Source organism: Pleurodeles waltl, chromosome 11 (assembly GCF_031143425.1).
Source record: "Pleurodeles waltl isolate 20211129_DDA chromosome 11, aPleWal1.hap1.20221129, whole genome shotgun sequence".
NCBI lineage: Eukaryota > Metazoa > Chordata > Amphibia > Caudata > Salamandridae > Pleurodeles > Pleurodeles waltl.
Window position 1 is genome coordinate 581,142,351 of NC_090450.1, and position 144,179 is coordinate 581,286,529.

The 144,179-nt window shown below is 45.1% G+C and overlaps 1 protein-coding gene across 2 annotated transcripts; it reads left to right on the plus strand.

The window, feature by feature from the left end:
* The first annotated feature begins 31,641 nt into the window (after window positions 1-31,641).
* Window positions 31,642-93,763, plus strand: GINS4 (GINS complex subunit 4). Of its 2 annotated transcripts, none has more exons than XM_069214073.1 (8): window positions 31,642-31,783; window positions 52,847-53,035; window positions 54,173-54,259; window positions 61,872-61,985; window positions 67,233-67,330; window positions 71,729-71,817; window positions 73,147-73,237; window positions 93,133-93,763. In XM_069214073.1, the coding sequence occupies exons 2-8, from the start codon at window positions 52,940-52,942 to the stop codon at window positions 93,227-93,229; spliced, it is 672 nt and encodes a 223-aa protein (XP_069070174.1). In that variant the 5' UTR covers window positions 31,642-31,783; window positions 52,847-52,939; the 3' UTR covers window positions 93,230-93,763. The 2 variants fall into 2 exon arrangements, with proteins under 2 accessions (XP_069070174.1, XP_069070175.1); XM_069214074.1 differs by lacking the exon at window positions 31,642-31,783 and adding an exon at window positions 35,580-35,628.
* The last annotated feature ends 50,416 nt before the right edge of the window (window positions 93,764-144,179 follow it).

Consider the following 144,179-nt stretch of genomic DNA (forward strand, 5'->3'; position numbering starts at 1 on the left):
GCACAGAATGATGTGGTTTGGCTTTGGGTGCGCTAAACATCATTTATTTTGCCCCCCCCTTTCTGGGGGGAGGGGGGTGTAGCCCAAAAGTATTGGGGCAACAGAGGGAACTTAGGGGAACAGGCTTAGGGCTCTTTTTTATTACCGACCACAAGGGGGGGCACCACACAGACATACTGTAATTATGGTATTGAAAGAGGTGACAGCAAGGAGCACGTGGTACGACACGGCGAGACGGGACAAGTCACCCCAAGTTTTTATTGCCCCCCCCCCTGCCCTCGCAGGATCTGTTATGAGGTCTCTTGGGGTAGTTGTATTGAAAACAGATGCTTAAGACACTGAAGGGAAGGGGAATGTTGACAAGCGTGTGTCCCCCATTGTGTGGGTACTTTCTTGTGCGATACCCTCTTCTTCATTCACTCACCACAAAGGAGCAGCCACAAAATGACAATTGCTGTGATGGTAGTACTAAAAGGGGCTTTATAAGGTAGAGAACCAGAAGGAAGGCGAGCTTCAAGTGGCACTCGGAGGAAGTGGGTCAACAGGAAGCAGAGATGCCCGCTATGACAGCTGAGAGCATTAAAATTTGGTAAATAAGGCGGATGGTTTGGGGAAGTAGATGAATGAGTCAGGGAGACGGCGCATGTGGCAATTGGTTGGATGCGGCATAGAGAATAATCATGGCATGCAAACTAGGCAGTAGTCCCTGAATTGGCAGCGTCTGCAGAGAGTTTGGGTTGCTTGACAAGTGATTTGCCTTCCTTGGATTGGGTATATAATCCACAGAGGGAAGGTCACAGCTTATTGTGAGGCAGATCGTGTATAGGATTTAAAGAAGGGTAGTTTGAGTGTCTGCGGAGAGGGGCTGCACGGAGTGGTAAGTGGATGGGGTGCCGAGCAATGTGCATCCAACTGGTCGCTGGACAGTGGCAAAAGCACCTGGGTTACTGGGAGAATTACAAATTGAGGGCCAAAGGAAGGGTGTTTATGGTCATTCAGATACTAAGACGGAACATTTGAGTGGCAATGAGATGGGGGTATTGAGAAGTCACAAATGGTGTCCCGGGTTAGAGGTATGGGGATCAGATATTCCTGCTAGGGTGTAATGTGCCACCCTGCCCCTTTTTTTGTGCAGCCTGGTTCCCTCTCTAGTTTCTCTGCAGTGTCTTTCTATCCTGCAGATGATTAGAGCAAGCTTCCTAAAGTTTTTCTTGGCCTCGTATCCCCAATTACGTGCCTGACATGCCTGGCCTAAGGATACTCCCAAAGAGTGTGCTACTTATATTCTGGGAAGAGCCTCACTAGTTCTGCCTATTTATGCAGCAACAAGGCAAATCTTACAACCTGCAAAGCTGGAAGCTTTGAGATGAAGTAAAGGTTTTTATTTTTCGGGAAAATGCTCTTCTATGCTTCATCTCCCATCTGAAGGCCATGGGCTCCTGTTCTTCTCTCACGTGTCCTTTCAAAGAGACAGATGACACACTCACCCAATCACTCAGCAAACATCTATGCTTTAACTCTGTCGTCTTGCCGTTTTCCCTCCAAGTGCTCTCCCTTCCCCACAAATGCAGGATAATCTTTCCTCATTACTCATTCACTCGCTTATTGTAGTCCTCCGCTCCACAGGCCCAGCAAAGACCAACAAAGACAAGCAGTACGTCAGCAAACAGATTTAACACTTCTCTCTTCTATTATGGTCATACTGCTGCCCTCTAGTAACACTACATGGCAACTGCAGCATGATGATGTGATTTTGAAGGGGGCTGTCCTATGCAAATAATGTCCTCCCATGATTATTTTGGCCTGAGACATTCACAGGCTTCCATCATGATATGGCCTCCAACATATGGTTTTCAGCAGAATTTTAAGCTTGACAACTTGTCTTACGCTAAGCTTTTCCCACTCGAAGGCCGCTCATGGGACAGCACCCTCATTTAGCAGGGTGCCAAATTGTCTGCAGTCTTCCTCTCAACAGAACATGGGCATTCGTGGGCGTTCGGGGGGCCTTGCTTGCTAGCTAGAGACTGAGCGCTGGGTTGCTTAAAGACCCAGGGCCAGGCCAGGCCAGGCCAGCTGCTGCAACAGGCATGATGCAGGCCCAATGAAGCACACGCCGGACTTTACCCTTTTCTGCCTCTTGAAAACTTCAACATGTCTGTCATCTGATTGCACCTAATAAATGGGAGTTTGACCAGCTCCAAACTTTACCATCATTTGGTGAGTGAGAGCTAACACTAGGCCAATATGCCTAGCCAGCAGCACAGGCACTATCCCCCTGATTACACAGCTCTGTTCACACCAAAATGAAAAATCCCCACCACTCGACCTATTTTACTATTTGTGGGAGGCTTACTTCGGCTCAGTTATGCCCCCTAGGCCACATTCGCGCTACAAAATGCCAAATTCAAAGACAAAAAATCAATAGATTGATAACTGAAGATAATGCTTTACCCATATTTCACCTACTAATGAAGAAGGGGGCTTTATGAGAGTCAGGAGAGAAAATATTTATAATTTTCGGGCACTCGTGCAAAAAAGAGTGTCTGAAATTGCTCCTGGTTTTTATAAAATCGAAATATTAGTTAGAGGGAAAAAAAATACAATTTTTGTAAGCCATGGCTGGATTCGAACCCTTGTCCGGGGGAGCTTTCAGCATCAGAGGCAGATGACATTACCACTGAGCTATTGCTCTTTACTGGTAAAGAGGGATTCAGGAGCATCTATAAGCTACACACAGGCCCCCTGGTCTACATGACACACTATAGCCATGATAAAGGGACTATTGGAAATGATACAAACATGGAAGCCCATGTGGTCCAGTGGGTAAAGTCCTGCCTTCCACCCAGGCGACCAGGGTTCAAATCCCGGGTTCGGCACCAGATGACTGATGGCGGTGAAGCAGAGGTAAGTCGGTAAGTAAAATGTGCGTGTGTGTGGAGATGTGTCTGGCTGGTGATTGATTGATGTGTATCGAGAGAGTGGTTGGTGTGGCAGGGCAGAGAGAGTGAGGTTGGGTCCAGGCCTAGTGGGAGTAGAGTAGAGGGGAGGAGCCATAGAGGGGGAGTGTGAATGGGTGGAGTAAGAAAGGAGAGCAGGGGCGGCATGGTTGGGGGGAGGAGCCGAGGAGGAGGCATAGAGCCTAGGAGGGACCAAGGGGAGGGGCATGTGTAGAGAGGGGTGGAGCCACAGAGGAAAGGGAGGAGTAGGAAGGATTCACAGAAGTAGGCAGAGTCTGGGGCAATAGGTCAGGGGGCGGAGCATAGAGGAGTGAGGCCAACAAGGAAAGAGTGCTCCTCCCCTTCAGCAAAGAGAGGGGGGTGACCCCAACATTTTATGACTGCTCCCTCCCCCCCACTACAGAGTGGGCGGGGGGCACATTTTGGGGAGCAGTGTAAAAAAGGGGTGTTGGGGTGCATTATAAAAGAGGGTGCTAGAAGTCACAGAATGATGTGGTTTGGCTTTGGGTGTGCTAAACATCATTTTTTTTGCCCCCCCCCTTTCCGGGGGGAGGGGGGTGTACCCCAAAAGTATAGGGGCAACAGAGGGAACTTAGGGGAACAGGCTTAGGGCACTTTTTTATTACCGACCACAAGGGGGGGCACCACACAGACATACTGTAATTATGGTATTGAAAGAGGTGACAGCAAGGAGCACGTCGTACGACACGGCGAGACGGGACAAGTCACCCCAAGTTTTTATTGCCCCCCCCCTGCCCTCGCAGGATCTGTTATGAGGTCTCTTGGGGTAGTTGTATTGAAAACAGATGCTTAAGACACTGAAGGGAAGGGGAATGTTGACAAGCGTGTGTCCCCCATTGTGTGGGTACTTTCTTGTGCGATACCCTCTTCTTCATTCACTCACCACAAAGGAGCAGCCACAAAATGACAATTGCTGTGATGGTAGTACTAAAAGGGGCTTTATAAGGTAGAGAACCAGAAGGAAGGCGAGCTTCAAGTGGCACTCGGAGGAAGTGGGTCAACAGGAAGCAGAGATGCCCGCTATGACAGCTGAGAGCATTAAAATTTGGTAAATAAGGCGGATGGTTTGGGGAAGTAGATGAATGAGTCAGGGAGACGGCGCATGTGGCAATTGGTTGGATGCGGCATAGAGAATAATCATGGCATGCAAACTAGGCAGTAGTCCCTGAATTGGCAGCGTCTGCAGAGAGTTTGGGTTGCTTGACAAGTGATTTGCCTTCCTTGGATTGGGTATATAATCCACAGAGGGAAGGTCACAGCTTATAGTGAGGCAGATCGTGTATATCGGATTTAAAGAAGGGTAGTTTGAGTGTGCGGAGAGGGGCTGCACGGAGTGGTAAGTGGATGGGGTGCCGAGCAATGTGCATCCAACTGGTCACTGGAGGCTGGACAGTGGCAAAAGCACCTGGGTTACTGGGAGAATTACAAATGGAGGGCCAAAGGAAGGGTGTTTATGGTCATTCAGATACTAAGACGGAACATTTGAGTGGCAATGAGATGGGGGTATTGAGAAGTCACAAATGGTGTCCTGGGTTAGAGGTATGGGGATCAGATATTCCTGCTAGGGTGTAATGTGCCACCCTGCCCCTTTTTTTGTGCAGCCTGGTTCCCTCTCTAGTTTCTCTCCAGTGTCTTTCTATCCTGCAGATGATTAGAGCAAGCTTCCTAAAGTTTTTCTTGGCCTCGTATCCCCAATTACGTGCCTGACATGCCTGGCCTAAGGATACTCCCAAAGAGTGTGCTACTTATATTCTGGAAAGAGCCTCACTAGTTCTGCCTATTTATGCAGCAACAAGGCAAATCTTACAACCTGCAAAGTTGGAAGCTTTGAGATGAAGTAAAGGTTTTTATTTTTCGGGAAAATGCTCTTCTATGCTTCATCTCCCATCTGAAGGCCATGGGCTCCTGTTCTTCTCTCACGTGTCCTTTCAAAGAGACAGATGACACACTCACCCAATCACTCAGCAAACATCTACGCTTTAACTCTGTCGTCTTACCGTTTTCCCTCCAAGTGCTCTCCCTTCCCCACAAATGCAGGATAATCTTTCCTCATTACTCATTCACTCGCTTATTGTAGTCCTCCGCTCCACAGGCCCAGCAAAGACCAACAAAGACAAGCAGTACATCAGCAAACAGATTTAACACTTCTCTCTTCTATTATGGTCATACTGCTGCCCTCTAGTAACACTACATGGCAACAGCAGCATGATGATGTGATTTTGAAGGGGGCTGGCCTATGCAAATAATGTCCTCCCATGCTTACTTTGGCCTGAGACATTCACAGGCTTCCATCATGATATGGCCTCCAACATATGGTTTTCAGCAGAATTTTAAGCTTGACAACTTGTCTTACGCTAAAGCTTTTCCCACTCGAAGGCCGCTCATGGCACAGCACCCTCATTTATCAGGGTGCCAAATTGTCTGCAGTCTTCCTCTAAACAGAACATGGGCGTTCGTGGGCCTTGCTTGCTAGCTAGAGACTGAGCGCTGGGTTGTTTAAAGACCCAGGGCCAGGCCAGGCCAGGCCAGCTGCAGCAACAGGCATGATGCAGGCCCAATAAAGCACACGCCGGTCTTTACCCTTTTCTGCCTCTTGAAAACTTCAACATGTCTGTCTTCTGATTGCACCTAATAAAGGGAGTTTGACCAGCTCCAAACTTTACCCATCATTTCGTGAGTGAGAGCTAACACTAGGCCAATATGCCTAGCCAGCAGCACAGGCACTATCCCCCTGATTACACAGCTCTGTTCACACCAAAATGAAAAATCCCCACCACTCTACCTATTTTACTATTTGTGGGAGGCTTACTTCTGCTCAGTTATGCCCTCTAGGCCACATTCGTGCTACAAAATGCCAAATTCAAAGACAAAAAATCAATTGATTGATAACTGAAGATAATGCTTTACCCATATTTCACCTACTAATGAAGAAGTGGGCTTCATGGGAGTCAGGAGAATTTTTTTTTATAATTTTCGGGCACTCGTGCAAAAAAGGCACCAGATGACTGATGGCGGTAAAGCAGAGGTAAGTTGGTAAGTAAAATGTGCGTGTGTGGAGGTGTTCCTGGCTGGTGATTGGTGGATGTAAGAGTGGTTGGTGTGTAGATGTGGATGGAGAGAGTGGTTGGTGTGTGAGGAGAGAGGCCTGAATGGTGGATAACAGAGTGGTTGGTGTGTCTGGGCAGAGAGAATGAGGTTGGGTCAAGGCCTAGTGGGAGTAGAGTAGAGGGAGGAGCCAAAGAGGGGGAGTGTGAATGGGTGGAGTAAGAAAGGAAAGTAGAGAGAAGGAGGGTCCTAGATGGGGGAGGAACCTAGGGATAGGTGGTGGCATAGAGCCTAGGAGGGACCAAGGGGAGGGGCGTGTGTAGAGAGGGGTGGGGCCACAGAGGAAAGGGAGGAGTAGGAAGGATTCACAGAAGTAGGCAGAGTCTGGGGTAATAGGTCAGGGGGCAGAGCATAGAGGAGTGAGGCCAACAAGGAAAGAGTGCTCCTCCCCCTTCAGCAAACAGAGGGGGATGACCAGATAGGATGGGCACTACGGTAGTAGATCCCAACATTTTATGACCGCTCCCTCCCCCCCCAACTACAGAGTGGGGGGTGGCAAATTTTGGGGAGCAGTGTAAAAAAGGGGTGTTGGGGTGCATTACAAAAGAGGGTGCTAGAAGGCACAGAATGATGTGGTTTGGCTTCGGGTGCGCTACCCATCATTTTTTTTGCCCTCCCCTGTCCGGGGGGCGGGGGATCGTACCCCAAAAGTATAGGGGAAACAGAGGGAACTTAGGGGAACAAGCTTAGGGCACTTTTGTATTACCGACCACAAGGGGGGGGCACCACACAGACATACTGTAATTATGGTATTGAAAGAGGTGACAGCAAGGAGCACGTGGTAAGACACAGCGAGAGGGGACAAGGCACCCCAAGTTTTTATTGCCCCCCCCACCCTCGCAGGATCTGTAATGAAGTCTCTTGGGGTAGTTGTACTGAAAACAGATGCTTTAGACACTGAAGGGAAGTAGAATGTTGACAAGTGTGTCCCCCATTGTGTGGGTACTTTCTTGTGCGATACCCTCTTCTTCATTCACTCACCACAAAGGAGCAGCCACAAAATGACAATTGCTGTGATGGTAGTACTGAAAGGGGCTTTATAAGGTAGAGAACCAGAAGGAAGACGAGCTTCAAGTGGCACTCGGAGGAATGGCCATCTGAGCACAGGTGGGCTACTAAGAAAGAAAGGGAAGAGTGGGTGAACAGGAAGCAGAGATGCCCGCTATGACAGCAGAGAGCATTAACATTTGGTAAATAAGGCGGGTGGTTTGGGGAAGTAGATGAATGAGTCAGGGAGACGGCGCATGTGGCAATTGGTTGGATGTGGCATAGAGAATAATCATGGCATGCAAACTAGGCAGTAGTCCCTGAATTGGCAGCGTCTGCAGAGAGTTTGGGGTGCTCGACAAGTGATTTGTCTTCCTTGGATTGGGTATATAATCCACAGAGGGAAGGTCACAGCTTATAGTGAGGCAGATCGTGAATATCGGATTTAAAGAAGGGTAGTTTGAGTGCGTGGCGAGGGGCTGCACGGAGTGGTAAGTGGATGGGGTGCCGAGCAATGTGCATCCAACTGGTCACTGGAGGCTGGACAGTGGCAAAAGCACCTGAGTTACTGGGAGAATTACAAATGGAGGGCCAAAAGGAAGGGTGTTTATGGTCATTCAGATACTAAGACGGAACATTTGAGTGGCAATGAGATGGGGGTATTGAGAAGTCACAAATAGTGTCCCGGGGTAGAGGTATGTGGATCAGATATTCCTGCTATGGAGTAATGTGCCACACTGCCCCTTTTTTTGTGCAGCCTGGTTCCCTCTCTAGTTTCTCTCCAGTGTCTTTCTATCCTGCAGATGATTAGAGCAAGCTTCCTAAAGTTTTTCTTGGCCTCATATCCCCAATTACGTACCTGACATGCCTGGCCTAAGGATACTCCCAAAGAGTGTGCTACTTATATTCTGGGAAGAGCCTCACTACTTCTGCCTATTTATGCAGCAACAAGGCAAATCTTACAACCTGCAAAGTTGCAAACTTTGAGATGAAGTAAAGGTTTTTATTTTTCGGGAAAATGCTCTTCTATGCTTCTTCTCCCATCTGAAGGCCATGGGCTCCTGTTCTTCTCTCACGTGTCCTTTCAAAGCGACAGATGACACACTCACCCAATCACTCAGCAAACATCTATGCTTTGACTCTGTCATCTTGCCGTTTTCCCTCCAAGTGCTCTCCCTTCCCCACAAATGTCCTCCGCTCCACACGCCCAGCAAAGACCAACAAAGACAAGCGGTACGTCAGCAAACAGATTTAACACTTCTCTCTTCTATTATGGTCATACTGCTGCCCTCTAGTAACACTACATGGCAACAGCAGCATGATGATGTGATTTTGAAGGGGGCTGGCCTATGCAAATAATGTCCTCCCATGCTTACTTTGGCCTGAGACATTCACAGGCTTCCATCATGATATGGCCTCCAACATATGGTTTTCAGCAGAATTTTAAGCTTGACAACTTGTCTTACGCTAAAGCTTTTCCCACTCGAAGGCCGCTCATGGCACAGCACCCTCATTTATCAGGGTGCCAAATTGTCTGCAGTCTTCCTCTAAACAGAACATGGGCGTTCGTGGGCCTTGCTTGCTAGCTAGAGACTGAGCGCTGGGTTGTTTAAAGACCCAGGGCCAGGCCAGGCCAGGCCAGCTGCTGCAACAGGCATGATGCAGGCCCAATAAAGCACACGCCGGTCTTTACCCTTTTCTGCCTCTTGAAAACTTCAACATGTCTGTCTTCTGATTGCACCTAATAAAGGGAGTTTGACCAGCTCCAAACTTTACCCATCATTTCGTGAGTGAGAGCTAACACTAGGCCAATATGCCTAGCCAGCAGCACAGGCACTATCCCCCTGATTACACAGCTCTGTTCACACCAAAATGAAAAATCCCCACCACTCTACCTATTTTACTATTTGTGGGAGGCTTACTTCTGCTCAGTTATGCCCTCTAGGCCACATTCGTGCTACAAAATGCCAAATTCAAAGACAAAAAATCAATAGATTGATAACTGAAGATAATGCTTTACCCATATTTCACCTACTAATGAAGAAGGGGGCTTCATGGGAGTCAGGAGAAAAAATATTTATAATTTTCGGGCACTCGTGCAAAAAAGGCACCAGATGACTGATGGCGGTAAAGCAGAGGTAAGTTGGTAAGTAAAATGTGCGTGTGTGGAGGTGTTCCTGGCTGGTGATTGGTGGATGTAAGAGTGGTTGGTGTGTAGATGTGGATGGAGAGAGTGGTTGGTGTGTGAGGAGAGAGGCCTGCATGGTGGATAACAGAGTGGTTGGTGTGTCTGGGCAGAGAGAGTGAGGTTGGGTCAAGGCCTAGTGGGAGTAGAGTAGAGGAGAGGAGCCAAAGAGGTGGAGTGTGAATGGGTGGAGTAAGAAAGGAAAGTAGAGAGAAGGAGGGTCCTAGTTGGGGGAGGAACCTAGGGATAGGTGGTGGCATAGAGCCTAGGAGGGACCAAGGGGAGGGGCGTGTGTAGAGAGGGGTGGGGCCACAGAGGAAAGGGAGGAGTAGGAAGGATTCACAGAAGTAGGCAGAGTCTGGGGTAATAGGTCAGGGGGCAGAGCATAGAGGAGTGAGGCCAACAAGGAAAGAGTGCTCCTCCCCCTTCAGCAAACAGAGGGGGATGACCAGATAGGATGGGCACTACTGTAGTAGATCCCAACATTTTATGACCGCTCCCTCCCCCCCCAACTACAGAGTGGGGGGTGGCAAATTTTGGGGAGCAGTGTAAAAAAGGGGTGTTGGGGTGCATTACAAAAGAGGGTGCTAGAAGGCACAGAATGATGTGGTTTGGCTTCGGGTGCGCTACCCATCATTTTTTTTGCCCCCCCCTTTCCGGGGGGAGAGGGGTCGTACCCCAAAAGTATAGGGGCAACAGAGGGAACTTAGGGGAACAAGCTTAGGGCACTTTTTTATTACCGACCACAAGGGGGGGGCACCACACAGACATACTGTAATTATGGTATTGAAAGAGGTGACAGCAAGGAGCACGTGGTAAGAAACAGCGAGAGGGGACAAGGCACCCCAAGTTTTTATTGCCCCCCCCCACCCTCGCAGGATCTGTAATGAAGTCTCTTGGGGTAGTTGTACTGAAAACAGATGCTTTAGACACTGAAGGGAAGTGGAATGTTGACAAGTGTGTCCCCCATTGTTTGGGTACTTTCTTGTGCGATACCCTCTTCTTCATTCACTCACCACAAAGGAGCAGCCACAAAATGACAATTGCTGTGATGGTAGTACTGAAAGGGGCTTTATAAGGTAGAGAACCAGAAGGAAGGAGAGCTTCAAGTGGCACTCAGAGGAATGGCCATCTGAGCACAGGTGGGCTACTAAGAAAGAAGGGGAAAAGTGGGTGAACAGGAAGCAGAGATGCCCGCTATGACAGCAGAGAGCATTAAAATTTGGTATATAAGGCGGGTGGTTTGGGGAAGTAGATGAATGAGTCAGGGAGACAGCGCATGTGGCAATTGGTTGGATGTGGCATAGAGAATAATCATGGCATTCAAACTAGGCAGTAGTCCCTGAATTGGCAGCGTCTGCAGAGAGTTTGGGGTGCTCGACAAGTGATTTGTCTTCCTTGGATTGGGTATATAATCCACAGAGGGAAGGTCACAGCTTACAGTGAGGCAGATTGTGTATATCGGATTTAAAGAAGGGTAGTTTGAGTGTGTGGCGAGGGGCTGCACGGAGTGGTAAGTGGATGGTGTGCCGAGCAATATGCATCCAACTGGTCACTGGAGGCTGGACAGTGGCAAAAGCACCTGGGTTACTGGGAGAATTACAAATGGAGGGCCAAAAGGAAGGGTGTTTATGGTCATTCAGATACTAAGACGGAACATTTGAGTGGCAATGAGATGGGGGTATTGAGAAGCCACAAATGGTGTCCCGGGGTAGAGGTATGTGGATCAGATATTCCTGCTATGGTGTAATGTGCCACCCTGCCCCTTTTTTGTGTGCAGCCTGGTTCCCTCTCTAGTTTCTCTCCAGTGTCTTTCTATCCTGCAGATGATTAGAGCAAGCTTCCTAAAGTTTTTCTTGGCCTCATATCCCCAATTACGTACCTGACATGCCTGGCCTAAGGATACTCCCAAAGATTGTGCTACTTATATTCTGGGAAGAGCCTCACTACTTCTGCCTATTTATGCAGCAACAAGGCAAATCTTACAACCTGCAAAGTTGCAAGCTTTGAGATGAAGTAAAGGTTTTTATTTTTCGGGAAAATGCTCTTCTATGCTTCTTCTCCCATCTGAAGGCCATGGGCTCCTGTTCTTCTCTCACGTGTCCTTTCAAAGAGACAGATGACACACTCACCCAATCACTCAGCAAACATCTATGCTTTGACTCTGTCATCTTGCCGTTTTCCCTCCAAGTGCTCTCCCTTCCCCACAAATGCAGGATAATCTTTCCTCATTTCTCATTTACTTGCTTATTGTAGTCCTCCGCTCCACACGCCCAGCAAAGACCAACAAAGACAAGCGGTATGTCAGCAAACAGATTTAACACTTCTCTCTTCTATTATGGTCATGCTGCTGCCCTCTAGTAACACTACATGGCAACTGCAGCATGATGATGTGATTTTGAAGGGAGGTGTCCTATGCAAATAATGTCCTCCCATGCTTACTTTGGCCTGAGACATTCACAGGCTTCCATCATGATATGGCCTCCAACATATGGTTTTCAGCAGAATTTTAAGCTTGACAACTTGTCTGACGCTAAAGCTTTTCCCACTCGAAGGCCGTTCATGGGACAGCACCCTCATTTAGCAGGGTGCCAAATTGTCTGCAGTCTTCCTCTAAACAGAACATGGGCGTTCGTGGGCCTTGCTTGCTAGCTAAAGACTGAGCGCTGGGTTGTTTAAAGACCCAGGGCCAGGCCAGGCCAGCTGCTGCAACAGGCATGATGCAGGCCCAATGAAGCACACGCCGGACTTTACCCTTTTCTGCCTCTTGATAACTTCAACATGTCTGTCTTCTGATTGCACCTAATAAAGGGAGTTTGACCAGCTCCAAACTTTACCCATCATTTGGTGAGTGAGAGCTAACACTAGGCCAATATGCCTAGCCAGCAGCACAGGCACTATCCCCCTGATTACACAGCTCTGTTCACACCAAAATGAAAAATCCCCACCACTCTGCCTATTTTACTCTTTGTGGGAGGCTTACTTCTGCTCAGTTATGCCCTCTAGGCCACATTCGCGCTACAAAATGCCAAATTCAAAGACAAAAAATCAATAGATTGATAACTGAAGATAATGCTTTACCCATATTTCACCTACTAATGAAGAAGGGGGCTTCATGGGAGTCAGGAGAAAAAATATTTTTAATTTTCGGGCACTCGTGCAAAAAAGGCACCAGATGACTGATGGCGGTGAAGCAGAGGAAAGTTGGTAAGTAAAATGTGCGTGTGTGGCGGTGTTCCTGGCTGGTGATTGGTGGATGTAAGAGTGGTTGGTGTGTAGATGTGGATGGAGAAAGTGGTTGGTGTGTGAGGAGAGAGGCCTGAATGGTGGATAACAGAGTGGTTGGTGTGTCTGGGCAGAGAGAGTGAGGTTGGGTCCAGGCCGAGTGGGAGTAGAGTACAGGGGAGGAGCCAAAGAGGGGGAGTGTGAATGGATGGAGTAAGAAAGGAAAGTAGAGAGAAGGAGGGTCCTAGTTGGGGGAGGAGCCTAGGGATAGGTGGTGGCATAGAGCCTAGGAGGGACCAAGGGGAGGGGCGTGTGTAGAGAGGGGTGGGGCCACAGAGGAAAGGGAGGAGTAGGAAGGATTCACAGAAGTAGGCAGAGTCTGGGGCAAAAGGTCAGGGGCCAGAGCATAGAGGAGTGAGGCCAACAAGGAAAGAGTGCTCCTCCCCCTTCAGCAAACAGAGGGGGATGACCAGGTAGGATGGGCACTACGATAGTAGATCCCAACATTTTATGACCGCTCCCTCCCCCCCAACTACAGAGTGGGGGTGGGGAAATTTTGGGGAGCAGTGTAAAACAGGGGTGTTGGGGTGCATTACAAAAGAGGGTGCTAGAAGGCACAGAATGATGTGGTTTGGCTTTGGGTGCGCTACCCATAAATTTTTTTGCCCCCCCTTTCCGGGGGGAGGGGGGGTTCGTACCCCAAAAGTATAGGGGCAACAGAGGGAACTTAGGGGAACAGGCTTAGGGCACTTTTTTATTACCGACCACAAGGGGGGGGCACCACACAGACATACTGTAATTATGGTATTGAAAGAGGTGACAGCAAGGAGCACGTGGTAAGACACAGCGAGAGGGGCAAGGCACCCCAAGTTTCTAATGCCCCCCCCACCCTCGCAGGATCTGTTATGAGGTCTCTTGGAGTAGTTGTATTGAAAACAGATGCTTAAGACACTGAAGTGAAGGGGAATGTTGACAAGTGTGTCCCCCATTGTGTGGGTACTTTCTTGTGCGATACCCTCTTCTTCATTCACTCACCACAAAGGAGCAGCCACAAAATGACAATTGCTGTGATGGTAGTACTGAAAGGTGCTTTATAAGGTAGAGAACCAGAAGGAAGGCAAGCTTCAAGTGGCACTCAGAGGAATGGCCATCTGAGCACAGGTGGGCTACTAAGAAATACTGTAAGGGGAAAAGTGGGTGAACAGGAAGTAGAGATGCCCGCTATGACAGCTGAGAGCGTTAAAATTTGGTAAATAAGGCGGGTGGTTTGGGGAAGTAGATGAATGAGTCAGGGAGACGGCGCATGTGGAAATTGGTTGGATGCGGCATAGAGAATAATCATGGCATGCAAACTAGGCAGTAGTCCCTGAATTGGCAGCGTCTGCAGAGAGTTTGGGGTGCTTGACAAGTGATTTGTCTTCCTTGGATTGGGTATATAATCCACAGAGGGAAGGTCACAGCTTATAGTGAGGCAGATCGTGTATATCGGATTTAAAGAAGGGTAGTTTGAGTGTGCGGAGAGGGGCTGCACGGAGTGGTAAGTGGATGGGGTGCCAAGCAATGTGCATCCCACTGGTCACTGGAGGCTGGACAGTGGCAAAAGCACCTGGGTTACTGGGAGAATTACAAATGGAGGGCCAAAAGGAAGGGTGTTTAGGGTCATTCAGATACTATAATGGAACATTTGAGTGGCAATAAGATGGGGGTATTGAGAAGTCACAAATGGTGTCCCGGAGTAGAGGTATGGGGATCAGAAATTCCTGCTAGGGTGTAATGTGCCACCCTGCCCCTTTTTTTGTGCAGCCTTGTTCCCTCTCTAGTTTCTCTCCAGTGTCCTTCTATCCTGCAGATAATTAGAGCAAGCTTCCTAAAGTTTTTCTTGGCCTCATATCCCCAATTACGTGCCTGACATGCCTGGCCTAAGGATACTCCCAAAGAGTGTGCTACTTATATTCTGGGAAGAGCCTCACTAGTGCTGCCTATTTATGCAGCAACAAGGCAAATCTTACAACCTGCAAAGTTGGAAGCTTTGAGATGAAGTAAAGGTTTTTATTTTTCGGGAAAATGCTCTTCAATGCTTCTTCTTCCATCTGAAGGCCATGGGCTCCTGTTTTTCTCTCACGTGTCCTTTCAAAGAGACAGATGACACACTCACCCAATCACTCAGCAAACATCTATGCTTTAACTCTGTCGTCTTGCCGTTTTCCCTCCAAGTGCTCTCCCTTCCCCACAAATGTAGGATAATCTTTCCTCATTACTCATTCACTCGCTTATTGTAGTCCTCCGCTCCACAGGCCCAGCAAAGACCAACAAAGACAAGCAGTACGTCAGCAAACAGATTTAACACTTCTCTCTTCTATTATGTCATACTGCTGCCCTCTAGTAACACTACATGGCAACTGCAGCATGATGATGTGATTTTGAAGGGGGCTGTCCTATGCAAATAATGTCCTCCCATGCTTACTTTGGCCTGAGAGATTCACAGGCTTCAATCATGATATGGCCTCCAGCATATGGTTTTCAGCAGAATTTTAAGCATGACAACTTGTCTTACGCTAAAGCTTTTCCCACTCGAAGGCCGCTCATGGGACAGCACCCTCAATTATCAGGGTGCCAAATTGTCTGCAGTCTTCCTCTAAACAGAACATGGGCGTTTGTGGGCCTTGCTTGCTAGGTAAAGACTGAGCGCTGGGTTGTTTAAAGACCCAGGGCCAGGTCAGGCCAGGCCAGCTGCTGCAACAGGCATGATGCAGGCCCAATGAAGCACACGCCGGACTTTACCCTTTTCTGCCTCTTGAAAACTTCAACATGTCTGTCTTCTGATTGCAGCTACTGAAAGGAGCAGGAAGGTCATATTTATTATGGCCAGATTGGTAATACAAAATCCTGCTGACTGGTGAAGTCGGATTTAATATTACTATTCTAGAAATGCCACTTTTAGAAAGTGAGCATTTCTTTGCACTTAAATATTTCTGTGCCCTTCAATCCACGTCTGGCTAGGTTTAGTTGACAGCTCCTTTTGCATTCACTCAGACACACCCCAAACACAGGGTACTCAGCCTCACTTGCATACATCTGCAATTTGAATGGGTCTTTCTGGGCTGGGAGGGTGGAGGGCCTGCCCTCACACAAAGGACTGCCACACCCCCTACAGGGAACCTGGCAGACAGGATTGAACTGAAAGGGAACCTGGTGCATTTTCTTAGACCCTCTTTGAAGTCACCCCCACTTCAAAGGCACAACTTCGTATAAAAAGGGCCTCCTGCCTATCTCATCAGACACTTGCTGGAGAAGAAACCTGAACCGGAAACTACATCCTGCCAAGAAGAACTGCCTGGCTGCTCAAAGGACTCACCTGTCTGCTTTCTCCAAAGTACCGATGCTTTGCTGTTGGCCTGCTGCCTTGCTGAACTCTTGTCTGGCTGTAAAAGTGCTCTCCAAGGGCTTGGATAGAGCTTGCCTCCTGTTCCCTGAAGTCTCAGGACCAAAAAGACTTCTCTTTTTCACTTGGACGCTTCGTGCGGAGAAATTTTCAACGCACAGCTTGTTCCAGGGCGAAAAAAACGCCGCACACCGACACTGATCAACGCGATGCCTTTGGGACGACCAGAACTTCGACGCACGGCCTCGCAACGACAACGCCGCCCGACTTCCAGAGGAGAAATCGACACGACGCCTGCCGTGAGAGCGAAACTTCGGCGCATAGCCCCTCAGAACGTCGCGCAGCCGGAAAACAAGGACATCTGGTAATCCCCGCGACCCATAGAAAGAGACTGTCCGTGCCAGAAAACGACACACGACTTCCCCGTGTGAAAAATAACGACGCAAGTCCGTGTGTGCTGGGGAGAAATTGACGCACACACTATTTTTTCACGTATCTCTTCTTCTGCGGCCCATTGTGGAGATTTTCCACTCCAAACCAGGTACTTTGTGCTTGAAAGAGACTTTGTTTGCTTTTTAAAGACTTAAGACACTTTATATCACTTTTCAGTGATATCTTTACAAATTCATATTGCATCTTTGATCGTTTTGACCTGCATATACCCCGATAAATATTATATATTTTTCTAAACACTGTGTGGTGTATTTTTGTGGTGCTATATTATGGTATTGTATGATTTATTGCACAAATGATTTACACATTGCCTTCTAAGTTAAGCCTGACTGCTCATGCCAAGCTACCAGAGGGTGGGTACAGGCTAATTTTGGATTGTGTGTGACTTACCATGACTAGAGTGAGGGTTCTTGCTTGGACAGAGAGTAACCTGACTGCCAACCAAAAACCCCATTTCTAACACAGCGTATATTGCTTTGTTCTATATAGACTGAGTGTTCTTCCTTGTACTCTGTTACCCACTTTGAAGTTAGTGCTCTGAGCAGTGTGGTGTTCAGTGCTGCCTCTATCATTGCTCCAGTTTTTTTCATTTTTGCCACGTTTCTGCTGTCTGAGCAGCGCAGATATTTTCCATCCTGTTGCATGATGCTGTCCATGGTCAACATATCCTAGCTGCAGAACCGCCATGTTCTCAGCTGGCCTCTCAGCTTTAACTCTGACTTGCCTCATATAGATTTTCCCCCTCTGCTGTCATCCTCGTGACTTCTTGGGCTCAGTGAGTATCCAAAGTCCAAAGAGAAAGGAGCTGAAAGAGTAGAGCAGTAGTGGAATTTGGAAAGGGTTCTCCACCCTGGTGTTGCGTACAAAGGTATTGTTCCTGAAAGGAGATGGACCATCTGAGTGGGGCCAATGGTATCTTCCAATATCTGAGAGAGGATAAAATCCGACCGGGTACACAAGGATGGACAAGCTAATACTACAAGTAATTTGTAACATGCCAAATAAAAAATATATGCATGTCAAAAGCAGGATATAGTATCTCCACCTCTGTTGGGGCCACGGTTAATACAACAAAACAGTGAATAAATACCAATGCTGCAAATAGGAACTAAGACCTTAATTTCCTCCCCTAGATTCCATTCCCTGCCCCATTGTCCAGGCACACTGGTGATCACATTTAGGGTGCTTGTAGATAGGTATGGTTTATGTGAGGTACAAGGTGAATCTAAGGTAAACTGCACAGGTTATGGCCATCAGTTGTGCCTGAGTCCATGTAAGGATTGACGGTGAGCAGTGTGAACAAGCTGATCCCCAGCTCAGCAAAGAAGGCACATCACTTGTGAGCTTGGGGAAGTGTAGATATTCCAGATGGCAGGAGGGCCACTCCTAGTATGGAAAGTGGAATGGTTCAAGGTGCTGACTAAATCAATTGATGATGGGCCATCAAGGATCAAAGCTTTCAGTTGCAGTAGCAGTTTGCTATTCTGCTTCTGATTTCAATATTATGACAGACCCAGTAAATTTTCCTGCACAGATAGCCATGTCCCGAGCCCCTGGCAGGTGTTTTTGTTATTGCTTCTCAGCAGAGCACTAGTAGGGATCCCTTGAAAGTGGAACTCCTTTTAAAATGAGGGACTTCCATTCCCCATTTCCATGTCATGTGTGCAGCATGTCTAGACAACCTCATTCATTCTAAGTGTAGGAGGTAACTGAGAAGTGCCAGTGTATATGAGCGGTAGGTACTGGAATGTAGGGGTTCAATGCGTGTGCATAGCAACACATTTGTAGAAATATACATAGGAATAGCTGTAGTTCAGAAAATAAATGTTCTATCCTTTCTTGCCTGGTCCTTTTCTGGCTCTTTTCCCTCTTCTTGCATCAGCCATTCTAAGCCAAGTTTTAAGAGTCTGGTTTTGACATCACATCCACCTCAACAGAACTGGGAGATTGATTTGTGCTCACTTTACCTGGATCAAGGCTGTTCTAACAGTTCAGCTTGTTACTTGGGGAAAGGGACACCTGAACAAAATATGGTGGACTTGGGCACAGCCACTATCCCCTCAATAAACAGATGAGCCTGCCTGCCATCCCCCTTATACTGTGTCCAGCCACGGCAAGGAGAGCTGCACCCAAAAGTATTGATTGATTAGCTGCAGAAGCACCTCGGACATACAAAAAACAAGCAGACTTGATGTGACGCCTGCCATCACTACAGAAACAAAGTAACTACATATTGTGGGACTTCTGGTTACCATGGGACATGAAGATGCACTTGGCATTGACTGGTTTCTGCCCAAACATGAAGGGTGATTTGGCTGACCTCACACCATGCATAGGTTGCATTGCATGTACAGCCTGCCAATGAGAGTAATTTATTCCCTTCATCCTGGTAGAAGCCAGATTGTTCCCTTCATCTAACTCTTAAATAAAACAATGCACTGCATTACGAGTGGCACGGTAATTGCAGTGATATTTTTCTCTCCAAATAAAATCCACATCTGCTGAGTTGGAATTTATTGTGTACAGTAAATTCCACCCAGTTATACGTTTTTAACATGCAGATTTTGGTTCTTATTGCAACAAAATGTGGGGGAGCATAGCAAAGTCTAGCATAAGCAGCATCAGCCCTCTTTGGGTCTTCACCTATGATGCACCAGCTGGTGAAGAACAGGAACCCTTGGAAGCAGGGTCTCCATATGCATACCTCTTCTCCTGGTTGACTTGTCAACAAGCGCAGTTCAAGCTTCGCAATCCAACAAGGATTTGAGCCCCACACTTTTACTTTCTCCTGTCATAGAGCTATGGCACATTAACAGAGCTCTACTTTAGAGGGTTGACCTCTGGTCTCTGACCGTATTCGATCAATGATGTTGCAACACTGTGTAGTCTTCCAGAATTCACCAGATGTGTGCACATAATGATCATCACTGATGAACACTCTAGATAGCCTGAAGTAGAATTTGTTAGAATCACAACAACTGATAGCATTGCCTAAGCTCAAGGAAGACCTGGCCTTGCATGACCTGCCAGTCAAGATAAAGATGGACACTTTCCCACCCTTCCAAGAGTGGGGTGTCTAGTATACCTGGATGGGATGGGCACTTGACACCACTGCATTACACCCTGATGGCCACAGATCAGCTGAGAAGAGGAATGCATCAAGTTTCTCCAAAAAAACATTCATGCTGTGGTAGAACAGAGAGTGGACTTAGAAATGGCACATTCCAGTCCTTCCATAAATACTGAGTGAAGCCACTTACTGTCATCTCAGTAGCTTGTGATGATGAGGTGAGAAAACAATAGAACTATCTTCAAAGTCCCAATATGGGCTCACAGAAGACCAATTCCAAGAGAGGCATTCCCTGTTTCCCATCTGTGGGCGGGATCTTGGTCCAGAATAAGAGTGTCCCCATGGAGGAAGGTTATAGATGCCATATGAGCCCCAACTGCTCCTGGTGCTGTTAAGAAAAGGGACACTCGACTTTCAACTGGGGCGAACACATTCTACCAAAATGTATCCTAGTTCAAAATGTACGGTTGACCAGTGGCAAGTGAAGACTTGGTGGCAAAAGACATGAGCTAGTGTGTGACCACGGAGTGCGACAGCGACCTTGACTCTGATTTTAAAAGTGCTAGTCTCAGCGTTTGTGCCCCCTTCTCATTCAGGTCTGTTTAATCATTTATAACTCCTGGCCCATTGTCTCCTCTCAGCAAGGTAGCCACCTTAGATTTTCTGTTTACCACACCTACAGAAACTATGGGGTGATAGGAGCAATTGTCTGTATAGACTGCAGATTCACCTGAGACCACTCATTTATCCTGAATACTCTATTGCCTGAAGGACGTATTGGATGATATGATGTTGAGCCCTCTCAATAATAAATGTTTTGGCACTTTAGGCCATGTTGATTCTCCATTCAGTTGTGGACAGAGATGTTGTGTCTTCGATGGCTTGGCCTATTACCTTGGCGTTTCATCCTTGCACTGTGCTGAACATTACGTGCCCCCGAACTGCCTGGTGAGGTCATCTCAGGAGTGTTGGTCCGTAGATTGATCAGGAGTCTAGCACTGCCAAAGTCTGTATATATTTCTTTATGCCAATGCACTGAAACCCCTATCATGCCCCACTTGTGCACCTGTCCTATACGTTTCATTTACCAAAGGTCACTGTTGCAAGAAGTGGCTCGGCATAACGTATCCATCAAGCACATTATTTTATTTCAAATGAAAGATTCACTGCATCACCAAGAAGGAGGTTGGACCTGAAAACTCTTCTGCATTTAGGTGGGTGAATATCTCTGTTCGGTTCAGTATTAAGGGTAGAAAAAAGAAACTAGAAGGTTAGAGAAGAATTAACTCTTCATCAGGCATGGCCAGTTGGATTCTACGGAATAAATATGCTGTTAGTAACCATTTACAGCTATCCCATGATTGTAAGTTAAACTAAAGGGCTATTTGACTTTGTCCACTGAACTGAATCATGAATCAGTTGGATTGGTTGTCTCTTTTGATATTTTGAGACAGGTGGTATTTGCTGAACACTGTTAGAAAGCACAGCACTTTCTTGCACCCACAACAATGCGATTTAGTACGATGGCAAAACAAAAGGGGACCTATGCCAGCATAGCTGCAAAGTGGCATCATGTCATTTATGACATTATCAAACAGTTGCCAACTTATTTTACAAGTAGCTGTTTTCATTGTCTGAATAACTACCTTAATGGCTTCTGACTGAGTGGTTGGGAATGTGCCCCCATGTATAACTTTGGGATATTCTATCATTTCCAGAGCTTGCCTATCTGCAATAAGAGAGGGTTCTTTCTGGGAAGTACATGACCAGCCATTATGTATCATCAGCTGAGAGGTCCAATAGAACATCTGCAATTCAGGCAGAGCTATGTGAAGTAATTACGTTGCACACCAGGAACCAATAAATGGTATAAATTGTAGATTAATTCTGATAAGGACAGGTGTGGTCCTTCCTTCTGCCAGCCACACACCAACTGACTCGGAACGAACACACACTGTACAATGTTCTGATTCCAATAGAATGTTATGGCACATACTTCTTTAAAGAAGTACGAAGTCATTTGAAATATAATACATCTCCCTCCTTTCTGAACTACTTAACAACACTTACAACAAGATAAAATAATATATGAATACAAAAATGAAACACATTAGAAACATGAAATTGTAAAATGTATACATGCTGTATATAATCCTCCAAATAGCGAGGAGATCTTCAAATTCTATGACTACAAAACTCTCTTACCCCACTAGCTTGAGGAGTATGATCTACACTCCTCCTTCCAACAGCTTCCCTTCCAGGTTTCTGAACAACTTCACACTCCTTTTCTTTGGAATCACTTACGAACTCATCATCACTCATCAACATGGAACTGTTATAGCCAGTTGCATAATGACTCACATTTACACCCCCTTCAATCCCTCTTTGGTACAAAGCCACTTTCCTTTTATTCCATTTATTACCATTCTCCAAATCCACATATCCCTCTCTCACTTTTTTTTACTTTGAATGGGCCCCAAAATTTGGATAGACCTACAGACACTCTCCCATGCTTTATTTTTACCCAATCACCTTCTACAAAATCTATGTTCTTCTTTATTTTCTCCTCTAACACACTTGCCTTAAAACTATCATGTGTCATCCAAGCTGGAATTAACTTATAACCTGGTTTTCCGCCTATCATCTTCTTGAAAATGAGATACACCAGTTGCTTTGTTAACTATGGTGCGGTGGACCCACACCATTTTATCTACCATTTTCTTCACATCCCTTCCACATTGAGTGGCCATAAGTATAGTAAATTTGACTAGTCGGTTGACCCTTTCGACCATTCCATTTGCCTGTTGATTGCACAATGCTGTGCGATGATGTATAACTCCACAATGCTCATGAAACCTCTTCATCTCATGCGAAGTAAGATGTGTGTTGCTATCTGTTATTAACACCCAAGGGAGCCCTTCCTCTTGAAACACCTCATTCAAGGTTTCTATAGTACTTCTAGTAGTGATTTCTTGCAAAAATGTGTCCCATCTTGAGTGAACATCAACCATGACTAAGTCCTTTTAAGCCTGTTCTTTAGACCCTGCATGGGACCGATAAAATCTACACACACGGCACTCAATGGTGATCCTGGATCCTCTATATGGCCTTGTACCTCTTGCACACCAGTCTTCAATTTTTTTTCACTTTCTTTACAGACCATACACTTCCACCCATTGAGAAATCATGTCATCTGTTCCCGGCCACCAATACTTTTCTCTGACCCTTTTCTCAATCATGGTTTGTCCTAAATGTGCCTCATGAGCCAAACTAAAAATGTTTTGTTTTTTTTATTCTCTGGTGGTACAATTTTATTGCTTCTCATGACTAATTTTTTATCTACCAACGTCAATTCATCCACTAGTTTTATATATGGTCTCAAACAGAATGACTGAACTCTCTCTCTACTATCATGCGTACCACTCCCTTGAGAACGGAATCGTTCTCCATGGAAGTCTTCCACTCTTTCGCTGTAAGAGTGCCTTTCCCACATTCTTCAATATCACTTAACCAAGCCACTGCTCCTTCTTGTTCCTTGTGCAAAATGTCAATTTTATCCATATTTTCCCAATCCAGTAATAGTCTAGAGCAGTGGTTCCCAACCTTTTGACTTCTGTGGACACCCACTTTATCATTACTGGATCAAGGGGACCCCCCATTGAGTCATTACTGAAAGATGGGGATCTAATCTTTTAATATTATTGAATTTTCTAAGTAGTTGTGGACCCCCTGAGGAGGCTTTGCGGATCCCTAAGTGTGCCCGGACCACAGGTTGGGAACCCCTGGTCCAGAGAGACAATCTGCTTGTGTATTTTTCCAGCCAGGAATATGTTCTATTCAAAAGTGGTACTCTTGAATCTTAGAAGCTAATCTTGCTAATCTAGAAGAACCTTTGCCTCCTCCACCAAGGCTTAATATTTTAAGAAATGGTTTGTGATTAGATGGCAGGATAAAATCTATACCCCAAACAAAGATTTTAAAATGTTCTACAGACCACACTGCAGCTAATGCTTCACGCTCTATCACCGAATGTTTTTGTTTGCTTTCCGTCAGAGAGCACGAAGCAAAAGCTACAGTCACCTTTTTTTTGCCTCGTAGTTGCGAAAAGGACAGCTCCCACCCCACATGCACTGGCATCGACCGTCAATATGGTTTAATCCAGCTATCAAAGGGTGTCAAAATACCAGCTTCACAAATGTATTTCCTCATTGCATCAAATGAGATCTGTTGATTTCTTTCCTATGTGAAGCTGCAACCCTTTCATAAAAGCATCCTCAAATTCTCTGTTTTTTTGTGCAAAATTGTCAACAAACTTGCTGTGATACTCGATAAGACCCACAAAAGAGCGTAATTAGTCCCTGTCACACGGAATGGGCGCAGACCTAATGACTTTCAACAAATCCTCCTTAGGTATGAACCTTTCCCCTGAAATAGTATGACAGAAATAATCAATTTCCTAAAGCAAGAATTTACACTCATCTTTTCTGAAGGTTAACCCAGCTTATCTGAGTTTTCCCAGCACTGACCGGATTAGGTTCTCTAATCATTTGACCAAAAATCAAAATGTCATCTTGAAAGTATGTTACATGTACTTTAAAAATTCTTGACATAACTCTTTGAAATAGGCTCACAGGTGAGAACAAACCAAAAAAGGCATCCTGGTGAACTGGAACATGCCCTCCCCTCCATTGTTATAAAAGCTATGAGTGCCTGGGATTCCTCATGTAACTTTGTCTTATGGTAAGCACTCTTTAGATCCAACTGAGAAAAGTACCTACCTCCTTTAAGTAGTGTTAAAGGTTTATTTATATTCTGGAGAGGAAATTAATCTGTCACTACACATTGATTTAAACTTCGTAAGTCCACACAAGACCGGAGCTTTCCATCATTTTTTTGTTGTTATACCTACTGGAGAAACCCATGGAGAGGCTTCCACTGTTTCAGTGATGCCTTCTTACATCATATCATCTAGCATTTTTTTACGTCTTCCCTCACCACCACTGGTACTCTCCTTACTTTGTATTTTACTGAAACGGCTCCTTGTAATACTACTCTGTGTACATACCCCTTCAACTCCCCTAACCTTTCCTCAAAGATATCTTTCTCTTCTCTCAAAATCTCATCCACATCTAAGTCATCCACCATTAAAACCCTGTTATTCAAGTGTGGGTCAATCACAGTGTGCAAGTCATATTGGTCTACCCAACTCAGTATGGGAGGTCCACATTCTGCCACATAGACTTTTCCTTCAATACTCCAAGTCTTGAATTCAATAGACAATACAAAGTATCCCAAAACATTAATTTTCAAACCTTGATAACCTCTTGGATTAATGTCTTTAGTTAACAAAGTTATTTCTGGCAACTCTTTTTCCCACTTTATTTTAGGTATTATTGTAGAGAGTGAACTGGAGTCAACCATTAGTTTCACCTCTTTGTCTGAAACCAAAAAAACTCCCGCCGGTCTAGCTTCTCTTCCTTTTTCTACTGCTTCAGAATGTACCATAAAAACTCTATCCTCATTGTAATTTTCCTCTGCATATTGTTCTGTCAATGCAACATGTGATTTGTATCCATCCTTGCTCTGTCTTCTATGGGCAGTTCGACAGCTACCAGTTACACGTGCTCCCATGTATGGACTTTATGAAGCTTGTAACCTAGTAAATGTATTATGAAACCTGAAAAAACTCATGGGGAACTATTATACATAGATACTTATCCACAATTATGACAACTACAGCCTGGCAGGTGTTTAAGGCCTGGTTTAAAGTTTAGAGGAGGGACTTACTCTGTCACAAACGAGACGGATATACTGTGCATTGTATTTCAAATCCATTATGGCCTATGGAACTTGAAATACGGCGGATAGGATATCCCCTCCACCAAACTCTAAATCAGGCCCTTAGTTTGGTTGAGAAACTTATAATGTTTTGATATGCTTACAATGTTATACATAAGCTGCTGTGAAGAATCTACAAATGCCAATAAACACTGTTTTAGGAAAATCTACTTTTAATGATAAAACATCCTCACAGTCATGATTCAATTTCAGGGCCATGATTTAGGGAATCCTTGTTGATCCAGAATGTTAAAAACAAGGACAAAATGTACTGGGGAGAGGGGACACCTTGCCCTGTGCCAAGTGGTGAACACAGCTTTCCATTGTCCTTTTCTGTTGCAACTGTGTGAGCGTACGGCAGCGAGATTCATGAGGATGCTCAAGCCGAAACTCATCCTTTGTAAAATTGGCATAATAAATTTCCATTTGGCCTGATTGAATGCCTTTGCGTCATCCAAAACAATAACTACCGTAGAGTCAATCAAATTGCATGCATAGGCCAAACCAGGTTTCTTGAGGTTATACCAAGTAGATGTAAAAGGCATGTTTCTGTTTGTTTGGGGTAGCTCTGTTTCAATCACCTCATAGAGTAGATTTGCAAGGACATTGGCCATGATCTTTGTCTCTACATTTAAGAGGGAGATAGCCCTATATGATGCACACTCCTTGGGAGGGAGGATTTGTTTACCCTTCTTATGGACCAGCACAATAATGGCGAGTCATAGGTCTTGGGTAAGACATCCCAACACCCTTGATATGAGTGGATACGTTGCTTGATAGACACAAAGAGTTTATCTGGCAAGCTGTTTGACCTGGGGCCTTGCCCCCCCTTCATCTGAGATAGTGCTTCAGCGATTTTTTCTAGTTTTATGCTGCAATCTAGCCTCTCCCATGAAACCAGTAATAGCAACCACATTAGGAGGTCATTTACTAATCTGTTTCACTCTCTGCATGCTCTTTAGTGTTACAAAAAAGATCCGTGGCCACATGCAAACAATTGGGCTATGTCTGGATGATTTGTCATCACACCCTTTGTGTCGCCAACTTCCTGTATTTATTTTCCTCTACCCGCCTTCTGTGTCATGCCAGTATTTTGACAACTTTGTCGAACACCTCAAGCAGGTTGTTTTGCCTGGATACAAAGTGTGGCCCTGCTTCGCTTTCTACAAGGACCCCATACTCTTCTTTCTCTATAACATTTCATGTTAGTTCTATTGTGAGGATCTCACTGCGTTGTTTTCTGAATTCAGGATCCTCCACAATAAGTTTGACTTCTGTTGTTCAGGCACACTTTTTCCCTGCAATCATGGTGATACCTTGATCCGTAACACTGTTTTGTAAGCCTCCGGTATATTGGTGATTGGACTGATACTAAATTTTCTTTAAAGTAGGCATTAGTGGTGGAGGACAGGATCTGCATTTTCTTCCTATACTTCAGCTTCACATACTTTCAATTTCCATTCTACCCTCGTGTAAGATGATTTGGGGGATACAGTTTCTAAATAGTGGGGATTGGTCAGGCTTGTGCAGCAAGGTAGGTTGTATCTGTAAATCCTGAGCTATCTGGCTCTGGAAGTAGGAAAAAGTGTAATATCTCTATAGAATTTCCTGCATCTGAGCAACACAGGTATTGTAAAAAAGTGAGTGTTTACCTTTGTACAAATATCTAGCAGGGCTATGGCTTTGGCAAGGTTCTCTACTTTCGATTTCCCAGTTCCTCTTCCAGCTGTATCTCCCATCCTGTCTCACCTTTATCGCTAGGTTAAAGTCCCCACCCAAGATTATGATGGTCTTTGAAAACTATGGCAGCAATCTTCTTAGCCCCACCAGTACATGGACTTAAAGTCTCGGTGGTAAGTACATTGACCATATTTGTTCAACTCCAGTCTCCTACAACTGCTGTATAGCACCCCATGGAATCAGTCTGGGACTGCTTAACCTTGAACAGGGATGGCTTTTTAGCTCATATAGTCACTCTCCTTGATCCAGTAATATATCCGTTGTGTGCTCGAGAGAGTATCTACTCTTACACATGTATCTAAAATTATTACCCATCAAGTGAGTCTCTTGAAGTAACATTCGATCTGGCTTGTGTCTATTGACTAATTAAAATACCACTATAGAGATTACATAGCAATATATTAAAATCATGTGGTTCATTTGATTTATGTGTCATCTAGTCTTTCTCTAAGTAGTAGGTTTCATGCTGAACATAGTCCAAATCGCTTGCGCCATAGGCTTAGAATTGTTAATTACCAGCATGCCCAGGAATCCGTTGCCCCATTATAGTCAGGCCTCTTAGATCAGTGTCCTAGATACTTGAGACAAAGGCAAACAAGGGTGTGCCTTCCTCACTGTCTAGTTATAATACTTCCATCTATCATGCCTTTGCCACTCCCTTCAGTGTGGTAGATTCAAATTTCAGCCCTCTTAATACTAAACAGGAGTCACTGCTCACAACAAAAGATCTAAAGCAGGTGTTTGTATGTATCTCTCAGTCGCTCACCCTCCCATCAAACAGGGACTTGGTCTCTGCAGCAGTCGTTCAGGATTTGAGTTGTCATGCTCACTCTGACGAGGCTGCTTGTAGGTGTCACAATCATTTCGGGGAGCAACCACCACCCGACCAACCCCAGGGCATTCAGATTCCTCTTCCCCTACTGTCTCTGAGGAGGGAACAAACACTACAGCAGGGGTCGTAGCAAATCCGTCACTAACACCCACACGCAGGTCTTTGTGCACATTTTTGTGGTTTATGGACCTCGAACCACCTTTCAGGCACCATCTCTCCAGCCATTCCCAGGCCTCGTCTGGATTGGGGAAATGCCAGGATTTCCCTTCTGACACAATATGTAGTCTGCCTAAGAACAGCATCATGCATTTTCATTTGCTGTACTGCTTGAGGGAAGATAAAATGTTGGCATTTTAAAGCGAAAGTGAGCCACATGATCTGGCCACCTGTAGAATTACATCTCTGATATTAGGGGGTCTGGCTATAACCACTCTGGGTGGGACTCCTGGGTGTGGTATTGGTTCCAAAGCCTGGTCCACTCTTTCCACCAATAAGTCATTGGATAAGCCCTTTGGTTGCAGTTGTTTGAAGATTAGGTCCTACATAAAGGTTTGTCCATCTCCTCTTTCTGGAATCTCAAAAATACATATACCTATACCTCAGTATCCCTCTGCATTGTTTATCTTTGCTGCCGATTGGAGCACCACTGACTGGAGACTGGCTACAGTGACCTTCACCTCATAATGGATGTTTGTCCACGGGCCCATTTGTTCCAGGATTTTACTGAGGACAGAGCTTGAAATCGGTGGCCACTGTGTCTACTTTTTGTTCTAGCGCTGTTCAGGTCTCATGCACTGCTGACAGCGCATCACAGATTTTACGTTCAGGGGCCTCACTGGCATTCTCCCCTTGCCAACCCCGTCCCCCCAGTCCATCTCGGTTCTTTGTTAGGGACAAACGTGTATTACTACAGTGTGTTTTGATATTGCGAGTGTGTTGTGCAATCCAGACACGTGTTGTCATGCTGGTGGACAGGTAGCAATGACTGATATCTGACTCATGTTCAAAAGTGTCCTACTTAAGGACTCTGATCCTAGATTCGTATCACAGCATATCGTGAAACCAATAACAGATGACCCCAATGAGATCTATGTCATTCACTCTGTTATTTTGGGTCTTCTGACCTGGGATGAATGCACAACACCTAGGTCTGTTCACATGTAGCCATCCCTGCAGCAATGTTTGTATTCAAAATTGTGACATTATATCATCTTGAGAGGGCAGGGGATGTTTATTGCACATTTATTCCTGTAGGAATTTCTTTTCGCTTCAACAGGGGCTTGGAGCCCTTGGAGTCACCTCTTGTCTCAGTGCAGCAGCATATGATCTCTCCTAAGTCTCGTTGGTGTATTGGAGGGCAGTTCATGAAAGCATTATTTGTCTCTTGTTGCTAGGGATCTACTGCCAACTTCTCTAGTTTCAAGTGTGTTCAGGAGAATTGTTTGAAGCTCACCTTTGCAGTGTGCAGGATTTTTTTCCACAAAATACAGCACTCCAGATGACCATCTGTTGAGATGAGAATGTACCCTGCATGGTAATTGGGTCTATATCCCTACCCTGAGTGCCCGGCTGTATTTGAAACTGGCATCCCAACTTTTTATTTTGGTCCTGGCGTTGCGCTAATATAGAAAGTCTGCGAAGTGCTAGGCCTGCACTTACAATGCAAGGCCCAGAACCTATTTTGTGACCTTTGCAACGTGGCGGTGTGCACAAAATGTGCCCTCATTATGGGTGTAGGATTATGGTCTATTTGTCTATGACCTTGGTAAAGTGGGTGTGGCAACCTATATAGTTTTTGTGAATCAGAAATTTGGCTGGATCTTTTTTCTGTCAGTCAGAGAAAGGAGAGTCCACTGACCCTTCTCATATAAAGATCAACTGCTATCTTTGTAGTACACGTATGGTTTTAAGACTCTTTGTTGTATGAGCCCGACTTTTGGGACCAATGAGATCTATTTCCGATGGTTTATGATTTAGAATGACACAAGCCAGAGAATGATACAGCTTCCCTAGAAAGTGAAAGTGTACTGTCTCCTTTCGTGTGGCTAGTGGGTGGGGATACAGACACTCAAGTGAGGTAATATTGAAAGAAGGCTCCCTTTAGAAATTCAAAGAGGATCTGGTTATCAAATGGCAGCTTATTACTTTTTCCTGAGCATTGCTATTTGCTACATGGTATGTGTGAGGGGTTGTTCAAGATGAGACTGTGCCCGAGGGCAGCCTGAAAATGGGTTTTGAAAGAAAAACACCCCAAACTGGTTCTGAAATATTAGACAGTGGATCCACCTCCAATATCTGCAAATTGTGTATAAACATTGGATCCAAATCCACCCAAAGGTGTTACATTTCCAAGTATTTAATGACCAAAGAAAGGGAGTGTTCTGCAAAGTACTCAAAGATCTGCTCTGGTGTCTACATGACAGCCAGTGCATGAACATCACCTGAAGTGTAGACAACTTGCTAAAAAGCTGAAGGCCTGCCGATAGCACATAGAAGGCCACCTTCTCAAAAAGTGAAAGAGTGTACCTGGCCCTACAGATGGACAGGTGTGGTGTGCAAAACACCCAGACGTTGCTGACCGCTCAAGGGAACTAAGCCAGAGCTGACTTGTATTGTCACCCATTCTGTGGCCCCTACAGTGCACTGCGTGCAGAAATAAAGCCCAAGAAGTAACCATGTGCTGTAATGCACCTCCGCAAAGCCCAAAGGCACTGTGCTTCTGCAGCAGCCCTGCGAAGTGTCACGCATCTCATGTTAGAATAACGCATTTCTGATCATTTTCCCACATTACCACAATGCCTGAGATTGTCACGCAAGTCCTGAAGGGCACCCATCAGGTCCCTGACCGAAGTCAGCATCTGCTGATGACACAGGGGGTGATTCTAACCCTGGCGGGCGGCGGAGGCCGCCCGCCAGAGTTCCCCCCTCCAGAATACCGCACCGCGGTCAGAAGACCGCTGCGGTTATTCTGGCTTTCCCACTGGGCTGGCGGGCGACCGCCAAAAGGCCGCCCGCCAGCCCAGTGGGAAACACCCTTCCCACGAGGATGCCGGCTCCGAATGGAGCCGGCGGAGTGGGAAGGTGCGACGGGTGCAGTTGCACCCGTCGCGAATTTCAGTGTCTGCAAAGCAGACACTGAAATTCTTTGTGGGGCCCTCTTACGGGGGCCCCTGCAGTGCCCATGCCATTGGCATGGGCACTGCAGGGGCCCCCAGGGGCCCCACGACACCCCATACCGCCATCCGGTTCCTGGCGGGCGAACCGCCAGGAACAGGATGGCGGTATGGGGTGTCTGAATCCCCATGGCGGCGCAGCAAGCTGCGCCGCCATGGAGGATTCATCTGGGCAGCGGAAAACCGGCGGGAGACCGCCGGTTTTCCTCTTCTGACCGCGGCCAAACCGCTGCGGTCAAATGCCCTGCGGGGCACCGCCAGCCTGTTGGTCAGGGGTCCGCCGGGGTCAGAATCAGGCCCACAGTGTCTTACTTCTGAAAACACTTAAAGTGTGGCCTCTAGAGTCTAATAATGTAAATGCATTTTTTTTTGTTTCGTAAATGTACGGTGACCTGGGTAACAGTCACTTGAACAACACCAGTCATTTCCTGTATCTTCAAATGAACACGAAAATACAGTTCCGAAAGATTATCTAAGCACTTTCAGTAAAACAAACGGGAAACCGCAGAGTTAAAAAAAATGCAGCTTGGTAATTAGCAGTCCGTTGCTTCAAAAGAATTTGTAATTATGCCTTCAAAAGGGGCAAGCTAAGGCTTTGGGAGCAAGAAAACGTATCATATAAAAAAAACACACTGGTTATATAAAAGCACATCCACGTTGCTAGACTCTGGGATCTACTGCTTCTGTCTGCTCGAAGAAGGGCTGACTCGGTTTTCCGTGGAGCAGGCGTTGCTTACGTAGGCACGTCAGTTAGTGGCGGGAGATTCAGCTAGAGCAGTGAAACTGACAGGAGAGGGACTACAGGCGTACAACAGGTATGATTAGCACGAAATTTAGAATAGGCACGGGGGTGTCGTTTTACCCAACCGCGTCTTATCATTTAATTCGGGTACGGTGCTACACGCTGCAGCATGACATATATGACACCCTGGACGCGAGTAAAATCAGCGCCAGGAGAGGGCGCTATGCATTTGGACTTCCAAGCGTGGTTAAGAGCACTTCCCTGGTGCACGAGTACACCTAGTTGCGTTGGAAGAGCACATACCTACGGATGGGCAAATACACTCAGGGCTGAATGGGGATGAAGCTCAGGCACGAGAGCGAGGGGCACTTAGGAGTACGAAACAATGCCAAAAGGTAAAACACAAATCGAACAGGCAAATTGTGGCTCAGCAGACGTACGGCGAGGGTGCTCCTGAAGGGATAGGTGTAAAGTAATCCACAGTCAAGCAGCAATGGGAATACAGATGAAAAGAATTCTGGGATCTCATAAATTCTGGGTCAGGGTAGCAGCAGAAAGAGATGGAGCCAGGAGGAGCAGAGTGTCACAGTTAATTAACACATAGATTTTAAATAACTTTGCCCAAAGAAATGGGCAGCAAGGACCCCTCTGCTAGTATTTATGTTCTGGCTTAACTAACAATGCACAAAGAGATTGCATTTTACAATATTGTATAGGGCATGGCACTGGTTGCAAAGATGTTTGTGTACCCGGCAATTTCCAGGGTACAGTAACAGTGAGCTAACTAAGGAGATTAATGCACTTGCTGTAGAAATCTGTACGCAGTCTAGTCATAGGATTAACTTGACATAAAAGAGCATTGAGGGTTAATGTGCCTGCTAGAAAGTATTACACATAACATGCAAATCATACGTGTGCATCTCTTGTACTACCTGTAAGTCACAAGTTATAATCCTTGTAGCATTGCTTATTGAATTAAGAACAAGCATGAATGAGCTGAATAAAACCTGTAAAGTGTAATTAGAACATTGGAATGTTGAGAGGTCCATTGAAGACAATGGACTATCTCAGGCTTATAATTGTTGGTATAAGCTCTCTGTTCCAACATTCCAATGTTTGTCTTTCTGTTTCTCATTTTTTAATTTATAGCATTCTACCCTCAGTGGGGTGAAATGTTCTAATGGCCGTATAGCCATTCTGCCCGAGCTATACTAGTTGTTAAAGGCCCTTTCCCTAGTTATAGGTCAGAGCCATAAGCTTGGGTCTATAACTTGGGTTCTGGGCCTTTAACAGCTGGTTATCACCCAGCAGTGTGCTATAAAGTATTACATAACTAATTTTTCCTCAATATTTTGTTATTCTAAGGTTGCTAAAATATTTATTTTGGGTAGTAGTAAAGACCTATCACAAAACGCTTTGTGAATGGCTTATAGTGTAATTACCCATTTAGAAAGACATGCAAGACATTCTTGGAGTGCTTGTGTAGGAAAGTACCACCTTGCCTGGCATGTTACCCCCATTTTTACATGTATGTCAGTTTGTTTTTGCCTGTCTCACTGGGATCCTGCTAGCCAGGACCCCAGTGCTCATTGTTTGTGGCCTGAATGCGTATACCTGTGTAGTGCCTAACTGTGTCACTGAGGCTCTGCTAACCAGAACCGCAGTGCTTATGCTCTCTCTGCCTTTAAATTTGTCACTATAGGCTAGTGACCACTTTTACCAATTTTAATTGGCACACAAACACCCTTATGATTCCCTAGTATATGGTACCTAGGTACCCAGGGTATTGGGGTTCCAGTAGATCCCTATAGGCTGCAGCATTTCTTTTGCCACCCATAGGGAGCTCAGACAAACCTTTACACAGGACTGCCATTGCAGCCTGAGTGAAATAACGCACACGTTATTTCACAGCCATTTTCACTGCACTTAAGTAACTTATAAGTCACCTGTATGTCTAACCTTTACTTGCTGAGGGTTAGGTGCAAAGTTACTAAGTGTGAGAGCACCCTTGCACTAGCAAAGGTGCCCCCACATAGTTCAGGGCCATTTCCCCGGACTTTGTGAATGCGGGGACACCATTACACGTGTGCACTACATATAGGTCAATACCTATGTGTAGCTTCACAATGGTAACTCCGAACATGGCCATGTAACATGTCTAAGATCATGGAATTGTCCCCACAATTCAAATCTGGTATTGGGGAGCCAATTCCATGCACCCCCGGGGCGCCAGTATGGACCTTACGTACTGCTAAACCAGCTCTCTGGGGTTTTCTCTGCAGCTACAGCTGCTGCCAACCCACAGACAGGGTTCTGCCCTCCTGGGGTCTGGGCAGCCCAGTCCCAGGAAGGCAGAACAAAGAATTTCCTCTGAGAGAGGGTGTCACACCCTCTCCCTTTGGAGATAGGTGTTAAAGGCTGGGGAGGGGTAGCCTCTCCCAGCCTCTGGAAATGCTTTGAAGGGCACAAATGGTGCCCTCCTTGCATAAGCCAGTCCACACCGGTTTAGGGAACCCCCAGTCCCTGCTCTGGCGCAAAACTGGACAAAGGAAAGGGGAGTGACCACTCCCCTGTCCATCACCACCCCAGGGGTGGTGCCCAGAGCTCCTCCAATGTGTCCCAGACCTCTGCCATCTTGAATCCAGAGGTGTGAGGGCACTCTGGAGGCCTCTGAGTGGCCAGTGCCAGCAGGTGACGTCGGAGACCCCTCCTGGTAGGTGCTCACCTGACTGTGGCCAGACCTCCTCCGAGGGCTATTTAGGGTCTCTCCACTGGGCTTTTCCTCAGATAACGACTTGCAAGAGCTCACCAGAGTTCCTCTGCATACCTCTCATCGACTTCTGCTAAGGATCGACCGCTGACTGCCCCAGGACGCCTGCAAAACTGCAACAAAGTAGCAAGAAGACTACCAGCGACATTGTAGCGCCTAATCCTGCTGGATTTCTCGACTGTTTCCTGGTGGTGCATGCTTTGGGGGCTGCCTGCCTTCATCCTGCACTGGAAGCCACGGAGAAATCCTTCTGTGGGTCGACTGAATCTTCCCCCTGCTTCAGCAGGCACCAAACTTCAGCGTCCCCTGTACTGTGGGACCCCTCTCATCCTGACGAGCGTGGCCCCTGGAACACAGGTGGTGGGTCCTCTTGGTTATCTGCCGTACTGACCTCCTTCAATATGGCCGCCATTGTTCATTTGTACCGTGCATGCCGTGCCCTTTCTCTGTCTCGTTGTCCTCGAAACGGCGAAAGGACGCGTTCGATGTTAACACCGCGTTCTAGCCATACGGTGCTAGTGCGATTCAACGCGGGACACGCGGGAGATTTCTCGGAGACCATTTGTTTGCTCACTGTGACTTTAGGTAACAAAACTCTATTCAACTGACCGATTCCTTATTTACTGTGAATTTGCATTTGTTTTACATAGCTTAGTTATTTATTCCTTGAAAGATTGTGCTTTTGTGAAACGGGGAGCAACATCTTTCGTGAAAAAGGTTTATGTGATTAAGAGCATGTTGCCCTAACTTATTTAATTCTGGTCAAGTCAAGATACTACCTTACTTCTTTTCTGTGGTTTACTTATATTCACACTGTTGGCTTTTACACCTGTGTGATATGGTTATATAGGTTCTTATGGTTTTCCGTGCATTATGAGCATATCGCTCACATTTACTAGTTATATTATGACTTTTTCTTGCACTGATATGTACCCATGTTCACATTACCGTTTTATAAATATTAGTGCCTTGGTTCATGGGGGAGAGTCCGCTATTTCCAATACCCGAGTACTTAAAGGTTTTTTTGTATTAGGTATAAGATATTGCTTACAAATGAGAATTTTTCAAAACTTGTTCTCTTGCTCAGATTACTATTCGCAATTATTGACAATAGATGCCAGAAGTTTTCTCACAATGCCTTGAATTGGGTATGTTACCAATCCCTTAGAGCTCATTATTTCTATCATGTAAATCTCTCTTCACAGGGTGTCTTTACTAGCATCTGCTCGCATGCATTCCTTCTGAGTCATAGTTAAAATTAAAATTAAAATTCACATCACGTGAGTGCCAGCATGCGTTTTCCTCACCCATCACTTAAGATTGGTTTATAATAATATCATTTTTTCTTCTGTCTTTGAATTTACCCAAAAGTGGTCAAATGTGTTCTGCTAATCTCACTTATGGCCTTATTTCACTTACATTCTATTTATGACTCTAGCACTTGGCCCGTTATTGGAAGTGTGTTATGGACCACATCGTTTTATTATAGTTTTCACCAAGAGGGAGCACATTTTGCTCTGCATGACTTGCATGGATAGCAAGCCTGTAATTTGATAATTTCATTGCCTGCTTTGTGACTTATACTGTACATATACATATCTTTCACAGCCTTGAAAAAGCCCCCGCTTACCCGCTTAAGGGGCGAAACACGTGTTGGCTGTTCCTCCATCGAATTGTACCACTTGATCTTTTTCTAACCTGGCTGTTTCACTAATGAAAACTTTCACGTGATATTTTTCCAACCTTGGAACTGGTTGATTGGACTACAGAGTTGCTGACCTTTGGATCTTACTTTCTGTTTAAAGACTGTTACATAATAACAAGAATTATAATTTCATGGAACTGACTTCTTTCTCTTGATGCAAATAAACTACTATTGAGGCATTGTGCTCATTATTAATGATTTTTCAAGTGAGAACTCACCACCATTTTACCTAGCATTTCAAATATTGGGAGGCTTAGGGTCCAGGCCTCCTGGTTTGAAGTTCTCACAACCTTTCCATTAATTCGGCATTTTAAGGAAGTCAATTGGCTGGATTCCTCTTCTTTCTCTCGACCCAAGTGACCCAGACTGTCCAGTGGTCCAACTGTCCAAATTTGGAGGAGGTAAGTCCTTGCCTTCCCTCTCCAGACAGTAATCCTGTGCACCGTGTGAACTGCAGCTACAAGGGCTTCTGTGCACATTTCCATGAAATCCTGCATGCACAACCAAGCCTAGGTCCCCAGCACTCTGTCCTGCGATGCACAGCTCCCTGAGTTGATCTCCAGCGTCGTAGGACCCTCTTTTGTAATGTTGAGACGACTGCTGTGTTCAGACTTCTTGAACCTGTGTTCAAGGACTTCTGCGGGTGCTTCTGGCTTGTGTGTGGGCTCTCTACGTTGCTGAGGGCCCCCTCTGTCTCCTTTCCCAAGTGGCGACATCCTGGTCCTGCCTGGGCAGCACCCTTTTTCTTCAACCGCGACTCTTGCAACTAACAAGGCTTGTTTGCGGTATTTTGCTAAGGAGACAACTCTGCATCCTCCAGCACTCAGCGGGACATCTTCTGCAAGAAGGAGAAGTTCCTAGCACTTTTCGATGTTGCAGAATCTTCAGCTTCTTCCATCCATTTTGCACCTTTATCTGGGGTTTAGTGGGCTCCTGCCCCCCCCTGGACACTTTCACGACTCTTGGACTTGGTCCCCTTTCTTTACAGGTCCTCAGGTCCAGGAATCCGTCTTCAGTACTTTGCAGTCTGTTGTGGTCTTTGCAAAATCCTTTATCACAACTTTAGTCTGTTTCTGGGGAAATAATAGTACTTTACTCCTACTTTTTAGGGTCTTGGGGTGGGGTATCTTGGACACCCTTAGTGTTTTCTTACATTCCCAGCGACCCTCTACACACTACACTAGCCTAGGGGTCCATTTGTGGTTCACATTCCACTTTCTTAGTATATCCTAGGCCTATTGCATCCTATTGTATTCTACAGTGTTTGCACTACTTTCTGGCTGTTTTACTTACCTGATTTGGTTTTGTGTATATTTTGTGTATTTTACTTACCTCCTAAGGGAGTATATCCTCTGAGATATTTTTGGCACATTGTCACTAAAATAAAGTACCTTTATTTTTAGTAACTCTGAGTATTGTGTTTCTTGTGATATAGTACCTATATGATATAAGTGGTATAGTAGGAGCTTTGCATGTCTCCTAGTTCAGCCTAAGCTGCTCTGCAATAGCTACCTCTATCAGCCGAAGCTGCTAGAACACTACTAATCTACTAATAAGGGATAACTGGACCTGTCACAAGGTGTAAGTACCATCAGGTACCCACTATAAGCCAGGCCAGCCTCCTACAGCTTGTACGGCTCTTGCGCACAATTTGGAAAAGGCATAAAAAGTTCCCCCAAATCATGTTTGATCGGTTGTCCCAGATGTCAGACTTTGAATGAGATCACTACTTCATGTGTTCTCAAAATCAACAAACCATTGCTGCTTAACATGCATTGCTACCGACACCGATTCACAAAATATTTAATGACTAAACTATGATTTTTATACACTTATTTGCTTTCTCATTATTTTTTTGTTTGACAATTTTCAGTATAAATTCATCTCCACATTTCGTTGCAAAAAACATAATTCATTTATTGTATATTTCTTTTGTAATAAAAACAATAGTCAATCATAGCAAACCCAATTACACTGTAAAACCTTACATACATACCATTCTCTCCAACCCCTACACACGTGTAACAAAGATCCATGTGCCCCCAAATTTCCTCAGCAACCCAAAAAGGAGATCATTATTTTTTTTTTCTTCCACAATTGATGTGTAATAACTTAGGAACTCAGCAGATGGTCAACACACGTTTCATTGGAGCCATTAATTTCCGACCACCTTCTTCAAGACCTAAACCAGCATATCTTCTTTCCACCAAGGATGTGGGGCTTTGTTCTAAATACAATACACACATTCTTTACATAAGGGGCAGGGCACACTAACACCAAGTTACTTCACATTATAAACATATTCTTCCTCCTTACTTGTCATGTCACAAAAACGTACACTGCACCCACCAGATTTCCAATTTCTTTAATTCACCTCCTCCCACCAGGTCCTTAAAATCCATCACCAATAACATCCCAGTGTTATTTGCTCTGATGTAAATACAGAATTCAATCTTCTCTATCCAGTGTGCTAGCATGTGCTGTCCTCACATACCAAGTACATCACCCATGGTTCTATAATATGAAGTACATATGTTAGGACAGTTGATCTTACATATAGCCATCATATCTCTTTTGGCTGGTCCCCACCTTCTTGCTTAGACCACAGGTTTAGAGCAGCAATAGGATTTTTTCATGTAAACACTCATGGATATCTGTGTCCTAAGCACAAAAAGGACATGCGGATCAGATACTAGTCACATTATATCTTTTAAAACACTAGTGTATTGTCTAGAATATAGTATATTTACTGGTGTGGAAATTTATTTTCCAATTGATCTGCAGTTCTGTCCTTAAATATCTCCTAGAATGATTTATTTTGCCATATGGGAATTATCGATGTTTCCAATCAACTACTTAATGGTTCTAGTTTCTTCCCACACCAAAGAATATGCCTTGCTGCCAAAAATGAAACATCCCAATGAATAGTCATAGGACTTCCGCACACTTACCAATGTGCCTCTATGTACATTCTGGATCTAAGTTGGCACACATGGGTAACCATTTATTCTATAAGGATAGATGTGACCAAGGATACATGTGCTAGAACAAATCATTATATAACTATTAGCATAGCTGTCCTTGGATAGACACTCCACGCTATCCAACCTCTTACATATTCTCAGTGTACATATGTCAGCCCACTTGTTAGATAATCAGAAAAATGACTGAGGTTTTGTTGCTAAATTACCAAGCAAAGAGTCAATTGCAGCATCCCAATTTAGCAAGTTGTCAAAACCCCTAATAATGCTGCACATACACCTATTGTATACACCGTTCTTAATATACAGCATATCTGTCCTACTTAATTTCAATACTTCTGGTTTCCATTCTCACATAACGTGTATAAGAGAGACCAACTGTCCTATCGTAGGCATTCGTAAATATAAGACCCCTGCAGTCGGACAGTTGAAAACATGTGAAAATCCTCAAGGTCTGGAGGACCTCCCTGGAAGAGAGCTGCTCTGAGGTCACATAATAGTAACTGCAACTCGGGCGCCATCTTGGAGCCCATGCAGATTCTTAAAGAAGTCCAGAGGCTAGACCAGACAGTGTGCCATATCCCTAGGTTGTCTCTTTTTTTTATCGCTTGGCAGAGTATAACATGCTCATAATAATTTGAAAATCCTACAGTTATAATTCTGCACCCAAAAAACACCCAAGTAGTGTGGAAGCAAGGTACATATGTAATAAACATAGCCCTCAGACCTCGTCCAAAAGCACAATACAAATGTGCACCATAATTAGATTCCTTAGTCTTTTAAATAATTAGCAATCCAAATCTAGGCCTTTTTCCTATTCTTTTAAGAGTATATAAAGAGTAAAAAGGTCATAATTGAATTCCTCAACAAATTATAATTGGCAACACATACTCTGTATTTAGGGCACTGCACATAACACTGGGAGATTATTTGTGATGGATATCATGGTGCTGGTGAGAAGAACTGAATCAAAGAAATTGGGAATGTGGTGGAAGTGGTGTATTTTTTGTAACATCATAAGTAAGGTGGAAGAATAAGTTTGTAATTTGTGATGAATATTATGGTGCTGGTGAGAGGAAGTGAACTAAAGAAACTGGGAATGTGGTGTATTTTGTGTAACATCATTAATAAATTGGAAGAATACGTTTGTAATTTGAAAGTAACTTGGTTTTAGTGTGCACTGACTCTTATGGAAAGAATGCTTATATCATATTTAGAACAAACCCCACATCCTTGGTGGAAGGAAGATATTCTGGTTTATGTCCTGAAGAAGGTGTCAGGAATTAATTACTCCACTGTAACATGCCCGGACTGTCTGCTGAGCCACCAAGCTATGATGAAAAATTGCAGACGAAAAAAATAACAATCTTGTTGGTTTAATAAGAACATTTGGGGGGCAGATGAATGTTTGTTATGAGTGATATGAGTTGGTGAAAATGGTATGTATGCAATGTTTGAAGTGTAGTGGAGTTTGTAATGACTGAATGTTTTTATTGTACAAGAAATAGACAACACATTAATTAGGGTTTTTGTAATAGAACAAAATGTGGTAATAATGAACGCTATATTGAAAACTGTCAAAAAGAGATAAATAATGAGAAAGTAAATAAGCTTGTAGTGAGTACCTAGGGGTACTTGCACCAGGCCCAGTTATCCCTTATTAGTGTATAGGGTGTCTAGCAGCTTAGGCTGATAGATAATGGTAGCTTAGCAGAGCAGCTTAGGCTGAACTAGGAGACGTGTGAAGCTACTACAGTACCACAAGTGTCACTTGCACAATATCATAAGAAAACACAATACACAGTTATACTAAAAATAAAGGTACTTTATTTTTATGACAATATGCCAAAGTATCTCAGAGTGTACCCTCAGTGAGAGGATAGGAAATATACATAAGATATATGTACACAATACCAAAAATATGCAGTATAGTCTTAGAAAACAGTGCAAACAATGTATAGTTACAATAGGATGCAATGGGGACACATAGGGATAGGGGCAACACAAACCATATACTCCAAAAGTGGAATGCGAACCACGAATGGACCCCAAACCTATGTGACCTTGTAGAGGGTCGCTGGGACTATTAGAAAATAGTGAGAGTTAGAAAATTAGCCCTCCCCAAGACCCTGAAAAGTGAGTGCAAAGTGCACTAAAGTTCCCCCAAGGACAAAGAAGTCGTGATAGAGGAATAATGCAGGAAAGACACAAACCAACAATGCAACAACGGTGGATTTCCAATCTAGGGTACCTGTGGAACAAGGGGACCAAGTCCAAAAGTCACAAGCAAGTCGGAGATGGGCATATGCCCAGGAAATGCCAGCTGTGGGTGCAAAGAAGCTTCTACTGAACAGAAGAAGCTGAGGTTTCTGCAGGAACGAAAAGGGCTAGAGACTTCCCCTTTGGTGGACGGATCCCTCTCGCCGTGGAGAGTCGTGCAGAAGTGTTTTCCCGCCGAAAGAACGCCAACAAGCCTTGCTAGCTGCAAATCGTGCGGTTAGCGTTTTTGGATGCTGCTGTGGCCCAGGAGGGACCAGGAGGTCGCAAATTGGACCAGGAGGTAGAGGGGACATCGAGCAAGACATGGAGCCCTCTTAGCAGCAGGTAGCACCCGGAGAAGTGCCAGAAACAGGCACTACGAGGATGCGTGAAACGGTGCTCACCCGAAGTTACACAAAGGAGTCCCACGTCGCCGGAGATCAACTTAGAAAGTCGTGCAATGCAGGTTAGAGTGCCGTGGACCCAGGCTTGGCTGTGCACAAAGGATTTCCGCCAGAAGTGCACAGGGGCCGGAGTAGCTGCAAAAGTCGCGGTTCCCAGCAATGCAGTCTAGCGAGGTGAGGCAAGGACTTACCTCCACCAAACTTGGACTGAAGAGTCACTGGACTGTGGGAGTCACTTGGACAGAGTTGCTGGACTCGAGGGACCTCGCTCGTCGTGCTGAGAGGAGACCCAAGGGACCGGTAATGCAGCTTTTTGGTGCCTGCGGTTGCAGGGGGAAGATTCCGTCGACCCACGGGAGATTTCTACGGAGCTTCTAGTGCAGAGAGGAGGCAGACTACCCCCACAGCATGCACCACCAGGAAAACAGTCGAGAAGGCGGCAGGATCAGCGTTACAGAGTTGCAGTAGTCGTCTTTGCTACTTTGTTGCAGTGTTGCAGGCTTCCAGCGCGGTCAGCAGTCAATTCCTTGGCAGAAGGTGAAGAGAGAGATGCAGAGGAACTCTGGTGAGCTCTTGCATTCGTTATCTAAAGTTTCCCCAGAGACAGAGACCCTAAATAGCCAGAAAAGAGGGTTTGGCTACCTAGGAGAGAGGATAGGCTACTAACACCTGAAGGAGCCTATCAGAAGGAGTCTCTGATGTCACCTGGTGGCACTGGCCACTCAGAGCAGTCCAGTGTGCCAGCAGCACCTCTGTTTCCAAAATGGCAGAGGTCTGGAGCACACTGGAGGAGCTCTGGACACCTCCCAGGGGAGGTGCAGGCCAGGGGAGTGGTCACTCCCCTTTCCTTTGTCCAGTTTCGCGCCAGAGCAGGGCTAAGGGGTCCCTGAACCGGTGTAGACTGGCTTATGCAGAATTGGGCACATCTGTGCCCAAGAAAGCATTTCCAGAGGCTGGGGGAGGCTACTCCTCCCCTCCCTTCACACCATTTTCCAAAGGGAGGGGGTGTAACACCCTCTCTCAGAGGAAGTCCTTTGTTCTGCCATCCTGGGACAAGCCTGGCTTGACCCCAGGGGGGCAGAAACCTGTCTGAGGGGTTGGCGGCAGCAGCAGCTGCAGTGAAACCCCAGGAAAGGCAGTTTGGCAGTACCAGGGTCTGTGCAACAGACCACTGGGATCATGGAATTGTGCCAACAATGCCAGGATGGCATAGAGGGGGCAATTCCATGATCTTAGACATGTTACATGGCCATATTCGGAGTTACCATTGTGAAGCTACATATAGGTAGTGACCCATATGTAGTGCACGCGTGTAATGGTGTCCCCGCACTCACAAAGTCCAGGGAATTGGCCCTGAACAATGTGGGGTCCCCTTGGCTAGTGCCAGGGTGCCCTCACACTAAGTAACTTTGCACCTAACCTTTACCAGGTAAAGGTTAGACATATAGGTGACTTATAAGTTACTTAAGTGCAGTGTAAAATGGCTGTGAAATAACGTGGACGTTATTTCACTCAGGCTGCAGTGGCAGGCCTGTGTAAGAATTGTCAGAGCTCCCTATGGGTGGCAAAAGAAATGCTGCAGCCCATAGGGATCTCTTGGAACCCCAATACCCTGGGTACCTCAGTACCATATACTAGGGAATTATAAGGGTGTTCCAGTAAGCCAATGTAAATTGGTAAAATTGGTCACTAGCCTGTTAGTGACAATTTGAAAAATGAGAGAGCATAACCACTGAGGTTCTGATTAGCAGAGCCTCAGTGAGACAGTTAGTCACTACACAGGTAACACATTCAGGCACACTTATGAGCACTGGGGCCCTGGAGAACAGGGTCCCAGTGACACATACAACTAAAACAACATATATACAGTGAAAAATGGGGGTAACATGCCAGGCAAGATGGTACTTTCCTACACAACCCCCCCCCCCCCCAAACGAAGGACAATAAGACTAGCCATGACCTCATGAGTCTTCATTGTCTAAGTGGAAATATCTGGAGAGTCCATCTGCATTGGAGTGGCTACTCCCAGGTCTATGTTCCACTGTATAGTCCATTCCCTGTAGGGATATGGACCACCTCAACAATTTAGGATTTTCACCTTTCATTTGTTTTAGCCAAAGTAGAGGTTTGTGGTCTGTCTGAACAATGAAGTGAGTGCCAAACAGGTATGGCCTCAACTTCTTCAGAGCCCAGACCACAGCAAAGGCCTCCCTCTCTATGGCAGACCAACGCTTTTCTCTAGGGGTCAACCTCCTACTAATAAAAGCAACAGGTTGATCCTGGCCCTCAGAATTAAGTTGTGATAGGACTGCCCCTACTCCTAATTCAGATGCATCAGTTTGGACATAGAAATTTTTAGAGTAACAAGGGCTTTTCAGGACAGGTGCAGAGCACATGGCCTGCTTCAGCTCCTCAAAAGCTTTCTGACAGTTTGCTGTCCATAATACCTTTTTAGGCATTTTCTTGGATGTGAGGTCATTAAGAGGGGCTGCAATGGAGCCATAGTTCTTAATGAACCTCCTGTAATACCCAGTGAGGCCTAGGAAGGCTCTCACCTGAGTCTGAGTGGTAGGGGGAACCCAATCAATAATTGTTTGGATTTTCCCCTGAAGTGGTGCAATCTGTTCCCCACCAACAAGGTGTCCCAGATAAACCACCTTACCCTGCCCTATCTGGCACTTTGAAGCCTTGATAGTGAGGCCTGCCTTTTGCAGGGCCTCCAAAACTTTCCATAGGTGGACCAGGTGATCATCCCAGCTGGAGCTAAAGACAGCTATATCGTCCAAATATGCTGCACTGAAAGCTTCCAGCCCTTGCAGGACTGTGTTCACCAACCTCTGAAAAGTGGCAGGTGCATTTTTCAAACCAAAAGGCATTACAGTGAACTGGTAATGTCCTCCAATGGTTGAAAATGCTGTTTTAGGTTTAGCATCTTCTGATAATTTGATCTGCCAATACCCTGCAGTCAAATCAAAAGTGCTTAGATACTTGGCAGATGCCAGTGTATCTATGAGCTCATCTGCCCTGGGTATAGGGTGAGCATCCGTTTTGGTTACCAGGTTGAGACCTCTATAGTCTACACAAAACCGCATTTCCTTCTTTCCATCTTTGGAATCGGGTTTTGGTAGAAGTACCACAGGAGAAGCCCATGGACTTTCAGAGTGCTCAACCACTCCTAGTTCTAACATTTTCTGCACCTCTTGCTTTATGCAGTCCCTGACATGGTCAGGCTGCCTATAGATCTTACTTTTGACAGGCAAGCTGTCTCCAGTATCTATAGTGTGCTCACACCAAGAAGTGGTACCTGGCACAGTAGAGAAGAGTTCAGAGAATTGATCTAGGAGATTTATGCAATGGTCTTTCTGCTCAGCAGTAAGACAATCAGCCAAAACTACACCTTCCACAAGAGCATCTTGTTCTGTGGAAGAGAAGAGATCAGGTAGAGGATCACTGTCTTCTTCCTGTCCCTCATCAGTTGCCATGAGCAGGGTGAGATCAGCCCTGTCATGGTAGGGTTTCAGGCGGTTTACATGGAGTACCCTAAGGGGACTCCTTGCAGTGCCTAAGTCAACTAAATAGGTGACTTCACCCTTTTTCTCAACAATTGTGTGGGGGTCCACTCCATTTATCTTGGAGTGCTCTTGGGGCCACAGGCTCCAAGACCCACACTTTCTGCCCTGGTTGGTACTGAACCAAAACAGCCTTCTGATCATGCCATTGTTTCTGGAGCTCTTGGCTGGCCTGAAGGTTCTTGCTGGCCTTTTTCATATACTCAGCCATCCTTGATCTGAGGCCAAGTACATAATCCACAATATCCTGCTTAGGAGCTTTTAAAGGTTGTTCCCAACCCACCTTTACAAGTGTGAGTGGACCCCTAACAGGGTGTCCAAAAAGAAGTTCAAAGGGGCTGAAGCCCACTCCTTTCTGGGGTACCTCCCTGTAGGCAAAAAGGAGGCATGGTAAAAGGATATCCCATCTCCTGCAGAGTTTTTCAGGGAGACCCATAATCATGCCTTTGAGAGTTTTGTTAAATCTCTCCACCAGTCCATTTGTTTGTGGATGATAGGGTGTAGTGAATTTATAAGTTACACCACACTCCTTCCACATGGCCTTTATGTATGCAGACATGAAATTGCGTCCCCTGTCTGATACTACTTCCTTTGGGAAGCCCACCCTGGAAAATATTCCCAGGAGGGCCTTTGCCACTGCAGGAGCTGTAGTGGTCCTTAAAGGAATAGCTTCAGGATATCTTGTGGCATGGTCCACTACCACCAAGATAAACCTATTGCCTGAAGCAGTAGGAGGGTCAAAGGGGCCAACTATGTCAACCCCTACCCTTTCAAAGGGAACCCCAACCACAGGCAGTGGGATAAGGGGTGCCTTTGGAGTGCCACCTGTCTTGCCACTGGCTTGACAGGTTTCACAGGACTTACAAAAATCTTTTGTGTCCTCAGACATTCTAGGCCAATGAAACAAGGGAACAAGCCTGTCCCAAGTTTTCATTTGTCCCAGATGCCCAGCTAGGGGAATGTCGTGGGCAAGAGTTAGGAGGAACTTTCTGTACTCCTGAGGAATCACTAATCTCCTGGCAGCTCCAGGTTTAGGATCCCTTGCCTCAGTGTACAAGAGGTTGTCCTCCCAGTAAACTCTGTGAGAGTCACTGACATCCCCATTAGCCTGTTTGACAGCTTGCTGTCTTAGACCCTCTAATGTGGGACAGGTTTGCTGTGCCGCACTCAGCTCCTCCCTGGCAGGCCCCCCTTCACCCAAAAGCTCAGCAGTATCTGCTTCCAGCTCCTCTGGTGTAGGTTCTGCACATGGAGGGAATTCTTCTTCCTCAGAAGTAGAATCCACTGTAGAGGGAGGGATAGTAGGAAGTGGTTTGCTTCTACTAGCCCTAGCTTTAGGGAGCACTTGGTCCATTGTTCCAGGATCCAAGCTTCCCTGTCCTTTTTTGCTTTTTGGCCTGAGCCCTGGTTAAAGCAAAAATATGCCCTGGGATGCCCAGCATTGCTGCATGGGCCTCCAACTCCACATCTGACCAAGCTCATGTCTCCAAATCATTTCCTAGTAGACAGTCTACAGGTAAATCTGTGGCTACCACAACTTTCTTTGGACCAGCAACCCCCCCCCCCCCCCCCCCCCAGTTGAGATTTACAACAGCCATGGGGTGGCTAAGTGTGTTATTGTGAGCATCGGTTACTTGGTACTGGTGACCAAGTAGGTGTTGTTCAGGGTGGACCAGTTTCTCTATGACCATAGTCACACTGGCACCAGTGTCCCTGTAGGCCTGAACCTCAACACCATTTATTAGGGGTAGCTGCTTGTACTTATCCATATTAAGGGGACAAGCAACTAAGGTGGCTAAATCAATAGCCCCCTCAGAGACTAAGATAGCCTCTGTGGTCTCCCTAACAAGGCCAACCCCAACTAAGTTACCAATAGTGAGCCCAGCTACTCCCTTGGATTGGCTATTAGTAGGTTTGCTCCCACCCCCACTGCTATTAGTAGGAACACTAGGTGTAGCAGTAGGGGTTGTAGTGGTAGGAGGCTTGGTGCTTTTCTTTGGACAACTGAGATCTGTTGTCCAATGGCCTTTTACTTTACATAAATAGCACCATGGTTTCTTTTCTTTGTTTTGATTAAAGGAGGATTTGGACCCACCACCCCCACCAGAGTGTTTTTGTGGGCCTGATGAAGACTCATTTTTAGATTTGTCCCCACCCTTGTCAGAAAACTTACCATCCTTCTTTTTGTTGCCATCTTTGTCACCCCTTGTATGAACTTTTCTGTTCACCCTTGTTCTGACCCATTTGTCTGCCTTCTTTCCCAATTCTTGGGGAGAAGTCAGATCAGAGTCCACCAAGTACTGGTGCAACAAATCAGACACACAATTATTAAGAATATGCTCTCTCAGGATCAAGTTATACAGGCTTTCAAAGTCAGTAACCTTACTGCCATTTAACCACCCCTCCAAGGCCTTCACTGAATGGTCAATGAAATCAACCCAGTCTTGTGAAGACTCCTTTTTGGTCTCTCTGAACTTTATCCTGTATTGTTCAGTGGTTAAGCCATAACCATCCAGGAGTGCATTCTTAAGTACTGTAAAATTATTGGCATCACTTTCTTTCACAGTAAGGAGCCTATCCCTACCTTTTCCACTAAATGATAGCCATAGGATAGCAGCCCACTGCCTTTGAGGGACATCCTGTACAACACAGGCCCTCTCAAGTGCAGCAAACCACTTGTTAATGTCATCCCCCTCCTTATAAGGGGGAACTATCTTGTGCAGATTCCTGGAATCATGCTCTTTTACAGGATGACTATGGGGAATACTGCTGCTGCCACCATGGGATTCTAAACCCAACTTCTGTCTTTCCTTCTCTATCTCTGACTGTCTATCCAAATCCAGCTGTTGCTTTTTAAGCTTCAGTCTGGTTTGTTCCACCCTCAACTTATTGAGCTCCCTTTCTAACAATCTGTCATCCGGGTTGGTGGGAGGGACATTTCTAGATACAGAGGTATGATGGGAATGAACAGAAGGAGACCTGTCCCTTACAGAGGGCACCCTAACAGCTTGGCTGACAGTGTAATGTGAGAGCACATCATCTGTATGATGTGACTCCACCTCAGTAACAACTATGCTAGACTGTCTTGTAATGGGCAGGCTAAGAAGTTTCTTTCCTGAACCTTTTCCTGGGGGAGTCCCTGGATCAGATTGCGAACCATTAGCTACTTTTTCAACAGATGGGGCACTTTTAGCCTTATCTTGTTCTCTAAGCATGTTAAGTAACAGTTCTAAGGAAGGATTCTTCCTTACACTCAAACCTCTCTCTATGCAGAGACTCCTTGCTCCTTTCCAGCTAAGGTGATCATATGCAATCTTAGACAGGTCAACATTTTGGCCTGTCCCAGGCATTTTTAGAGAGAGTTAAAGTGATAGAAAAAGAGAAAAAAGTTTTCAGAACTTTTTAGAAAGACAGAAAAAAACTTTTTAAACTTTTAAGAACTTTTTGAAAGTTTAGAAGTACTTTTCAGCACTTTAGAAAAGAGTGAAAAGAGGAAATGCAAAACTTTTTAGCTATGTGTACACACACTGAACTTGTTTTGTATATTTTTCTCTTATGAAAAGTACAATGACAAGAGTGGTAAGTAGTCTCAAAGCACTTATCCGACCGCTGCACAACCAATGTAGGAGGCTGGACTGGCTTGTAGTGAGTACCTAGGAGTACTTGCACCTTGCACCAGGCCCAGTTATCCCTTATTAGTGTATAGGGTGTCTAGCAGCTTAGGCTGATAGATAATGGTAGCTTAGCAGAGCAGCTTAGGCTGAACTAGGAGACGTGTGAAGCTACTACAGTACCACAAGTGTCACTTGCACAATATCATAAGAAAACACAATACACAGTTATACTAAAAATAAAGGTACTTTATTTTTATGACAATATGCCAAAGTATCTTAGAGTGTACCCTCAGTGAGAGGATAGGAAATATACACAAGATATATGTACACAATACCAAAAATATGCTGTATAGTCTTAGAAAACAGTGCAAACAATGTATAGTTACAATAGGATGCAATGGGGACACATAGGGATAGGGGCAACACAAACCATATACTCCAAAAGTGGAATGCGAACCACGAATGGACCCCAAACCTATGTGACCTTGTAGAGGGTCGCTGTGACTATTAGAAAATAGTGAGAGTTAGAAAATTAGCCCTCCCCAAGACCCTGAAAAGTGAGTGCAAAGTGCACTAAAGTTCCCCCAAGGACAAAGAAGTCGTGATAGAGGAATAATGCAGGAAAGACACAAACCAACAATGCAACAACAGTGGATTTCCAATCTAGGGTACATGTGAAACAAGGGGACCATGTCAAAAAGTCACAAGCAAGTCGGAGATGGGCATATGCCTAGGAAATGCCAGCTGTGGGTGCAAAGAAGCTTCTACTGAACAGAAGAAGCTGAGGTTTCTGCAGGAACGAAAAGGGCTAGAGACTTCCCCTTTGGTGGACGGATCCCTCTCGCCGTGGAGAGTCGCGCAGAAGTGTTTTCCCGCCGAAAGAACGCCAACAAGCCTTGCTAGCTGCAAATCGTGCGGTTAGCGTTTTTGGAGGCTGCTGTGGCCCAGGAGGGACCAGGAGGTCGCAAATTGGACCAGGAGGTAGAGGGGACGTCGAGCAAGACAAGGAGCCCTCTTAGCAGCAGGTAGCACCCGGAGAAGTGCCAGAAACAGGCACTACGAGGATGCGTGAAACGGTGCTCACCCGAAGTTACACAAAGGAGTCCCACGTCGCCGGAGACCAACTTAGAAAGTCGTGCAATGCAGGTTAGAGTGCCGTGGACCCAGGCTTGGCTGTGCACAAAGGATTTCCGCCGGAAGTGCACAGGGGCTGGAGTAGCTGCAAAAGTCGCGGTTTCCAGCAATGCAGTCTAGCGAGGTGAGGCAAGGACTTACCTCCACCAAACTTGGACTGAAGAGTCACTGGACTGTGGGAGTCACTTGGACAGAGTTGCTGGATTCGAGGGACCTCGCTCGTCGTGCTGAGAGGAGACCCAAGGGACCAGTAATGCTGCTTTTTGGTGCCTGCGGTTGCAGGGGGAAGATTCCGTCGACCCACTGGAGATTTCTTCGGAGCTTCTGGTGCAGAGAGGAGGCAGACTACCCCCACAGCATGCACAAGCAGGAAAACAGTCGAGAAGGCGGCAGGATCAGCGTTACAGAGTTGCAGTAGTCGTCTTTGCTACTTTGTTGCAGTGTTGCAGGCTTCCAGCGCGGTCAGCAGTCGATTCCTTGGCAGAAGGTGAAGAGAGAGATGCAGAGGAACTCTGATGAGCTCTTGCATTCGTTATCTAAAGTTTCCACAGAGACCCTAAATAGCCAGAAAAGAGGGTTTGGCTACCTAGGAGAGAGGATAGGCTACTAACACCTGAAGGAGCCTATCAGAAGGAGTCTCTGACGTCACCTGGTGGCACTGGCCACTCAGAGCAGTCCAGTGTGCCAGCAGCACCTCTGTTTCCAAAATGGCAGAGGTCTGGAGCACACTGGAGGAGCTCTGGACACCTCCCAGGGGAGGTGCAGGTCAGGGGAGTGGTCACTCCCCTTTCCTTTGTCCAGTTTCGCGCCAGAGCAGGGCTAAGGGGTCCCTGAACCAGTGTAGACTGTCTTATGCAGAATTGGGCACATCTGTGCCCAAGAAAGCATTTCCAGAGGCTGGGGGAGGCTATTCCTCCCCTCCATTCACACCATTTTCCAAAGGGAGAGGGTGTAACACCCTCTCTCAGAGGAAGTCCTTTGTTCTGCCATCCTGGGACAAGCCTGGCTTGACCCCAGGGGGGCAGAACCCTGTCTGAGGGGTTGGCAGCAGCAGCAGCTGCAGTGAAACCCCAGGAAAGGCAGTTTGGCAGTACCAGGGTCTGTGCTACAGGCCACTGGGATCATGGAATTGTGCCAACAATGCCAGGATGGCATAGAGGGGGCAATTCCATGATCTTAGACATGTTACATGGCCATATTCGGAGTTACCGTTGTGAAGCTACCTATAGGTAGTGACCTATATGTAGTGCACGCGTGTAATGGTGTCCCCGCACTCACAAAGTCCGGGGAATTGGCCCTGAACAATGTGGGGGCACCTTGGCTAGTGCCAGGGTGCCCTCACACTAAGTAACTTTGCACCTAACCTTTACCAGGTAAAGGTTAGACATATAGGTGACTTATAAGTTACTTAAGTGCAGTGTAAAATGGCTGTGAAATAACGTGGACGTTATTTCACTCAGGCTGCAGTGGCAGGCCTGTGTAAGAATTGTCAGAGCTCCCTATGGGTGGCAAAAGAAATGCTGCAGCCCATAGGGATCTCCTGGAACCCCAATACCCTGGGTACCTCAGTACCATATACTAAGGAATTATAAGGGTGTTCCAGTAAGCCAATGTAAATTGGTAAAATTGGTCACTAGCCTGTTAGTGACAATTTGAAAGAAATGAGAGAGCATAACCACTGAGGTTCTGATTAGCAGAGCCTCAGTGAGACTGTTAGTCACTACACAGGTAACACATTCAGGCACACTTATGAGCACTGGGGCCCTGGAGAACAGGGTCCCAGTGACACATACAACTAAAACAACATATATACAGTGAAAAATGGGGGTAACATGCCAGGCAAGATGGTACTTTCCTACAGTCAATAAATATTTTGTGATTGAATCCGTGCTAGAAGCAGCAGAGGTTAAGCATCAATGGTTTGTTGGTTTTGAGATGTTATTTCCCCCTTTCCCAAACCTGAATTATTTTGTTGGGGTGCCCTTTGTATCATGATCGCTTCCTGCGATGTCCTCAAACAAGATAGCAAGTTCTCGTACCTAAGAAATTTCTAAACTCGAGCACTTTGGGAGTGACAATAAGCAGAGTTCATTTGCTTCCTTGCTGGTATTGTCCTGAAGGTGTTAGGCTACAGGTACCTCCCAACCAGGATGAGACTAGAACAAAAGGAGTTACAATAGACCTATAAGTGAAGCATATTTGAACCCAGCTGGAACTGAAAATAAAGAGTCCTTCCTCACCCCCTGCAGGTTGATGATTTGAACACAGAGCAAGGAAAACGTGGGTGCCGCTGACTTTGTCCTGGTGTTGGTAAAAAAAAAAATGCATTCCGGCAAAATCAGCACCTTCAACAGAGGTCGGTCTGGCTCAATAATAGGTGCCAGTTTCAGGTTTCGATTGGATCCCCTAATTTCCAGTGGGGTGCATGTGTGGGTAACGCCATTGCAGTTGTGCATGTCCCATTGTGGTAGGCCTGTGGCAGTGATTGTGACAATCGCACCCAGCAAGAACTTCAGCAAAACCTAGTACACGAGCAACAGTATTTTTAAATGTGTCTGATGCAGTTGAGAATTTCTGAGATCTTGATGTCACTTGAGACTTTCTGGTCCTCATGTTGAGAGTTTTGTCATTTGAGATTCAGGAGACAGGATCTTAAGACTATTGCAGCTCACTTTAATATCTTTTTCTGTGTCACCGTAGGCAGTGTGTTACATCTCGCCTCTGTTGGCTCTCGGGTAGTGAGCCACGTCCTGGCTTCTCTTTACCCAGACAGTGTTCTGATCCTGTTGGAGTATGGCAGAGGAGCTGGACCTCTTTGATCAGAGCTCTGACGCAGGGAGTGATGAGGTGCTCTTAACCCCTGCAGAGCTGATTCGTCGACTGGAAGAGGTGAGGGGCACCAGTGCTCAACTGCAGTGGGGTTGACCTGACGATTTGAAACTCATGAAGTGCTTTCTGTGGTCTAACAAACCATTAGAAAGCAATCTGCGCTTTTTATTTGCTAGAGCCACATTTTTTTTATAAATGTTGTAACTCTGAGAAATGTAATTTCTATGCTGTATTGAACTTTTATGTATCAAAAACAAGCATGAAAGTAATCTAAAATATAACCAAAAATATTCTTTCTGCTTTTCCATTTGTGACTGTTCGTTTTTCTTATAGTAGTCAGAAAGCTCCTTCCGAGCACTAAAAAAAAACAAAGCATTATTTTTAAAAAAAGCATTATCCCAAGCCTTGCCCACTATGTCTCTTCTTAAATGTTTTGTAAACAATTGCCTTTTGTTTCATTTGTTTTAACTTGTGTCAAGGTCTTGAGTTTGAAACATTGTTAATAGCTCCAGAGTGCATAGCTTTTTAAGTGCATTTTCGCATTCCTTAATTTGTTGAATTTCATGTTGGACGTGTACATTTCTGTATAACTTTACACAATGCAAAAATCTATGTATTTTATAAATCGACATTCTTTAAATGTAGCATTGTGCTTTGCACAGAACATTAACTAATTTGCATTCCCAGACAGTGGATGTCTGCTTTATTTATGGATATAATACATATATTGTGTACATATTTATATTTATACCTAATTTGTATATTGAAGTCTGTATCTTGGAATTAACTCCCAAGTACGTCCATTCCCATTTGATTGAAGGGTATCGGTGGGGTTGAGATATTATTTCCTGTAACATCAGTCCAGAGGTGTCATTGCATATGTTAATTAGCCACCTCACACTTTTTTTTTAGGTGTTCTGCTCTGTTTCACTGTGTGTTTTTTTAGTGTAGTGGTAATTTCTGGTGGCTGAAAAGAAGTGTGGGAGTAGAGAGCAAGGTTAGCATGCCTTCCTGTGCCTCCTTTGGATTAGCTAACATTTGGCTGCCCCCTCAATAAGTTTTCATTACATTGCATCTACTTGCCTTCTTATCATGGGGTTGTAGGAGACGGGGCAAAGAGGCACGGGGACAGTATCCTTAGCAGTGTTCTCACGTTATTTCTCCTTCCACTCTTCTTTATTTTATTTTTTTAACCAGGCCTGGCTGAATGAGAAGTTTTCACCGGAACTGCTGGAGAGTAAATCCGAAATTGTGGAATGTGTCATGGAGCAGTTGAACCACATGGTAATGTATCCGTGTGGAGAGATGGATGCACAGATGCTGCTTGCACTGGGGAGCAAGTAAACCCCATCGCATGTCCCCACAGTGCTTTTTCCCCCATCTTAATTACTCTTTCAGTGTGTGCCATCCGGGCTCTGCCTTCTCTCGATGCCAGACTCCTACACTCTTGTAGACTTTTAATGTTGTTAGCTATTGGCTAGTGACAATGCTGAACCTTCAGCCATTAATATTTTAGTTTATGGCTATAGACAGCTTTAGCTGTCTGTTGCAAGCGCTAATGAGATCAGTATAGGGCTGTGGCATATTATGGATGGTCACGCTGTGCCTTTGGCTTTATATTAGGTCTTTGGTGATGTGGAAGATACTAATTTTACTTCACCATTCCCCATGCAATAAAGGCACTAACTAACCTGTCCCTATTGTGTGTATTATGGACAATGCAAGCAACATGTATTGCCTTTGTCGGTGCTTGTCACATGGTGCAAACACACAATGGCCCTCATTGGGAATAGCCGAAGTAGTACGCCAGGGGGCGGGGTGGGAGGGGGTTGTGCGGAGTGGTCCATGGGCTGATCTCTTAACATGCCCACCTCGGTAGCCTTTTTAATCTAGGAGTTCTATAATGTTCTGCGTGTAACTTTTTGGTTTCTTAAGAGCACAAAGACGATGGTATCAGGGTCCAATCGGAAGAAACACCTTGGTGTGGGAGACATCCGTTCTGGTTGGGTAAATGCCCACGGCTGTCGTTCTGCGATCGGGGTGTCTGAGTTTGTAATGCCCCAGTGAGTCTGAATAGCTCTGTTTTCAGGAGTTTGTTGAATCGTAAGCAATTGGATTTAGACCTCCGTGATGAGCTGCAGGTGTTCCACAGTCTTATCTACCAAAATTAGAAATGCCTTGTGAGGGTCAGGAAATAGGTACTGGGCTACAAATTGATATTTGTATTCTGTGCGGCGTTTAAAAGATGCTTCTTACTGGCACAGAATCAGATCGTATCATGGTGATTTAGTAGCTGAAACTGAAAACGTATTATACATCACAAACGTGCATTCTGTTACTTAGACGTCAAGAAAAAAATCCTGTTTTCCGTGTGTAGTAAAAGCAATATTCACCAAATTTAGAAAAGAAAGTCTCTTCTATTTCCTGTCTGTTCTCTTGCCACTGGTGTTGGCACATCTACACGCAAGTGCTTTCTTTTCATGCTGTGCATTAGGAATTACGATTAAGGATGTTCCTTTTGATTTTTGGTGGGAAATGATCACAACTTTGTAGATATATTCACTCACAGGAACACTGGGCTGGCTGGAGGGTAACTTCAAAAGCTGGAATGGATCTACAGCAGAGGTCTCCAAACTTTGTAATGCCACGCCCCCCCCCAGATGAAAAAAATCATTGGGCCCCCCTCAGAATTTTTCACAATTATTTTATAAACATGGCAATGTTTAAATATGTCTAAACATATTTAAACATTGCAGTTAAGTACTGTTACCTTTTTAAAACTGCAATAACATGCTTCTGCTTAAAACAAAGGCCTGTTATCTGTATAATATTTATTTTGGCCAGAGTCTGGGCCCCCCCTGGGATCACTTCAGGCCCCCCTAGGGGGGCCCACCCCCCCAGTTTGAAGACCTCTGATCTACAGGCTAGGGGAGCAGAAGGGAGTTCTATCGAGCACCTGGAGAGATGAGAGAGAGAGAGAGAGCGCGCGCAGCTTCAACTAGCTTCTTCAGCATCTGCTTCTTTCCCTTTTGCTTATATGTAGCAGTAGGACTGGGCAAATTTTTAATTTTGGTGGCGGAATTTAATAATTTTGCCTTGTGAAAAAAAATAATGTACAATACTGGCAAATCACCTTTCATGCTGTACGCATAAGGTTTTCGTTAAATTTTAAATTAAAAATACACTATTTTTGCACACCCATATTTGGCAGGTCCTGCGATAGTATGTTATGAATGTCTCTGTATATCAGTTTCATTAATTTTGATTTGGCGGAAATGGCAGCACAACTGTAGTGTTTTGGTTCTCATTTAACCTGGCACTGTTTGGCCTTTTCGTCAATTTGTTTGACCTTGGTGCATTGGCAGGGACCTAAAGAGTCTATCCCTAAACCCTTTGCTGCCATAGTCGTTATATCGTCAGTGTCCTGTGCATAAAAGCCTTGTGCAATGCACTGGGGAAAACACTTCTCCAGTCTTCACGCGCATGTAGATGTTATTTAAATGTATCTAAATATATGGGCAATTGATGAACAACTGTTGACTTCGTCCTCCAATCCAGAACTATCTAGATCAAGACGACTCTGAGCCCGTGTTTGGGGTACTTGGAGTTCACGGCAAGCTTTGGGGACTTCGCTATTATTCTCGTTATCTAGATCCCACACATAACAACATTTAGGAACAACTAAAGTTGCAGAAAAAAGTGGAGGATTTTAATGTGGTGGGTTCTGCTACTCCTGTAATCCAAAAGTCTTGTTGTGCGTGCAGTGATAACACAGCATATACCCTAATCCATCCGGCAACGAAGAAAACTTGCATTTCTTTACCCTTCAGTTCATCAATACCACTACTACATGGTGGTTTGCGGAGGCCTTATCATCGAAGGCAGCTGGCTACACCTCTGCGTAACCCTTGTGTTTCTTACTAGTTTATACCCCCTCTTGTTTTATTGTATTTTGATGGTTTTATTTCATTTGTGTGCATTTATAGATACATGTTCATAGCAAAGCTTAAAATTGCACTGCTTGTGAAGTAATCTAGTTTTGCTAAGGGTTGTATTTTAGTGTATAAGGAGTTCTGTGGTTATGTGGTAGCTACAAGACATGTTGAGCAGTATTCCAGAGTTTCATCACTTGACTGATCTGACAATTGTCCATTAAAACCCTCGGAACCTTGCTTCTCTTACCACAGAGTCTGACCTGCGTCTGCTTAGTGGGGGTTACAGCAGCACAGCCATATTAGTGCGGCATTTAAACTAAGTATGGTGAAACTATGAAAGGAAGAGGGTACGCTTGAACTGGAAGTTGAGACTGGCTGCTAGGATAACTTGCACTATAATGAGGAACGGGGTTTAGAGGACCTTAAGTCAGGAAAGCTATGAAATTTAAATGGTTCTATAAGTTTTAAAATGTGTGTCAGTTATGTAAAGATGCCAGTTTTTTTGTTTTTAGCAGCCTTTGGAAGCAAACAAAAACTCTGGTAAAATAGTGCGTTACAAAAGCTGGCTTTTTTGATTGTCCATATTGCCACTGGGAATAGGTTTCCTGAAAGAGCCGGGCTGATCATCCTGAAAGGGATATAATGATGCTACGCCTCGCTCTGCAAGCCAGTGCGATAGCAAGGGGCAGTGGGCCTTAATGCTCTTTAGGGAAATAGGCCCCTTACATATATTAAGAGTGTGACACAGACTAACCCGTCCCCTGATTACGTTGTTTGCCCACACTAACATTTGTTTTAAGGAAATGTGGTCAAATGGGCAATTTTAGCAGCACAGTTTTTCAAAATTGGGTAAAAAATGTAGGAATTAAAGGAAGTTCAAATAATCTAGGTATGCCATTTGACTTGGCTGAGTTTCATTTTCATACCCTGCCCCTTCGAAGCACGTTTTGAGTTATTTAATACTTGGAATAGGCAAAATGGGTAACTGAAATGTTACACAGATCTCACAATTTGAAACCTTAAACAGTATAACAAATATCAAGTTAGACCGATTTTACGAACTTGGGCTCAGACCACAAAACACAAGTAGTAAAAACCTAAGAGTTCATAAACCATAATATCCTTTACGTTAAATCAGTATTTCAGGCTCTGTTCTCAGACAGCCATTATATAAAAATGTAATAAAAGGTGATTTATATAGATTACAAAATGTCTTTACATATCTGACCGTCATAGCAGAAGGCATTATAGTTCTAATTAAATGTACAATAAAATCAGCAATATTAGTCCCAAGAGCAGCGCTGTCGAACCTATTCTGTAGTAAGAGCAACTTGCCTTCAATGAAAATCATTGTGAGCTACTATTACAATTTTTTTAACAATGCCCACATCAGACAGGATTACCTTAGTTGCCACCCTATGCAAGATCACCAGCAGTGATCACCTCCGTGCATCAAGATGCTAACAATGCTTTGTCAGTTTGGAAATCCTTTACATGGGTAATGCATAACAGCCAAAACTGCAATGCCAGGGCATCAATGTAAAACAGTTAATAACAAATCTTCCAAGAGCCACATGATTTATTACTCAAATATCAGCTTTAAATATATTTCGGAAACACAACCATTTTTCTCCAAGTATCCGCTTATGAGTTCTCAAAATACACACATTTTCATCTCATATACACACTTTTTAATTTTGGTTTCCATATATGCAACCAAGCAACAAGCTTCAAATTTAGTAGACTGGGGTGTGCACAGGAGAGCTACTTATAGGCAGCTAGACAGCTACAAGTATTTTACAAGCTACCTGTTGGATTTGCCTGCCGTAGAGCAGCATAATTTATCACTCAGATTTCAGATTCATGCTTTTTTTTTTGGAACGGTATTTGTTTTGCTCAACCTTCAGCTGGCGTCGCTCCTAATCAGGGCCCAAGATGGCGGTGTCTCTTTTGAGCTCCCTCCACAGACACCAGTACATCTCCAGCTGGCTGTTTCCCTAGATGCATTTTGAAGCAAGAGCAAAAGAGAGCGTGCTGGACACTCCATCACCCTGAAAGGTCTTAACAACACGGCAGCTCCAACCATGATCTCAAGGCTGTATTTTAGTTTGCTGCGCCTGGGACTTTTGGGGCATCTCTTCAGTGTGGAAGTGAGCAGAGGCAGCAGATGACGGTGGCGTCCCTGCAGGGGTGCCACTCAAAAGTCTGAGCAGCCTGGAGAGCACAGGTCCTGGTATTAGCTATTGCTCACCATCGATGAGGGGCAGATTCTTTGGGAGTCTCAGCCTAACCAGTACCAAATCAGTTCCAAGATGGTGTCTGGCATGAAGTGCGGCCGGGTAGAATCAAGCCAGCAGAAAAGAGAATGACAATGGGGACATAACAACAGTTGCAAAGAACTAGATACCGCTCGTCTCTCACTTTGGGGCGGTAATCCATGAGGGACAGTGAAGGTGTTTTCTGGAGCGTACTGCCGGAGGATCCACTTGATGGAATGGCCTGGTGCTGGGGCTCCTCAATCACTGCATGACCTCTTGGCAGTGCACCATTCGGGAGCCGTGTCCGAGAGACAACAATACAAAGATGACTTCTTCAACCTCCGAAATAGGCCACAGGGTGCAAGTAAAAGCAACTAGTACGCGGTCCACTGGAGAACTGGAGCTTAGTCCAGGTGAGAGAGCCCTCCCATGGTCTATTTATGTTCAGTGCTCAGAGATGCCTGCATAACTCCCAACATTGAGTATGCACTGAGAGCGAAGGAAGGTAAGCTACAGGCACTGTCCAACAGAGTGCTATGTATTGAGGGAGACTGGCACGGTGAGGGAGAGGCTGCAGACAGTGGACGATGAGAGACATGGTCTTGAAGCGTTCAGGACCAATGTGATTGATAGCCACATTACCAGAAACCAAAATGTGTTTTAGTATTTCTATTTATTGGTTTTCCATGAACAAACAGCAAGAAAAAGCCTGAGAACCAAATTGCAGCGCAGTCCAGTCAGCCTTGATGAAGGAACAGGCAGCAGCGCCTACTAGAAACCAAAATGAATGGGCTAGACAACCTCCGCAGGGGAATCCAGCCGAGGGTGCTGCTTGAACCCCCTACCCACCAACACACTGATAACAGAAGGCGTACCTATTTGGTAAAGTACTATATATGGAAATTTGGGGTGATACACCCTGTGGTTGGGGTGTGTTTTGATTAGCCCAGAAGAGTGATGGTTTCCTATTTTCTGCAGAGTTAAGGAGTGCCCCCTTTGAAAATAAAGGTTTCCTTTGAACTACCGCTCAAAAGTTGGATAAAGATACTTCCATAACAATCTGGCCTCCTCTGCCCCATTTTCGGTGGAGCTGACACTCATCTGCATCTACCCTGATTTTAGCACTGCTGATTAGTTGCTTTTAGGTACATATATAGGCTCTGGTAGCACACAATGTCATGCCTCCATGGAAAACATTTTCTACAGCACATGTGCAAGGGTCAAGGTTCATGATAGGAAACAGCCAAGGGAGTAGCCGAAAATTAAAATACTTGCCACTTTGACTTTGAACCAAAGCTCTTATGGCACCAAGAAAGTCACTGTGACCCTCTCTAAAAGAGCTGTCTTGTTTCTTCCACCGGGCGTCTACCCCTCCATCCTTCCATCCACCAGCATGTATCCACCATTCCACCTTTACATTCTGTCATCCATTCAGTCTTTCATCGACCGTTCAGTTTGCCACCATTCCGTCCATCCATCCGCCCATCCATCTTCAAACCGATCCATCAACCAAATCTATTCATCCACCTTTCACTCAATTATCCATCCTTTAACTTATCCACCCCCTTCCATCCATACATCATCCATCAATCCTTTATCTCACCCTTTCACTCCAACCATCCGCACTTTCACTCATCCACCCATTCACTCACCATCTATCCACCCTTTTACTCATTTGTCCATCCATTCACCCTTTCACTCATTAATCCAACCATTCATCTACTCTCCCTTTTACTCATCCATAATTTCACTCATCCATCCATTCACCCTTTCACTCTTCTGTCCATACTCCCTTTCACTCCATCCACTCATCAGTCTAACAATTCACCAGTTCACTCGTCCACCCAGCAATCCATCTATCCTCCCTGTCACTCATTCATCCACCCTTTCATTCACTCATCCATCCTTTCTCTCATCATCCACCCTTTCATCATCCATCCACCCTTTCACTCATCCATCCTTCTGCCTGTTCACTCATCCATCCTTACATCCAGTCTTTCATCCATGAATCTATCCATTCACCCTTTCACTTATCCGTCCATCCATCCACCTATCGACTCGCTCTCCTACTGTTTTACTAGTGCACAGCTGTCAGAATGAAAGCAGCAGATGTAGTGGTTTCTCTGTGACTTCTTGTAGGAAAGTACTATCTTGCCTCGCATGTTACCCCCATTTTCACAGTATGTATGTTTGTTTTTGCCCTTGTGTCACTGGGATCCTGCTAAGCAGGACCCCAGTGCTCATAATGTATGCCCTGTATGTGTTCCCTGCGTGGTGCCTAACTGTATCACTGAGACTCTGCTAACCAGAACCTCAGTGTTTATGCTCTCTCTGCTTTCTAAAATTGTCACTGCAGGCTAGTGACTAATTTTACCAATTCTCATTGGCACACTGGAACACCCATATAGTCTTCCTGGTTTCAATTTGCTAGAAGCGAAGTGATGCTGTTGAGGTGTTGTTGCATATTGGTGGCACCTTCTTAGTGCACATCTACCATTGAATAAAACAAGGAAAAAGAGACCTGTACACCCTTGTCATGAGTATAACTTATTTATGTCGCCCTACATGTGGCGTGGCCAGTTGGAGGAACCTCTTGGCTCCTATATTAGATAATGATTAAGGTGTGCCCAAGAGCAGGAATAGACCTTTTGCATTCCAACTCCTCCATGTCTGACAAATTCTGACTTGTTTGTTATTCCGCAGGAGGAGAATCTCAAGAGGGCAAAGAGCGGCGATCTGAAAGTTAGCATCCACAGGATGGAGATTGAGAGGGTGCGCTATGTTCTCAGCAGCTATCTGCGAAGTCGACTTATGAAGGTAAGGCAGTGGTTTCATGGTGGTCAGAGTTAGTTCTCTGATCTGGCCACGTATGATGAAGGGCAAGAACTGTGGTACCTTTTAAGTAATTTCACCATGACATTAAGACTTGTATGGTATGACACCTACACTGCAACTGTAAGCAAGGCAGAGAATCTTGCATGTGATTTTGTCTTAAATTCTAGCCGGTGTAGGCTTTAGAGATGGGCCTTTTTTGTTCAATATTAGTCTCCCTACTGCGTTTTGGTAATTTTGAAGCCTTTGAATTTGATAAAATGTTCTCATTTTTATATTTTCTAACTTGGTAGTTTTCGGCTTAGGGTGTTATGCACGTCAAGTTTAGAGCTGACCTGGGCCTTATAGACGATGGGGGAAGTGGATGAACTGGAGAGCCGTTTGCAGGAGCTGGATTTTGTGGAATTTTATTGTATCAACCGCTCCCATTTGCACACTGAGGCTGTGGTCTGCATTCATTATTACTCCAGGTATGCACTTTTGTTTTGATAGGTATTCCCTCTTCCAAAACAGTGCTATTTTTGAGGTGTCTGCCCTAGCACTAGTATTTCTCTTTTTGGGCCGATCTGCTTTAGACTGTTATGTGGCTGCAATGCATGCTGCTGATTGTGAGTGTAAACGCAAGATCTATGATAAATCGAGTTGGATATCTGAATAGGATTCTGGAGTTACATTTCAGGTGCAATAAATGCAGATCCCATGGTTCTCCCCAAGACTCCGAGGCACGCACCTAACACCATTTGCTTATGCAGATAACATTATTTTACTGGACCAGACTCCCATAGCTCTTGAAAGGCTGGTGACCTCGATATGCGAGTATAATGTACTGGAAAAGTTCAAATGTATTTCGAAAAGACAAGATATGTCTTTCGGGAGTAGCCAGGCTAACTCTGATTGTTACCGATGGTTATAGACATGAGTTAGTAACACAACATACATATCAGAGAGTGACACTGAGTGGGTTATTAGGTTGAAAGCCACACCATAGGATTATAGCTGGCAGGGTTAGTAGATGCTTGCCAGGTTTTGCACCTTCTAAAAGCCAATTCTTTCCACAAACAGTGTGTCCATTGTTACGTTTCTGATGCCAAGGTTGTTCAAATCCTTCTGGACTGCTTAGTCGTGTTCAGTGGTAATTGTGAAGACTCTTTAGATATGCTAGAGTCCTAAGAGTTGTGTAAACGCTTTCATACTAGTCAAGCAACCCTATAGTGTTTATATAGACTTATTAGGTGCTCCTGTTTTCTCAAAAGAGCAGATGTGAATTATTAACATATATTATTCATTGCTGTTACAGTGTATGTCAATAGTTCTTAACCTTTTGATTTCTGTGGACCCCCACGTAATCATTACTGGAATCCAGCTACCCCTCACCGATTTATTATTGAAAACTGGAGAGTCCCACTGAGTGATTACTAGAAGTTGGGGATCCTGGCCTAAGCAATTTAGATGATTTGAACTGCAAAGCAACACACAAAAATACAGAAACAAGCAATTGTCGAACAGGTCCACAATTTATGAAATATTTAATTTAATTTACAAACACATCAATTAAAAAGCAACATTTTACTTTTAATTTGAATGTTGGAGCTTTCCTAAATTCAACTGAGGCTAGCCATTGCCCAAACTGTATTGTGTTGGATGCGCTTCCACTGCTCCCACAAATTAATCTGAGGATACCAACTTAATTTTTATCCTACAATTTCAAATTCATTTACATTTACAGAATTTCTTTTAACATTTTGACTGTTGCATCTTTATATTTATGTATTAATCGGTTAATATTTAATCTTCTAAGCAGCCGCAGACATACTGATTAGGCATCGCAGACTACCAGAGGTCCTTTGACCACAGGCTTAGAACCGTTGGTGTAGGTGATTCTTTGGTGGCAATAATTTGGAAAGAATCAGCAAATTTGTCAAGAAACTTCAACTTATTTTTATTGTCCTTTTTACAAAAATATGTCTCAGAGCCACTCTGGCATGATACATATATACCTAATGCTTCATTGAGAGCTCTAGTAATAGAGTCAAGAAAGTGAGCTTTTTGTTAGACAGTGACAAATTGAGGAAATTTAAAATTGTGTTCTCTTCAATTAATAGTTACACTTTTTCTTTGAGAGAAATGAAATGTATAGTTTGGTTTAAAGCGACGTTACTCAAAGTACGGCCCTCGGGCCGCCAGCGGCCCCACGGACCTTCCTTGGCGGCCCGCGGACACGTACAGGAAACGACATATAATAATGGCCGCAGTATATAAACATAGAAGAGGGCCACGGGAGCATGCGCAATCGTTGCTTCTTTGCGCATGCTCCCGCGGCCCTCCTCTATGTTTACCTACGGCGGCCATTATTTATGGCATTTCCATGACGATCCTGGAAGCCAAAGCCCCATAAAAGTCAGCGCTTGCAGCTAACTTTTACGGGGCTTTTTCGTCTGCTTCCTGTCACCGGCTCCACGTCTGCTGCCCGCCTGCCGTTCTACATTTGTGGCACCTTTACAGTGCTTTATTGAGGCAGGTAAGGCTCTTTGGTTATTTATTTATTTGTTCTTAATGTAGTGTGTGTGTGTTACTGGGGTAGGGGTGAGAGCAGATTGCGCTGTGTGTGTGTTACTGGGGTAGGGGTGAGAGCAGATGGCGCTGTGTGTGTGTTACTGGGGTAGGGGTGAGAGCAGATTGCACTGTGTGTGTGCGCTGTGTGTGTATTACTGGGGTAGGGGTGAGAGCAGATTGCGCTGTGTGTGTGTTACTGGGGTAGGGGTGAGAGCAGATGGCGCTGTGTGTGTTACTGGGGTAGGGGTGAGAGCAGATGGCGCTGTGTGTGTATTGCGCTGTGTGTGTTACTGGGGTAGGGGTGAGAGCAGATGGTGCTGTGTGTGATACTGGGGTAGGGGTGAGAGCAGATGGCGCTGTGTGTGTATGGCGCTGTGTGTGTGTTACTGGGGTAGGGGTGAGAGCAGATGGCGCTGTGTGCAGATGGCGCTGTGTGTGTATGGCGCTGTGTGTGTTACTGGGGTAGGGGTGAGAGCAGATGGCGCTGTGTGTGTTACTGGGGTAGGGGTGAGAGCAGATGGCGCTGTGTGCAGATGGCGCTGTGTGTGTATGGCGCTGTGTGTGTTACTGGGGTAGGGGTGAGAGCAGATGGCGCTGTGTGTGATACTGGGGTAGGGGTGAGAGCAGATGGCGCTGTGTGTGTGTTACTGGGGTAGGGGTGAGAGCAGAGGGCGCTGTGTGTGTATGGCGCTGTGTGTGTTACTGGGGTAGGGGTGAGAGCAGATGGCGCTGTGTGTGTTACTGGGGTAGGGGTGAGAGCAGATGGCGCTGTGTGCAGATGGCGCTGTGTGTGTATGGCGCTGTGTGTGTTACTGGGGTAGGGGTGAGAGCAGATGGCGCTATGTGTGATACTGGGGTAGGGGTGAGAGCAGATGGCGCTGTGTGTGAGCGCTGTGTGTGTGTTACTGGGGTAGGGGTGAGAGCAGATGGCGCTGTGTGTGTATGGCGCTGTGTGTGTTACTGGGGTAGGGGTGAGAGCAGATGGCGCTGTGTGTGATACTGGGGTAGGGGTGAGAGCAGATGGCGCTGTGTGTGTATGGCGCAGTGTGTGTTTAGCAATGTTTTGAAAAAGGGGGCGAGGTGGTTGTGCCCCCTATAAGCCCCGCCCCCCCACCCCCGCTGTCACTTCAGTGCGGCCCTCGGCCGCAAACCATAGTGCAATTTTGGCCCCCGAGAAAAAGTTTGTGAGTACCCATGGTTTAAAGCCACATATAAGTAGAGCAGTGGTTCCCAACCTGTGGTCCGGGGACCCTAGGGGTTTCACAAAGCCTCATCAAGGGGTCTGTGACTGCTTATAAAATTAACTAACATTAACAGATTAATAAAGTAAATAGAAATAAAGTGGCTAAATGAACAATTGAAAAATGTTAAAACATACTGTAAATGGCAAGGAATTTGAAATTGGAGGCTGAAAGTTAAATTAGTATCCTCAGATTGAGTGCAGGTGCATCAAACAATATAGTATGAATGATGTGTGGCTTCAGCTGAATTTAGAAAAGCTCCAAGCTTCCTATTAAAGTTTAAAAAAATATATATATATATATTTTTGCAAATTGAATAAAATGTGTTATTATTTGTGTATTGTTAGATTAAATGCGTGTTTCTGTATTTTGTGTGTGTTGTTCAGCAGTTCAAATCATTGACCGTGTTTAGGCCTGGGTCCCTGGCTTTCAGTAATGACTTTCAGTAGTGACTCAGTGGGGGTCTCTGGATTCCAGTAATAATAAAATAGGAACCATTGAAGTAGAGCATGGCTAAGAGTAAGACTGCATCAGATCGTTTTTTTTACTACCACAGTCATTGGAATGGAAATGGCAAACGTAATAAAAGCTGTCACCTGTGTGCTTTATGGAGACTCCGAATTTGCAGTCAAGGTTTATGACGAGAGCACTGACTATGCTTGAGTTATCAAACTTGTAAACTCATTGACAGCATGGTGCGGTTTACAACTGTGGTGACAAATAATTAATAGGTGTCTTCCTTGCATATAGCTGTATAACCTCTCAGAGTTCAAAATCACTTAGATTTTGCAAAGTGAAAGCCTCTTTGATTTTGATTGTATTTAGTGTGCAGGTTATTTTATATAATCTCCGGTCTTCTGGGATGCTCTTAAAATGTGCTACTTTTTGAGTATGAAGATTCCAAATGTATTTTAATGCACTGCTCTATGTACTTTCATATTTATACAATTGTAAGTGTAATATTATGCAAATGTATTTGTATTGAATTAAAGTAGTTTTTGTTGCTTTTCGTGTTTGGATATTTATCCACAAATGCTCAATACACTTTTTTGCTTCAAAATGTTGACTCTCACAGCTCGGATTACTTTCTGTAGTTGCCACTTTTGGTCTCCCCAAGTCTCCTAAGCAGCAAATAGTACACAAGGATAGTGGTCATGCCATTACTTCCACATTTGGATCAGAAATACCTGCCTATGCTGCCCTTGCAGCTCATGTCTGGCCACCATTGTGAGCTGTAATGCAAAGTGTCCATTTGCTGTCACAGGGGCTCTAGCCTGTAAACTGCAGCATGGTCTGCAATTGTATTCCTTTCTTGTGTGCACAGAAAGATCAGTATGTGCCAGACCTGTTTCACCTTTCCTATCCATAGGAAAGCAGCACATTCATCTGAAGCACACCCTAACCTACAAACCCCTCATTTATTCCTCCTTTCTTTCAGATTGAGAAGTTCTTCCCTCACATCCTTGAGAAAGAGAAGTCTCGGCCAGAAGGTGCGTCTTCAGATCTGTCCCCTGAAGAGTTTGCATTTGCCAAAGAGTGAGTATTAGTACAGGTAGCTGAGGAACATCTGATCAGGCTTTCTTCAACATGGACTATCACATGCTTTCCAGAACACATCCTGTCAAGCCCAGTCAACTCTGTGGTTGGTTTTCTGGTAGTAAGTTTTGGAGAGCCTCTGCTCTTAAGGTCAAGGAATGAAGAGTAACAAAGATTCCGGGCCACAAAGATGCGATGTTTCAGTTCTTTGGCTTTCGTTTACAAATCATTGTTTTCAGATGTGATAGTCCAGTTAATTCATTTAAAATGAACTAAGACTGCAACTCCCAGAATGCACGACTTTAAATGAAACCACATGACTGAAGCCATTTTGTCCCACTGGCAGGTCAGCCATCAGATAATCTAATAGGGAGTCAGATGTGCTTCTCTCTGTCTCTTCATGGAGAGGTGTTTCTTGAGAGACCACTTGAAGCAGTTGACTATTCATCATCCTGGGCACCACCCCCTCCACCTGGGACGACTCCAGGTAGCCTGCAGCGCTCAGAACCCCCTTCCCACCCACCCACCGCGCACATAAACTCAGCATCATCCTCGACTCCTCGCTGTCAATAAACTGCCAAATCAACACTTTCATCCTCCTGCTTCCACACACTCCACCTACTTCAGAAGATTTTCATGTGGTTCCCCACTGAGTCCAGGAGAACCGTCACCCAGGTGCTCGTCAGCAGCAAGCTCGACTACAGAAACACACACTACGCTGGCACCACCCAAAAACTGCAAAAGAAATTGCAGAGAATCCAGAACGCTTCGGCCAGACTTATCCTGAACATCCACCGCCACAGCTACATCTCTGGTCACCTAAGAGACCTTCACTAACTCCAGGTCAACAAAAGAATCACCTTCAAGCTCCTCACGCACGCCTACAAGGCCCTCCACAACATGGGACCTGCATACCTCAACCACTGCCTCTCTTTCTACACACCCACCAGACATCTCCGCTCTGCCCACCTGACCCCCGACCACTATCCCAAGGATCTTTAAGACCTCGACTGGAGGAAGATCCTTCTCCTACCTCGCTGTGTAGACCTGGAACTCTCTACTGCTACAGCTCAGGCAGTCACCCTCACTGCCTCAATTCAGGAAGGACCTCAAGACCTGGCTTTACGACTGAACTGCACATCACCCCACCCCCTCCCCCCAAGCACCTTGAGCCCCTAACTGGTGATTAGCTGCGCTCTAAAAGAACCATTGATTAATTGGTTGATTATTTGGTCAAAACTTTGCAAACTATATGTTTGCAAGTCTTAAGTTTAAATTAAGGAAAGTCACAGCGTTAGAATCATTATAAGAGTTTGGGTTGGAGCCTAGTCAGGATTACAGTTAATGAACGGCTAGGAATGGCCATAGTGTTAGGAGTATATTGACATTAAGGCTTAGTGTCTGAGTTAAGGCGGATTTAGATTAGGCAAAGCGTTAAAGTAGGTTTAAGTTGAGGATCCTTGTCTAGTGAAGTGCTGGGACAGGTTCTTTCTTAAGATTAGAATTGCGGTGAGGGTTGAAGTTTGGAGTAACGTTAAGATTGGACCTAATACAACAGGTTGTGCTCAGTTATAGATCTAATGACAACTATTTCATCCTTTATCTAGAATTGTAAACTTATTTTCAAAGTTTTTTTTTTTATGTTTGGAAAATTAAATAAAATGTATGTGCTTTGCTCATTAGCAAACTTGCAACAATGGATCTCTTTTATAGGCTGCAAAAATCTGAAATATCCAATTCTTTTCAAAATATGTTTCTAGAAGTCTCAATTACTACGCACCTTGTGCCTGTATGACCTTCAGGAAAGAACATAAACTCAACCCACGGGGCTTCTTGCACAGATGGAGTGTCACTGTGATTGAACTTACAATTGCATGATAAATAAGCATGCACAGTCAGGCACAGAAAGAGGCATCTTGTATCACTTGAGCCTTTTTTGGCCAGATAGTCATGACTGCACTGGAAGGTCAGGTAGGTGCGCCTACAGTATGAGGGGCTGAGAAGTTTGCATGTCAGCTGACCCTCCAAAAAGACTGCAGTAACTTAAAGTGCCATAAACAGCCTTAGTGTGATTTGTGTCACTTGCCAGCAAGTGTTAATGTTTGCAGAAGAAGTTCCTTGACTGTCTTCAAGATGCACTCACTGCATTATCTGGGTTAAAAGAAAATGGCAGCTAAAGAGAACGTGATACCATTTATCGTGCATGTGCAGGTGGACAATGAAGATATATTAGCAGGATAAGCAAGATTTGGGACACGCCTATAGTTGGCCGTATCGCCAAGACTCAGGTTTTTGTTTTTCCTCCAACAGTAATATTGGTTTGATTGCTGGGATAGCATCTCCCCTGAAGAGTATGGTTACATCAAAGATGTATTCAAGGTAGTTTGTAGATGATAACTGAGCAGGGGACCCATTGCGCCTTAGTTGTTTTGAGTATCCACAATGGTAGACTCTGGCACTAGTAGTAAGTAAAGTGTAACTGCCCTTGAATGTTCCTATTCCCCTCCAAAGCATAGCAGAAATAAGCAAATGGCAAACTCACTTTTTGTTCACACATGCCATGTAGAAGCACTAGCAATCAGCTAAGAGTTGGTGACACTGCCTTATTGTTCCTAATAAACCCTTACATGATAGATTCTGCCCAAAGAATTGTAATTCTCAATTTAGCAGTCTTCTGGCTGCCCTCTCAAAACCTAATGGCCATGTTATTTCTCTTTGGTGGTCTCTAGGTTCAAGCATGTATGCTTTGGAGGCAGATTATTTTTGTTACAGCTCCTAGGCTGTGGAATGCTTCCCCAGCAAGTTTCTGTTCACAAGATGCAATATTCTTTGGTTTTCCAGAAGGGTTAGAACTTGGCTTTACCATCAATTGCCTCTTTACAGTCTGGCTTCTTCAACAGGTCTTACCTCCTCACTGTCAGGTCACCATATAGCTATTAGAGTGCTTCATAAATTCAAAAACATAACATTGCCTAGACACTTAATATGAATAGATTTACTTACTAGTGGAATAGTATCCCTTACAGAATTGAAAATCAAAGACTTGTGGAAGGACGGTGAACTTCCTCAACAGCCCTTGCCCAGCTTTGGAATCCTCCTCTGGGAGAGAAATGACTTGAGGCTCTGTGCTTATTGGACTTTCAGTTTGATGTTGAGAATATTATTTGGGCCAATTATTGCCTATTGCTTGCTAGGAATTGTTGATCCGTTTTATTTTTTTTAATAGGGGACGTACCCGCTCAAAATTTAGTTTAATGTTCACACAGCCCTAGAATGTATGTGAGACACCTGAATGTAATCTTACTAAAAGGGGTCTTCTGACACTGAGGTCTTGTTTTGATCAAAATGTTGAATATGAATATATGCATTCCGTTCATAATTTCAATTTGTATAGAGCCAACCAGAATTGTTTTAGCTTTCCCTGGGCATCTTTTCATGCTGGTCTGGAACACCACCAAACTCAAGAAACCACTGTTATTGTTTATTTGTTTTGATTGGTTATTCGTGTCTACAAAGTTTGTTCAGTGTTAAGTTACAACATGTGTCAGTTAGTGAGAAAGTGCGTTTAGTTCAATCTTGGAAGATGTTTTGTGAATGGGTTGATAGGTCAAAAGGATTTCCCATTTTTCCCCCTCTCAATTTGAGTTCTATTGTCCATCACTTGGCTTAATTGTGAAATGTGATGATATGTTGTTGGGGTGGTGTAAGTTTTAGTTTTGCTGGGTGTTTCTAGGACCGAATAGTACATGACAGTGCCAATGATCTGGCCACAATTTGCCAATCATATGGATTCGGAACTATGTTGTACATATGAAGGTGAGAGGGTTCTGTCTAACATATGATTTAGGAGTATGACAGTTTGTGGGTGAGACTGGAACAATGATATGTGATGTTGGGTATAAGTTGCTAGCTGTACAGTGAAGCCTAAGTATTTATTTATATATATATATATATATATATATATATATATATATATAGTGCATTTTTCTCTGTAGCTGTTTGGATTTGACAGTAATCTTGCCTGCAGTGTGTGTCTATAGAAGAAGCACGGCGTTTATATAACTTGCATAACCTTTTGCCATCCGGAGCAAAGACTGCATCGTTATTGTCCTGTCTCATCCCATCCTTTACTCAGACATGGCATTTTGTGGCCTTTACCTGTAACTTCCCACACAAAATCCATAGCAGTAAGTTTTGTGAGAAAGAGGTTTTCTGGCAGTCCAGAAGCATAATTTGAAAATCTATTTACACCATGAAAAAGTTAAAGTTGGTTTCTCTGTCAGTTCTCATATTGTCTGTTCACCTGTACTTCTTGACTTACCACTAAACACGGAGTTTGTCTTAATGCATCTTTCTGGCTTGCCTTCTTGGGGTAACCCCATGTTCTCATCCTTGTAGGTACATGGCAAACACAGAGAACCACCTGAAGAATGTGGCACTGAAGCACATGCCACCCAACCTGCAGACAGTGGAGCTCCTCAAATCCGGTGAGACGAGCATGATTCTCAAAGTTGGGTATTACAGTAATGGGAGGTTCTTATGATAACTGGAGGTTTTACTAGCACAAACTAACTATACTAGGGTTTGTGAAACTCAGGACTTGATGACATGGTGGAAGCTAGGAGTTTTAGCAGGGTTTGAAGAATGTCCATTGCGATTAGGTGTTCTAAAGAGTTACAGGATCTGGAATAATGACCATATAATTTATCGACATGGCTAAGCACCTTCTGGCGTGGTATGTTCAAAGTAGGTCACATACAAAGGCCAATGAGTTAAACACAGGTCACATACAAGAACAGAAGGGACTCTTCTAGTACAGAAGACCCTAGAACTGACATATGGCGCTGGAAGCCCTAGCGTGGAACTAAGTGAGCTAAGACTGTGGCTCCAGTTAAATAAACCAAGCAGCTAAGACCTCTTTGGTTGTGCAAAGGTGCTTGATGCCCTGTGTGTAGAACAAATGGGGATGACGCCAAAGATTCATTCAGATGGCACAAGTTTCACGGCTGGAACTGTGGTGGCTGGGCATTCTGGGTTGGTGTGAAAGGAGTTTGGTGTTTGCTGTAGCACAGTCTATGTGCACTGTGGTAGAATAGATTAAGCTAATGGTTGCAGGGATTGAACTGCTGAAAATGTGAGCATCGATCTTTACAAAAGGGCTAGGATTCCTGGAGGGGCATGGGAGTCTACAGTTACTCATTGCCCGAGTGAGGTTCCAGGGATGGAGGAATAGGTATCCAAAAAACAAGCTACTTCCGCAATGAAGACTGGAACATCTGTCACAAAAAACATGATTTCCTCCATCACCAAGACTCTGGGATAGGTTGTTGACGAATTACAAGGCTTCCCTGGGTAGGTGATGGAATCAGGGCATTAAAATTATGCAATTTAAAATGTTAGGTTAAAAAAAAAAGCTGAAACGCCTACAAAGATCTAACATGCCACATAACCTTATTAGCTCGGGCGTAAGGACTATGCGGCTTTTGACATGATGCAAGTGCTAAAGTTTAAATTTAAAAAAGCAAATTCCCAAGATCATGGCAGTTACCTCATAAGAGGTTCCCTCCAGAAGAATCTCATATTAGGACTTTGTCTCTGAGATGGAAGTACCAATCTTTCCAGTTCTCAAGAAACAAAACATTTTTGAATGGCGGTCCACTTATATTGTGAACAGGAGAAATCTCTTTTTGAAAACTGTTGGCCTGGACTTGTTGTTATTGCAGTGTTTGGGACGAGTTGGCTCTGGGGTACTTCTACCCTTATATATTTTGAGGACTATGCATGATGCTCCAGTAACCATTACACTTTTCTTTCAGTCCCCAAACCAAACCTGGATTCCTTTGTTTTCCTGAGGGTGAAGCAAGAGCAGAAGAACATATTAGTGGAGCCAGAAACTGATGATCAGAGGTGAGTGGGAATCCCCATATTCAAGACACAAATATCCACCAAGAGAGCAGTGAGGGGAATGGGAACATACCCTCCAAAACACAGTGGGTGAGCACTGAACCTCAGAAATAAAGCCAAAAGAGGGCCAGAGACCGCAGATGTTAAGGTAAGGGGAAAAGACCTTATAAACCACAAAGGCCTCATTATGGTGATGCTCGGACTGCCACCATAAGGGGCGGTCCAACCGCCCTATTATGACCTTGGCAGATTGGCCACGATCCAACTGCAGGCACCGCTAGGATGCCGACAGTCTGGTGGGGCCGGTGGTCTCACTCCACCAGGACAGCACTGCTTGCAGCACTGCCCTGGGGATTACGAGTCCCCGTTCTGAAAGCCTTTGCATGACTGTAGCCCTGCCATGCAAAGGCTGAAGGAAAGGTGATGCCGGGGGCCCCATGGGAACCTCTGCACTGCCCATGCGCTTGGCATGGGCAGTGCAGGTGGCCCCACGGAGAGCCCTGTCGTGCTTTTCACTGCCTGAATTATTGGCAGTGAAAAGTGAGATGGGTGCTGTGGCACCCGACCCACTGCCACATTGCTGTCAACTCAATTATGTGCCAGTTTCAATATTAAGGCCCTGTTCCCTGCTGGGCCGGTGGCGGTCTACCGTGCAAATTAGTTTGGCGGGCGGCCTCTGCTGCCCGCCAAACTCTTAATGAGGGCCTTTTTGTGGTAATATGAATGCTCAGAATCAATGAACCTAAGAAGAGAGAGCTTTGCCCATTCACAATGAAAATAGACTGCATTTTCCCATACCCTAGATACCAGCAAAAGATGCAAGCTGTACTCTCGCTCCTGTTCTCCATCCTTGACTATGCCAACAGCCTATACCTTAGCACACTCAGTTTCATCCTATACAAAATACAACTAATCCAAAATGATGTCACAAGACAACTCCTCCATCTTCACCCAAGACAATGCATGACTCCAGTCCTACAAGCATTGTACACAGATTCTCCCATGGAAAGAACCACTAAAGTTTTCAAGTTAAATTCAAACTGTACAAACAAAATGGGGCACTGTGCTCCAGGCTTGCACCACAGATTATCATACAACGCAAATACAATAAAACAGAGGGAGGCATTGTTTCTCAGCACAAACTGCCAAGCACTGGAACTCGCTATCAGCCAAGATTTGAATCACACAGGAGCATATCCACTTCAGAAGAGTACTATTTCAAAGACAACTTATTATCCACAACTCTGGGTTAAAACCCTGTTTAATAAACACTGCTTCAAGTACAATGTGCAGGCTACAATCCAGTCCACAGAGATTGATCCACCCAAACTTCTCGCAACGTTCTATGTTCAGGTAAGTCATGAAGGGATGACCTGTGTCTAGCCTGAGTATTATATAGTAATGCAAAATCTTATATAACCATCCTGGCCTATGCTAATACGAATACAACATCACTCAGAAGTCAGGTAGACCAGTGTAGTTCATATAGACTGCTTTATTTTTCCCTTTTATTGCCTGACCCATACACTCTCATAAGATGGGTTATGTCCCTCGCCATGTATTGTACCTGTCTACAGCAATAGATCACCCATCACCAACTGAACAGGCATGAGGTAGCTGAAGAGATCTTCCCAATATTGCTGGCCAACTGAGGCACCTAATTTAATCCACCACTGCAGTTCCCAATTAGCTACATACTGTGATCGCCTCATTCTCCTTCCAACCTATGCCTGTTCAGAACCATAAACTTTAAACAAAATATCTCCGAATAGACAATCCACTTCATCTAAATGGGCTATGATCATAAGAAATGCCACCAAGGGATCTGCAAGCTTTTAAAAGCTACCAGCTTACTGAAAACCATAAACTGCACACCTATCTCTCAGGCCTCTTCATCCGTCACCCAACATAACCTTACCTTTGTGGTTCTAACGCACAACATGGAAACAATTCCCATATAGGACAAAAACATAGGCAACACCCTTCCAATCACACACCCTAAATGGTACAGCATGCAGCCTATTTAGGCAAGCAACTTCAGCTCCCCACATAGCGATAGTAAGCACTATATAAATGTTGCAGTACAGTACATGTTTCAATAAATGTCTCCTTTCACTGAACACTGGTCTATTTAAGAAAAACGCACCAGAAGAAAGAAAAGCCAGATAATGTTTTTTTTCTTTAAGATGCAGCTGTAATTCTGCTATGTGACCTTCCTTTCACCTTGGCCAAAATCTAACTTTTTGAAAGTTACTTTTCCTATATATGTATCAAAATTCAAACTTCACCATTGAATTGGATTTTTAACAAATATTAGAAACAGTGGTTGATTTAACATCTAGAACTCTTTCAAACCAGAGTTAGTAAACATAGTTTTTTAGTTGCACTCTAGTTTTTTTTTTTATAGGATCTTTACAGTGCATATAGCTTTTGGCGGCTAGTTACTGTAGGAACATGCCAATATCAGTTATATAAGATATAAAATGACTACATATTCCACTGACTTTTAAATAGTAGGCATCATGCATGTGGGCTACAGAGCCTAATTAGGAGTGACCGTTTCAAAGTGGGATTCGTCCTGTTAAAAAGGGATAATTTGACAGGTGCGCTTGCAGGTTTAAGAACTGCAGCAGTCAGGCTACACATGTAGGCCTGATGCCATGATTTTCTTTCTAGCTTGGTGGATGGGGCAACATGCTGCAGTTAACAGTTGACATTTACCTTTCCATGCCTTTGGTGTATTTCCCTGCATATGCTGTGGTCTTACTTAAATGTTAAATATGGAAATTGGAGATTAGCCAATTAAACTGTGTTTTAGGGGTCCAGAGCACATGGACTGGGGACTGGATGGCTCTACCCCAGTGTGACTTCAAAACTAGTAATACCAATCAGCTGGGAGACCTAGCTTAGAAGTGGTTCTTCTTTTCTACATTTCACACTGAATTTAAGAATGCTGGATGAGTTGAGGATGTTCCTGAATATGCCATTCAAGAGAAAGAAAGTGGGTTGAAAAGTGTTTCTCTTTCCTCTTCTTTTGCACTTTGTTTTGGACAGCAGTAGGAGTGGGGCTTGTGCAGAGTGCCAGGGTACGAGCAGGATCTTAATGGAGAAAGTAGCTCGTAAACTGTGCTAGTGTAGTCACCTGAGGTGAGGTGAGATGGTTGACATTTTGTAAACGTTAAGGTTTGTTATCCTGTTTTGTTATGAACTTTTGTAAGCATGCATATAGTGTGTTGGAGATAGAACATCGACAGCAAAGATGGGGTTTTCACAAGGACAGTTGCAATAAGGATTTCTATTAGGTTAGAGGGATTTCTGTACTACAACTCATACCTGGAAGTTGATGCTGAGGTTTGTGTGCCCCTTGACTACAAGGCCACATCTAGTATAACCAGAGGACACATCCACCTTTTATAATCTAAGCTCTTTTATTTCCAGATATTTTACTCTGAATCTTGGCTTCTTAAATCTTCTTTGTTAAAAAGGTAGTTATTTTAATTATGACTGCCTGTGATGTTTATATTTGCCTTTGTGTGTGGCTAAAGCAGAGTTCTTCACACTGTGGGGCATGGCGCCTGGGGTCTGACTGAATTCCCAGGGGCATACAAATGTCTCAGTAAGAACTTGTAAATAGAATGGCCTGGAACCGTGACATTTGCTGCGTTTCCAGGCTCTCTTCATTTACATCCGGTGATTGCATTGCATAACAAACATTTGCAATGCAACAGGTCTCACATTTGCTAGAGTTAGAGCTATCGGCCTTGTAAATGACAATGTCTTTTATTAAGGTGTTTTGGCCTGGAGTCTAGGAGATGTGTGTGGTGTGGAGTGGGAATTTGTGGTTTGCATTTTAATTGTTATTTGTGGAATTGTGCATTGTGGAATTATGTGGTACAGAGTGTATTTGTGTAGTGGAATTATGTGGCATGGTGAAAATATATGGGTGAGAGCTGCATAGACTTGATAGAAAAAAAGATTGAGAGGGATAGGTAGTTTATTTAGGAACTGGTGCAGGCTTCCATCACAGGGAAGGTACAAGCTTCCCTTACAGGGAATGTACAATGCAAGCTTCCCTCACAGAGAAGGTACAATGCAAGCTTCCCTCACAGAGAAGGTACAATGCAAGCTTCCCTTACAGAGAAGGTGCAGTGTAATCTTCCCTCACGGAAGATACAATGCAAGCTTCCCTCAAATGGAATGTACAATGCAAACTTCCCTGACACAGAAGGTACAATGCAAGTTTCCCTCACACGGAAGGTAAAATGCAAGCTTCCCTCACACACAGCAGATGCAGCACAGGCAGCAGCAGTGCATGCTTCCCTCACACACAGCAGATACACTACAGCTGCAGTACAAGCGTCCCTCACAGAGAAGGTACAATGCAAGTATCCCTCAAACAGAATATACAATGCAGGCAGCCCTCACAGAGAAGGTATACTGCAAGCTTCCCTCACAGGGAAGGTATACTGCAAAGGTACAGTGCAAGCTTCCCTCACAGGGAAGGTACAGTGCAAGCTTCCCTCACAGGGAAGGTACAGTGCAAGCTTCCCTCACAGGAAAGGTACAGTGCAAGCTCCCCTCACAGGGAAGGTACAGTGCAAGCTTTCGTCACAGGGAAGGTACAGTGCAAGCTTTCGTCACAGGGAAGGTACAATTCAAGCTTCCCTCACACAGATGGTACAACGCAAGCTTCCCTCACACGGAAGGTACAGTGCAAGCTTCCCTCACACGGAAGGTACAGTGCAAGCTTCCCTCACACGGAAGGTACAGTGCAAGCGTCCCTCACACGGAAGGTACAGTGCAAGCGTCCCTCACACGGAAGGTACAGTGCAAGCGTCCCTCACACGGAAGGTACAGTGCAAGCGTCCCCCACACGGAAGGTACAGTGCAAGCGTCCCCCACACGGAAGGTACAGTGCAAGCGTCCCTCACACGGAAGGTACAGTGCAAGCTTCCCTTACATTGAAGGGACAGTGCAAGTTTTCCTCTCACAAAAGGTACAATGTAAGCTTTCCTCACACAAAAGGTACAATGTAAGCTTTCCTCACACAGAAGGTACAATGTAAGCTTTCCTCACACAGAAGGTACAATGCAAGCTTCCCTCACACAGAAGGTACAATGCAAGCTTCCCTCACACAGAAGGTACAATGCAAGCTTCCCTCACACAGAAGGCACAATGCAAGCTTTCCTCACACAGAAGGCACAATGCAAGCTTTCCTCACACAGAAGGCACAATGCAAGCTTTCCTCACACAGAAGGCACAATGCAAGCTTTCCTCACACAGAAGGAACAATGCAAGCTTTCCTCACACAGAAGGCACAATGCAAGCTTTCCTCACACAGAAGGCACAATGCAAGCTTCCCTCACAAAGAAGGTAACATGCAAGCTTCCCTCACTCACAGCAAATACTGTACAGGTAGCAGCAGTGCATGCTTCCCTCACACAGAACATACAGCACAGGCAGCAGTGCATGCTCCCTCACAGAGGAAGTACAATGCAAGCTTCCCTCACACCTCGCAGATACAGCACAGCAGCAGTGCAAGCTTCCCTCACACACAGCAGATGCAGCACAGGCAGCAGCAGTGCATGCTTCCCTCTGTAGGAGGCTGGACTGGCTTGTAGTGAGTACCAAGGGGTACTTGCACCTTGCACCAGGCCCAGTTATCCCTTATTAGTGTATAGGGTGTCTAGCAGCTTAGGCTGATAGATAATGGTAGCTTAGCAGAGCAGCTTAGGCTGAACTAGGAGACGTGTGAAGCTACTACAGTACCACTTAGTGTCATATGCACAATATCATAAGAAAACACACTACACAGTTATACTAAAAATAAAGGTACTTTATTTTTATGACAATATGCCAAAGTATCTTAGAGTGTACCCTCAGTGAGAGGATAGGAAATATACACAAGATATATATACACAATAGCAAAAATATGCAGTATAGTCTTAGAAAACAGTGCAAACAATGTATAGTTACAATAGGATGCAATGGGGAAACATAGGGATAGGGGCAACACAAACCATATACTCCAGAAGTGGAATGCGAACCACGAATGGACCCCAAACCTATGTGACCTTGTAGAGGGTCGCTGGGACTATTGGAAAATAGTGAGAGTTAGAAAAATAACCCTCCCCAAGACCCTGAAAAGTGAGTGCAAAGTGCACTAAAGTTCCCCTAAGGACAAAATAGTCGTGTTAGAGGGAGAATGCAAGGAAAACACAAATCAGCAATGCAACAACGATGGATTCCTGTCTGAAGGTACCTGTGGAACAAGGGGACCAAGTCCAAAAGTCACAAGCAGCTCGGAGATGGGCAGATGCCCAAGAAATGCCAGCGGTTGGTGCAAAGAAGCTCTTACTAGGCTGAAGAACTGTGAATACTGCAGGAACGACAAGGGCTAGAGACTTCCCCTTTGGAGGATGGATCCCCCACGCCTTGGAGAGTCGTGCAGAAGTGTTTTCCCGCCGGATGGACGCCAACAAGCCTTGCTACACGCAAATCGTGCGTTTGGCGTTTTTGGACGCTGCTGGGGCCCAGGAGGGACCAGAAGGTCGCAAATTGGACCTGCAGAGAGAGGGGACGTCGAGCAAGACAAAGAGCCCTCACTGAAGCAGGTAGCACCCGGAGAAGTGCCAGAAACAGGCACTACGAGGATGCGTGAAACGGTGCTCGCCGAAGTTGCACAAAGGAGTCCCACGTCGCCGGAGACCAACTTAGAAAGTCGTGCAATGCAGGTTAGAGTGCCGTGGACCCAGGCTTGGCTGTGCACACAGGATTTCCGCCGGAAGTGCACAGGGGCCGGAGAAGCTTGCAAAGTCGCGGTTCCCAGCAATGCAGCCCAGCTAGGTGAGGCAAGGACTTACCTCCACCAAACTTGGGCTGAAGAGTCACTGGACTGTGGGGGTCACTTGGACGGTGTCGCTGGATTCGAGGGACCTCGCTCGTCGTGCTGAGAGGAGACCCAAGGGACCGGTAATGCAGCTTTTTGGTGCCTGCGGTTGCAGGGGGAAGATTCCGTCGACCCACGGGAGATCTCTTCGGAGCTTCTGGTGCAGAGAGGAGGCAGACTACCCCCACAGCATGCACAAGCAGGAAAACAGTCGAGAAGGCGGCAGGATCAGCGTTACAGAGTTGCAGTAGTCGTCTTTGCTACTATGTTGCAGGTTTGCAGGCTTCCAGCGCGGTCAGCGGTCGATTCCTTATCAGAAGGCGAAGAGGGAGATGCAGAGGAACTCGGCTGAGCTCATGCATTCGTTATCTGAAGTTTCCCCAGAGACAGAGACCCTAAATAGCCAGAAAAGAGGGTTTGGCTACCTAGGAGAGAGGAAAGGCTACTAACACCTGAAGGAGCCTATCACAAGGAGTCTCTGACGTCACCTGGTGGCACTGGCCACTCAGAGCAGTCCAGTGTGCCAGCAGCACCTCTGTTTCCAAGATGGCAGAGGTCTGGAGCACACTGGAGGAGCTCTGGACACCTCCCAGGGGAGGTGCAGGTCAGGGGAGTGGTCACTCCCCTTTCCTTTGTCCAGTTTCGCGCCAGAGCAGGGGCTAAGGGGTCCCTGAACCGGTGTAGACTGGCTTATGCAGAATTGGGCACCTCTGTGCCCAACAAAGCATTTCCAGAGGCTGGGGGAGGCTACTCCTCCCCTGCCTTCACACCATTTTCCAAAGGGAGAGGGTGTCACACCCTCTCTCAGAGGAAGTTCTTTGTTCTGCCATCCTGGGCCAGGCCTGGCTGGACCCCAGGAGGGCAGATGCCTGTCTGAGGGGTTGGCAGCAGCAGCAGCTGCAGAGAAACCCCAGGAAGGGCAGTCTGGCAGTACCAGGGTCTGTGCTACAGACCACTGGGATCATGGAATTGTACCAACAATGCCAGGATGGCATAGAGGGGGCAATTCCATGATCATAGACATGTTACATGGCCATATTCGGAGTTACCATGGTGAAGCTACATATAGGTAGTGACCTATATGTAGTGCACGCGTGTAATGGTGTCCCCGCACTCACAAAGTTCAGTGAATTGGCTCTGAACAATGTGGGGGCACCTTGGTTAGTGCCAGGGTGCCCTCACACTAAGTAACTTTGCACCTAACCTTTACCAGGTAAAGGTTAGACATATAGGTGACTTATAAGTTACTTAAGTGCAGTGTAAAATGGCTGTGAAATAACGTGGACGTTATTTCACTCAGGCTGCAGTGGCAGGCCTGTGTAAGAATTGTCAGAGCTCCCTATGGGTGGCAAAAGAAATGCTGCAGCCCATAGGGATCTCCTGGAACCCCAATACCCTGGGTACCTCAGTACCATATACTAGGGGATTATAAGGGTGTTCCAGTAAGCCAATGTAAATTGGTAAAAATGGTCACTAGCCTGTCAGTGACAATTTGGAAAGAAATGAGAGAGCATAACCACTGAGGTTCTGATTAGCAGAGCCTCAGTGAGACAGTTAGTCACTACACAGGTAACACATACAGGCACACTTATGAGCACTGGGGCCCTGGGTTACCAGGGTCCCAGTGACACATACAACTAAAACAACATATATACAGTGAAAAATGGGGGTAACATGCCAGGCAAGATGGTACTTTCCTACACCCTCACACACAGCAGATACACTACAGCTGCTGTACAAGCGTCCAGAGAAGGTACAATGCAAGTAACCCTCAAACAGAATATACAATGCAGGCTTCCCTCACAGGGAAGGTATACTGCAAGCTTCCCTCACAGGGAAGGTATACTGCAAGCTTCCCTCGCAGAGAAGGTACACTGCAAGCTTCCCTCGCAGAGAAGGTACACTGCAAGCTTCCCTCGCAGAGAAGGTACACTGCAAGCTTCCCTCGCAGAGAAGGTACACTGCAAGCTTCCCTCGCAGAGAAGGTACACTGCAAGCTTCCCTCGCAGAGAAGGTACACTGCAAGCTTCCCTCGCAGAGAAGGTACACTGCCAGCTTCCCTCACAGAGAAGGTACACTGCAAGCTTCCCTCACAGAGAAGGTACACTGCAAGCTTCCCTCACAGAGAAGGTACAAGGGAAGCTTCCCTCACACTGAAGGTACAAGGGAAGCTTTCCTCTCATCGAACGTACAATGCAAACTTCCCTCACAGAGAAGGTACAAAGCAAGCTTCCCTCACATGTACCAGCTATTAAAAAAAATAAAAACTATTAAGGATTCAACACTTTGTGTGTACTGTGGGGTTGGTGCTGAGAGTGAGCAGATGCTTTACCCATGCTGCCATAAGGGGGCAGCATTATGAAACAGCGGTTCTCTGTCAATCCCCTGCAGAGTATCCACTATAGCTTTTACCTCTTCAGTCTTGCCTGCACTCCATTTTTTGAACCATAGGTCTGTGTATAAGTGTTACACCTTGCTTCTCATTAAGGAATGGGCGCATATCACACCTGATTTAGATTTATTATTAATTGCCATTGGTAACAAACCACCACAAAAAATTCCAAACATAGGTTAATAATGCATGTAAAAATGTAAAATTAACTAGTCAGTAACTAATTACAAAATAATAAAAGATTTGCTCATGTTCATACATAAAATCAAGCAAAATAATAAAAAACAGATCTACCACACAAAGTAAATGCTAGGGGGGGGGGGGGTAGCTAGAAGGGTGGAGCTAAAAGGCCAACATGTTGATTTCAATAAGAGTGTTCCTTTTTTCACCATCCTAATGGCCATCCTGAAAAGAACATTCCTTCAAATCATTTAAGTGGCTGCACAAATAATTTGATCTTAGTTCAGGGGAAACTCTGTTGTATAAATACAGTACCAAGATGCAGCAGGTAGAGTGCTCCAAAATTCCATCAGTGCCTTTATTGCCTTGTAATCTCGCCCTTGCAAGGGGGAATAAATTGCACTGGACTGAATCCTATTGAGCAGTGTGTTCCAGGCAAATGTAATTTTATCATAGTGAAGAAATCAAAAACTGCAGTTAGTGCACTGGGCCTCTTACTAAGGTGGGGGAGCACAAAACCATTAACAATAATGACAAGGGAAGGAAACAAGTTTATAGAAACAGCTCACTGCCCAATAACGAATTGCTTTTCTGCAGACAGCTACCCGTGCATGTGACTACTGAAACAAGCTAAGCAATGTCTTCAAGTAAAAGGGAAAAGTGCATTGTTTATCTGTGGCACTCTAAATTTAAAGTCTTAATGCACTGCTCTTCAATGCTTGCTGAAAATGTCTTACGCCGAAGGGGCCACCAGCAAAGACTGGGGAGCAGAGGGATTGTTGGGTTAAGCCACCACTGAAAACGCCCGTAACAAATAAACTTATATTGTACCCCTTATAATAAAGATCTTTCTCCTGGTTTAAATAATATCAGGTTTCAAGGCCCCCACTCCCAGTCTCCTTTCATGTCTGCACCCACCTTATAAGCACTAGCGTTGAAATCCCTAACGCAACCCCCTCATTAGATATGCATTTTGGCACCTCGCTCTATGGTACTACAACACGATGTTTTGAAGGGAAGACTTTCCTTTTACAAACTGATGCATTATGGGAGCTGCAATATTGATTTGATTCTAGTGGCAAAATACAGCAGATAAGTAACAGAAAAGCACAGTACTAGAAACATGGTCCTCCAATATGAAGTGAGGTGGCAGCCCTACGTATTATGCATGTCCTACTTTAGACCACAAGTTAACGTTGCTTTATGTGTAGAACGCCTGCCTATTTGGTGTGGTGCCTTTTGCCTCCTTGCATTATACTGCGACAATGGGCATCAATCAGTTAGCTGCAGAATAAAATCACTGGGCACTAGTTGATAAAAATTGTATTGAGATGTATGGCGATACGAGCTGTAATAAACAGACAGGATATTTTTTATTCTTCACTGCGTGCAAAGTTCGACAGCACAAGGTCCTCAGGATTGAAGAGAGAGTACAAGTAACAGGGACCAATTTGTGGCTCTTATAAATTAGGATCAATGATGCAGGTTAAGCGCTGTCACAAAACCTGCAGCAATTAGAGAGTGGTGGGCTGAAAATTGATGTAGAACAGGCACTGGTAGAATGTCTCAACAGCTTTACAGTTACTGGCAAAATAGTGATGGTTCACCTGCAGCCCAATCCCTTCACTGGTTGTTTGTATGCGTCATGACTTGGAAAGATGGTCCTGGTAAAAGAGAGCCTTGGAACTAGGCGCTATATAATTATAGTTTAGTCACATTCGCTTAATAGAAGGCAAGGATTCTGAATAGGTTGTGGTGGTTGGGGAGCGCTCTGGGTCTCAGTCGATGGAGTGGAATGTTATTCGGCAGTGAAGCGTGTGTTTGAGGTTAACGATAACCATAACTGTTTGAGCTACTACCTGAGAGTGAAAAAAAACAAGCATCCTGAGAAGATTCATGGCCCCGATGAGGGAGATAAGCTATGTGCGGCATGTGGATGTTATGAGGGCTGGCAGGGGGGGGCGAATGCGCTTGTCCTGTGCTGTCGCCATGCCTTTGCAACTTGATTAGTCTCAATCGTTGTACATGAAGCCGTATTTCTGAAGTTCTTACCTTAGTGGTGCACTCTGTATTTAGGGCAGCTCTCTCCTCGCTTTGGGGCAAACCATAAATAAACAAATGTAAGACAGCATGGAGGAGGGAGGAAAGTCTTGGAATGCACAACAAATGCGACCAGATAAGATTTACAGCCCTGTTTCAAGCAGAGCTCAGAAAGACAAGCACTCCTCTCCAGTGCTCCAGATGAAAGATCAAAGTAGTCCCTGAACACATCTTAAAATGGTGAGCAGTGTATTTAGATAGTAGTTGGTCCGATCTCGTGGGGAAAGACCAAAAAGATCAAGTATTATAACAAGGAACACCATTTTCAGTCATGCACTCCAAAGGGTGTCTCCAAAACACTGAAAACCAGAGCAGATAGTTAACTGTCAAGGGCATAAGTGTTAAATCTAAGGTACAGTATATTTAAAAAGTCACAAAAAGACAGGATTGCTATAGTAACAACACACATAGCTGTCGTTATACCAGACACCTAGGCACCATTCCTATGGTGCTGTGAGAGGGGTGCGAATTTAGAGTTCTGGCTGCACAAAATAAGATACTATCTTATCTTGTCCAAATACTCTTCTCTTAAAGAGAGATGGCTGCGGAAGAAATATGCCCAGTTTCTGTTCTGGTGTGGAAACGAGAGGAGCTGTTGGCTGTACTCCGCGAGATCAGTGCTATTCAGGCTATGTAAAGATCCGAGCAGCCACTAACACTCTTGAAGTGCAGTTAGCTCAACTCCCTTCAGTGCGTGACTTCATCACAAGTCAATACACATAGTAGTGATGGTTGCAGTCTTAACAGTACCCGCTGGAGCAAGTCTCCAGGCAGGGAAATAATGGAAACAGTTTAATAGATGGAACTGGCAACACAGAAGTGGCACGTAAACAAACCATTACAAAGGAAGCAAAATAAAGAAGTATTCACTTATGTTGTGGTGGTGCAAATATACATAGAGAATGCGTATCGCTGGTGGTGAACACTGCACATGCGCCAATGAGGATAATGTCCACGGAGTGATTTTCCGTTGCTGATATTGGAACCAGGTTTCAGTCCCCTGATGTAAGAGCAGGACCTTTGAGGCCACACTAAACAACAAATAACCAAGATCTTAGCATACAGCATTGGGACTCGAACAGCATCAAACATGCTGCGAAGGGCATGCGGTCAGAGCTGCAGACTCCGAAGTTTGAGTCTCGGTGTCAGTTCAATATCCTGTGATTTGGGAAAATCGCCTATAATACAAGCAGTGATCTCGGTGGGGTGAAGGGGTGGGGAGAGACGGCAAGGGCGAGCAGGCTGCAATGAGCAGGAAACATGCAATGGTGAAAATAAAAGCGTGTGCATCTTTAAAAGAGGCATAGCCTCCGAAGTAGAACAATAATTAAACCTGTGGCGTAAACAAATTAATAAGACGGCATGGAGAAGGGAGGAAAGTCTTGGAATGTAGAGCAAATGTGACCAGATAAGGTGTACAACACTGTTTACAGCAGAGCACGGAAAGATAAGCACTCCTCTCCGGTGCTCCAACTGAAAGGTCAAAGTAGTCCTGAACATCTTAAAATGGTGAGCAGTGTATTTAGATAGTAGTTGGTCCAATCTCCTGGGAGGAGACATAAAGAAGGTGGTGGGACAAAGAGTAAGATTACAATGTAGCAAGCAAGGATTTATAAAGGACACTGGCATACACATATCACAACGACTGGGTGGAGCTGAACTTCACAAACCACCTACAACAGGTCGCTAAGCAAGAGAGCAAGCGTTATCTAGGCTTGACCTAAAAGGCATGGTAACCGTGATCCTGAACACTATGGTGGCTGGGTCAAAGACATGGCAAAAAGGAACAAAATATTTTACAATATTTTGTTGTTTCTTCACAATCAGCCATCTGTATATAAAATAGTATGCATGCCTTAAATGAAAAACAAATGCAAATTAAACTAATTTTTGGGAATGCTCTGTTTTATGTTGACACATCATTTAGTTATTGTGATCACTGCAGAAGTCTGTCTGTGAGACCAGAGAGTAACATAATTAAATTCTGGTTGGTGCAGTGTGGGATAGTGAGTTGTGTAATTATAGTTCTATGAAGTCTCCGCTTATAACAAAAGAACTGTGAGTATGTATGTCATTGCTTGAACATTATATTACACACAGCATAAGATAGGCTGCCACAAAATGACTGAGTTTAGAATAAAGCAAGTGCTAATATGTAATTAGACTGTGCCTAGTGCAAACATATTAAAAGGCTATTAAAATTACGCTTTCTGGAACTCAACACCCTTATATTATCTCTCAAAAAGAATACATCTTTGTCATCATGAAACTGTAAGTAAGTCCATAAATTAAAGCCTATACTCTCTTCCAAGTACCCTTATACAGGGAGTGCAGAATTATTAGGCAAGTTGTATTTTTGAGGATTAATTTTATTATTGAACAACAACCATGTTCTCAATGAACCCAAAAAACTCATTAATATCAAAGCTGAATATTTTTGGAAGTAGTTTTTAGTTTGTTTTTAGTTTTAGCTATGTTAGGGGGATATCTGTGTGTGCAGGTGACTATGACTGTGCATAATTATTAGGCAACTTAACAAAAAAAAATATATACCCATTTCAATTATTAATTATTACCAGTGAAACCAATATAACATCTCAACATTCACAAATATACATTTCTGACATTCAAAAACAAAACAAAAACAAATCAGTGACCAATATAGCCACCTTTCTTTGCAAGGACACTCAAAAGCCTGCCATCCATGGATTCTGTCAGTGTTTTGATCTGTTCACCATCAACATTGCGTGCAGCAGCAACCACAGCCTCCCAGACACTGTTCAGAGAGGTGGACTGTTTTCCCTCCTTGTAAATCTCACATTTGATGATGGACCACAGGTTCTCAATGGGGTTCAGATCAGGTGAACAAGATGGCCATGTCATTAGATTTCCTTCTTTTATACCCTTTCTTGCCAGCCATGATGTGGAGTACTTGGACGCGTGTGATGGAGCATTGTCCTGCATGAAAATCATGTTTTTCTTGAAGGATGCAGACTTCTTCCTGTACCACTGCTTGAAGAAGGTGTCTTCCAGGAACTGGCAGTAGGACTCGGAGTTGAGCTTGACTCCATCCTCAACCCGAAAAGGCCCCACAAGCTCATCTTTGATGATACCAGCCCAAACCAGTACTCCACCTCCACCTTGCTGGCGTCTGAGTCGGACTGGAGCTCGCTGCCCTTTACCAATCCAGCCACGGGCCCATCCATCTGGCCCATCAAGACTCACTCTCATTTCATCAGTCCATAAAACCTTAGAAAAATCAGTCTTGAGATATTTCTTGGCCCAGTCTTGACGTTTCAGCTTGTGTGTCTTGTTCAGTGGTGGTCGTCTTTCAGCCTTTCTTACCTTGGCCATGTCTCTGAGTATTGCACACCTTGTGCTTTTGGGCACTCCAGTGATGTTGCAGCTCTGAAATATGGCCAAACTCGTGGCAAGTGGCATCGTGGCAGCTGCACGCTTGACTTTTCTCAGTTCATGGGCAGTTATTTTGCGCCTTGGTTTTTCCACACGCTTCTTGCGACCCTGTTGACTATTTTGATTGAAACGCTTGATTGTTCGATGATCACGCTTCAGAAGCTTTGCAATTTTAAGAGTGCTGCATCCCTCTGCAAGATATCTCACTATTTTTGACTTTTCTGAGCCTGTCAAGTCCTTCTTTTGACCCATTTTGCCAAAGGAAAGGAAGTTGCCTAATAATTATGCACACCTGATATAGGGTGTTGATGTCATTAGACCACACCCCTTCTCATTACAGAGATGCACATCACCTAATATGCTTAATTGGCAGTAGGCTTTCGAGCCTATACAGCTTGGAGTAAGACAACATGCATAAAGAGGATGATGTGGTCAAAATACTCATTTGCCTAATAATTCTGCACTCCCTGTATGTGGTGATTAACCAGTTGCACACATATACATTTATTTCTGGCAGGGTCGGCCTTAGCGCTGGTGGCACATGGTGCAGCAGTCTTTTTTGGCCCCCACCTCAATGATCTCCACAGATTCCATCACTACTACTCTCCAACAATACCTCTCATCTCTCCATAGCCTCTGTCTCACATGCATTTTATTTGTTTTATAGCGTTACTCATACAAGCATAGAGTGTCAAAGCACTTTATATCCCACGCACATTAAACAGAGACAGTAAATCATAATTGTGTAAATCAATCTATAGGAAATGTTACATAAGGCAATGAGGATTACCAAGTGTAGGAATCACATGCCAGCCATTCTAGTAGGTAGAATATTTTAAGAGTGTTTGGTCTGGAGAAGTCCAACCCCAGGATTTATAATGCACCACAGTGGATCAGGGTGGCTAAAAAAAAAGAGAATGTTTTTCTGCTCAAAAGAACCATTTTAGCAACATTAGGATATTGAAAGACTGGGGAGAAAAATAACACTCTAATCTGTACCATGCACTCTGCATGGAGCTCTTTGGCCGATCATAGGTCACTGTGCTGTATTAGCAATGTAACTTATGAACTGCAAGTAACAAAGAAATCTGTGGGACAAAAGCGGTAACTCACTGAGTTATCCACATAAAAATAGTTCAGTAAACTGCTTGTTACACTTTATTTGCAACAGGCATATTAACCCTGTGCACTACGTTTTTAGTCAAAACTACCACTGGACAAAACTCCAATCTCTCTACAGCAGAAACATTAATCTTTATCTTGACATTTTTATTGTTTCCGGAAAAATGCTGGCATACAAGAAACTCTGCAGAGGGTGCTTTGAAACACATTAGTTATTTCTAATCATAGCGCCTCCGAGCTCAGCACACCATGTGGTTGCACATTCGCACCGCCCTGAAGCGGGCCCTGCTTTCAGGTAGCAGTTACGCAGGAGAGAAGCCCTGTTTTTTCTTTCAAGCTCTGTCCCTTCGTCAGCTTCACTTTAAACCTCCAGCCCTTTCACTCTGAGGTACCTCAAGGTTCCCATTAATAAGCAGAGGTGGTAGTTTTAACAAAAAGCATGAGATCTGTTTTTGTACAATTAAAAAGCATATTCACCTCGGTCCACATATACCCTGCCCACTTCAATCTATGTTTAAATGCAGGCATATTTGTAGGTGAGTCAAGGGGGTGGCATGGAGGAGGTTAGCAGGGTCGTATCAGAAGCACAGTTGATGGAGGAATGCTTGTGTTAAGTCTAACCACTGGCAATCGCTCAGGTTAGTGTTCCAACCAATTGTTCTTTTGCCCACCGTACCTCCTCAGTTTGGACCCAGTCATATAGAAATCAGTCTTGACCCCTGCTTCCATAGAAACACTATAGCCTGAAATAACAGACTAGGTTACTGCAAGCATTCTTCCAATCATCGTTTTTGTCTTTGATGTAACACTCTGATTGGCTATGAGTTGGCTCAGAAGTGGGTCCCTTGCTCACTGTGCTACTAGAACCAAGCTACACTCAACTGAAAAGCCCCAATTAGGGTAAAACCAGTCTTTGGTTGCTCATCTTCCCATTCAGAGAGGACCTGGCTGTGAAGTTTGGCCTGGACTGTTCTTTTTGGAGGAGGATCAAGACTGATTTCCGTATGGCTGGGTCTAATCTGAGGTTACGTGGGCAAAAGAACTGTGGGTTGAAACGCTACCCCAAGCATTTGCCAGTGGTTAGACTTATTGCAAGAATTTCGCCCTTCATCTTTTGTTTCTTTCCTGTTCTAGGTACACCTGCTGCGAGGATCCCATGTTGTTCAGCCAAAATTATATGTAGTAGCATATGGCTTCCTCTTTTAGAATGTAGCATGTTTTCTTATTTTAATTATTTTCTTTTTTCATGTGCTATCAATAAAAATTGTCTAAAAAAATCCATTGCACTAGTTTGCTAAGGCGAGACCTAATAGCTTTGCCAATGCTTATTTAACTTACATTCTGGTACATTTCCCTACATTTATGGGAGCACAAAACTGTAAGTTCCAGAAAGCAGAGAGAAAGCACAGTACATAATAAATACCCACACTGAACACACAGTAACTTTAGAGCTGACACTTCACACTGGGACTAGGCTCCGTATCTCTCATCGACTCTGTTTATGGCAAACATGGGGGTTCTGAAGGGGGGAAGAATGCTGCTGTCTGGGGATGGAGAGTTCTTTCCTTACCACAGCCTTCTCTTCTTCCGTGGTGCTATGATTAGGCCTGGGCGGAGTTCGCAGAGTCCTGCTATGCTGAACTCTGTGAAGTGCTGAAAAAACTCTGCTGCACTACGCAGAGTTCTGCGAGCGGCAGAGTTTGGGTAAGGCGCACCGTTCGTACTGATTTTCAGTGCGTGAGTTTCTCCCGCACTGTAAAATCAGCACAAACTGGATCATGCCAGAGGGCGCTAACTTTTTTGGCGCTCGAGTAGATTTTGTACTTGAGTGGCAACTTCCTCAAAGCAAGCAGCAGCTTTCTCAACATGAGTGGTTGCGGCCTTCCGCGACCGCTAGTGTTCAGAAATCTTGTTCTGATCTTAGCAACTACTCTCGCTCGCCTTTACCAATTTAAAGTTGGCGAGCGTGAGAAAAAAACTCTGCTCCGCATCACTTTGTGGAATATTTTGAAACTACGCGTGGAGTGGGTAAAACTCTGCGAACTCCGCTGGTGGAGCAGAATTATTGTGCCAACCCTAGTTAGGATGATCATTCGTGTTAGCCTCCCTACCAGGGGTGTGGAATTTAATCAAATATCTACTTGTTTATTGGACTCGTTGCTTCTTAAATCTACTTGTCATGTAAAAAAATCTACTTGTCCCTTTGGTGCCATGTAATGCGGCAACAAATTATGGCAGCAATCTTATTATGTAAGAGCTCTGATAAAAGCCTCTCTGATTATGCCAGGGCTAATACTATAGTAGGGCTTGAATACTAGCAATTTCAAGCCCTACTATAGCAATTACCTTACTTTGCCACCTGTCTGCAGATCTACATGCTAGGGCTGGAGGAAGCATTAAGCAATAGTTCCAGGGCTGGAATGCCTTTGAGTCTGTGCAAAACTACTAACTTGCATGTATTAAGGATTGTCTCCAGCTCTTCTCTAATCTTTTCCCCATACTGATAAAGGTTGGAAATTTACTACTGACAAGGTGTTGGGGGGGGGGGAAAAGTGGTTGGAGGGAAAGTGAACAGGTAAACCGCTCAATAGATTTTCGCATGAGCAAATCTACAATTACATATTTGCTCGTGCTAAGATACAGTTCACAAATATTTTCTAGGAGTACGATTTCCTGGTCTACTTCTGTAAATTCATGAAAGCTACTAATTCAAAGACTTATGCCATTGGTGCACTTTTGTGACATTCTTTAAGATTTGTGTCCCTAATTATGTCTGGTATTAGCCAAAGCATTTTGTTTTTATTAAACTTATATTTCTCTCTATCTATTGACTGGCTTTTCTGCCAATGAAAGCATTCTGCTCTTCCACAAGGAGCATATTGGCACACAAAGTAGTTTTGGTCAGTGCCAGGAACTAGAATCTACTGTGGCAGTCAGGGGTGTAACAAAACTTGAGGGGTCCCCCCTGCGAAGAACATGGAGGGGGCTCCCCTCCAGACTCCCTCAGGCTAGGTGCTGTGCTGAGGGGACCCCCTGAAGCTGCAATGTAACCTTAAAACATTTGTTTAGAGTGCTCACCCTAATAATAAAGACTTTTCATTAATGAACCATAAATACAAGTTCGAACAGCATTAACATGGCACACATATTACCTCAACTGCAGACAGTTCCCTTCCCTGTAAACTGCCAGCCAAAGGGTTTGTGCTGTAGTGGATTGGGCCTACTTGTCCCAAGGACAAAATTAACAGTTAAAATTGTTGCTCTGACCCCAAACAATATGTCCTGGGCGTTGGGCTATAGGAATTCCACATCCCTGCTCCCTGCTGACTGTTAACTTCCTTGAGGGCTCTTTAATGTGCACAAGTTAGTCCCTGGTTCATTAACTCAGAGCAGTGACTGGCCTCCTGTTAGCAAATGTTTCCCCATGCCTGCCCCACCTAACCTGAATTTTGTCATCTAGCTGTTTCGCAGCAGCATGAAGTGGGAGATGAGGGGCTTGATGCAAGAGGGGGTAAAAAAGATTTAAAAAACTGACACGGAAGTGGGCCGGGTAGGTTGTCGATTACACAGCCTCACATCCCTGAGGAGGCCTGGCTCTGTATAAGCAAATACTCAGTGTTGTCCAGACTGGTCTGAATTGGTTTCCATGGTAGGTGGGAATAGGCCAGATTTAGTGAGTCGTGGAGGTCTTAGTGGCAGGGTCCTTAAGCCTCTGTTTTGCCCCATTGATTTTCAGGTCTGACCTCCAGGTTAGTGCCTCTTGTGGAATTTGTAAAATCTCAGTTTGTTTTCCCTTTTCAGAGAATATGTTATTGACCTGGAAGAGGGATCCCAGCACTTGATCCGCTACAGAACCATTGCTCCACTGGTGGCCTCCGGGGCTGTGCAGCTCATCTGAAAGACTATGGTCTCGAATAAGTGCCGGTCTACTCTAAGAGGCCCTCCTTCTACCAACACAGAAATAAACTGTCTGCTGTGAGAGTCTCTCCTTGTGCTGAGTTCAAGGGACCCTGCATGTGTACCCAAAGAAACTTTCCATCAGTCATCTCCGGGATATCTTTGGATAGCACCACATCGAATCAGATGGAGTATTTCCCTGACCTAATATGGAGTGAAAGCTGTGATCACACATTGTCTAAAGCAGGCTTTGTTTGTTTTTTTTTTGGGGGTGGGGGGGCACTGCCTGCTGCGGATGCTGGGTTACAGTGGCTTCTACGCACATTAGATGAGGGCACACTGCCTGCTGTGGGTATTTGTTGGGGGTAAAGCTGCCTGCTCTGCCTATCAGTTGAAAGCATCCTACATACTGTGACAATGTTATTTAAAACCGTTTTTAGGTGCATATCCTGGTAGCAGATCATCTCCATGCTCCTGCCAATCTCCTGCTCTCGATAATAATTCAACATATTCAAATAAAAGTATATTTTTCCTATATCAACATTCCTATATTTTTCCTGACACTTTTTCAGAAGGTAGGCATAGACCTAACCAGTCTATTGGTAAACCTTACATTAATGTAGGGCCTAACATACAATGATATAAGACACTACACCACTATGCATACTGCAAGAAAACCCATTAACCCACTTCCTGCCACCATTGGCTGCAAGCAAACCATGGGAACTTACCCATATCTACAACGATGGCCTTTTAGATCAAACCCTGATATGAATGGCACTGAGACAAACAGCCCTATGATCCATACTAATGGTGAAATGTTTGCCAAACAAAATACCAAAAATATAACCTTTCAACAAACTTACTTTAGTCCGCTTGACTATACAGAAAAATCATTTTGTTTGCTTACCTGTAAGAGATAGTCAACTATCATTTTGAAGTGTAAAGATTGTTAATGGGGATAAATGGCTAATATTGGTTATATTATATAATGACTGTCCACACGGGCAGTGGGACTGTCTTCCTCCTGCCCGCTCACTGTTGAATGACTTTACGCGCTTGTTTTTTTTTTTCTAGGGCATAGTAATGGTAATAACAAATCTTTTGTTGCCCTAATGAACGCTGTAGGAAAACTAGTCTGAGGCAAAACAGTGACTACTGTTATTCTGAATGCAAAAACGCCATGGGGCCTATTACAAGTGGTCCAGAATTCTGTGTGGTTATCTCCATGGACCTGCTCATACAGTGGGCAGGGGTCATTGATAACATGGGGAATTACAGTTTCTTTTGAGGAATACATGGACATCTGTGTTTCTGAATAGATTTCTGCGTGTATTCTCTATTTTCACTACAGTTTAACCTGGACATTTTGTCTGTCCAAGTGAGAAACTATAGACCCAGATATTCCTGCAGAACTTGTAACCCTGATGGTGCTGGTAACATGTTATCGGCTATATTGTGCTAAATGAGACACTCTTAATGAGTTCTTATAGGTATTTGTACCATTGTTTAAATATGCCAGAAGGACAACATGATCTTTAACTGCCTTTTTAAGTCTCACCTACAGACCACTTAAACAGTCTGTAGTTAAAGACCTACATTAAAAAAGTACACATGGTGGGATTTGGGTCAGCCCCTTTCTCCTAATTGGATAGGTTTCTTGTTTATTTAATTTCCGTGCTTCATACTCAGTGTTTTTCTCTGTTTGTCCTGCTTCTGGAGCATTGCTTCGTTTCATGTTTTGATTGGATGACTTGTGTCCTTCCAATGCTTACAGTCAGAGACCTACATTTTCTTTCTCTTTTAGCAGTGCATGGGAGTGTAAGTTTTTTTGTTGCTCTATCTACCTCTATCCTTTACAGTGTTTCACCTTTCACAACCCCATCTTTTTTTTATTGTTGTGTGTTACTATACCACCTCAGTTCCCGCTGATTCACCCACCCCTCCCTGTCCCGCTTTTTTTTTTTTTGTTGTTTTTTTTTTTTTTTTTAGGTCTCACCTACACAGAGTATGCGTTGAGATGCAAGACATACTGCTTACTGATCAGTGTGGTTACAACCTGCCCACAGCATACCTTTGGTTATTTTTGTTGGAACTCTTTTATGCAAACTTTTGATTGCTTAACTCCTATCGACTTTCCTTCCTTTGTTGTGTAAGCTCCTCCCTGGAGCATATACCAAGTATGTGTTCTTCCTCTTCTTTTTGCAGCATGCTATTTTTTTTTCAAATTAAATATTTCGGTACTATTCCTGGACGTGCAGTGTGAATGCTTTTAAAAGATTTGCTTTGCTTCACACTGGGTTTTATTGCTTTCAATAGGTGAGCTTTTATTTTGCATTTGTTTATACAGTTAATCATTCATGACACTGCATGTATTTACATGTTTTGAATATAATATGCTTTTTATTTATGTTGCTTTCACCTGTACTATAGGCCACTCCACTCTAAACTGCTCCACTCCACACAGTTCCACTCTGTGGCACTCTGTCACTTTATGTCCCTCCACTCTATGCTAATCTACTCTATGCCACTCTACTCTGTACCACTCCATTCCACTCAATGCCACTCCACCCTGCTCTGGCACACCGTGCCACTTCACTCTACACCCCTTTACTTTATTCCACTCCATGCTGTGGCACTCCACACCACTCCGTAGGTAATTACACTTCTCTCAACCCCATTAGACTTCACACCACTCTACTGCATTCCAGCAAATGGCATTCTACGACTCTCCTCCCCACTCTACTCTATGGTGCTCCATGCCACTCTACATCAATCTACTCTATGCAACTCCTAGCCGTTCCACGCCATGCCACTTTATGCTATTTCTAGCCACTCTACTGCACTCTTCTCTATGCCATTCTACACCACACCCATTACTTTACGCCATGCTGAACAGCTGCCACGATGCTGAACAGCATTGCTTCAAGATATTGGAAAAGCTAATAGCTTTCATATAGGCAAGGCCTCTTGGCTTTGCCGATGCTTCTTTTATTTTATAAGACCTCTCTGTCCCTGTTGCTCCACTGCTCATCCTGATTTTTTCTTCTCTTCTGAGCTGGGCTTGTCAGCTGCTATTTGCATACCTCTTCTTTATTTTTTTTTATTTTTTTTTTTTTTATTTATTTACTGCTCCAAGCATCGGCCACCTTAGAATGATAAATATAAATATATATTTTTTTTAAAACACGGCCACTACTTCATGATGTATATGCGTGTGTTGATGTAAGCCTATATCTAAATCCTCAGGCAGATGGTATCACGGTGATACATGTATGTGCTTTCCTGATGGCACACGCATGGATATACATCATTGTACTATTCACCACCGACAAAAATCATTGAAACATCTATTCAGCCTACATTGGCAGACTCATAAGGCTAGACCGATTGGTTTCACCAAAACTTGTTTTAAAATGCTTGTGGTTTTATCTTTAATGCACATTGACAGGCAGCTAAGCTCATTTTGAATCGCCTTAGTTCACAGTGGGTCTGACACCATCTTAAGGGGAGCACTTTCCGCTGTAATATAAGCCATACTTTCTGTATTTGGTGAACTGACATCTTACGAGTTCTCACACAAAACTCGCTTGTGGTCTAGCAGTCCTGGGGCAGTGGGGTTTGTTCTTGCATTTTAAGGCAAGATGCTGCATGGCCATACAGCAAACCTACACAGTGACAGGCCTTCCAATACAGTAAAGGAACGTTTTAAACTTTGGAAGAACTGTGCACTAACCTCTCATATTTTTCTAGGAATCATGAATATGAGGCAGGAAATTATATTCAAGGGCATAGTTCCTCCTTCATTAGATGTACCTAAGCTTAGAAGTGGCCACCTCAAGGTTTGAACCCTGACAGAGGGTTGTATTGGATTTTATTAAGGTCTTGTCACTCCATGGTGTCTCCATTGGACCCATGTCCAGACAGATGTTTGAAGCACCCATTTTAGCAGAGTTTATAATGAACTTTTGAATTGCTTCCTGCACAAAGGTTGCAATCCAGATGACTGAAGAACCGTCATAGTCGAGGCTTAGTTAAAAAACACAACTTAATTGTAGGCCAGTTTCCTTTCTCCCTGACCTGGCAAAGTCTAATGGCACAAGCCCAGCATTTTGCTAATTCATATCATACGCGTCAATTTCAGACAAGATTCTGGAAAGGTAGAAACACTGCCCTGGGCTGTATTGGATGAACTTGAGATAGAAATTGATGGAGGTAGCGCCAGGGTTGTGATTTTGCTGACCTATTTATTGGTGACGTCTTGGTAACCAAAGGCACAGTTCTGGAATGGTCAAGTCATTATTGGTGGGACTTTTACAGCGTGCTGCATGTCCTTTATGTAGTCCTTAGTCACAAATTTTGAAATGGGTGTTCCTTGACGACCTATTCTTTCTCTTTTCCAATTTAACGTTTATAGAATACCGATTAATTTCTTGCTCTTTAAATGAGGACAACATTTTGTAAGTATGTTGATGATAGTTCATTTTTAAATGGCAAGCAAGTCTCAGGTTGCTCTCAGTGTAACAGCCTTGGTTCAGTATTCTCACCAACAGCCTAGCTATTACAAGGTTTTGGATCTCGCTCCCATGCTATAGCCAAATCCATCACAGCTTTAAGGTCCTGGTGGCAAATCTTGAATAGCTGATATGGGAAGCTTTCATCTTGCCCACATCAGTGTGGCAGTGTCTCTCCCCTGCGCAGGCAGTCAGATCTACGTCTCAACGCTGTCCAAAACATTTCTCTAGACCAGCAAGTTAGTAATCTCTCCAATAATTGTATTGCCACCTAAAAAAAACTAAAGAGAACATTGCTTCATCGTACGTAAATAAATGAGTGTACTAGACTTTTTTTATCCATATAAACATACAATAAAAGTAGAATAAAATGCATTCTCCCAACATTAATAAAAATATCAATTATAACAATTATACTGAAAACGAGGACAAAGTCCATTTAGTAATAGCATTAAAAATAAATAGCTGTGATCACAAAATTAATAACTAGTTGCATGCCACGGAGACTATTCGCAAACCAGCCTCACAAATTAGTGGGTTCATGTATTCTTTTCTCACAGCTAATATGGAGGACATAACATTTTATGAGCTACATAATATGACATGGTGTTTACACTGGCAAAAATAGTACACCTATTGAAATTATAATACATTGTGTTATACACACCCAGTCTCACTAATGACAAATGGCGGCTTAATGCAGATGAAAATGGTAAACAATCAGCAATTCCATTGTTAGAATTAATCCTATAAAATTGAGATGGTATAGTTTTCAGTTCAATAAACTGCCAGTATAAAATAATTTATCCTTAGTTGTTTTAGGACTTTTTGTTTGCAGTTATTGGATTACCAATTAATAAATCATGAAAAGTGGTATGCAAGTTGTAACTTTTAAATAAAGATGCAACTGCACTTCTTGTATTACGGCCATACCCACCCGGGCGTGTGCACAAGTCTTTTTCATACTTTAAGTAACCTAACATTCAACCCATTAGCTAAAGATATTAAACAATTAATACATGTTATCGCTCTTCTAAAGTGCTCAACCCTAGTTCAAAGCGAATTACATCGAGCCTGGGGCATGGTGATAAACCTAAAGCTTGACAAAACGTTCATGTTCAAATTATTTTTAAATCAAAAACTTCTCCCAATAGTAGCTGAGCCATACCATAATTCAAAATTGGTTATATTTTCGCAGAGTACGCTTTTTATAATTCTTGAACTATCTAGCCCAGTGGTTCCCAACCTTTTGATTTCTGTGGACCCCCACTTTAACATTAATGGAACCCAGGGACCCCCACTGAATCATCATTAGAATCCGGGGACCCCTACCTGAGTCATTACTGGAAGCTGGGAACCAAATTTGGCAATCTTTGTTAGTATTTTCTAGGCTCTCGCGGACCCCCTGAGAAGGCTTTGCGGACCCCCAGGGGTCCCCGGACCACATGTTGGGAACCACTGATCTAGCCAACAAAATAAAAATTAATTTGGAGGAGGCCCAAGAGGGATATTTGCCATGAACCAAGGTGTACTGTATGTATGCTTAAAGATTTAATTTACTGTTAACCGCTAAGCTGCTGAGACTTTTCCTGTCCCAGTTTAGGGCCTATCCACCACGACAAATGCCCAGAAATGCAATGCGTAAAATGTTTACCATGAAATTTGATAAGCAGCATTTAGGCATAGCTAGGCTGTCACCCAATTGTGTGGCTGAGCTTATCGCCAGAACAAGAAAAAAAATGAAAACAGTTAACATATGAAGTCAATGTGGTGTTTGCATGGCTCCTAATATGGCCTGATTCTATTGTGGGCCATAGGGCCAGCCACACAAGTAGGGTGTCCCGATTTTATCAGGAGTAGTGTGGGAGGGTAGTAGGTATTGCATAGATCCTCTCTGATTCACAGAAATGTGAGGACAAATACACAATTTTGGCCAAAGTTTTTATTTTTTTGTTTTGTTTGTAGGGCGTCCTCGATATGTTATGTTATAATTGCTTACATAGCGCCTAAACTGCCCAGAGGCCTCGTAGCGCTTATACTGTGATAGCGGGATTGTACTGTTTATGTTTGTGCAGGAGTTTTAAGTTTTAAATAACCAAGTCTTCAGATCCTTCCTAAAAGAAGTCTCTTGTGAATTTGATCTAATATTGAGAGGAAGGTTATTCCAAAGCAAAGCACCTTGATATGCCAATGATCTTCCTCCCCATCTTGCTTTCTTCACCGTTGGCACTATGACCAGCTTAGCTGATGAGGATCTGAGTGGCCTGGCTGGAATGTAGACATAGGCCAACGTTTTAAGCATTTCAGGACCATTATCGAATATGGCTCTATGAATGTGGCATAGGGCCTTGAACTGAATCCTTTTCTCCACTGGGGGCCAGTGTAGGGACGCGATTCCTGCCCGTATGGAGTGTTGCTTAGGAGTATTTAGAAGCATACGTGCAGCTGCGTTTTGTACCCTTTGTAATCTTTGAATCGCGTATCTTGGTGATCCTACAAACAGGGCATTGCCATAATCAATCCGAGAACCTATCAGTGCCTGAATAACCAGTCTTCTGGCAAGAAACGGTAGTATAGTTAAAACCTTCCTCAGAGTCCTAAGCAGGGCGAATGAGGTTCCTGCTATTCTATTGGCATGTTGGGACATTGAGAGTTGGGGGTCCAACCATACACCCAGGCTTTTAATAAGACCTTTAGGGGGTGGAAGGGTGGGCACTCCTCTTAATAAACTATAATTAACTAAGGGCATTTTTTGCCCAAAGAGCATAACCCCAGTTTTTTCATCATTGAGCTTCAGTTTACTTCCCGACATCCAAGTAGCAACTGCTTTCAGACAGGGGCCTAGTGCCGTACCCATATCTGGGTAAGTATTGGAAAGGGAGACGACCAGTTGAGTATCGTCTGCATAGGACACCAGGTTCAGTCCAAATGGCTCAATGATCTCTGCTAATGGCCGCATGTAGATGTTAAAGAGTAGCGGACTCAGAGCAGACCCCTGAGGGACACCACAACTACTGAAAGTGCGCCTGGAGGTATACGATCTATCCAGTACCTGAAAGGACCTCCCATGTATAAACGAAAGAATCCATTCTAGTGCGACTCCAGCGATTCCACATCCCCGCAATCTGTCTATGAGGATATCTAAATCAACTGTATCGAAAGCCGCACTCAAGTCCAAGAGGATGATTGCGGTTTTGATTCCTTTATCCATCCTCTTTTGCTTCTTCTGTAATGGCAATCAGTGCGGTTTCCGTCCCATGCTTAGGCCTAAAACCCATCTGGGTAGGGTGTAGAAGCTTTTTTTCTTCCAGAAGAGTAGACAACTGAGAATGTACATGCTTCTCCGCTAGTTTAGCCATTAGAGGCAGCAATGAAATCGGTCTGTAATTGGTCAGTAGCTTGGAATCCAGATTAGTTTTTTTTAGGAGAGGCTTGACAATAGCCTGTTTCCAGGAGTCTGGTACCGTGCCAGAAACTAATGAAGTGTTAATAAGTTTAGTGATTATCGGGCCTAATACTGGTGTTCCCGTGGATAGAATCTGAGGGGGGGCAGGATCCAATGGAGAGCCTGATTTCGTTGAGCTCAATAATTTAATAACTCTGTCCAGACTAATGGGGGTAAAAGTTGTTAAGAGGATTTCCTCCCTAGCCTCCTGGTTCATCATCCCCTGATCTTTGATTGGGGAGTTGGGGAAGGCTACATAGATGTTCTGAATTTTACTTAAAAAGAAGCTTGCCAGATCCTCTACATGTTGCTTTCGGGAGTCCATAGTTTCTGACTCCTCAATTGGATGAATAAGATCTTTTAAGGCGTTAAATATCTCCTTGGGAGAATTAGCTGCTGCTTCAATTTTGTCAGAGTAGTATGTAGCCTGTGTCTTTTTAATTTCTAAGTGATATTCTCGAATCATATTCTTGTAGTCCCTTTTCACAGAGTCCTCTTGAGTGTATCTCCATTTCCTCTCTTGCTTCCTACATTCTCTTTTCTTCTCAAGTAGGCTTGCATTGAACCAAGGAGGTTCTTTCGGGGTATATTTTTGGTAGAAGAAAGGGGTATGATTTCCTCCAGGCTATCCTCTATCCATTTGTTCACGGAGTGCGTGAAATCGGTTATATTATTTGTATTTATATTTCCTGGTCTCTTTTTCTCCAATGCGTTAATACACTCTGTGGCCTTAAGTTTGTGCCACTTCCTTCTACGTAGAGGGGCCCTAGTATTCATGCTCTTATATTGAGAAATGGATAGTTCTAACTATAGAAGGAAGTGATCCGACCATGCTAGCGGACGTGATGACAAAAATTCTAGACCTGGTACATTGGAAAATACCAGATCAAGTGTATGTCCTCTATTATGAGTAGGTCCCTGAATTAGCTGTACTAGGTCACATGCATTTATATCTGCTATCAACATCTTAGTCGAAGCATTGTCTTCTTTTTCCGCATGTAGATTAAAATCTCCCAACAATAGGAAGTTTGATTTAGTATATACTAGTTGCGAGATATTCTCTGCTAGTGAGATCATAAAATCTCCCATAGGACCTGGTGGACGGTAGATCAAAACACTAGATAGGGTGTAATAAGGGTTCACACTGATGGAGAAAGACATACTCTCACAATCTTTAATCAAGGTGGGTGCTGTTGTGATCTTACATGTATCTCTATAGATAACTGCTATACCACCCCCTCTGTTAGGTCTGTCAATTCTGCTAAGTGTATAGCCGGTGGGAAGTGCCATCACAATATCTGGAGCAGAGCTTTCATCCAGCCAAGTTTCTGTCAGAAATAAGGCCAGAGGTTTTATTTGTTCCACCAGAAGGTGGATATCCATTATATGAGCCCCTAACGAGCGACAGTTGACTAATGAAATGGATAGTTTATCAGAATCCTTAGCTTTTTGAGAGTCCGTATGGATTTGGAAAGACCAAGCACACGAAGGGCATCTATATTTGCCAACATAAGGATCTATGCTCTTAACACACAACTTGTGAGATTTAGCGTTTAGGAGGAATAATTCCTCTTTGGAGTAGGTAATAGTTACCTTCTCTAAGGAGTTTCGGTCATAGTTTCTTGGCTCTTGGCTCGGTCTGGCGCGGACGGGTGCAGACAGGCTTGCCTTTGGCGCGTCCCTGCACGCCGCGGTCATGGCGTCTAGAAATAGCTCTTTAACAGTAAGAGGCTAGAGTGCTAACCCACAAAATGGCATCAGTTTTCCGATCTATATCGGAAGGGAGTGTCCTACTTTTTAGTATTGTTTGCCTGTCTATCTTTTAAAAGAGAAATCTAGGCAACTATATAAAAACGAATTTCGTTGTGAATAAAAAAAGCGAGCGTGTACATCCACAAAGTGCAATGTGCATACAAATATGTCAGATTCAGTACATCAAATTCAATACTCAGCATTTCACAATTTAAAACTCATACAAACAGTGACTTGCCGCTGGCAGTAAGCGTATGTAGTAGATCAGAGAGACTCTGCCTACCTTCCGATAAGAAAACGTAGTGAATTCTAAGCGAGCCACGTGACCCTTGACATAATGTCCCATGTTTGAGAATGTTGTGGTAGGAAGGAAGATGCTTTAAAGTGAGTCATTTTCTCTCCGGATAGCTTTTTCCTTTCTGCAACCCTGCATCGTCGTGCCAGGCCAATGAGGACACTTCGATGGAGCCAGCTATCAGTGGGTCAGTCATCTGCCCACCAATTCGGTCTGCAGCAGGGTCTGGACCCTGGTGATGGGCCTCTCCCTCCTACCACCTTCCAGTGAACCTGGAGTGGAGCTCACATTTACTTGCATAGATGGTGTGCAGCACCTACCAGCCTGCCTTCTGCCCTCCAGCCATGACCTCCTGCCCTATTCCTTTTCCCCAGGCTCTACTGGTGCCAGCAAACCGTGCCCAGCCTCTGCATCGGAGCTACTCCAACGAGCTAAGGGTCAATATCCACCACCAGCCAACTGAGAGGCACCCCTCTCCCCCTCCCACCCACCAGCAAGGCTCGGCACTTTAATAGAGGCATTTGCTTTTCAAGTCCTTCAGAAGCCTTATGCTCAAGTGTTTTAGGGTAGGTGTTTAAACTTAGGTTTTACTTCATTTACTTGCCCAATGAGTAATTGTGGTGATCTAAAACTCACTACCCCTTCCACAGACCTTATTCACGTTTAGTTCAGTCTCATATTTTTAGAATTGAAAGATTTTCAATTCTACTTATTCACAACATATCATTATTCTTCCTTATTTTTCTTCTGCTCCTGCTGCGCATTCGCAGAACCAAAAGGTCTGGCTAGTTTTAGGCATAAGTCTCTTAATGTGTCTGGAAACCAAAACGATCCTGTGGGCAGGTCAAACATACAAAGCGAAGAAAGCCACCAATAAGATCAAAGCAATTGAGATTGAAACAAACCATTTATTCTTGAGCAAGTATTGACCCTGTTGAGTATTGGATACACTTCCTTCTTTAACAGACATCTGAATCGGCCTATAGCGGTGACCACAAGGACACTTCTTGCCATTTGTATACATTTTAATATAGTGGAAGAGATGAAATCTAGCTGAAGGGTTATCTGACACTGTAGCTGAATCAGTCTGAAAAAATTAACCAGACATAACGCATGAATGAACTGAAAGGTCATGGTAAACTATTACCTAGTTATATTTTAATAGTGAGGGCCTGTATTTCTTTCAGTGATTGTGTGTAAAAAGAAAAAGTCAGTGTTGGATACAAATATTTGGGGACTTTTTTCCACGTAAGCTCCTGAGCTGCCCCTTAAAAAGACTTTAATTTCAGCAAGTCCCACTAGAAAAACAAAAATCCATGACCCCAGTCAATCCGACCATCTGGAGGGTATAATGTAGGCACGGATGAAGATGTAAAGACTACCTTGACTCCAGTAGCCTTGGAAATAGCCTATAACTGGATAGCATTCCTTTAAAACCAAAATGAGCATTTCAGCTTTGAGAATGTTTGTAATTGCTCATTTTGGCATACTCACTACATACATACAACTGCACTTTGTCAGCTCAGCCACTCACTTCTTAACTCTGTTTTGCCAGAATTTAGTACTTTGGCATAACAGTTCTCTTGTTTCTCTTCGCATGCTACCAAATGAGTCAGTTAAGCACCTTACAATTAGCAGTGATGAGCAGTGATTCTTCTTTCGATATACTAAGCTTATGTGTTGTGCAAAGCAGAATTAACTTGAGTGCCCTTCCTGAGAGGGACATGTTTTTTCCACAGTGTTTGTAATTTTCATGTTTGTTTTCAATGCTAATGGGTGACATAAGGCAATGTGCAAATACAACTGTAGCAAGCTAATTCATGTTTTCGGTGTCAGCATGTGTTTTCAGAACATCTTTACATTGTTATGGGCCTTGTCCGTGTTTCCAGTTCCAGAAAGCCATTTCTGTGCTGTGCCCTTGCTTTCGCAGTGCCACTTATGTAGTGCCTTTGACTACATATATTAGGTATGGAGTGCTATACAAACACAGTTACCAAATAACACGTCCTTTTGTTATGAGTGCTTTTGTGTCATGCCTGGTTTCGGTGCGATTGTGTGACGTGTCCTATTGCCTTTAAGGACTTCTGGGACCCCAGGCAAGACATTTGGGTCCTGAGGACAAGGTAATAAACGCTTTTCAGCTAATTAAAGCCCTCATTGTTCCATACAGTATGAAATTGAACGTTAAACTTTTGGATATGGGGTCCTTCAAGAACAGCCAAAAAACTCAAGATGCTTGGTGTTCGCCAGTCAAAAACTATAGAGGACGCTTGAACATGCACTGATAAAGCCCTTTATTTTTGTGCGTGGATCTCAACATATTTGACTTTCAACATAGCACTTCAAGTGGAAATCAATGTCTGATTTGACACAACTCCTCCAGGTGTTAAGAATGATTACAAAACTGGTGGACTGAGAAAAAGAGCGCTGAGATCATTTTAATTGAAATCCTCCAACCACAGAATTAGAGGCCGCTGCTGCATTTATTTTCTCCACAATGCTCAAGTGCTCACTTTTTCTTGAACTGCGTCTACCTGGTGTGCACCGTTTGGTCCCCAGAGTTTCATTATGGATATTTAGAAAGGGCAAATGTGAAGTGTGATTCATAATTATATTGTTAATGTTTCTAAGCTTGCACTTTTTACAGGGGCGGTACCTCCGTTAGGGCGGAGAAGCGTCTCCACCTCCCCTCCCTCTTCCCCTCCAGCAGCAGAATCTGCAAAACCTTTAACCAAAGAAACGTTAATAAACCCTGTTTATTATCGTTTCGTTAGTTAAAGGGGCGGGGCCATGGGGGTGACAGGCAGTGAGGGGAGTGCAATGTGCACTCCCCTCAGTGCGCATGTATGTTTGGGCGGCCATCTCCGGCTGGCCAAACACACTTCCGGAGCAGGCTCTCTCCATCCCGGCACTGTGTTGTCTGTGGGTGCTCCCAGAGGATTAGCCGCAGGGCAGGCTGGGAGCCTTTGCCTGCAGCGAGACAGAAGAGAGGAGCAGCATGGTAAGGAGTGAGGTTAGTTTTTTATTTTATGTATTTATTTATTTTTATTGAATTTTAGAACCACCTCACCAGACCCCCTGCCCACCGCATCTGCCCCACTCCTTATGAGCGAAGCAAGCTGCAACTGCTCACAAGTGGTTTTGAATCAGACTCACCCCACAAACTCTGAAATTTGGCTTAGCTAGCTGTAGGTGCAGGTTGCCAAATACTGCCACGCCTGCTGCGGATGTTTCTCCCAGCTGAATGGCACTCTGAGTGTGGGCAGAGGGCCCTAGATGCCTGCAAACAATCAGTTCATAGTTGTATGACTCTGGTTGGGGGATTATTTACCCCCTGGTGCCCCTGTTCAGCTCAGAGTTACATAGTTGTGTAGCTGAGTGCTCAGGACCCAGGGTACCAGCTGCCAGTAGAGAGTTCAGGCTGTGAGGCTGGAAGCAAAGGCCCTGGGGTGTCCTCACATATTTCAGGTTGTGTATCTTGAGGCAAAGGCCCTGGGGTGTCCTCACAGATTTCAGGTTGTGTATCTTGAGGCAAAGGCCCTGGGGTGTCCTCACAGATTTCAGGTTGTGTATCTTGAGGCAAAGGCCCTGGGGTGTCCTCTTAGATTTCAGGTTGTGTATCTTGAGGCAAAGGCCCTGGGGTGTCCTCACAGATTTCAGGTTGTGTATCTTGAGGCAAAGGCCCTGGGGTGTCCTCATAGATTTCAGGTTGTGTATCTTGAGGCAAAGGGCCTGGGGTGTCCCCTGCTGGAAGTAAGTACAGAGAAAAATGGATTTCTGGCTGAGAGCTCAGCGCATGGTGTGGGTCCTGACAGCTGTCAGAGCCTCACTGTTCTCTGGCTGGGGGCCAAAGGCCCATGATACCCGGTTCCTTTTGCAAGCCGTAAGCTCAGAGGAGCATAGATTTTGATGGGGTGTTTGAGGGCTTGAAGTGCCTCACAGTGGACTTGCTACCTCAATGTCAATGCTGTTCTAACTGCATGCAAACTAGAATGGGTTTAAAGTAGCTAAGCACACACATTTCAATGCGATAGGTCAAATGCTGATTCATCATCTAATGCAGTGCACACATAACATCGGCCACCTGTTTTCTTAGACTTTGGTTTTTTTTTCAGCTCCTCTATCTGTATAAGAGCGTTGCACCACTGCAATAGCTTCTGTTTACAGTGGAAGCTTATGTTTTCAGGTTTGCTGACGTTTTATATATTAAAATAGTCGTGCCTGCCGTATTTGAAGTGTGTATGCTGGCTACGAGTAGGTCTGTTGGTGCTATTGACATATTACCGACGTGAATTATTATCCGATTCAGTGATACTCATCTCATTTACATTTTACGGATGAAAGGCTGAATGGGTATGCCAGTATTTGAACATGTAAACACGGCATCAACACTGATCCTTGGAGTGGGTGCATTAGCCTGCAGAATCGTCAAAAACAGCTGTTGTGGTCTTTAGGGCCTTGGATTTCCATTTTCATTGCTGCCTTTTTGCAAAGGCAAACTCAGTTTTTAAATCCTTTTACGAATAATTTGACTTTTTTTTTTTTTTTAACCCAGGTCACGAATTCACAGAGATTCCTGTCAAGCGTAATTAGCTATAAGGTCAGAGGTCTCTGCCACAGGTGTGGAGATGTCTGCACTCGTAAACCCCAATCAGTAGGGGGAAAAGTGCCTTACAAGTTGTGGTTTGTCTTGGATGTTTGGGGACGCCCACAAACGTAGGTTTGTGGACATTCCCAAACTCCTCTCCCACCTCTTTCCACCGTAGAAATGGTTTAAGATTTACTCCAGCACAAAGATGGAGTCATTTGCATTCCAAGGTGCAAAGAAAAACAGATCATCTCCAGATTTGCATGGAGTGAGAAAGGGCTTTCCCAATGGGAAAAATTATGCCCCCACTTCCGCCAGAGATACAAAATATAGGGGCATATTTATACTCCGTTTGTGCTGATTGTGTGTTAAAGTATTTGACGCACATTCAGCGCAAACTGTGCACCATATTTAAACTTTGACGCACGAGCCTGCGAATGCCAAAATCCCGCCGTGTGCGTCATTTTCTGGATGTGGGAAGCCACCTTGCGTTAATGACATGCAAGGTAGGCGTTCCCGTCCAAAAAATGACTCAAACACCCGTGCGCCTTATTTATGCTACCGCGCAAAAATGACGCACGGCCGGGACACGGAGTCGGAAAATGACGCACAGCCCGATTTGCGTCAAAAATTAATGCCTGGGTCAGGGCAGGCGTTAAAATGGGGCAACAGACCTGTATATAATGAAAACACACAGAAGCAACAGCAGAGCTCCAAAAGGAAGACATGGAGGTGCTTCTCATCCAGCGTGCACGCAGATGCAGAGCAGAGGACCAGCAACAGCAGCTTCCACAACACCAGCAGGGACCCCAAAGGCAACGCAGAAGGCAGGACAGGATATTCCGCACCAGGACAACCCTTCATGGCCTCTGGGAACATGACATCATCCAGAGGTACAGGCTGAACTGGCAAGCCATTCATCAGCTGCTTCGCAACATTGAGCCACAGTTGGCACCCAGCTTGCAGACACCCCGCACCATTCCACCAGAAACCAAGCTGCTAGCTGTATTACACATGTTGGCAAGTTGCTCCTTTCAAACCACTGGCGCCCTGGTTGCTGGGATCTCACAGCCATCATTCTCCGCCTTCCTACCCAAGGTACTGGATGCCATCATCTCACTCACATCGCGTCCCATCTGCTTCCCCAACACACAGCAGAAGCAGCAGGAGACAAAACAGGGGTTTTACCTAATTAATGGCTTCCCACACGTCCTTGGTGCCATTGACTGCACACATGTACGCATTGTGCCACCTGCTGCAACTGAACATCTATACCGCAACAGGAAGCACACACACTCCATCAATGTGCAGGCCATTGTCGATCACCAGGGATTGATCACCAATATCGTGGCAAAGGATCCTGGGAGTGTACATGATTCATTCATCTTCCGCCACAGCACCATTAATCAACACTTCCAGGATGGACAATATGGAAATGGACTACTTGTTGGTAAGTGCAGAAACCTACTTATGTACACACTGCACAGCAACCCTCTAGGACACACAACACATACACCACAACATCGACATGTGGACAGGAACACACTGAGGTTGTGACACCGCTAGGCATGTTTGATATCTTCACCCAATGGGAGACACACCTAGGGACAAATGACCGTTCCAAATAACAACTGATGCCACTCCACAGACACACGGGGAAAATGTAAAACAACACAATGACAAACACATGGCTCCAACTGGCAGTACATCTGCGAAGATTAAACTTCAATATCACATCAATAACACTCAATCAAGCACCCTTCAAATCAATACGTACTGTGAAAGGGGTGTGGAATGTTTTTTGCTGCAGGTCAAACACCATGACACACATAGCATGATGATGACTACAATGAAGGTCACATGCAATCATTGAGGCCGTTCCAATATCTCACATCACTCCTGCTCTCACATTGCCCACTACCAAGAGGCAAGTGGACTGTGCGAAGAACACATCTTGATGTGACAATATGTAAAGTGCACATTCCTACACATACACATTGTGACAAATTAACACACACACACCAGATGTACTGCCATACGGACCTTCTGCAACTCAAAATGACAACATCACAACCAAGTTAGCCAGCTGAACTAGAACATGTGCAGTAGTCTAGGTACACATTACAACCTGCGTCAACTTGGCAAGGGCAGAGAAATAGGTCTGCAGTGAACTTGTCACACGTGAAATTAGTGTATAGTCAAATGTAAACATGTCAGTGATCACAACTTACGGAGAAGTTTGGCAAATTGTCACCTTGCAAAATCTAAGGGTCTCACTGATGGTTAAATTAATTTATTGCATATGTCAAAATGTATGGGATGTCCAGGGTACATAGATGCAAAAATGTTACCACCACTGTCGAATTGATTCTGTGTATGCAACTATCATCTCACCCCCAGTTAAGACACAGGGACACCTGTATCACAAGTCACAATGCAAGGGAGTACACACTGTACTGCAACTCTACAAAAATACTGCTGACATCCGGTCAGCAGCCAAACACTTGTTCAGTTAAGGAAACAACCCAATGCTGATGGTACATCCTAGAAGCCTAGGAATCGACACAATAACACAAACACCAATGAGTCACAGACAACACAAGATAACTACTGCCATGCAAGGTGATATTTATGGGGCAAGCTACATCAACATGTTCTCAATCATTTTCTCTTTCAACTGATCGGGGGTATGGGATCCAGCCATGGATTATGACCCCATTTGCCAACCCAAGCACTGCAGCAGAGCGTGCCTGTAATGAGGCACATAGGAGGACACGCACCATAGTCGAGAAGACCTTTGGCATCCTGAAGTCAAGATTCAGGTGCTTCGACATCACTGGAGGCAGCCTCCTATACTCACCGGAAATGGTCTGCAAGACCATTTTGACCTGTGCCATCCTGCACAACAAATGTGTACGAAGGAACATTCCCCTATTTGAACCAGAGCCACAAATGCCTGAAGAGGAGGATGCTGGCCATCAACATGAGGGGGACCAACCAAACACAGCTGCAGGATTGCGTAGACGCCAACATATTGTCCACAATTTCTTCTGACTCAACTCACCATCACCACTGTTTTAACATATGTAAATAAACACCTATAATAATCACCATATCATGGTCTGGGTAATCATTTTTGCATAACATTATCTCTATCAGAATAAGAGTGTAGCCTCATGGAGCATTGCTGATATACCGATCAGGACACAGAAAATTCCAAATCTATTGTGATGCGTATGAATCTACAGTCACATTCACACACACTGTAAATGACATATATCCTGTACATTTCACATTTGAAGGGCAATAGCAGAGGACCACACCTGTTTCACACATACATGTTGGCAACATGGTTCATTGCAGCATATGGCACACAACTAAGACACCATCAGTCAATAATGGAACAAAAAGCATCATACATGGGGCAGTGGATGTGCTATTGCATTAGTAACAGGAATGTATGACCAGACCCTTGACAGCAGTAACTGTTACATCACCAATCTTTGCAAGGACTATGGGGGTCATTACAACCCTGGCGGATGGTGTTAAGGCGGCGGTAAGACCGCCAACAGGCCGGCGGTAAAAAAATTGGAGTTACGACCGTGGCGGAAACCGCCAACAAAGACAGCCACTTTAACACTCCGACCGCCACAGCGGTACAAACAAACAGCTTGGCGGTCACCGCCAACAGACAGGTGGAGGACAAAGTACCGCCCACAGTATCACAACCTACCAATCCGCCACTTTTTCCGGGACGGATTCACCGCGGACAAAAACACGGCGGAAACAGGACTTCGAAGGGAAAACGCTCACCTCTACACACCCCACGAGGAACCAGGACGCCATGGAACCAGAGCTGCAGATCCTGCCAGCCCTTATCTTCTTGCTCCTCTACCAGGAACACGAACGCCGGCGGCGAAGACCACGGTGAGTACTGCACCTACGACACAGGGGACGGGGGAGGGGAAAAACAGGGACACACACACGCAACACCCCCACCCCCACCCTCACCCATGACAACACACACACACTAATACATCATGATACATTATAGTTACACCACCCAACCCCCCCGGAAGAATGCAAAGACCAAAGAAAATAAGTGTAACCATTGTAATATATTAAAATGCAGTACGCAAAAATATACATATATACACTATAAACAAAATATACACCAAGAATAGTAGTCTGGGTAGTGCTCCATTGAAGTCAGTGAAACACTGGGCCCACACAGTATGGGCGAGGCCCACACAAGATCCCTGACCATGACGGAGAGAACACTGCAGGGGCATCAGATAGCAATAAAACCGGCACCTCAGGGGGAGGGAAAGGGGGGGCACCTCAGCCGGTTGAGTGCACGGCGCCAAATCCACGAGGGGGCCACATGCCCACTGTTCAATCCCGGGGAGTGCAAAGCCACAGTCTCTCAAGTCTCTACAGTGGGTGGTTTGCCCACTGCTTTATCCTGGGGAGTGCAAAGCCACATTCTCTCAAGTCTCTACAGTGGGTGTTTTGCCCACTGCTTTATCCTGGGGAGTGCAAAGTCACAGTCTCTCAAGTCTCTACAGTGGGTGGTTTGCCCACTGCTTCATCCTGGGGAGTGCAAAGCCACAGTCTCTCAAGTCTCTACAGTGGGTGGGTTGCCCACTGTTCAATCCTGGGGAGAGCAAAGCCACAGTCTCTCAAGAGGATGACAGTCTCCACTGGTTATGGAGGGGGCTTGGTGCCCAGAGTGCTTCATCCTGCCAAGGACTGAGGTAGTGGATGTATCGCTCCACTGGTTCTTGAGGGGGCCTTGTGCCCAGAGTGCTTCCTCCTGCCAAGGACTGAGGTAGTGGATGTATCTCTCCACTGGTTCTGGAGGGGGCCTTGTGCCCAGAATGCTTCATCCTGCCAAGGACTGAGGTAGTGGATGTATCTCTCCAATGGTTATGGAGGGGGCTTGGTGGCCAGAGTGCTTCATCCTGCTCGTGACCGACTCAGTAGTGTCAGTGCCCTTTGCGCTCATGGGCCAGCGGTGCATGTGGCAGCGGTGCCCTGTTCAGCAGTGCTTGTGGCGGCGGTGCCCTGTTCAGCGGTGCTTTTTGCGCCGGTGCCCTGTTCAGCGGTGCTTGTGGTGGCGGTGACCTGTTCAGCGGTGCTTGTTGCGGCGGTGACCTGTTCAGCGGTGCTTGTTGCGGTGGGGTCCTTTGCAGTGACTCAGCTTCTGGCGGTCCTTCATGGCCCAGCGGGGCTGGTGCTGGCGGTCCTTCATGGCCCAGCGGGGCTGGTGGCCTCCTGGGCAGCGGGGATGATGGCGTGGCCTCCTGGGCAGCGGGGCTGGTGGCGGTGGCCTCTTGGGCAACAGGGCAGGTGCCGGTGGCCTCCTGGGCAGCGGGGATGATGGCGGTGGCCTCCTGAACATCAGGGGGCTCACGGTGCGACGGGCACCCCTCCCACGTTGGGAGGCCATCCCCAGCTGGGCCTCCGCAGTCTTCTTGCTCCAGCGGCGAATGTCCTCCCATCTCTTACGACCATCCGTCTGTGGTAGACCCCCAGGGTCCGGAAGTCCTTGTCGATGGCACGCCAAATATCTTTTTTCTGGTGGGCGCTGACCTACATGAATTGTACAGGGGGAAAAGAAAAGTTATTACCAAATGCACTGTCACAGTCATTGGCCCCCATCCCTACCCTTGCCATGATGCACATGCACTCACCGTTGTTTCATGCATGCCTCAATTTCCCCCCCCCTTTCATCCACCCCACTCCACACAGGCATAGCCCATGCAGCATGCTCCCAGTGTATTTACCTGTTTGTCTGGAGGACCGTAGAGTAGAGTGTACTGGGGAGGACCCCATCCACGAGTTTCTCCAACTCCTCTGATATGAAGGCAGGGGCCCTTTCCCCAGACGCACGAGCCATTGTCTCTTCCAGACCGAGGTCACAGCAGCACTTGCAGTGTAGGTCCTCTCCTGTCGAAGATCAGGTATCGAGTGATTGAACAGATAGAAAATGGCAGTCACATCCGCGGCGGTGCGTACCGTCACCACCAGCGCACATCGTCATTGGCTGCTGGGACCCATAGGGTCCAATGTTAACCAATGCAGCATTGCGCCGCGGTCTTTGACGGTATACAACGCCAGCGCAGTTACCTCACATCCCATTGTCCCTCTTTACAGGTCAGGCAGCCACCATTTCAGAGGCCCACATGGCTTAATTTGTAACTGCGTCACACATACCTAGGCCTAGCCTCAACACACATATAGGCCAATTTTCGGATTATGATTCGTGTTCTGTGTAAGCTGTGGGTACGTACCTCTGAGTTGTTTGACTCTGTGCTCGCTGTTGTCCTTCATAGGCACCGTCCGCTGGGACATGTGAGGAGATGGCGGCATCCTCCGGTGTACAGATCGCTGGTGGACCTGTCGACAATGGAGGAAAGACATGTGATCATCACCTACAGGCTTGACCGTGCCACAATCCAGAAACTGTGTGCCCAGCTGGAGCCAGACCTGATGTCAGCTATCCGCCATCCCACAGGAATCCCCCCTCAAGTGCAGGTGCTGTCAGTACTCCATTTCCTTGCAAGTGGGTCATTTCAAACAACAGTGGCCATAGCATCAGGGATGTCCCAGCCTATGTTTTCCAACGTGTTGTCCAGAGTGTTGTCTGCCCTGCTGAAACACATGCGGAGCTACATCGTTTTCCCTCAGGTGGAGGATTTGCCTACAATGAAAGGTGACTTCTATGCCATGGGACATATCCCCAACATCATAGGTGCCATTGATAGGACACATGTGGCTTTGGTACCCCCCGCAGGAGTGAACAGGTGTACAGAAACCGGAAGAGTTATCATTCCATAAATGTGCAGATGGTGTGTTTGGCAGACCAGTACATCTCCCATATTAATGCCAAGTTCCCTTACTCAGTGCATGATGCCTACATGCTGCAGAATAGCAGTATCCCTTATGTGATGGGTCAACTCCAGAGGCACCGTGTGTGGCTAATAGGTGAGTACCTGGAAGCAAGTCAGTGGGAATGGTTGTCTGGGTCTGGGGATATCCCTACAGGTTAGTGTGTGTCTCACAGTTGTCCCTTGCCATTTGCAGGTGACTCTGGTTACCCCAACCTGTCATGGCTACTAACCCCAGTGAGGAATCCCAGGACAAGAGCAGAGCAACGCTACAATGAGGCCCATGGGCGAACTCGCGGATAATAGAGCGGACCTTTGGCCTCCTGAAGGCCAGGTTCAGGTGCCTCCATATGACAGGTGGATCCCTATTCTACTCATCAAAGAAGGTGTGCCAGATCATCGTGGCCTGCTGTATGCTTCACAACTTAGCTTTGCGACGACAGGTGCCTTTTCTGCAGGAGGATGGTCCAGATGGCGGTGTTGTTGCAGCTGTGGAGCCTGTGGACAGTGCAGACGAGAAAGCAGAAGAAGAGGACATGGACAACAGGAACTCGGTGATCCTGCAATATTTCCAGTGAGACACAGGTAAGAATACAAACCTGCCTAATACATGTACTTTAACACTACTACCTCTCTACTGTCTGTCGTTTTCACCCAGTGTGTGGTCACTGAGTTGTCACTTTCCCTTACGATTTCACAGATATGTGTCCCACAGTGTGACATCTGCTTTGTTTCCTCATGGACTAGAGCTGTGTGACATAGGTATGTTGACATTACAATTGAAAGAGCATTTTGCCACTGTAATTGCTAATACACTATTTCGAAATCCGACTGACTCCAGATTGTTTTGTGCTTCAAGGGTGTTTATTTAAGTGGTCAATTTTGGAGGGGGTTGTAAAATGAGGGGTGATGTTGGAGGAATGTCCATGGCAGAGTCCAGTCTATTAGTCTCACAGGTGCATGGCCAAAATGGGCATAGGAAGTGGAGCTGGGGCAGTTTGAGGATGGACAGGGTGACAAAGTGGGACAGTAAGCTGGCATTCAGGGTGGTCTCATTTCTTGGCGGGGGTCTTGGCATCGTTCTCCGTCTTTGTCCTGGATCTCAGGGACCGTTTGCGGGGTGGTTCTCCCTCTCCAGGGGGTGGGGTGCTGGTGTGGTGGTCCTGTGGTGGTGCCTCCTCTCCACTAGCACCGGCAGAAGTGGTGGGCAGTTCATCGTCCATGCTAGTGTCAGGGGCCCCTTGTTGTGCCACAGTGTCCCTCCTGGTGTTGAGTACTTCCTTCAGCACCCCTACGATGGTGCCCAGGGTGGAATTGATGGCTCTGAGTTCCTCCCTGAAGCCCAAATAATGTTCCTCCTGCAGGCCCTGGGTCTCCTGAAACTTGCCCAGTAGCGTTGCCATCGTCTCTTGGGAGTGGTGGTAGGCTCCCATGATGGAGGAGAGGGCCTCGTGGAGAGTAGGTTCCCTTGGCCTGTCCTCCCCTTGTCACACAGCAGCCCTCCCAGTTCCATGTGTTCCTGGGCCTCCGTCCCCTGGACCGTGTGCCCACTACCACTGCCCCCAGGTCCCTGTTGTTGTTGGGGTGGTGGGTTATCCTGGGTTTCCTGTAGTGGTGGACACACTGCTGATTGACGTGTCCTGGGGACAGAGGTATGGGCCCGCTGGGTGGGTGCTGTGCTGGTGTTTTCAGAGGGGGGACGGTCTGTAGTGGCCTTTGACTGTGTGAGGGGAACCGACTGTCCCAAGTTCCCCGATGGGCCGGGCTGGTCATCTAGATCCAGTTGGACAGAGCTGCTGTCATCACTGTGGGCCTCTTCTGTTGGTGGTGTGGACATGTGTGGACCCTCCTGTCCGGTGACGTTGGGTAGGGGTCCTGCAGGGGTATAAAAGGATGTTTATTACATCTATGTGTGCCATGGTGTGCAATAGGTGGGTGTCCGTGTACCCCAGTGCTTGCATTCCTGTGTGGGACCTTGTGTGATGGTGGTTTAGGGGGGTGTATGGGTATATGCAGTGGCCATGCTTTGGTGATGGGTGTCCATGCTTTGTTGTTGCATGCAGGGCTTGGTGTTGGGATGGGTGGGTTGTGATAGTGGGACATTTGTGAGGAGTAGGAGTGATGGGGGTGAGGGTGGGGGTATGTGATGGCATGCAGGTAGGATGGGGGATGTAATAGTAAAGCTTTGACTTACCAGAGTCCATTCCTCCATCTACTCCTGCGAGGCCCTCAGGATGCAGAATCGCCAAGACCTGCTCCTCCCATGTTGTTAGTTGTGGGGGGGGAGGTGGGGGTCTGCCGCAAGTCCACTGAACCGCAAGGTGGTGTCTTGAGACCACGGAATGCACCTTCCCCCGTAGGTCGTTCCACCTCTTCCTGATGTCATCCTTATTTCTTGGGTGCTGTCCCACTGCGTTAACTCTGTCCACTATTCTTCGCTATAGCTCCATCTTCCTAGCTATGGAGGTGTGCTGCACCTGTGATCCGAATAGCTGTGGCTCTACCCGGACGATTTCCTCCACCATGACCCTGAGCTCCCCCTCAGAGAACCTGGGGTGTCTTTGCCGTGCCATTGGGTGGTGTGGGTGATGTGTGGGGTGGGGTGTATAGTGATAAGTGGGGTGATATTTAGAGGTGTGTTGTGTGAGGTGTGTGGAAGTTCTGTGGGTGATGGTATTGTGTGCCTGTGGATGCTTGGTAGTTGGTTGTGGTGTCTCTCTCTGGCCTTCTCTCGGTAATTGTGGTCGTAGGGGTTTGTGGGTGTGTGTTTTATATTGTAATGGGTGTGTGGGAGTGGTGTGTGTATGTGTATCAGGTGTGTGTATTTTGAATTGTCCAATGTGGTTGTGTTTTGTAAATGTGTGTGTATTTAGAGCACGGCGGTGTGTACCGCCAATGGAATACCACGTTTGAAAGACCGCCGCGTGGATTCGTGTGTCTTGATAGTGTGGGCGTATTTCTGTTGGTGGGCCGGTGGAGGTTTTGCTTTCGCCAGTTTATCACTGACCTTTGGTGTGGCGGACTTGTGTGGGTGTCTGAATTTTGGCGGATTCCGTGCTGTGGGTCATAATAGCTGTGGCGGAATTCCGCGTCGGTGTGCTGGCGGTCTTCTGCACGGCGGTAAGCGGCTTTTACCGCCAATGTTGTAATGAGGGCCTATGTGTGACTAGAATTCCATATAAGCAGCAAATAGATAGTACAAGTGCCACCGGTATGACAAGCATTGCTCACATGACATCCCATGTACATGTCAGCCCATGTCCTAAGTCCTGACACACCCATGTTCCCGGTCTCACCCAACCCGTCTTCAGAGGTCCCTGGAATGGTAATATGTGTACCCAGATAATCCCTCCTCTACACACTCCCAGATTCACAATGTAAATCCAGTGTGCTTCCCCCTTTAGTATGGTATGCCATAGTCATTGTACTTCAGTCTGCATGGACTTCACGTTAAATAATGCACAGGCTTGTAGTTTCTAAGACCTGTTATCACCTGTACAGTGATTCCCATGTGAACGGTACTGTTGGCCCTTTGAACTTGAATCTCATATACAGGACTTGTGAGAAACTGATGCAGCACAGACCTGTGAGCACCTCCATGGAGACCATCCATTTGAACATGCACTGCCCTTGCAGATGCTTGGAACAGCATAGAAGCTGCCATTTTATCGATAACACTGTTATGCCTTGCCGTTTAACTCAACTGTGTAACACAGCCCTTGGGTTAATGTGTTACCTTCCAAAACACAGGACAAACACAGTTTTCCATTTCAACTGTCTTGTTCCTCCTCTGACCAGTCTCAGTCTGAACACTGTGTATTTACCTTGTGAAATGTCTGGATCCTGATTGACCCTGCATCCTGTTAGCCTGACTGGCTCCTGTCTGTGCGTTACCCTAAAGGTACCTTGTGGCTACAATTGTATCATAGTTGCTTTCCCAACCCTCACATTCCTCCTGTGGTATTGTGTCAGCTGGGTCTTCAATGCATACTCAAATACCTTGTATAGCATAATCTGTTTATTTATCGTACCATCGTAGGGAACTTGTCTCCAAATACCCAAATCATGGCCTATCCCTTGTCTGGGTCTCATGTATGCATGAGTGACACATTGTGACAGTGTACCATGGCCGTATGCAGGGATTGGGTATGGTGCCTCCAGCAGAACCAGCAACGTCAGATAATGTGCATGAAATGTCTACACATGTTAGGACCCTGACAGTCCACACGCTGATTCACATTGCTCACAACATATTGATGGTGCATGCGTGGTGAACAGCTGCGAGAATAATTAGCACAGAGGCAATGATGTTCCCGGATGCAGTGGGAATTTTAGAGGCCAACCTGTGTACAAATGTTGTGATGACACCTGCCGGTACAAGAATCCTAAGATATTAACTTACTCAGCACACCAAGGTTGCCCTGTTGACAGTCTCATAACACGTCTGCAGTGACAGGGTTGGACCATCCCCATGTGTGTTCTCAAATCCTCATTGGCTTTACTTCCCTGAAGGATACTTAGTAGATACAGGAATAGCCGCCACAGACTCATGACTAGACCTGGACGTAACTGTGACAACATAGACCCCTAAAAATATACAGGCTAAACATTGGCCCACACACATGAACCAGACACCTCTGTGCATTTGATCACTGGAAATATGTGGCCACGTGCTGCTTGGTCTGCAGGTCCTCCACTGCCACAGGAGAGTCGTGGCTCAGTTATATGACCTCAACTGTGGCGTGACATTACAAATGTGGTTTATCTTTGGCTCTCCGTGTCACAAACACAGTACCGACTTGGTATGTACATGTGCCTGACTCATGGTGGGTTCACCAACAAGTGCCTAGGAAGCAGTAGCCAACATTCCAGGACATGTGATGGCCATGTTTTGGACCATTGACATGAACAACCGTCTGCTATCTATCCAGTGCATGCTTTGTCATTTGTGGTGTTTATGTTACCCAAAAACTAGAAAGTGCACACAGCAGTTGTTGCTACATGTATGACTAACACATGTCCTCTCTCATTTCCACACTGACTTGCATCTGAGGGTTGGACACATTGACTCCACATGCATACAAGCATATTTGCTATAATGCATCTTGTGATGGTCACACAGTGGGTCAACAACAATAGTAGTAGCCAAATTACACACATTGACCCATAGGCATTGAGTAATTGTACTCATGTGCATCACCTTGCTATCCTCTCCTGATGCCAAACATGCCCAATTTGGGTAATACATATATGTAGCCCACACGTTTGGGCATCTATTGTGTCAGTGAAGAGTGGAAATCCTGTACACCAAGTAGCGGATCATGGTCCGCAGTAGTATGATCTGTCACATGTGCCCATACACCGTCATGCCCAAAGTGGGTGCAATCAGCCTATCTCAGTATTGCCACAAATGTCATGTACCATTAAAATGGTAAAGTGACCCAAACCCCATTAATGCCAGAAATGTTGCCGCATACGTGTCAAAACATTACGCACCTGCGTCTAAAAATGACGCTTATGCTCGAAATATGACCCACAATGCCCTGAAACATCCATTGGCCCTGAGTAGTGTTTCCCACACTGTACCCCCAGAAATTGGTTAAGTTTGAAACTATTTTGAACCATACGGATGCGGGGTTAATTCCACTCCTGTGCATCAAACAAAAATGACACGCAGACTGTAAGCATCATAATATTTTTACGCATGACAATAAAAACGCACCGCATTTTAGGCAGGAAGTGATGTAATAGGATATCCTGTTTACAGAATTGGTACAGTGGGTGTACTTTCACTTTCACTTTGCAGTCTGTGATATTTCCTGACTGTGTGGCTGTGTCTAGAAGTGTCTCTTTGCATTTAGTGATTTTGTCTCCAGTGTGATCTTTAAATTGCCTTTTTGTGTTTCATAACTGTGTGTGGTATCCTGTCTGAGTGTTTTTGTGGTCATTTGTGTTGTCAACATTTGTCTTTGTTGTGTTGGGAGTCTGTTGTGGGTAGTGGTAGTTTGGGTATAGTTGGGCTGTGTTTGTAGTTTATTTTGCATTTTTCCTATCCTACTTTCCCTCTATTCTCCTTTGTTCCCCTTTATCCCCTTTCTTTTTTGTACCATAATGTTGGGTAGGCCTCGTTTTGGCAGGATGGGAGAGGAGGAGCTGGGTGGGTTCAATTGGCTGGTGTGCCATTTCCTACCCCTGATGATTGAGGCAGGTGGTCGTGTGATCCAAGGGTATCACACAGAGGCACGGAGGCTTCAGTGGGCAAAGGTGTTGCATCATCTGCAGAGGATACACAACACACCACAAAATTACCACCAGCTGAAGCACCGCTGGGCTGACCTTGTATCCAGGGAGCAAGATCTGCTGGACCACCTGGGGATTGTGATTGGTGGCCCTGTTGGTGAGTACAAATCAGGTTAATGTGCACGTTTAAATGCTCTGTAGTGACAGTAGCTGATTTTTACAATATCTGCCGGCAATGTTTTTGAACATGTGGAATGCTAGTGAAACATACAGGGCTATATTTCTACTTTGTTAGCACCGCAATTGCAACCTGTTTGGAAGCAAGAGCACCGCAAACTTACAAAATACAATTGCATTTAGTAAGTTTGCGCCGCCTTTGTGTCAAACAGCAACACAAATATGGTGCAAAATATGTATAGATATGGGCCACAGTTGCCTGTGAGGTATAGAAATTTCTGACACACTACCGTCATTTGTTGACGCAACAGCTAGGCTAACTTTATAAACACAACAGAAGCCTGAAAATTAGTGCAGGCTTCACGTCAATTGATGATGGCAATGTGGAGCAAACATATGTTTCATGTGTGTTCGGTGAGTGTGTCAGGAAACCGATCATGGAAATCCCGAAAATAATTGGAATTATTGTGCCCTCCATTCTTTTCGGATACATGTCTGATCTGGATTTGGACACATACGTAACAAGTTCTAGCTGCGCTCAGCTAACATCTTAGACTGATATTTGGAGTTTGTAGTGCCACATTTAAATTAGGGATGGCAGGCAAAAGGTATGCACATGGGTTCATATCTCTATGGTTGGTGCAACTCATTATAGCTGTGCCACATCAAATGAAGAAACTGATACAAATTGAGGGCTAACAACTGTTCCTAGCCCTCTGTACATTGTACCTGTGTGCCTGAAATTGGTCATAGTCACAATGGCTGGTTGACTGGTAATGCAGTCCTCACAGAAAGTGGCTTTGGATGTCTCTCATGGATACACATGATGAGAGGAATACACTTCATGATTTTGTCTGTTCACTAATGAAGGAGCATGTTTTCTACCACATGATAGTTAGGGCCAATGCATGTGTGCAGATATGTGTGTATCACTCACTGGAGTCCCTGGGTCTGTACATGTTTACCGTGGTATGTAGGATGCAGTATCATTATGTTTGAGAGGCTTTACTTTCTGATTTAATCTCACACATAGTATTTGTCTTTGGAATTGTTGTACAGTGCACAGACATTGAGCACATTTTTCCCTTCCATGCCTTACATGTGGACCAGTACCCTACACTATTGGCGAGGTGGCTCGATTTGAGGACCCAGACATCTCCAGAAGTGTTGATATTTCGGTATTTGTTGTGTTTGCTGGTGATGTGTGATGGGCTCCTGTGTGTTGGACACATAGCAAGGTGTGATGCGCTGGGCAATCATTTGTTTTGTTCCATGAGTGGAATATCATTTTATCACCATCTTTGAGTTGGCCAATCCTTATCGTATTGTCATATTTTGGTATTCTAGGTCAGTCCTGTAGGCACGGCAATGTGACTAGGGATGAGTCATGTAGATAAAACTTGATTCAGAAAAAGTAGCAGTGGAACATATTAGTGAATTAGTCAGCCAGTCAGACCCGGATTCTCCCAGAATAGGGATGCCAAAGTCTTACCCACAGACTTCTGCTTCCCTATTCACTAATGAACATGTTTGACTGTATGTTAAACTTCCTAGCAGCATGTAGCTCCACATGTAGTGCTACGAGTATGTGGCACTTGAGTACAATGGCCTAGGTGTGCATGCTGCTCATGGCCAGAGGTGTTCTTGCATCTTTCTGTTTGTTGTAAGTCATGGCTAACTGGTAGTAAATGATGTGGACAAAGGTCTGCATTTCCAAAGATAAGTGTTGAAGGGATTGTCCAAGGGCTGGCTGTCTCCTATTTGGAGTTCCTCCTTACCTGTGGTGTGCTGACCAAACCCATGTCCAGCTTTCCAAAGCTTCCTGGGTGTCCTTGTTGTTAGAAATTATTAGTTGAATGTCCACCCCCACTCAGACACAGGCGTAGGGTTGTGAATAGTGTACCTAGGACTGATGATACAAGTTTGGTACACAGACATGTAAATCAGTAAATCACTTGTCCAAACCTAGTATACCCACTCATGATTAGAACATGCTTTCCATACTGGCAAGTCCATTTACAACTCGCAGATCTTGTGGCCCTAGTTTGCCATCCAGTACAAAGACATTTGTTGGCCTAGCAGTGGTAGAGGATATGCAGCATGATTTTGAGCTGACAACTGGCAGAACTATGATGCCAAAATCATTCCAGTTGTTACCCGTCTTGTAGGGTTTGGATGTGCTATTTGTGATAGGACATTTGTAGGCTGGCTTGCCATGTAGTTCCTCAGGAACAATCAGTGATCTGTATGATGATATGGGCTGTTACAAGTACATTAGATGTATTGTCTGATTTACTTCTTGTGCCATTTCACACAATGCAGTACCTAATGTTTGGTTTTCTATTTGTCTTAATAGCTGCAAATATGACTTCCATCCAGGTTCGGGAGTTTCAACGCCGGACAATGCAATACCGCCACATACTTGATGTAGAGTCTGGGTACCGCAACATGGCCAGAATATATCGCCATGAACGAGTCTCCGGAGCTTGGAGGGCATTTGCACAAGGGGGCCCTTCTGTGTTTACCACAGCCACCACCAGCAGCACCACCACTACCACCCAGGTGGCACCAACAGCAGCTGGGACCTTTGCGGGACCATCAACTGCAACAGCTCCAGGACCAGTCACAGCACCACCTGCATGGCAGCCTACAGCCATTGCAACAACACGGGCCCATACTTCCTTGGCTGGCACCCAGACCACCCCTGCTGCAGCCATTGACCTTGCAGCTTTTGCTGAGATGCAAAGGAACTTGGACCGTGTCCTACTTAAGATGACCGGACTGCAGCAGGAGGTGGCACAGGTCAACCAGCGGGTGCGTTCCATAAAAAAGACCCTGAGGCGGGCCAACCTGTAGGCATCTACACGGACATGATTCCCCCCCCCTCCCTCCTCTTTCCTGGTTCTTACACTTTGTGGGTTTAGGGGGCTTAGTGTTAGGTTAGTATAGGTGGTTAGTTTAGTTAGTAGTAGTGGGTGGGGGTTTCAGAATATTTCTACAGTTTATTATTATGTGTGTGTGTGAGCAATGTTGGGGTTTTTGTGTTTTTCAAAAATACAAAATAAAAAATACAAAAAAAATACAAAATAAAAAAATACAAAATATATATATATTTGTTTAGTATGGGATAGTATGTGTTTAGGTTAGTATCTGTTGTCCTCCATGTGTCCCGTCTTATAAGGGGGGTGGGAGGTTCATGTTTAGATCGTTTCATTAAATGTGATAAGTAAGTTTAGCTTAGGTTAGTTAGGGACAGTTGTGGGTAATGTGTAGTTAGAGTAGATTAGGTTAGTTAAGATGTTTCCCCTAGTTTTAACTTCTGTTTTTACTGTTTAATAAATACGTAGATAACCCTTTGAAGTATGTGTCAAATGCTTGTAGATCAGGGCCTTGGCATGAGTGAACAGTGTCCCTTTTGTATTAGAATTTGTGTCCCTTGCTGCAACCATATCCCAACTGAGCTGTTACATTGGCAGCTACCCCAAAGCTACTTAGCTAAGATTCGGCCATTCATTGCAACCACCAATCACGGTTACTATGGATCCCAACATGTGGTTATTTCATGATGTATGTTTTCAATGTCACATACTGTGCTTCCAGATTTAGTATTGGGGACACTGTGTTAAGTCTGCCTGCAGTCTGATGTCCAAGGAAATCCTTATAAGGTGAGTGGTAGTATGCTTTCTTGTAGTATAGTGTACATAACTCACATAAATCGTTTGTTACACCGTTCAGCATGGTTACTTATTTGGATGGAAACTCATACACATCCCTTCATGCAGTTTGGTGTGTGTTAGCTTAAATTTGTGGCAAATGTCACATAAGTTAGTTTTGGCTTGAAGCAAAAATTTGAAGGCACTATTTTCTGGCTTAGACATTCCTTGAGGAAGCGTTATTCTGTCCAACACAGCATTATAGTGTATAGTTTCTATTTTCCTCTGAAATAACCCTCAGGAAGGGCAGAGGATGGTACAATCCAGGCCACTGTGCATAGTTATCAGCCCACATTATTTCAGGGCAGTTGTATTGACAATCTATAATAATTGACAGGAGGCAAACTTCACTGATCTACCGCACGGTTGATGTGTCACATTACACAGAGACAAAGTGGTTGTGTAAGTGCTATTTATTTTAATAAGTGCTGTAGTGCTATATGTCCATTGTCCATGATTGTGAGTCCATTATTGTGACATCTTCCATTGTGATCCTACACAAGTGCAAAAGGACATGTCATGGGACATGCTGGGGTGAAGTGTCCGACCGTGCAGAGGGACAGAATTTGCCAATGAGTTAGTGAGAGACAATCACAGGGCAGGCTGACAAGATAAACAGAGTGTTGCAGAACAGTGCTTGAGTCCAGTTATTGCAAGACTGGCATGTTACAAAGCACAGGACCTTGGTAATAGGTGGCCATGTGGCAGGGACTAGTGCTACCGGGTACTCTTACGTGTGACGGTGATCTGTTCCACGTCTTCATCTTCTGCTGTGTGTGTAGTCTCCTCTGCCCTTGGTAGTTGTGGTTGTGAAGGGGCAACACACACCTCAGTGTTTGAAGATCTGGAGTCAGACATCCCGGTAGCTGCTAACTGTGGGGGTCTTAAGGGCAGTACTGCTGCAAGGAGGATCTGCTGGTTCTTAAGAATAGCAGTCACATCACGGTGGTAGGCAGCCAGGTCGGCCCTGAGGGGTTCAATGTTGCATTCGTGCACGCATTGACAGGATTGCAGTTGTAGGTGTTGGGTCAACTGTATTACGGCTGTGCTGATTTCCTTCAACCTTTTTTCTACTTCCTGCAAGATAGATATTCTCCCTTGCATAGCTGCTGCCTGTTCTTCAGTTGACATCATGCAGGAACACACACCCTCTAGGCCGGCTGCCACAGTTTGCATCCCCACCCGCACCTCCTTGGCCAGCTCCCGCTGTACTCCAACTACAGTTCTCTCAAAGCTGGTGCCAGTGTCGTCAGAGTCCTCAGCTGTGTTGGAGCTGGCAGATCGTACAATTGGTGTTGTGGGATGGCTGCTAGTTCTGTACTCCTCCTTGTGACTGAAGGTGGGATCTGGAGGGTTTCAAGGACCTCTTGGAGGGTCTGGTGGCTGATGTTTGTCAGCTCGTCATCCATGTCATCAGGGTAGTCCTGGACAGGCATATCCACAGGAAATCCATCGTCCTCTGCAATGAAATATGGTACAATTAGTTTGTCTGTGTTGTGGCATTTGTAATGAGACATGCCTGCCTTGCGATTATTTTCACATTGTGATCTTGGGTCCTGTTCATAGTTCCTGCCTTTCATATTGGCATTCTCCCCGGCCTATGCCCCACCTGCATGTCACATGTATTGTGGTCAGTTTGTGGACTTGTCGGCATCATATCCTCTAGGTGTTGGTTCTGGCCAAATGGTGATTTGCCACCTTCTTGTCCTACTCAACCCTCCATCTACTTCCATTCTCATGGTGAGGACTTTCACTGGCTGTGGGTGCTCTGATGGCACTAGCACCACACTTCACAATCTGGACCTGCCCCTGTCTCTGATCTTTCACATCCACCTATATGCACTAGAGATGTTGCATATACTATGTATAGCATTGTTATGGCACAATACGGATGTCAGCCTTGGTAATGTGTGCTGCTGATATTGGGGAATGTGTGGTACATTGGATTGCCCTGATAATCGTAGCAGTGTCCTATTTCCTCCTCTGACTGTGCAGGTGTATTTCAGTGACCAGTTACATGTGTCCTCCCCTTCAATGCTGTTGTCTGAGCAGTATGACATTTGGGATGTTGCATTGTGACCCAGGCACAGGGTGGACCCTGACATATGCAGCATGGGTATGACATTAGAGATGTGTACCTCCTAATGTTGATGACATTGGCTGATGTTTGTGGCAACTATGGACATTCACATTTGACAGGATTGGAACATTTGTCTTGATTTCAGGGGATTGTTAACGTTGTCATCCTGAACCCTCTAATTTGAGTGTTTTAGATCCATGGGGACGTTACTGCCATTAGCTACTTGACCTGCACACACAGTGGAGGTGGTAGTGGTAACTGTTGTAAATGTTACATTCCACTTGCAGGTATGGCCAGAGGTTGTTGATTGGGCCCTAGTTAATGTAGGGAGTGTACTGGCTGACGTTTGATGGGCTGCCAGTTTTACGTTGTGCCCTGTCCTCCTGGCCTGGCTTTACCTTTGCAACATCCTTGGCATTGCAGCATATCCCCATGCAAAGGTTGTTGGTGTTGTGTAGTGGTGTGCCCCAGGATTCCTCAGTACGGGCCATGCCCCCGTGCCGTGCCCCTTTACCTATGCCACTCCCTGAATATCATGACTTACATGCATTGTGTAGTGGGTATGTTCACCCTCCCTGTTGCAGATGACATTAGTGCATTTTAATTCCCCATGCGACATACCCTGCATGTGCGTTGTCTCCTGGTAGTCTGCGCTGTCCTGTCCTTGAATCCCTGTGACAATCTCCTCAGGGATGACGGCTGCCACCATCTCCTCCATGTGGTCCAGGGGCTCCTGTGGTGCAGGACTCCCACCTCCAGTCTGCAGTGCTGCCTTCCTGTTCCTGGCCATCTTTTCCTTGGTCCTGCGCTTGCAGTCACGCCAGCGTTTCTTGCACTCGCTGACTGTTCTGCGTACTTCTGCCACACTGTTGATCTTGTCAACAATTTGTTGCCATATTGCCTCTCTCCTACTGATTGGCAACTTTGAGGTGACAAACAGTTGGTGCTGGTGTTCCGTCATCTCTTTCAGCAGAATGTCCTGCTCCTCTGCACTGAAGCGACACTTTATTTTCTTCTTCTCCCTGTCCTGGGTCTTGTGTGGGTCCTCCTGGCTGGTTCCAGTCTGTTGTCATCTTCCTGGGGTCTGTGCAAACATCTGGGATCCATTTTGGCTCTCATTAGCACTTTTTGCTGTGTTTGCGGCGAATTTTTACGCAATTGCGTAAAAAAACACTGCATATCCGGTTTGCAGTGTCGTAAACCGGCTCACAATCATTTCCGCCGCTTTAACGTAGTTTTCCTTTACGACGTGACGCTGTGGTGTGTGTAAAAAAAATGACTCACACCTGGGGATTGCGCCGCCGTGCGTCAAAGTATAAATTTGACGCCCGCACGGCGCATTGAAATGGCGTTAGCCGGCAGTAATATTTTTGATGCAAAACTGCGTCGGCGCAGTTTTGCGTCAAAAGGTATAAATATTGCCCATAATGTGCATTTACACAAGGGACTCTGTTATCCCTGTGGAGAGTTCCCTATGCGTGCTTCTCAGTTGTGGAGAACTCTGCGCAGTGGTAATAGGCCATGTGGGAACAAGCATTGACCAAGCCAATAGATCGTGCCATTGTGAGAGCTGTTTGCTTTTCCAATGTCTTTTAGCCATGTTGGACAGCAGCATGGCTAAAAGGTAGAGGCATAGAGGAGATCGGCGTAGAGTAGTGTGGTGTGGTGTGGAGTGGCGTAGAGTTGCATGGCATGGAGTGGCATAGAGTGGAATGGCATAGAGTAGAGTGGCGTTGAGCATAACGAAATGACGTTGAGTGGGGTAAAGTGGAGTGACAGAGAGTGGCTTGGAGTAGAGTGCCTTAGACTAGGTTTTGCCTATGTCAGAGCTGTTGGACTTGCCAGGGTCTTTCAGACATGCGGTACAGCAGTGTGGGTGTAACTGGTACCACTGCACCATGTGCCAAGCCTAGGGGGCACTTTTAGCTCTCTGACCAAAACGAGCACCATTGTCCATAATTCATTTCCACAACATCATGGAAATTAAAAACAGACAAAGCTGCTAATGCGGTCACAAATGGGGAGGTATACCATCCTGAGCGCTCCACAGTGATAGGACCAGCCCTCCTGTCTTTCTGGGTTAGGACAGGGCCTCAAAGTCAGTTTCTCAGACACAGGAGATGTTTGATGGCCCTTGCCAGAGCAGATTGCAAAAATAGGAGAGACAGCACTAGCATGTGTTTGAACGTCCATAAAAGAGAACCGAGGTACAACATGGTGATGGAAAACAGTGCTTCTGTCTCTCATATGTACAGGCTTACGTGTCACTCTGTAATAGTTTCCACTTGTGAACAACCTTCTCATGCCTGTATGTTTTAATGTGCACAGTCTGCATGGTTCTTTTCATGTGCAGCTTTCCTCTTTTTCACTTCTGTCCTAGTCCATTGTGTCATCCTTCACAGTGGTGTCCGGAAGTGCACAGCCTGCTCGTGACTCTTTACACTACTCTCCTGCTGTCAGTAGTGTGGTCTGTGTGTCATGGGCCCTAATCCAAGGAAGGAAATGGGCCTCCTGGTAACTGGTTGAGCTGTAAGTTATAGCCTACATCCCAAGAGACCCCATTCAGATAGGAGACCCTTGAGGCAGATTTAAGAGCCCCTACCACCTTCTTGCACCACATTAGCGTCATTTTTTACGCTGATGTGGCCCAAAGAGACCAAATTAGCTGCGCCAAATTTACAAAGTGGCGCAATACATGCATTGCACCGCTTTGTAACCCTTTGCGCTACATTATGCTTGCGCCAGGCGTATGCAAAGGAGATGTTCCCCCGTTGGGGGGAGGGGCTAAAAAATGGCGCAAAGAAATTGAAGGGATTTCTTTGTGTCATTTGTTTCGGCACTTTGCTCAGAGCAGGTGTTAAAAGGAGGCTCACCATTGTTTACAATGGGCCTCAATAGGCTTTGTAGGATTAACATCAACATTTTTTACGCTAATCCTGCAAAGTGGCAAACTAATGCCACAAATTATGACGCTAGTTCCCTAACTACCTCAGTGGTGTGCCATGTATTAAATATGGCGCACACATGTTGGCGTTAGGAGGGTGCCAAGGGGCGCTAGAAAAGTGGCACTGCACTACGTTATGTTCAGCCTTCTCCTGTCTGTACACTATTGACCTGATCTGTACAGTATGCCCCCTTCTCCCTTTGCACTCCTCTCCTGACGGTCATATGTGCAGTCTGCTTTTTGCCCCTTTTTACACTGCTGTGCTGGTGTGTACATCAGCTTGTCTCTCTTTAGACAGCTGCTCTAGTGTGTACAGTCTGATGAATACCAGCTTTATTTTATACTGTTGCTGCCCTGGTGTGACAGGCGGGATGGGGCATGGTGGGACTGTGGGGGTAAAAAAAAAACATTTACCTTCGGGGAGATGCGTTCATCTCCCCTCCGTCCTCTTCCTGTTCCCGAGTGCACCCAGGCTCCCAGCCAATCATGACGCTGCTGTCCCCAGCATGACAACATTGTTGTGATTGGTCTGAGCGGCCTGCTTCTTCGCTCAGACTGGGAGTCGGATCCTGTGAATGTTCTCCACTCAGTTGTTCAATACGGTCGGCCAAACAGACATGCGAACATTGCGGTGCAAAACGCCTTTGCCCCCCTCCCTCCAGTCCAGCCCCATCCCTTACTCCAAGGAAAAATAAAATGATAATAACGTAGCGAACGTTATTATAATTTTATTTTTCCTTTTTCAAAAATCCAGCGGGTGACGCTCCACCACCTTAGCAGAGGAGCCGCCCCTGTGTTTAGTCTGTTCTTTCATTTTTGACACAACTGTCGATAGTATACAGTCTTGCCATTTGGTAGATCCAAGTGGCCAGTGTAGAAGATGTGGTCCAACGGAACTGGGGAGCTAAGTTCGAGTCTCTAGCTGGTTCTAGTTCTCTTCTAAACTCACATTGCTCTATGTTCCTTTTGGTATCCGTGCTCATTTTCTTTGTAAAGCTCTGGAACACAAGGAACTAAGCTACTAACACTTTCTCTTTGGACCTCATATGCTTCAAATGCCATTTATTTTTTTCATTTCTTTTTCAGTCTCACTGTTCCAAGCAGTGTGCACTTGGCTGTGCTTCACACAGCCTTGCATCTGTCAGTGTGTGTGCCACACAATACCTTGCAGCAGAGTGCGCTTAATGACTCTGCTACTCTATGTGCGCCTCCTTCCCTCCTGTTGTGTCTACCTCAAGACAAAATGCCTTTCTTATTTTAAGGAATATAGAGCCAGATGTACTAAAATGCAAATTGCATTTCCTAAATAGAGACTTCAGAGAAATCGCTATTTAGGAAATACAAAATGCTATGTACAGAGATACCAATTTCCAAATAGCAATTCCTACAAAGTAGGAATCGCTATTAGGAAATTGCAAATAAAGAATCCCATTGCATTTGTGTCATTGGGCTGCTTTTGCATTTCCTAAATAGCGATTTCCCATTAGGAAATCGCTATTTGGGAAACGCAAAACCAAGGATGGCAATGGGCAAATGGCCACCCTTGCTGCACCTCAAAAATAGTGGTGTATATGTAGGCCACACCTATGCCCAATGGGCATATGTGTGCTCTATTGCAATTTAAAAAAAAAAAACATATATTCTTTTTAATTGCACATTGTTACCATCACCTCCAAGTTGACGGTAATTGCATTTCCTAAATGCCCAAATCGCATTTAGGAAATACTTTGTACATCAGAAAAGGAATCACAAAAAAGTAATCCCTATTTGCGATTTCCTCTTCTGGGGGTCACAAATTGTGATTTCTACAGGGTAGAAATCGCAATTTGTGATGTTTTAAAGGTATTTGTAGATCAGAAAAGGCAGTTTTGCATTTCTTAACACCCCGAAATACCGATTCGGATCGTGAAGAAATGCAAAAGGGCTTTGTACATCTGGCCCATAAATACTTCATTTTAAATGTTATGTGCCTTGAGCAGCATGCTTTGAGTCCACAAATAAGCATGAAATCAGCACTGTTTTACCTCATTAGTTTGAGGTAAAAGAAAGGTTGTGTGGAGTGGGGCGTCAACAAAGATTGTGGCACTGGGCACCACCAACCCTAAAGCCGGCCCTGTCTGCAGCGGATATATTCACCCTCTGGGCTATTTTGTGATCGTTTTGGGCCAGAGATTGCACACTGGGGTCATTGAAGCAAGCGCATTGGCCACCAAAACTGTCTTGTCTGAATCACACTTCACAACATTCTGTGACCAAAATGAGGAAGGGTTTTTCGGAGTTCAGAACCATCAATTAACATAATGATGCCATCACTAGAAATGACTCAACACGACCTTAGGCGTGATTGTCTCAATTACTTATTGGTAATTGCATTACTCTGAGTCCAGGTCCCTGGCTTGCAGCCCTTACATGTGACTATGGCTGCAAGCGAGGGAAGGACGAGGAGGTAATGTCTAAGTTTCTTACTGGTAATTGCATTACTGTGAGCCCAATTCCCTCGCTTGCAGCCATAGTCACATGTAATGGCTGCAAGAGAGGGAAGGACGAGGAGGTAATAGAAGTTCACAGAAAGTGGCATCACCTGAACATGGACCCAGATCACAGGAATTGTGCGGCTTTTGAACAGGTGTCATGAGAAAAGGAGACAACTTAACTGAGCTACTTTTAAGCACTGAGGCTTGCATTAATCTCACTACCGCATCTCATCATCAGACATGCCTCTGAAGAGTAGCCTTGTTTGTTATCTACTCCAGTAGGTGATTCACTCCAGGGCACACTAACCTTAGCACTGGAGCTAGAAGGAGTGTGAGACTTCCAAACCCACCCTCTCTAGACCCCTCATTAGTTGTTCAGATACGTAGCAGAAGCAGATAGGCTGCTAGGAGTATCTCCCATTCTCAGGCTGCCTAAATTAGACAGCTCTGGGGATCATTTTTAGGGCTGAGCATGCGCTAGTGCATGTGTCTCACTTACAAGGGACTGTTGTGTTCAGTACAAGGCTTGGAGCCCACCTGTCGCTCACCATTTGTTGGTTTGTGTAGCACTCTGATTTACAGCCTTGTAATTTGTCAAGGCATGTCTGCCATCACTTCCATTTCTCTGTGAGGAGCAGGGATCAAGCACTAATTGATGCAACTTAATTAGTGCAACTCTGCTGCTCCCGAAGTGATCGAGGTACTATTTGTTGTTTTTAACTTCGAGTGCCCCACAAACAGAAACCTTGTGACAGGCACAAAATTGCAGTTTTATTTTTTAAAGCTAACTTTATTTTGTTTTGCCAACTCGTCTTTGCTCAGTTTGTTCTTATGTTTTCTTTTTTTTTTTTTTGCTTGTGGGCACTGTTGTCAAAAGATGACAATTAACTTGTTAGAAATATGCGAGACCCATTGCAATGCAAATGCTTGTTTGTTTTTTTGCTACAAATGGGCAGGAAATGCGTAGCAACTCCAGGGCTTTGAAAAAGCAGCAGGAAGGAGAAGCTAAATCAGCAGGATTGAGCAGGAACCGTTAATATATGGGGGGTATGAGCTTTAGTTTTCCAACAACCATGCTGGCATATTATGTTAAAATACATTATAAGAAAGCAGTGCAGAATGAGAGTGGAAGGGGCAATGGAGAGTGGAGTTCAGATAGTAAAGGGTACTTAAAACACAATGGGCCAGATTTACTAAAAAGTGGCACAGCCCGGTGCTGCGCAAAATTTGCAGGCCCGTGTTGCATCACTTTAGAAATGCAGGGATGCACCATATTTCATAAAAATACAGCGCACCCCTGTGTTTTTGCCTGTGCTAAATTTAGCTGCCAGCACCAATGCAGGCATCCTTACACCAGAGTGCAAGGGTGTCTGCGTTGAGGGAACTGATTGTTTATGTGCAGGAATGTGTCGCTTCCTGCACATAAACAATCTACAATGGCGACTTGGCACTTCTATTTGTGCTGCAGAATGCAGTGCACATAGAAGTAGCTAATCATAATTTTTGAATGATTGTTTATGTGCAGGAAGGGACACCTTCGTGCACATAAACATTAATTCATGGCCTTTTGCTCTTTTTATGTGTGCTGCAGAAAGAAGCAAAAACGAGGAGGTATGAAGGTATTCCTCCTCGTTGTGCGATGCTAACACCACCCCTGGGATGGCATTAGTTTTTGGCCCTGCCACAGATTTACACCTTTTTGTACATCTGGGGCAACGTCAAAAGCAATGGGTGTTGTGGTGGAACACCCATTGCACGCCCCTCTAAAGCAGAAAACTGCGTGGAAGGGGCCCATATTTACAAGGTGGCTTTAAGCCACAAAAAGTGGATTAGTGCTGCCTTGTAAATGTGGCGCACTGCACAGCACCACTGGAGCATCACAAAAAGTGACGCTCCAGTGGCACTAGGGCCTTGTAAATCAGAGCCTATTTTTTGTAAAATAGCCAACTTTGGTGGGGCGGGGAGGTCCGATGGACTCCAGACCACACCTTACTGAAAACACATGTACCCAACTATTTAGTACAGAATAGATATATTGTGGGTGGGGGGGGGGGTGTTACGCACCTGGGATTGAGATTTTGGACATAACTGTGCCCTAATTGGTTGGGGTGGAGATTGATATTCGCAGGAGTCGAGAAAAAAAAATGAAGACGGCTCTGGTTAGGTTAAAGAAAATGAGCTGAGCAGCTACAAAGCAGGAGTGTGGCGGCCCGACCGTGGCTCCTGGACACATAAGGAGTTATGGAGAAGGGTGCTATTCAAAGTCAGAATTTTCCCCACCTAGTTCTTTGAAGACAATAAGCCTGTTTACATTATGGTACTATTCTCCCATGACCCGTGCCTATGCTGTGGCCCTTTACTGTGCTCCTGTCCCTCTCCTAGGTCTCTCAGTCATGATCCCTGTCAAGAGCTCCATTGATGCAGCTTGAGACAGACATGCACTCTTGATGCAGCGCAGGATATGTGGACTTGGACTAGGATTGGGCAGGTAAAATGTTTGCTTGGGCTGTGGGAACAGAACCTGATGGTGAGCCACCTTGGCACCCCAAGGGAAGCTATTAAGACAGATGGGTGTGTGGGTGTGAGGAGTCTACGCGCCAGCAGTGGTGGCATGGGTTGGTGTCAGTGTGAGTGAGAGGCAGTGGTTAGGATCTTACGTTTGAGTGTGTGTGAGTGAGAATTGCATGCATACCAGCAAAAGGAGTGCAAATATGTGGGAAGGTGTGTCCCAGAGTGGCTATTGTCAGCGTGTATGTTGGGGTGTGTATTTGCTTCAGGGCAAGTAAAGCGTCAAGGTGCGCGAGGTACTCTAGTCACCATGCTCCACAGACCCCATTGGCTCACTATCACCTTGTTAGCATGCGCTTCAAGTTCCTAGAGATCAAGGGCTGGTGAATCAGTCAAAGCTGCCCAAGAATTAGTAGATTAGTCAACCACATAAAGGTTGTGCCCTTCTTCCTCCTGACACACCCATTTGTAAATTTGTGGTGCCATGCTTGAATATTCCCCAATAAACATTTGACAATTTCTCAACTCTCTTAAACTCGTATTGAGTTGGGGTTCAGCCCAATTCTCCCGATCCTTCTTGTGTCGGCGTTTGGGTGTGTCAGTAGTGCTCAGCTCCAGCACGGCCTCATTGGTGGCGTGCAGTAGTCTGTGCAGTGAAGCTGCAACTTTCTCTGCATCATCTTGCATAAATGCAGACATTCAGGGGTCCTTGTCCCAGACCTGCCCTTACGGTTTACTTGGGAACTAGATCCAGTGGTATTTTTGGACAGAGGGAAACGGAACTCTGTGGCATAGCGCCCGCTCTTGATGCCCGGGGAACCATGGCCGTCTATAAGTCTAGCTTATTTACTATTTGTTAAAGTGAACCTCTTGAAGTTAATGTTCACATTTATTTGATAGTATTAAAGTGTTATACGTTGGTCCTGATAGATGGATCCTGTGTCCTTCATCTGTGGCTGACTTGGCGGTTGGACTTTTCGCATCTCTTCTGACTTGCCCAGGGGTAATCACTGGGGTGCTGTCAGATTGGTATCTTTGATTGGTCAGCTGAACATGGGAGTTGCTGGGGCACAGTGGCTTGTGCAGTGTAGGGTATTGTGATACATGTGAAGTTGTGAATTATTAATTTCAGGTCCTCATTTTGTTGTACCCCAGTTCTAAGGACTATGTTGAGCATCCTAATAAACATCTTGATTTCCTCGAGGCGTTGATCAGGTGATGAGATACATCCAGGTTTTCGCCCTCCTACTGCACAGCCCCACCCTAAATAGGAGTACCATCGTCGGTATTTAGCTCTGTAGAGAGTCCAAATTCTGGAAATAATGCCTCTAGTTTTGGACGAACGTTTTGAAAAGCCGTGAACAGTGAGACAGATACAGCCAGGTACTTGGTGCGTGCATCTGTTTGGACAATCACATACCTCCCATCAGCAAGGATGCAGAAGTCAGCACCGGCTTCAGACCAGTGGGACACACACGCTTCTTCTGCAGTCACGGGGGCTGGTCAGATTCCTTCTCCAATTGATTGGCATGGCCGACAGTTATTGACTAGTTGTTCAACTAGCTTTTCATTCATATGCAGAGACCACAATTGGTCGCATGGTCTTGCCCTCGTGTTGGCTAATCCCGGAAAAACTTGGTGGATGAGATTTACTATGTTGTTCTGAAGTATTCTGGGGATTACTAGTTTGCAGCCCTGTAGTATGAAACCATCATCTGTCGTGCTCAGGTCATGGTGCACTGACAACGCATTGATGTGTCCTTGGTTTCCTTGTCATAGTTGGGCATTCTAGACAGGAATGTTTTCCATGAATTGTCTGTAATCGTACGGCAGGCGAGTTGTAAGCATGCATTGTCCTCCCTGTGTTTCTTGATTTCTTCCAGCAACATCACCACTGGCCACTCTGGCTGAGCTCACCGTTGGACGTATTCTTCAAGGATCCTGGACTGAACGGCTGTTCCTTCATTGGCCACATAGTTCCTTGAATCATGCGCGAGAATGTCAGTGTCTGTGCACCAATGCAAAGTGATACTTTTGCAACTGCAGGGTCTATTTTTCAATGCACGGTCGAGAATGAGTCGAAATAGCTAGGAACAGATGCACCAAAGGGCATGTGGTTCATAACTACTGTGAACCCATGGTGCATACAAGTAGAGGTAAGCAGGAACACAGTTCAGTTTTTTTGCAAGAGCCTCCCTTTCCATTCGCTGGAACATTGTTTCTCTGTCTTAGAGAGCTGTACTTGTGAAAACTACTGTAGCTCTGATGTTTCTCTCTTATTCTTGGAGCAATACGGGTTTAGCCCCTCTGGGCTCGCGTCATCTACGAGCACCATCTATGCGCAGAATAGAGTATTTCATTGTGGCGTCTTGTGAAAGGTCACCTTTTATGCTTTCGAACACTGATTGGTTCATGTTGAACCCCAACCACACAGAGTGAGTGTCCATAGTGGTTTGGTTGACATAGGAGATTTTGGGATAAAATGTCAACGGTAGCTCTCCATGAGGCTTCAGAGGCTTTCTAGGTGCCGGGGGCATTCTAGATATATTTGGGCTTCTTGAGGTTGATGCTAACTCCTTCCCTTGAGAACACCTTTCCAATAAACTAGACTTTGCCTTTCAAAAACTTAGACTGACCCATGAAGATTGACCTAAGCCGATTAGTCATGGCGAAGCCTCTTGTTTTCCGAGATGGTCTTCGCAAAATATCAGGATGTCGTCATTGATATTCATGATGCCTTCTGAAACTGAGGTTGTTTTGTGAATGGTGTGATGAAACACATCAGCACCAGATGTTCTCCCAAAATGTATCCATTTATATCTCGAAAACCAGTGCTTTAAATGGGCCGGTACTGAGTACCGTCACTTTTTTATTTTGAGAGGGAGAGTACCGGCACATCTCAAGAAAAACGTAATACGTTTAATTGAAGAGTACCGGCACTTCTTGGAAACAAGCAGGTACTCTGGCACAGAGTACCTGCACTTTAATGTATCCATTTCAAGCACTGTCGAAAACCCCATGTGCGTGGAGAATACTGTATCTGCTGGCCTTCATCACAGAGCTGCTGGTGGTACCCTGAGCTGTGATCCATTATGGAAAACCCTGCCAGTCCGTTGAGACACTTTGCAGTCCTGCCCCGAGAAGTATTCTAATCCATAGTTCAGTGTTGGGCAGCACCACTAGCCCTACCGGCTTGCCAAAAGCTGTATGTACAAAGACAACACAGTCCAAAGGTGCAGGCAAAGCAATCCCAATATGATCTGTGTCAATGTCCATCTTTTTCGAGACATTTAAAATATATATATTATAGAAAGATTTAAGAGGAAAATTAATATTTGGCAGAAAGAGTTTAGGGGAGTTGGGTCTAACCTGTACGGCAATTGAAGCTCTGACTCCTGGCCTTGCGGTTCTCTTCAGTAGACAGACGATGGCGCAATTGGCTCACGTTAACGTCTCCCTGTGTTTATTGCTATTTCTCGCAAGGCAGGCGAGACATTATGAAGCGAGTGGACAGCGACTCTCCACTTCTTTTTACGACGAATGAGCACCGGAGACATCGGCAAACATTGAGAGAGAACCTTGCGTACTGGAAGATTTGGGCAGTTTGACTGTCCTGGAAAACTCCTCTGGAGCCTGAAGCTTCGCCTCGTTAGCATACGAGACAAAAGGCATGCATATAGTCCATCGGCCAGGTGCCAACTTTGCCACTGAGTGACAAGGCTCGAATGCCGCTCCATTCACATATTTGATTCTGGGCAAATCAATCCTCATGACAAAAAAAAAACATGTAATGCCTGGTTCTCATGTGAAGAGCTGTAATGCCGTTGGACGAAGTTCGTGCTATATAAAACTTAAAAAATCAGGCTATAAAGAAATGTGATCAGGTTTGTTTCTCTATATATTCTTCACTTTTTAAGGCCGAACCTGCTTTTCTTAATTTTTTTTTTAAAAAGACGAGTACTAAATGTTAATGGTAAATATCGAATACTGTCAGTACCATGCATTAGAAGCTAAAGGGGGTTTGAGTTCGCAGGTCATGTAGCTATCACTGGTGCAGCAGTAGTGGCACCCCAGCAGATGGCGTGAGTGTTCCATTGCATCCCAATTATATCTGTTTTTAACTGCCAACCCCTTGGATGGGACCAATTTCACCTGCTTGTTCTAGGCCCAAGGCACCCATGCTTTGCGAATGGCATGGAGGTTAAACTATGCACTGTGTATCCTATTCCCAGGGGCATTGTACAAAAGGCATGTCTATAGTTCATGTAGGCAATACATGGCCATCCCATTCAACAGAACATTCATAGCATGGCCATTGGGCCTGTACATGCACACTGTGTGTACGACCTGGCCACACATCATGGTCTCTGTTCTGTGCGTGCAGGGCATGGCCAGACGCTTGTGTGCTAATAAATATAAACTAGGAAGGTCACAATTTGTGACCCCCAATGATTGGTGGTGAATGCAGGAATGGAGGATGCCAGGCATAGCAGATCTCAAGCTCTGCATTTGCTGCCCCAAATGTGATTTTTTTAAACAGCTCATATTGGTTAAAGGACAGGTGCTTCTTTACAAGAACAATATTCCCCTTTGCTAATCAGTTACCAACCTAACTTAGGGGTCAGTTACTGATCAAAAGTATGTGAATGCAATTGTGGTCACAAACCATTTACACATCCCTTTCCGAATCGTAAGTAGGAGGGTTTTTCTTTTTTCATGCTCCCCCTATTCGTGATCTGGAAAGAAGAACAAAAAAACCTCAGACGACAACATTGAAAAAAAAAAGTTTTGCAGTTCCAAATCCTGTGATTTTGCGAATCACAGACTTTGCTGCCTCAAAAGGACGTTGTACATCAGGCCCCTCAGGCCCTGGGTCCCCCCCCCCCATGCAAAACTTTCAGATGTCCTAAAAAGACAGTTAAGGAGCACTTTATTGAAGGTCGCATGAACACTCGTGCAACGGTATACAGTTTGCAATCGTAAATATGTATACAAAATTGTTTGCACTGTGTAAGCGCATGCACAAGACTTTATTAGATTTGGGTTCAACACCTAGAAATTTACCAGCTACAGATAAGGGCTCCACACCGATACCTCCTCCCAATCTGTAGTTCTTGAACTCTCAGATATCAAAGATGGCATTGTCGATCAGATCACATAGGACATAACCATCCACCCACTGCTGACACAATTGTCGAGACACACACCTAAAAATGTAATCTCTGATTAGACATATTTAGCATGCTGAAGCCTCAGACAGCAGTCACTCCAAGGTGCACATGTATTAGTTTGACAAAAAATAGAAAACGTCGCTAGCATATGCTCATAACAAAGAATGACCTATTATCCTGGCACAATCTCAAAAGCTTGAAAATAAGAAAGCAATTGTCAAAGTGAGAAGTAAGACGAACTGTGTTGCATTGACACTATGTCTCACTCCAAGGGGCTCATTTACAAGCCCCTTGCGCCACAGTAGCATGACCTTTTTATGCTACTGTGGCGCAAACAGTCCCCCACACAGCACTACATTTACAAACTGGCGCAATGGTACCATTGTACTAATTTGTAAAGCCTTGTGCCACATTATACATGCACCAGTTAGTATGTATGCAAGGTAGGCGTTCTCCCACAAAAAGGGCCCCAGAAATTGTGCAGTGAAATCTATATTATGTCACTGCTCTATTCTGCACTGTCACAGCATCATTTTTTTAACGCCTGCTCAGGGCAGGCATTAAAGTGACGCTGTGCTGTTTTCAATGGCACCCCCCCCCTAGCATTGCTGGACTAGTATAAAAATGTTGACGCTAGCCCAACAATGCTATGGTTTAGCACCAAAACTGCGTCAGAATTTCTGACGCAGCTGTGGACACTGTGCGCCATGGAGCACTGTACTGAAAATACAGCGCTCCCTCGGGGTTGTTAGGGTGGCGCAGGGCAGTGCAAGAAAATTGACACATCGATCACGATGTGCCAGTTTCTTGTATATGAAGCCCCAAGATTGGTGATAGAGGCATGTTCACGTTAGATTTAGAAATGTCTTTGGAAAAGAAAACTTTTAAGGTCTTTTTCGAAAATCGAATATGAGCAGTTTGTTCAAAAGGAAGGAATTTCAGGAGCACCGTATGAGAAGGGTTGAGCTAATGCTAAGCCAAATGGTGTGGTGTGCCTATAAATGTGAGACCATGAAGAAGGAATACCGGTCTCCTGGGACTTGGGAGTGAATGTTGTACTTTATAAATGTGTTTGCTTTTTATCCTCCCTATAGAGTTACAATGTTTCGAAAGGAAGGCTTCAATTAGATGCTAAATAAACAAGCAAACTACTTTTCAGGCACATGGACTGGAAGCAACATTTTCAAGCAACACGCTTTGTTGGTTGGATGTCACCTGTGAATGTGTACATTCAAGCCCAGACCTTTCCCACTCTATAGTGGAGCATTTGGCTTCTTATGTCTGAATTAAATGCCTTTTGCTGAGGTGTAATGGGAGGTATAAGTCAGAATTCTAAACATATACTTCCTATATATACTTACCTTCATGATAGATTGGCAGTCAATAGTCTGACCACATTATTTTATGGTGCAGTATTTTTGTACTCAATATTCTGACATACAAGTGTGAGGGGAGGTGGTCTGGTGGGAAAGAGGTAGTTTTGAGGACTTTCCAACATACATAAATACAGAGTTTCAAGGGCCAGAGGTGTTCCAAGAGTGCCATTGATCAGAATACAAGCATTGATGTCTTCCTACCTCTGGTTCAGGTAACAAAAGACAGTAGACGCCGCACACTACTGCTTCCTGGTGTCACTGCACCTGATGTGCTAAAAATAACTACGCCCCATCAGTGCTAATAAGGAAATTATTCAAACAACAATTTGGTTAAGTTTGAGAAATAAACATCAACCTTTAATCTAGTCCATGCTGTGCCTGATTCCTCAAAGTCTCTTGTCTCAACATTTCTACCCTATTAATGTAATGTTTATGTTTTCTTTACCTTAAAAGTTCCGGCTAAAATCAAAACTGAATCCAGATTTAAAAAAACCCAGTGCAGCACCACTTTTCTTGCTCCTTAGCGCCCCCCCCAACGCCATCCTGTGTGTGCTGTATCTAAGATACGGTCACCATGGTAGTAGTTAGGGAACTAGCGTCAAAACGTTTGACGCAAGATTGGAGCTTTTCAGGATTAGCATAAATAATATTGACGCTAATCCTGCAAAACCCATTGAGGCCCATTGTGAACAATGGTGCGCCTCCTTTTTACGCCTGCTCTTAGCAGGCGGTAAAAATGCCCAAAAAAATGATGCAAAGAAATCTCTTAGATTTATTTGTGCCATTTTTTCGCCCCTCCTAATGGGGGAACGCCCCCTTTGCATACAAAATTATGCCTGGCACAGGCAGAGTGTAACTCAAAGGGTTACAGAGTGGTGCAGTGCATGGACTGCACCACTTTGTAAATTTGGTGCAGCGATTTTGGCCTTGTTGGGCCACAAGAAGGCTCTAAGGGCTCTGAAATCTGCCCCTAAAGTTCTCATGTCTGGGGAGAAGTTTAAATAGGGACAAGGAATGCCAGCCATAACCTGCAGTCAGTGCTTCTGGGCTTTAAAGGAAAGAGTTTGGGGCCAGGAAGGTTTAGAGCGAGGAGAAACAAACACTGTGTGAATTTATGAGGTTGGAGACTCACATGCTCTTTTTCATGGTTCTGGCCTACCAATGGTTTCAAGTCTCGCCATGACATGTGTATGCAGTTTGCATAGGTTTTACTCCTGTGAAGATGGCTGGGTGAGTAAACCTTAATCGATGCCATCTTCTGTGACTTAAAGGGCACAAGTTCAGCCTTCCATTATTCTGAAGTCAGAGGATTGAGTATCATTCAATTTGGTAATACTGTATTTTATGGTTCTTAAAAATGCTAAAAATTGTTCTTAAAATGTCTAAGTATACATATAAAACACATTATTACTGTGTTCATTGATACTTTACCCTCTTGTTTGAAATATCACACTTTAGGACTTCCTCAGTATAAAGCTGTGTCATCGACTCCGACGTGATCCTCACGATATACACCCTCGAAAATAAACAAACATTGGCAAAGCCAATAGGTTTCAGTCATACTAGAGCTATTGGCTTTAGCAATGTGTTTTGCAGTGTTGTGTACCAGTGTGGCTGCTGTTCAGCGTGGCTAAAAGTTAGTGGCATGGAGTGTCAGAATGGAGTGGGGGAGTAGAGTGTCGTAGAGTGGATTTGTTGGAATGTAGTAGAGTGGAGTAGGAAGACTAGAGTGCTGTTGAGTAGAGGGGAGTAGAGTTCAGTGATTCAGTGGCAGAGGGTGTCGTAGAATGGGGTGGTATGGGGTGGAGTGGGTTGGATTGGATTAGAGTGGATTGGATTGGGGTAGAGTGGGGTGGAATGAGTGGATTGGTGTGGGGTGAATTGGATTGGATTGAGTAGGGTGAATTGAATTGGGGTGAATTGAATTGGGGTGAATTTGAGTGGGGTGGATTAAATTGGATTGGGGTGGGTAGTTTGAATTGGAGTAATATGTGTGGGTGGGATAGATTGGAATGGATTGGGGTGGGGTGGAGTGGAGTGGGTTGGATTAGACTGGACAGGAGTGGGGTAGATTGGAGTGGGCTGAATGGATTGGAACCCACCTTCTCCGCCGACCCCAACGACGCAGCCCTCAGCCTCACGAACTGGATCACCAACTGCGCAGACAACCTCGCTCCCCTCAGACGCCTTCCAAGACATTCCAACACCAAAAAACCTCTCTGGTTCTCTGACACCCTTAAGGAATCAAATAAAACTTGTCGCACCCTCGAGAAAGCCTGGCGTAAGGACCACATCTCAGACAACATGACTGCCCTCAAGAACGCTACCCGCGAACACCACCACCTGATCCGCGCAGCCAAAAGGAATGTCTTCACAGACAGACTGGACAAAAACAGCCACAACAGCAGAGAACTCTTCAACATCGTAAAAGAGCTCTCCAACGCCATCAAGCCCTCACGCCCTCACAAGACCTGTGCAACTCCCTCGCCACCTTCTTCCATCGTAAGATCACCAACCTACACGACAGCTTCGGACACCAGACCCAGCCGACCACCACTGAACCCACACCCCCAGCCATCACCCTCAACGCCTGGACCCACATCAACACAGAAGAGACCAAAACCACCATGAACTCAATCCACTCCGGTGCCCCCTAGGACCCCTGCCCACACTTCATCTTCAATAAAGCCGACGACATCATCGCCCCACACCTCCAGACCATCATCAACTAATCGTTTTCTTCTGCTACCTTCCCCGAGAGCTGGAAACACGCTGAAGTCA

Excerpts from the sequence above, each read along its gene's own strand:
- GINS4 (XM_069214073.1), top strand. The coding sequence starts at position 52,940 with ATGGCAGAGGAGCTGGACCTCTTTGATCAGAGCTCTGACGCAGGGAGT. Across the intron at positions 53,036-54,172 it reads TGATTCGTCGACTGGAAGAG|GCCTGGCTGAATGAGAAGTT; the intron begins GTGAGGGGCACC and ends TTTTTTAACCAG. Across the intron at positions 61,986-67,232 it reads TGCGAAGTCGACTTATGAAG|ATTGAGAAGTTCTTCCCTCA; the intron begins GTAAGGCAGTGG and ends CCTTTCTTTCAG.